The sequence below is a fragment of the Calypte anna genome, chromosome Z, assembly GCF_003957555.1.
Source record: "Calypte anna isolate BGI_N300 chromosome Z, bCalAnn1_v1.p, whole genome shotgun sequence".
Lineage (NCBI taxonomy): Eukaryota > Metazoa > Chordata > Aves > Apodiformes > Trochilidae > Calypte > Calypte anna.
Window position 1 is genome coordinate 56,558,517 of NC_044274.1, and position 110,117 is coordinate 56,668,633.

At 38.9% G+C, this 110,117-nt stretch overlaps 1 protein-coding gene across 1 annotated transcript; it reads right to left on the reverse strand.

The window, feature by feature from the left end:
• Positions 1-35,881: 35,881 nt before the first annotated feature.
• PRDM6 (PR/SET domain 6) lies at positions 35,882-108,593 on the reverse strand. Its single transcript, XM_030467706.1, has 8 exons — positions 108,584-108,593; positions 107,426-107,959; positions 97,938-98,245; positions 59,472-59,599; positions 55,582-55,706; positions 52,432-52,774; positions 42,860-43,036; positions 35,882-35,996 (listed from the first exon to the last, which is right to left on the reverse strand). Exons 2-8 carry the CDS (start codon positions 107,949-107,951, stop codon positions 35,882-35,884), a joined length of 1,722 nt encoding a protein of 573 aa, XP_030323566.1. The 5' UTR covers positions 107,952-107,959; positions 108,584-108,593.
• Between the last annotated feature and the right edge of the window lie 1,524 nt (positions 108,594-110,117).

Sequence of the window (110,117 nt, forward strand, 5' to 3'; positions counted from 1 at the left end):
CTCTGTATACTTTATGCTGAAAATAATCTTGAACAGATAATTCTTTTTTAAAAGCAGCATCTACTAATGCTATCTTGTTGGTTTTGGTGGTTTTGCTTTTCAGATATTTTTATGCATACTCAAGGAGACTTTCACAAAGACTTGAGGAGTTTTTTGAGTTTTCTTTTTTGACCATCCTTTCATGCTCATTGGTAAATCATTCACAACATCTGCACCGTTACTTGAGGAAATATCCCACCACTATAGAAACAAAGTATCTTAGCTTGTATTATAATATAATGATAATTTAAAAAATTACTATACATGTCTTTATTTTGCTTGCTGCTTATTTTACCACTCAAGTTTCAGATAAAAATACATATAATGCTTCATGGTATGCAGTGTGTTAAAGAGCATGGACAACATACCAACTTGCGTACCACAAAATAACAAGCTTGTACGAGTACAGGCAGGGCTGCTATTTACACTGCCAAATTCAAACTTTCAGTTAGATAATTTTTGGCAGTGAAAGACCCCAGTCTGTTACTTGTACACCAGTTAATCCTGACTTATAAAAAATGAAAGTCCATTTAGGGCCCCTAATATCTTTTATACTATGCTAAGAAATGATTTAGAGTATATCACATTGAAGACTATAATTCTTAAGATCTTCTGTGTCAAGCATTATGTCTTTAAATGCTAACACTGTTTTTTCACACTAAAATTTAAGAATGAATACTGAATCAAGCTGCAAATAAACTTTTAGTATGCTCAGCTCAAACTTTATTCTATTAAAGCTCACAAACGTAGAGGAAACAGGCATTTATTGTTGCCTGTTTTTTTAATAGAAGAACAAGAGCTATGATGCAGAGTAGCAGCATGAAGTAAACGGACTACTTCTGTGTGGTTTGAACATGTTTATATATGTGTATATTTAAATATACTGATGAAAGCAGGAACATGGTAACCAGAATGCTCTCGGGTTTTCTTAAGGCAGAGAGACTCACTTTATCTTACAGCACTTTCTTAATTTTCTCGTGTAGCACAGAGCAGTATTTCAGTGGCTTGGCATGCAGATTACATAATGTCATGTTAGTACAAAGAAACAAAATTGTCTTTGGGGCCATGAGAGGCAGCATGTAACCTGGTTCACAATATCTTCTGTTTCTGATTCTCTTATCCTCATGAAATACAAACCAACCAAACAAAATCCCACCATCATTTGGGGGGTTCTTTATGAAGATTTCTGAAATCTTGCTTTTATTCATCTAAGTCTCATAAATACATGTTTTTAAAATATCACAACCTCAACTCCCTTTTCTAGCTCCATTTTTGTTATCACAGTATCTATTTTAATGGCTCTTAAGCTACAATGCCCATACCTTATCTTTGTCAGTTAATGTATCTAATTCCACCATCCCAGAGGGAATAAACCTGAAGCTAAAGCCTGCAATATATTAAAGAATCAAGAACGCTTATGCAGAACAAACAGAGGGTTTAGCTTGGATAAACAGCAGAGAACTCAGTGTCTTTTATGTCCAGAGCTCAGGACTGGAAGAAGAAAATGACTATAAATCATCCCTGTGAAACAACATAACATAAATGTTGTATGTTTATTTAAAACTTTATACATTCATTTATCTGGGCTATAGCTCAGTTTCAAAAAGTGCTCTGCTGTAATGAGGTACTGAGGCTAGCAGTGATCAAGAGTAAAATGATATATAGTCTTCAACCAGAATTTGCTTATGGGAAGAATGGAAAGCACTTAAGCAGACACCAAGTATCTATAGCTAGCAGATCAACCAGGAGGATAATGCAATAATAACAAAAACTATGATAAATTTTTTCCTGTTTCTCTTCAAAAGATCACATTTCTTGTAATGTGACATTGTTTTGAGAGCTAAGCAGCCAGCAATTTATGCTTTAATTTTCACACTTGAATAAAGGCTGATTTGTTGTCAGTGTCTGAGGCATGACATGTTGCTCCACCAGACTTAAATTAAAAATACAGCCTATATCTTTGTCTGGGCTTGCATTCCAGGGAGAAGCACTCTTTAAAATATGCTGCTTTTTTTTCTCCTTTATAGCAAACATTCCTGTAAATTCATAGCTAGTAATTGCTAATTTATTTACTTGCAGGAAATTGAAGAGCCACTGATGATGTGTTTACAGCCTAAGGAGACACAAAAAATTATAATGCAACTTGTACTGCAGAATGATTTTTTTTTAGCCAGTACTTTGCTCTCTTAGTGTCCAGAGGTGTCAGTGTATGGCCCCAGGGTGCCCAAAGACCCATTAGGTGACAGAACAGGGTTCAGCCACGATGTCCCAATCACAAACTTTCACAGCAAGGACTGATACAGCTTTCACTATGTGTAGGCAAGCTCCTGCACACAGCAATTCCCAATGCAGTATTTTTCACCTAGCATTTCAATTCCATTTGGGCTGATCTTTCCCTGTGGAAGAACTTCATTACACAGGAGATCCCACCCAGTCCTTGGAAAAGTGACTTTGGCAGTAGCAGCTTCTGCTGTGGCTATAAAGCACGGTTTCTGTTCCCAGCTGCTGCACACGAAGATGTTCAGTGCTGCCTGGCCACACTCCCGTTATTCTGACGGTGCATTAAGGTTCCAAGCTCTACAGTTTTTTATTGAAAACTGATCTGGTGGCAACTTAAAGATGAAGCTGCTTTGTGTTACCAAAAGCAGTATCATTTTAGTCATTCAGTTTGCAGGACCACAGATACGTTAGCGGCGCAATCATTAACTATAAAAAAAGTCAGTAAATCCAGCCACACCGTTTGCACCTTGATTAATTTTATTGTCTATGAAGACAAGGATCTGCAGAGATGGGGGTGACTGAAACACTGTAGCTGCTGACAACATCAAAGGTGAAAACTTCTGTCTCTTTCTGTTTCCCTTCCACAGTTGGCAGCACCCTGTAAAACAGTCCTGTGGGGAGCACAGGTCATAAATACTTCTATGCCTATGCAGCTCTGGATGTTTTCAAGCAAATATATTTATTATGTCAATAACAATAAAAAAAGATGACTAATTCTATAATTCATAATGGTTTCAGAGTTGCTGAAGGTTAGTATGACTCACTTTATTTGAGATAACTTATAATCGTAGTTTATTTCCATGACAGGCTGAAAATACTTTCTGGTGAATATATATTTGAGCTTTAATTTTCCTATTAATTCAGTATATTCTATTTAGAAAAGAACATGACAGTACTACTGGCTTCCTCATGCTGCTCTCCCTGATGCAAGTAGCAAAATCTCTGGGAAATACTTTGTGGAAGCAAGATCTTGAACATTTCTCCATGCCATCAACATCAGAGGGAACTCCTGGCATTTTTCTTGGTAGCTGAAACCATTTTGCCAGTCCAGTACCTGAATGTAATCAAGCATCTCTACAGGGATTAAAGAGGGCAGGCTTTCTGCCCTCCTCATGGCAGCTGCTGCCCAAACCCTGCACTGACCTTGCAAAAGGTATCCCAGGATGGGAGTGGCACAGCCAGAGTATAGTTAGCAGCTGAGAACCTTAGGGAGTTGTGGGATGGGAAGGGGCTCTGCTCTGGCTTGGAGTCAAGATGATGTGTCAGGTACTTGGAGCTTCAGGGGAGCTCCATCCCTGCTCCCCAGTCACTGCCACCATCAGATCCCTCCAACCACCTTCCCACTGTGGCTCAGCCTGCTCTGTCCTTTGCCTGCACGAGGCATATACTTGAAACAGAATTGACGTCAATATTCTTGAGGAGAGTTCAAATTGCCTCTGGAATTTTCCACTTGGAGTAAAGCTGAAATACCTTTTGGAAAACAGAAGCCAGGCAGCAAGAGCCTTTAGGAAGGGGCAGGAGGTGGCAGAAGGAGGGAGGATCCCCACATCCAAAACCTGGGTGCATGTCCCTAATGCAGGCTGTTTTCTTTCTCTTTTTCCTTCGGTGAAATATCGAATTCAAGACACTCTGTTTAGCACGTACCTCCATCCAAACAGCCCCAATATTTTAAGTGGGTGCAGTTGTGATGGTGCTTGAAGACTGAAGAAAGAATTTATTGTGTGAGCAGAAAAACATAAAAGAAGCAAGTTCTGGATAGCTTTCTAGTTCGTTATTGTTTAAAGTTAATTTTACAGGATAATAGTTTTTGAGTTTCTTAACACTGTGTTTATATTGATCTGGAAGCATATATTCTAGAATTCTTAAATATAAAATTGCTTTATTAGTTTGATTTTTCACATTCAAAAAATATCCAATATCCAGCCCAGTTCAAAATAAACCTTGCTCTAACACCAATAAAATTTAGCAACAAATATTTGAAAACTTGAACTCTGTACAAATATTACAGAAAGCCACGTGGACGCTGATCAGAACCAGTTTCTAGGCAAAGGAGGGTAACAGCAGAGCATGCCCGAAGCTGCTCACCCCTTCCCACAGCCTGGTTGTCCCGGAGCCGCACGCATCCTCCCTCCCTGCATCCCCACCGCGCACTCCGGGATCTCCTCCCCACCCTGGCACACGGCTCACCCCCAACTACCCCAGCTCCCTGCGCCAGTGCGGACAGAGGGCACCCTCTCTTTACTCACTTAAGAAGTTTCTTATGATACGCAACTAAATATTTAGTAGTGCAGAGGACAGCTTGTCACAGACAGCTTTGTTGCTAATGTATACAAATGCCGGTATGGCGCTGGCTTCCTCCCGGCGTACACAGAGCTACACACACACTGACCACAGCCTAAATAAGCTGATTTATTTGTTTCACTTATTTGATAAGTGCATCATACCTCAAACCTTAGGAAACGACTTTAGAAGGATTAGAAGTTTTATGATGTGAAAAGATTACCCTGAGTGTGCGAAACAAAGTTTATATTCGGAGACTGTGCAAGAGGCGAGGCATTTACAGAGACTGGGGAAAGATGGCTTGGTAGATAGAAAAGGGATTTTCTTTGTTGCTGCACCTCTTGTTGGATTTTTTTTCTCTTCTCTTACAAGAGTGGCCCCAGCAGGACCTTGCATTGTTAACCTTGTGAGCTCCTCTGCCTTCAATGCAGCAACAGGAATTTCACATTCTGCACTTTTTAAAAATAGGGAGCAACAAGTTCACTAGTAAATGAAGGGAAGGGAGAGCTACCTGCAAGGGAGATTTGTGAGGTTTCTCCCAAAGTGAGGTCCACAGAGGGCAGCTCAGCCCAGCTTCATCCAGGACTTGTGAGCACATCACTGCAGAGGTGCTGGTTCATACAGAGTATTTGCAGAGGTGCTGGGTGCTTGACCAGTCTTTGGGAAGTGCTGCTCCATCACCTTACCCCTGGGCAGGGACGAGCATCCACCAGCACCAGGAAAGCTGATGGTCCAGAGGGGTCAGCAGAGAATTGTAGATCTGAGGCCACAGCATTGTTCATGGCCTTGGACTGATCCTGCTATCCTCATAATATGTGGCTTTGCTGGGCTTGACATTTGTGTCGTGACATGGCAGAGGTGAAAATAATTCAGCCTCTTTACCCTTACTGTTTAATATCTGACACACACTCAAAGAATATTTGCAAATAGGAGGAAGGTTAATAGAGCAAAATACCTGATGTATGTTTCCATCCACCATTTTTAGAGGGATGGACTTAGAAAATTGTTCAATATATAAATATCAATATAATAACAGGACATCGTGGAGCTACTAAAGAAAAGTAAACAGCAACAGAGATGGAGGCAACACAAAGACAGTCACAGAGGTCTCAGAATGCTTTGCTCAGGTGCAGGGTCACCACCCAGGTAGGGTTCCTGTAGGTTTTATTTTCCCACAAAGTGCTCTAGGGTCTGCCAGTCCCTGTCCCATCCACCACAGCTGCAGGACAGCAATGTCCCCAGCCCTGAGGCCCCTGCTGCTCCCACCCTGTTGCCCTCACCCTGTTCTCTGGCACTGCTACCCCACAGAGCTCTATTAAATAATGCACTTGCTCCCAGTGCCATGGGGACCGCCGTACTCTGCTGTTACTAGAAAGGCATTTATATTATATTCTGTCTCCTGCCTCCTTCATAAGGGAGTTTTTATGTGTCACCAGAAAATACTGGGTAACACACTTTATTAGTCTCATGACACTGTGGCCCATCAATACTTGTCGAGGCATGATGAGATCATGCTATGATTGTTAATTGTTAATCAGAGCCAAGGAAGGAGGTGGAGAAGTGGGAAAAACTTTTTTAGGAAAGAATCAATTAGAGAAAAACGTACTGCAGGTAAGCAGGCAATGTGTTTTTCAGCATGAAATAGTGGGCAGCCAGTCAGCCCATCATTGAAGTTTAAACCTAAATTTCATGGTTTTTTCCAAGGAAGGAAGGAAAGAAAGTTTCACTAGCAGAATAAGCCTGTGGTCAGTGAGTGGACTTTTCAACCATTGTCAGCCTCCTTAAGACCTGTTTCTTAGGAAACCACTTATGTGCACAACTGGCTGCCCTGTGCAGATCCTTCACATGGAAGGATGCTCTTGCCTTGAGTTTTATCTCTTCAGTGAGAAACTATTTTCTAGGGAGGGAAGATATTATCTTTGACTCTTTTGCATGTTGCCCTTAAAAACATGGAGCTGGAGGTGCTGGGCTTGCTGCAGAAGGGATGCTGAGTACCAGACAGGTAAGGTGAGGGATGTGAACAGACTAGTACCACCACATGGTGCTCATCAGAATGTATCTAGCTGTGTGGCTTCAGTTGAAACTTGGTTTTTGAAGCCTACTATTGCTGCTTTGTGTGGACATTTCCTCTCTGCCATATTTTTACATCTTTCCCAGGGTCTCTGAGGTTAAGCATTTTACGAAAGAGAGGTGGAGGCTGAGTGGTTAATCGACGTTTTCTTGGACTGCAGCAGAAGTCTGTAGTTCAAATGATGATGCCCCATCCCCAAGATGCATGTCTCCATTCCTAGGAGTCTCCTCTGACTCCTCTGACTGACAACCTGCATGAAGACTGTATTGTTTATAGAACCCATTTTGCACACCAAGCTGATACTGAAACAAAATGTTCTGTGGTTTACAACCCTCAAAGTAATGCACATAAGGCTGATGACAGATGGCAAATTGTTTGCTCCATGCTATGAGCCTAGGTAGTACTTTCACTGCTTTGAGGAGTAGAAGTATCTGCATCGTAGACTCTCCTTGCTAGTTTGGTGCCACGCAAAGAATTTCAGGGAAAAAAGAAAAGAGAAAAGAATCATATAAAACCCTAGTAACTCATACTGCTGGGGGGCTTAGGTCTCCATGTCCAAAGATACAAATAAGTCTTCATTTTGCACGGCTGGAATCAGAAGCTTTCATCAGTGTGATCTAGAAAAAAATCTAGAAGTCTTACTGTGTTGCTGCCAGTACAGCAAGGTCCCACTCTATTTCTTTGGGTCATCAATTAATTACGGACAACACACTGGGAAACAAAACTGGGTTCTAAATAGGCCTACTAGAAAAAAATGCTGAGGACAGAAATCATCCATGAAGAACAATACCTGCTGATACAAAAACTCTCATAGCCAAAGGGATCCAGCTGAAGTATTTCACGGAGTCCCCAAAGTTATTTTGAGATTGTCAAAGAAAATCCTTGATGTGGGCTATGTCAGCATTTCTGATACTCCCTAAGGTCTTGTGGCAGAAGGTACCTTGTCCACAGATAATGAGGTCTCTTTCTTCATGGCCTAGTGAATGTGCTCTTACAAGGGATAGATCCAGCACCAAACATGGGGTGTTCATTAGAGGGAAGGAGTAAGTTTTGAAAAGCAACTTTTTCCTTGTTTAAAATAAATGTATGATCTCAGTGAGTATAAAAAGAAGCAGGAAATGTCAGAAAGATTCCAAGCGAAATGAACAAAACTCAAAAATGAAAAAAACCCCAACAAACCAGAAAGCAGCAATTACAATTCAGCAGATGCTGTTTACAAGCCAAACAATTTATCTAAAATGCACTTGCCTGTATTTCTGAGCAAGGGAACAGAAATAAGTGCATCTCAATGAGATGCAAATATTTTTCCCTGTGACCTCTAGGACCTGCATGTCCTGCTGAGCATCTGTATTTCTGTATTGCTCTCAAATGAACTAGGAATGTATATTTAACACCAGAGGCTTGCTTCCAGGCCTTTCCTGAAACAGAGGTAGTGCCAAAACCACTCTGGTGCAATCCTTGATGTAAGTGATGACTGCATGGGGTACAGGGAGAGCAAAGCTGTGTAAAAGCAAAGATTTACTGTCTATTGATCAGCACAATTCCTGTGCCCCTATGAAATTCTTTTAAATGGATATCACATACAAGAACAAATCTACTTTGCTCAGGACAAAATTCTGTGTACGCAGTTTACTCCTCTTCCTTGAAGAGCTATTCCACTTCACAGTGGATCTGATAAACCAGAAAAAAAAGAAAAAAGAGAAAGAAAAAGAAAAAAGAAAAAGCAAAAGGAAGAAAAAAATAAAAGCAAACAAAACAAAACACCTATTTTAGTGGAATATTTGAGTCTGGAAGGGACCATTAGCATTAGATCATGCAATATCGATTTTTTCTATCAGAGGGCTTTACATTTCATCCAGCTGTCATTGACTAGAGAGCACCTGCCCTGGCTAAAGCATATCTTCCAGAAAGACTCTCAAGCTTGATTTGAGGACATCAGTGTGGGCACTAAGCTCTCTGGCTGCCAACATGCAGATACTCCATATCTCCATCAGGATGATGGGAGTAGAGTTCTTCAGCTGTTCTGACAGGGCCAGATCCTGAAGGAGCCAGCAAGATGCAGAAAATTTTTCTGAAGCCATTTGCAAACAATTTTCACTAAGCACTTCCTCAAACCTTCTGGGCTCTGTAATTCAACACTGCCGTTGAGCTCTAGCCTTTTGCTGATGATGTATCTTGGCTTGATCTCATGCTTCCAATACTGGAAGCCAAGTTTCGAAAATTAAACTGTTGGGTTGACTATGGGTTAGATACACTCTTGATCCAAGTACAGCAGTTCTTGAATCTGCTTGAACTGATTTACAGTAAAAACAGTCTTCAATGCCTCTTTGCAGTTTTTTCTCTTTTTCTATCAGAAAAAGAAATAAAATAACTTCCTTGAAACAGCTTTGCTTTCTGTGGAAATCCAGAGTCCTTACGGGCATATGCTTCTCTATTTAAAGACTGACAGTTCCAGAGCTTTTAGGTAATTGTCCACTCCCCTCTATTCTGATCACTCTCACAGCAAATGAGTATTTCATATGAATAAAAGAAAAGGTGATGAAAAAAAACTGAGAGTGTGCAATGGTCATAAAGAAATATGATCATAGGCAACAAAAATGATAGATAGTTTAAGATTCTCCTGAGTAATAAGGAGCAAAGACTTCCTCCTAATCAGCATAATCAAGAGGAACAACACATTGCTTTTTAAAAAAATATTTGTGATTTATTTATCATGGGCAAGAGAACCTGGTGAAATGGGGTTTTAGTTTAATCTTGGTTTTAATACATAGGAATTTTCACACATCAATTTTTTATCCTCCCTGAACTTCATATGACACCTTCCTAAATTGCCTCCATGTATCTGTAACTGCCCTACAGTGACACTAACTTTTCACTTTGTCCTTCTCTCAGCCAAGAGGCATCCACTTTCTTCCCAGCCCTCAAGGCTGCTGAATGTACTAGCACAAATTCAGTAAGTGGGACTTCCTGTGCCCTAAAATAAAATGCAGACAGGAGGCAAATGATGAAAGATTTGTCGCTTGGGCTGTGGGCTGAGAATAATTTAAGTCAAATACAAGATATATGTATGTGCAAAATATGTATACGTTTTTTTTTTTTCTCATTTGTGTTACTCCATTTTTTGCCTATCTAATAATACAACAGCCTGTTAGTTTAAAGCTAACTTAGGAAACTCAGTAGCATCAGGGACTCATAACTTTTTATACTTCTGGGAACTTTCTGGGGCACTCAAAGTATTCCCACAATAAGGTAGAAAAAGTGCTGCTGAGACATCAACTTTGAGATGCTTATCACTCATCATGCCAGTTTTCTATTTCTTCCTAACAATTCTTTATATCTCTTGGGATAGTTACTGTACCTTAGAAAGCTGTTGTGGAGCTAGAATGAAGTGATTTGGTCTGGTAAGTGGAAACATAATGTTTTGACCACTTTCCCCACCCAAAATACCAAAGTAACTATGCACGTCTCTCCACAGTCAATCATCCCCATCAATGAGACAGGTGCTGCTCTGCTTTGCATTCATTTACACCAGGATGTGTTTGCATTTCTCATTAATTTGTCAGCTTCCATTTGGGAAGCACTCTTGTACAATTAGTGGAAGTCAGTAGTTAAGCCTAGATATTTGCAGAGACCATACCTAATGAGATTCTTTGGGCAGATCTTGACAGTAGTTGTCACAGGGACAGAAATCCATTCTTGGAAAAACACAAACATACTCACCCTCCTCACATTCTGCTTCGCCATTCTGCTCCACAGAAACCCTGTGTCTGCATGGGCACACATGGACACAACACATGTGCAATGAAAGAAGATGAAGATTAACTTCCACATATGCATATAACTAATGGTACTATTTAATACAATAAAAATACTCAGAGTTACATTGCCAAGTTGTGCAAGGTCACATTGCAATATGTTGGCTGTAAAGATTTCTAAGGAGCCTGTTTTCTTGAGTAATAGCTGTTGGAGAAATGCACTTATCTAAAGAATGAAACTGTTATAGGTTTCTGTAAATCAAACCATAGCTAAAGAGCAGTTCCTTAATATCCATTTTCCACTTTACCATGTGACTACAGACACACACTGGCCTAAATCCTGCTCAGTTCACATGAGTTGTGCACCCAAGTAAATTCTGGCACAACCAGTGCTGTGTAAATGCAGAAGAAAGGTTAGTGATTCCATGTGAGTTGGAGCAGGAGGATCTGATGTTTTCTACACCCAAACATTTGTTGCTGTATTCCTGGGCACATGAGTCCCATGTGAGGGAAAAAAAACAGTTTGGGGGATGGGTTTCACCAATCACAAATTTCTCTGCTGGATGGACTCAGGCTGTGAAGTGGTATTGTCCAACTGTGATGCAAAGCTGATGGAATGAAGTGTAGAAACCAGTGGGTCCACAGATACCACCTTTTGGGGATTTACCACCTCTCCTACCCTCAGGTGATGCACAACATTAATAGGTGCCATTAACAGGCATCTGAAGTGAATGCTGAAAGCCCTTCAGGGTGCTTTTGAGACAGCTGGAAGTTTTTTCTCTTAAACTTTTCACTTTAAGTGAAAGTGGTGGTCAAGACAGTGGAAACATGGCTCTTGACCAGCACAGCTTCTTGACACAAGTGCTCAGGAAACTGGCTCATTTTCCTCCATTTTGGGGAATACTAGGACACATTAAATACAGCCACATTGGGATACCCTCTCTTGCAGACAACTGCCACAAGAATAGGTGAGAAGCAGCTGGAGGTGGTGTGGCAGGGTTGGACCTGAACCCCGCCCAGTCAGGAGGTTGCTCATTGCACCAGACTGCACCCCAGCACAGCAGCCAACACCATGCTGCAGCACATGGGGCTGCCCTTAGAGACTGCCCATCTGGGCTGCTACAGGCTGGGGAACAGCACAGGCATCTGCAAAGTGGGTTTTTTTTTTACAGATTCTATTAAATGCGATTATTCACAGGAAGCCTTAGAAAAATCTAACGCTACATTCACTTCTAAGATATAATAGATGTAAAGTCTTTTTTTTAAATCATTTTAATGTGATCATTTGTTGGGCCTTAGGGTAAAATTACATTTCACAGCTCCCTTGTTCCCATGCTATGGTAAAAAAGAGATTGATGTCTGAAATTTCAACAGTATTTGTCTTACAAATTTGTCCGACTCCCTGGAGAATAATTGTCTCATATCATTCGAAGGCTGGTAATTCCTTTGGAATGACCTCTGTGTTATAATTACAGCAAGAGTACTAGCATGTAGCTAGGCAAAGTGAAAGTTAATGTTCTTGGTTTCTTACTTTGTTATTTTTATTAAACTGTTACCCTTTAAAAGAAATACCTGGAGATACGGACTCATACTCAAGAGGGCTTTTTGCAGATAATACAAAATATCTTTTTTCCTGCAAAACACTTATGTGCATTAACAATTATCCAAAGGTTACAGTGTATTCTTAAAGCCATTGTGTGTTTCTGGAATATATTAGCAGAATATGAGACTTTAACATGTCATTTGCCTCAGGATTATTTATTTTATCCCACTTCAAATGTTTTGAAATTTTCTGAATATATGGCTTATGTCATTTTTCTATCATGATATAGGATTGAACTGAGAATAACCTAAATATACCTTCTCCTCAGGAAAGAAAATCCTGCAGAGATGGAAAGAAATCTAGAGAAAATAGCGAGCAGATCAAAAGGCACAGAAAATTAGAGATGCACTTGCAGAAGTAACAAAAAAGGCAATTCAGTCTGGTGTACCAGCTTGTCCTACTTGTGCTGGTCCCCGTAGAGCACAGGAAAGTGATTGCCAGTCCTTAGTCTGGGCAGTGCCTGGGCTGCTTGTGGGGGTGCCAAAGGAAATCCCTCCGGGCGCAACGGGGTCGCAGTCAGCGCTGCACTGGCACGGAGATGTAGAATTACTGTTACCATTACAACGATTTACTTGCTACAGTCCTGTCTGCCTCAGCAAAGTGATAAATCCCTCAAAATATTACGTATTATGGGGTCTATTCTGTTCTTGATTTACAAGGTCAATTACCTATACTAACCTCTGTTAATGTTGGTGGGAATTCATTTTATAAATCTTTTGCACATCAAGAATGGACATGGGAGTTAATGTGGCATGATTCTTCTCTTGAGGAGCATGACCAGCATCTAGCTTCACTCAGATGTAGCTCTTATACACAATTTTGAGCGATATTTGAAAGTAAAAACATAGCTTGTTGAGCTGGATGGGGCTGCATGCTTCATTTAAAAAGAAAGCATGGACTCTGCTTAATACATTTAATGCATTATAGTTCTAGAATGCAAACATTTATCAATTTTTATAATAATGTCTAAGATATTGTTGGTATTTTTTTAGTTTCTGCCCACTGTGAAACTGTGGTATCTTATAGAGGACATTCATTATTTATTAGGTAGCTTTCTTAGGCATTATGGCCTTAGAGCAGCCCAGTTATGACACTCACAGTGCTCTGAACTGAAGATTTCTAATATTAGACTTGCCCATCATCATTATGAAATGATACATATCTGTTTAACAATGACTAAAAAAGTAATACTTTATTGATTTTTTTCCTCTGTACTTGCCTGATCAATGCCCTTGTTCAATATCCTTGAGCACTGTTTCCCTTTGCCCAATGAGGAAAAATTCAAAATTGAGATTTCTGAAGCTGGCTGTTGAATCTTCAGGGATAGCCCACAGAACCCTGTATTTGTAAGCACCAAGAAAGTCTTGATCCATGTTGCAGCATATGAATTGGTCTCAATTTATTTTTTTTTTCTGTATATTTTCTGATGATCCCAGAAGATTATGGCTAAGTTAAAAGCTAGTGATGGCAATATAGACTTTTACAATTTTTGGTCGATTTAAAACTTGCATGTTTTTTGTTAACTTTGGACAGGAGGGGCTCAAATTTGTGTCATAAATGACCTAGAGCATTCACAAACATATAGGCACCAAGTCATTAAAACAGAGCTTCCAAAGTCCTTTTAGTTAAATGACTTGATATATTTGTAAAGCGGTCTTGCATGGAGGCAGTCTGGTGACAGAATTAGAGGAAAATGAGAAACATTGTTGAAACATAATGAGAATTAATGTTTTGGCCATTGCACTTGATGGATATGTTGGAAAAATAGTTAAAGTGCTTGCTGTGTTAATGTCAGCTGACATAACAATTGTTTCCAGAGAACCAGACTTCTGAATCATTGTATAAAGCACTGGGGAACTTGAACAACACAAAAGAATGTAAAGTTTTGAGGAATGGGGACAGGGGAAGGAAAGAAAAACATTATATAAGTTTAGCTACATCCAGCTCATTTTTCCCCATTGAAATAATGAACAGAAGGGTGTCTCAGCAGCTATACCAGCTAGGTTTGGAAACAGCTTCAAGACTGCTGTCTTGAGTGTAGGAACCATCCAATACACTTATCAAGACACACCAAAAGAATCTTTAATCCATACCTATAGTCCTACATTGAAATGAAAGCTGTTTTACAGGGTGAAAGGTAATAAAGACCTTGGGAAAAAAATAATCCCTTGACTAGATGAAGACTGCTGCTTTCACTCATCTCAGAAGTGTGAAGGGGCTGTCTCTTTGCATGCACACCAGGAAGGCAGAAAAGCATCCCTAATGTTTTTCTGCAGCGCTAGTCTGCTGCAGTCCTGCTCTGGCAAGCAGTATCACCCAGCAGTTACATCCTTGAGGCCAAACACCCTTTTACTATGAAGTTTTCAGTCCTCATCCATGCTGGAATGCACTTCAGCACTCTGACAACAACCATGCCCCAGGGGCCCCCAAGGGCTCCCAGGAATCACAGCTCCTTTTTAAACTCCTTTCTGTTAGGAAATGTGTCTTTTTTTCTGAGTGCATCATATAGTAAATGATGTTACAGAACAGCTTTATTTGGTCTGGATCAACCAGTGTTTGAGCTGGCAACAGGCTGCAAAAGTCCTTTTCCATACTTATCATGTTGCATGCACTCATTAACCTCTCTATATAAAATAATGGGCAGGATACGCATAACATTACCAGCTTTTTCACAAGTACAAAGCCCAGAAGGGCTCAGAAATCACTAGAAAAATTTACAGTGCTAGGTTAAACTGGAAGACATGTCTAAATATTACTGTACCAACACCAAAGAGCAGTTACTTTTCATGGTGAGGAAAGATGCTTTCATTCTCACACTGGGCCTGCACAAAAGTATCCTAGCAGCTTCTCATAGACTCAAAATTATTAGTAGGAATTGCAGAAAAATATATAATCTCTATCTGTTTTTCCCCTTACATATTTTACTGAAGCCATGTAGGAGCCTCCATGTCATTTCATATATCATGGATGTGAGGTGATCCAAACACACATTTTGTGCATGGAGCTTTGTTACTCTTGCATCAACTCCAGTGTTCAGCTCTTACGATCCAGCACAGCTGAGAAGGGGGTACTGATGTGATGACCCTTGGTTCCCACCCACTACTTGGGCTGTGAAGTGTGAGATTGTTCTTTGAGTTTATTGTAGTGGCTCCAAGAGGCAGTGTTGAATCACTGTAAAGCAACAAATGTCCTTACTGCATGTTTTTGAAAGTCCTGATCCACAGGGACCAAGTCTTTCATTATAGGCTTCAAGTTTAGGTTTTAAAGCATTCCTGGTTCTTTCCTTTCTGACATGGGAACTCTGGAGGCTGCCACACTCCCAGTACTCGTTCTACTTGCAGATGATATCCTTCTGTCTGTTTTAAAGGAGCTAGTTTAATTTCTGAGATTGTTTAAATAGCCACAGCCTATATTTCACAAGGTAATGGTTCTGATCAGTCCCAACTGTATATATGTTGCTTTGATTGTGGACAGTGTTCTCTGTTTCTGAGCCCCATTGCAAATCTCATCTTAGAGGAGTTTACCTGTCCTGTCTCTAGAATGTCCATATTTCCTCACATGGGAAAAATGAAGAAAATACGATTCTGTTTCCTCCCATAGGAAACAGACTGCTGGAAGACCAAACACTACAGCAGCCTTGCAGTGATTCCACTTACAAAGAGTGGAAGCTCATTTCTGTTTGGCAAAGGCCCTCCTGAATATCATGCTGCCCCTGTCTTTTCCTAGGCTGTGTGTTACACAGGATGAGCAAGCAAGAAGCAGTTGTGCTTGTACTCCTGGTCCTGCTTTCAGAGGGATGGCAGTAGCTGTGACATTGTTAGACTCAGAGGCTCAAAGTTCCCCAGGCTGCCATCAGAGACTCTCCAGTGGGAGAAGTTCAGGAACAATTTAGGAATTATAGACCAGATCACTGAGGTATCATAAAGCTTTCATCAGTCAATAAAACAGGCTTTTCTTTTAATAAAATATTACTCAGAATTTTTTTGTTGTATAAGAAGAATATAGATATTGGAACTCTAAAACCTTTGTCTGAACTTTTATTCTCCCTGCTTCTTTTCATTTCCTGTTTGGTTTTTGCTTTGTGTGGGTTTTGTGTGTGTGTGTTTTGGTTTTTTGTTTTCTATGTAGTGAACACTCTCATGAAATCTTTAATGCCCTCTGATCCATTCATGGGTGAGGTGGCTCAAATAACACCTCTATATTTCCTATCTCCAATTACCATCAGCAGGTTGCCAGGCAGCCTGAATTCATCAGGTGTCTGTCTGCTACTAATTGTAGGCATTCCAACAGTAACACAGGAAATAATTACTGAAAAGAATTACAGATATTTTCCTCAAACTGCTATTGCATAGGCCAGACAGTGAACATCTCATATGAAATGGCTATTCTCACTTAACACCTATTGATACCATGGGTATTTCATGTACAAATGTCACCCAAATTTTGCTCATATAAATATTTTGGGACCACCTGTCAAAAAGGTATCTGAAGAAATCATTATGAGTCCATGAACAGAATGAATAAGTTAGCCCACTCCGTCTCTCTCTTCACAAGCAATACTGCACAGCAGCTGACAGCTCTGGGGTGATGACAGTGAGAAAATCAGCTCTCTACAGCACTGTCCTCTTCCCATGACTCAAACTTTTACAAATTAGTAGTAAGGAACTTTAAATTATTGCTAGGCAGTTGATTGAAAGTTGCTGTACCTGTTTTCAAAATGTTGTAAGTAAAAATTGATGTGATTTTGAAAATGGAAAGCTATTGTATGGAACTCTTTAGCACCAAGAGAGCTTCCTGGACTATGGCCATAAGCTGCATTTGTTCAAGTCAATTTTGCATTAATCAGTGTGCCTTGAAGATTATGTCCTATGTTTTTTTATTTACTGGGTCATATATTTTAAAAAATGCCTTTAAGTGTTTTGATGAAACACATTAAAAATCCACTGTAATGCCTAGGTTGCTGACAGTGTTAATATATAGCAGGTGCATTTGCCTTTGCAGTTTAAATAATCTGAAGGTGATGCTTTATTATTTATTTTTACAGTTTATCACCAAATATCCATAATATCTGAAAATCAAATTTATGGTACTTGTCTCCAATACTTTCAAAAATATTAATGAATGCTTTTCAGTCACTCAACCACAAAATCAGACTTTCAGACTAAGTTTTCTAACTAGAAATTATATAAATGATCTGCTGTCATTTTGCTCCACCAGGAGAGCATGAAATTAAGTGAGATACTCTTTTTGTCACCTATAGGACACAAAGACAAAGAGTAATCTAACATTTAGCAAAAATGCAGAAGTCAGGTTGTATTGGATTCCAGTTTTCTAAAAGCCCACAGATCTGATGCTTTTTCTATGTCTGAATATCTTGGTCACAAAATACAGGTGGACTTCTTACATCAACAAGCTTTTCTCTGAACATCTTAGGATTTTTTAACCAGAAATCTTGCAGTTGTGCATGGACCTGCTGTCAGCAGCTGCACATTGCAGTCTCCACCCCTGGGAGCAAAGGTGAGTAAGCATGTGAATAAAGGTTTCAGGGTTCAGCCCTCCACTTCAAAGTTAAGATAACCATGTGTGGGCAGATACATGTCCTCTTGAATACTCAAACGAGAAGCATGAAGAGCACATGTTGCTTTAGCCAGAAAAAGAAAAAAAGAAAAAAGATAAAAAAGCCTTTGCTTTAGCCAGAAAATGAAATAGAGAGCACATGTTGCTTTAGCCAGATAAAGCTTCTGGCACCTCACGTTGGCACAGGCTGGCGATGCCTCACTGTAGCCCTCCTGTACCCTAGATGCTGAGGGGAGAGCTTGCTTCCTCACCCCAACCCAGAAGAAAGTAGGTTTTCTGCTCTGAACCTGGCTGGGCCTCTGGAGAGGACCTTGGAGGTGGCATCGTTTGTAGTACAGCAGAGATGTGTGAGTAGATGAGAAAAGGAAAAGAAAAGCAAATGCAGCAAAAGGGAAGAGATGTGTCCTTCAGTCACACCTTACCAGAAATCTATATGTTTAATTATTGTGGTGCTCTTAAATTTATTCTTTTTTTAAAAAAACCCCAACATTTCCTCAGGATGGAGACCAGCCTTAGTTCCTACAGTAAGAGATTCCTTTTTCATGTCCCATAATTGCAAGTCTGCTGAACTGAGGGATGAAAGACTTCTCCTGCAACAGGGCCTTCGTGGCAGGAAGAAAGGATGGCTGCAGGAATTCACACATGCTGAAGGCCAGGACCAGGGGATGCACACTGTGAATGTGACTATTCACAAAAGGTATACTCACAGCTAAAAGCAAAGGACTAGCTTCAGCTCAGTCTGTGTCTTGAGCACATACTTCATTTCATTGCTACTCTAACCAAATAAATTTGACCATCTCTAGTAATTTTGCCCAGTGGGCCCCATCTCACAGCTTTCAGTCTTTATTCAGGCTATATGCCCATTGACCTCAGTCAGAGCTGTGCCAGGATAAAGATTGAATAAGGACCGCAGAATTCAGGCTGAATATCTTGAATACCATTTAGATATGATTTCCTTTATAAAGAACCTGGTTTTTCTTCAAATAAAATGATAGGGATGTAGGAGGATGATAACAGCTTTACTGACATGATTAAAAATATTCACTCCTCACAGGTACATGTGAAGTGGAAGATAGGAAATGAACCTTTTGAAAGAAATACAGTCTGTTTAGAGAGCTGGGAGTGGTCAATGGGTAAACAAGTTCTGGTGGCAGTGAAGTTATGTGAATACACAAGAATTATTTAGTACTTTCCCCTGACTATGAGCAGGACCACACAAACACCAGCCTGTCACAAATATATATGTAAGGAATCACGACTCCAATTCATTACATTTAGTGGGATTCTGTGTGTTTTGCTGGGCTGCTAACCTATTGCAACAGTATTTAAATACACAGGGGTGTATTTTTTAAATTACAGAAAAAATATAAGAGGAGCCTTTAAAAGCCTTTGCATGTATGGCCAAGTTCACCCTTGGTGTAACTCTTCAAGTCCATACTTCCACTCAGCTTAATGTCAAACCCTGGGACTGGAGCAGGCATGTTCACTGGCTGCTGTCCTATGGAACAGATAGAGCAGGTTTTAAAAGCTATGCTTTGGACATGTTTCAGTTACTCTAATTTCATGTTATCATGCAGTTTCCTATTACTTCCTGTGCCTAGTAACTGTTAGAGGCTCTGCTGACCTCAGTCACGATTTTTTAAAAATAGCCACTGTAGTGGTACACACAGGATGGGATAGGAGAAAAGATGAGAGCGCTGCAGGCAGGAGCTTTGAAGAAAATAAATATGAGAGTTGGAGCTCTAATACGATTGAGTTCTCTTATCTTGGCCAGCTCTGAAGCTGAAACTTGTGGAGTTTTCTTGGCCTTCCATCTAGGTCTGACCTATCCTTTGAGAGTATGTGGATATTTTTGGCTTTTCAGAATATACTGCACAGATCAAAAACATTACAGCTGGCAAAAACCTTACTTCATTTAGCCTGTCTGCCTGCCTGTGAAGGATTGTTCCCTGGGGTCTGTTTTTGTAGTATTCATAACACAATCTAGAACTAGCAAAAAGGGGAAAGTTTGTCCAGAGAAGTCTGCCATTTAGGGCAAGGGCTTGATTTGTAGGTTGCTTTGGGGTTGTTTTTTGCTTGTTGTTGATGTTTTATTCTGCCTGGATGAAATACACTAGAATTTAGAGAGCTCTTCAGCACCTCAGTGTATACCTAGACACAAGAGATTTCTGTAGATATTTATTTTTATGCTAGTTTTAGTGAGATCTGAAGCAGCCTCTAAGCACCATATCAGCTGATTTTTATCTGAGGTGAGAATTAAAGACTACTGCATAATGTGAATAATGCAAAACAGAGACTGCAATTCAGTATTTGCATTGCCACAGCCCTTCCAAGTTAATGGCAACAACATGTAAAGAGATAGGATAATGTAAAAAAACCCAACCAAACCATGTCCCTAAAGCACAGTCTCTACACGTCTTTTAAATACCTCCAGGAATAATAACCCAACTACTTCCATTCCAGTGCCTGAAAACCCTTGCAATAAATATCCAGTCTACCTACTCTTGTTCTATCACTTAGTGTTTAGGAGAAGAGACCAAAACCCACCTTGCCACAGTCTCTTGTTCAGGCACTCATAGAGACCAATAAGGTCTCCTTTTCCCCAGGCAGTTCCCTCTGCTGCTCCTCATGAAACATGTTCTCTAGACCCTTCACCAGCTTCATTGCCTTTCTTTGGACATGCTCCAACACCTCAATGTCCTTCTTGCAGTGAGAGGCTGAGAACTGAACACAGTACTTGAGGTGAGGCTTCACCACTGCCGAGTACAGAGGCACTATTGCTCCCCTTCTCTAACTAAGGCTACACTATTCCTGGTACAAGCCAGAATGCTGCTGGCTGCCTTGGATACCTGGGCACACTGATGGCTCATATTCAGCCCACTGTCAGCCAACACACCCTGTCTATTTTTGTCCAGAAGTTTTCCAGCCACTCTTCCCCAAGCCTGTAGTGTTGCATGGGGTTGTTGGACGCAACACTGGCCCAGCTGAACCTCATACAATTGGCCTTGGCCCATCAATCAAGCCAGAACTTGAGGTGGGTTCCTACAGTGTCTGCTCAGAAGGGGTGGTTGTAGATGGAAGAAATCCCTTAGGAAACCAAGTTGTGGTGTGTGCTTTCTCCCCTTTACCATGTGAAGCTGGGAGGCTCAGCCCTCTGGATCCTGCCTGGCGAATGGAGGGTTACAAAATGTCACAACCTCTCCATCTGATGGGATGAAGAGGGGAGTGGTTTACACAACCACTGTCACACCCCCAGAGAATTGCATTAAATTTCCTTTTTGCTAAGTCAAATCTTAGAAAAAATAGGGAGGAGAAAAGTCTGTATTTCTACTGTTCAGAATCACCATTGCAAAAGGTAACATAACATTTTACCTATTACATGATCTCTGTGTTGAAGTTGGTTTCTAACAAGCCTGATTGCTTCATTATCTGACTTCTTCTGGCATTAGGCTTTCAGCTATCAAATTTACCTGTTCCTAGCTGTCTTGAAAGAAACTCCAGACTGTGAATAGTAGTTAATACTTCTCTCTCTACCACATCACATCTGGTATTGTTTAAGGTTACGCATAGTCTTTTAGAAGAGTCATTTTCCTTTCTGCAGTACAAAATTAAACATATTGATTAATATTTGTTTCTACTCTCTTTTATCTTTTTTTTTTTTTTCTTTTTTTTACTCCAGAATTGGAATAAATATTCAAATAGTCTATTTCTCCAGGTTTTTTCTTAGTTTCAGTAACAAACAAATTTATATGGAAAGTAACCTTGAAAGCCAAAGGATAAGTTTTGCTGTGGTTTTGCCAAAAGCATGTTTTCCCTTATGAAAATCCTCCAGTAATCCGAAAATATTGGATAGAGATCTTACAGTTAGGGCACAGAATATAAACCCAAGCATCCCTCAGAGTCCTGAAACATTATGAACCAATCTAATATTGCTGTTGGAGTTATCAGATAATTTTGTGAAGCATGGATATAGTTTTCAATAAGGTGGAGTAAAAGCTCCGAGTCAGGAAATGTTGTGTTACTGACGAGCAAGCACAGCTGCTTAACTTGGAAAACTTGATGAAATGAATGGGAATTACTTTGTTCCTAAAAGAGGACCTGTAAGGGAAAAAAAGAGGATTACAAAGTAACTTCTTTTCTATGACCTCCATAACTGTTCAACTCTGGACTTGCTTTTCAGTTTTTTCCTGTTTTCTCTTTTTTAATTTGAACTACATCAGATTTAAGAATATAGTTGTCTCCTGTAACAGAGTTGGCATCAAGATAATTAAAAAGAAAAGGAGTTTGCTAATTAAAATACTGGGTTTAGGTTACATTTTAGGTTACTTTTAATTTGTAATTAGTTGTTCTTTATATCTTTTGTCTTCAGGCATCGAAGGAGAAACTACAATAAGACTCTTCCAACAATAAGCCTCAGCCTAAGACAAGGGGCCTGGTAACACCACCCAGCTCCCAGGTAAGATGTCTGCTTCAGCATCTGGCCCTGAAGTGCAATGTGGTCTGGGTGCTCACGGCCACTTTTTCCCTTCTTTATCCTTTCTTAAGGCTTTCCATCTCTGTACGCTCCAGATGCATCCCTGGTCCAGATGAAGAAGGGGTCTAAAGTGTGGTGTCTGCCATGCAGGGCACGTGTTCAGGACATATCCTGAAGAATTGTTCTAAATTCCAGTGAATTATTGAAGGATTTGAACTGAGCTTTTAATTATTTTCTTCTGTCACATTATCCTAAGAAGAATTTTCTTAATTATACACCTTTCTCAGTGTTTTCACATATGGAAGAGCTTTCTTCCAGCCCAATACCTACACTTCTCAGTTGTGTTCTCTGAACTTTTCCCATTGCTATTTCTTAAATCATTTTGCATTGCTTACTTGTTCCTTTCTGAAACAAGAGCTTGTCTTGTATCAGACATATGCCATCACCAATTCTTTCTCCACTCCATGCTGTCATGTGTGGTTTTGTGAGCAGATCCCCAGCTGGACCTTTGGATTGAGAGAGAGTGACTGACACAGCCTTTCACCCTTTGGATGGTGTTTAAATGTTCTCTGTGCAGTACAGGAAATGAAAGTAAGGAAAAAGAAAAAGTAAAATTCTATTAAAATGGAAAATGCATCTTCTCAATTAATTCCTGTGTTTCTGCCTCCCCTAGTGAATATAATCCTTAATAACCTTACTAGGGACTGGGGTTATTTTCTGGCAAGGACTCTGTTGGATTAAAGCTGTATTATTCTTTGACCTCATGGCTGGTGATTTTCCATTTCTAAGAACACATCTAAGGCTTATCTATTTTGATCACTAGTTTGCTCTAGCAGAGAGATCTAGCAGAGAGATTTGCTTAATGTTGTTAAGTTTCTCTGAGAAAAAGAAACACAAACAGAGACCAAGGCCCAAGTGACTTGTTCAGACTTTCTAGACTACTCTCATGGAATGACAAGTAGAAGTCTCCAGGACAGAGGGTGTATGCTCTCCTTTCCACAGTGACATTGCATTTCCTAAACATGCCTTTCATGGTTATAAGACATCTAAGTGCCACAAGCATTACCCTGTGCTTCGTTGTATTTGTGGTACTGCAGGATGATGTATTTGGAAATATCTGCAAGGAACCAAGAATTATCAAGAGGATTTCATGGAGGAAAACGAATCATTTAAAGGAGCAGCTGAAATGCCTTTCTGTTCTGAATGTCCCTTAGAGCCTGGCTAGTAGGGACATTCAGCCCATAAATATGGACTAAACTATATTTTCATAATTGATTTGCAGTTCATCTTTAAGTCCTTAAGAGGCCATGTGGTTCAGCAGAGACTGCAGCTTGATTCCTGTACAATGAAGAGTCTCTGCATGATGCACCCAGGCAAGTTATGCTATGGACAGTTGAGGCCAATAGGAATCTTTGTAATAATTCTCACTCCATCATTTTCAAACATTAGTGACTTACAGACCTTGATCTTAGTTCTGAATTTGCCTTCATTTTCATTGATTTTGTGGTATATCTCATGCCTATTGCAGTAAATAATTGAGGTCATAAATGATGACTCATGAAGCCATAAGTGAAGTCAGTGCCATTGGGGTGAAAGAAATTAATGGATGCTGCTGTATACTCTTTGTTCTTTTCTGTATCTGTTTGAAACTTTCCGTTGCACATGGACCTCAGGAAGTCCAGAGATGTGGCTGAAAAATACATCTCTATGGCTCAGAGTTCTCTTGGATGTCAGTAAATGTTCACAGGACTGAGGAAAGGAGGGATACCATGGAATTTAGTAATTTCTTATAACTTCTGTGTTTCTTAGGTAACAACATGATGCTGCCACAGCAGTTGTGAAAATGCACTCCTAAGAGGAGCAGGCCAGCAGAAGTTGAGACAGCAACTTCAGATGTCAGTTACAGACATCTAATTCTAAGAATAACGTTGACCTGTATTTGGGACATGTTTCCCCTTTGTCTTCCTGGGGACAAAAAAAAGAATCATTAATATAATTATATTTATTGACAGTACTGCTGAAGCACACTTCACACAGTCTGAATGCCTGGCATTATTGCTCCATATGGGGCTAAGTCACTCAAAGCAAACAATAGTGGATCCTTTGAGAATTACTTTCTATATTGCATAATACACAGCTTCGGAAAAGCGCTCCACTAACTTCAGCCATGGTATGATTTTAAGGAGGAAAACGTAATTCAACTGGGGGTAAAGAAACTTGCGTTGATTTACTGCAATAAAGGGCTCTTTGATAGAATTAAGCCAGTTTTGGTTTTTGTCCATTCAAAGGCTGCCTGTTGCTACAGACACCACAGAACAACATCATTGGTTATATGATGTGCAGCAACACAGATTGCACTGATTTGCACTTTGGTGACTGAGAAGGAACTATTAGTGTTTGGGTGGCTGAGGGCTGAGGGTTGCTGGAAGCAGGGCACACCAGCACAAATGTGCCATGAATCTTTCAAAATCTTCATCACATCAAGAGACCCTAAAAGAAATTCTGCCCAGTTGCCTCTTACCAATGGAAGTGTTCATGTTCTAATAGCACATTGGCTTTTAAAGTATTGAGAGGTTAGCCTCATTTAGTCTCAAAGACACTAGATGTCTTTGACATCTGTGTACTTGACAGCAGCAACTAATGAAAGTAACTTAAAAGCTAAAAAGATCTGATATTTAAGCAGAGAGCTAATTTCAGTTAAGCAGCAATAATATCTGAAAGAAGCAGCTCCTAAGGAACCGAGATGACACCTTTTCTTGCTGCTTTGATGTTGCCACCATTTCAGCAGTCAACAGTGAAGCACAACCTGAATGGGAAAGTGCTTGGTCACACACTGACCCCCTGACCAATTAAAAAGCAAACTGCAGCTTCTGGGATTTCCAACATTTATGGGCCGTATAGAAGACGCATTGTTATAGAAAACTTGCAAAATGTATAGGGCCTTTTAAATTCTCAAATAAGCATCCTAAGAAATCTATAACAGTTACTAGATATGGTGGCCAAGTAAATTCCCAACATTGATCTTAGTTGTGTTCAAATTTCTCCTGCCTTCTGGCATTTTAGCCATAGTGGAAAGAAATCGTTTACTCCTAGAAGCATTAAGCATTTGGAAACATAGGCATACCATAGAAGAGATTATGAACATAAATTATGTCACACAAGTGGTCCCACAACCGATAGTGGGGACATTTCCTCACAGAGACTGCAAATCTGCAGTGTCATAAATGGGCAGAGAAAACAAACACACCCCAGGCAAAACATGGAGTCAGCTTCTGGCTTACCAGCTTTCTGCATCAGGCTGCATTCATTTAAAATGCTGCTGCAAGCAAAAGATAAACAGAAAGCTTGAGTTTCCAAACTTTGTAGTCCTTGCTGCAAACATGTTTGTCTTTGTTAGATAGTTAGTATTTAAAGGCATTCTTAGTTTTTCTGTATGTACAAGTCCATTAAAAATGTGGTTAAGTCTGGGATGCAGTGCAGTATGTGGTCTTTCCCTTTCTGTGCTTTTAATGCTCTGCAAGTTTCAGGTTTAGGAAAGAATGTAGCCAGCTTGGCACCCCATTAGGGACCAGAACTTACCAGGTGCTTACAGAACCACTGGAGAAGTGTGTAATTGCCCTCTCGGAGGCTGCATGTGCTGGACAGGACCTCTCCGAGTTGAATGGAAGTAATCTGTCTCCCTTGGAAAGGTTTTGGTCAGAAGAAGCTTATTTTTCATTTTAATTTTATATTAAATTTAATTTAATTTTAAACTTAGGGTAAAGACTGACAAAAACTCCCAAGTACTACTGTGTGTAAGAACAGAAGCCAGATGATATATCATGTGGAAGATTACCTTGATTTAATGCAAGGAAAAATGCAGTATGTTGAACCCAGAGACAAATTAAAGACTTATCTGAAAAGCAATTTTAATGAAAAAATTATGAGTGATATAACATGTACTTCCGTTGAAGGTTGTTAAAATTGGACAGTGAGATTTCCTGGTAGGGAGCTTTCTTCTTGTTTTTATGAACACTGAACTTAGTTGCTTTTTTCCCTTCCCTTTCATTTCCATTTTCTTTTCAGTCACAAAAAGTTTGGGTATTTTGAAGAAGAAAGACTCAGATTAGGAAATGAGAGAAAGAAAAAAAAATGCCTTCATGTGTTCCTGTACATACACAGGGAAGAGAGCTTGTATTTGTCACCCATGAGTTCCTTCCACCAGCAAAACTGTATACTACAGGAGACTCTTAAGAAAAATATGACACTTAAGAGAAAATGCTATGAAAGTCACCACAGGTTTTGATTGCTTAACTCTGTCCTATATATTTAGAAAAATGTGATTAATTTACTTGTGCTTCAGTCGTCTCCTAAAATAATTATACTGTATTTCCAAGAATTAAAGCAGTGAATACATTTATTTCCATGCAATTTGGATTTTTTTCCTTTGCTGTTTTCTGTCATTTATTTCCTTTTTTACAACCCCACAATAAAAGATATTTTAGCTTTTAAAGGCATGCTTATATTTTCTTGTTGTAAATTCTTATTCTTGTACTATGTAGAAGATCTCAGTTAAAAAAAAAACTTATGCAAGAAAAATTCTCTTTACTCTCTGACTAAAATTTAATGTGATTCTCTCCAGAACAGATTCAGTGTTGCAGTTTCATTTTTTAGTGATACAAGATCTAGCCTTATGCTTTGTAAAAGCAGTGTATGCTAAAAATCTTCAGTAGCATTGATTTTTATCACTACTTTATCCCATTTCTGAGAATTTGTTTATTAAAATACATTTTTATGGTTGGGCAAAATCACAGATGCATTCTATTTGATATAAAGACTGAATAATCTTTCTGAAAGTTCTCTGAATATATCCTCTGAGCAAGAATATGATGCCCGCAAAAATAGGCCTGTGAGGAAAGAAAAGGGTTTGGTGAGGCTGTGTTTATTGTTCAATAAATCACAGTCACTATAAGTGACCTCCTGACTTCAAGTTCCTTAGGTCAAGGAACCCTTTGCTATTCTGCAACTTCACCTCTTTGCTGAGGCTCTTAATCAAAAGTGTAAAGCCAGAAAGAACATCAAACAATCAAGAGCTGGATGATTGGATTGGTTATTTTAAATTACTACAGCTATGGTTGTGACAGATTTGGGGATAGATTGCATCATCTCAGCCTCACTAAGTAGGTTGAATAGGTTACATATTTTGTGAAAAAACCAGCCCTCCTCATAGAAAAAAATTAATTAAATGAAACAATCACACAAAGGTACTTTGACAGAAAATTATTTCACTATATATGTAAAGTTGCAGGGATTTAAAAAAAAACAACCCAAAACCAAAAAAACCAAAATCAGTGTAGTGACATCTTTGCTTTGCCCTAACATAAATGAACAAAAAATCTTAATGGCTACACTATATTACCATATATTTGGTGTGGTATTTTATAAAGAATTTTATCCTTATTCAACCTGGTAATTTGTGTTAGTTCTCATGACTTCATTTGTGCTGTTAAATACACATTGAAAAGTGAAAAGGATACAAGCCAAATTATATAAACCAAAAAGAAATAAGGATTAATCATATGTAAACAGTGATTCAGATTCCCTTTCACCTCTGCAGCTTCTGAACTGTGTGGTTTTGATGATGGCAAACATCACAACAGAAGGCACATAAAACCAAAACATTTGGGTCATTGCCAAGAGGTTGCCTAATTTGTTGTTAGTCCATGAGATAATAAGGGAAGGAGGGTATGCTGTGCTTTATTGGGATGGAAACATATTTGGGAAATTTTGTGTCTGAAAGAAGCCTTCTGAAGTAGCCATGTGTCTGTCTGCCAGGGAATTCTGTGGGCAGAGAGATCTTGTATTTAGGCTGCTGGCAGAAAGGGATGTAATGAGCAATGCTTCTCAACATAGGAACATCCTAGAACAGAAATGTACTGGCACCCAAAGACAGGCAAGAAATAAGCTATACATGGCTTCGCATTCTTCCATAATCTACAGTATGACTTGTTAATACATATGATAAACTGCACAATACAGTAGCTTCATCAGAACTTGATGAGGTGGATTAAGACCATATGAACATGCAAGACTGAGATAGAAGATCTTTGCAGACAATAATTTGACAATGGGCAATGTTACTAAGAAGTTTACATGAAAGAACCAGCCATTAGACTCTACGATTTGTCATATGCAAATAAGCATTATTTTTTGTCCTAGCAATCAGACCTAGACAGGTAGCATCTTTTAAAATGCTTTTCATATGACAAGTAACTCTTGAAGAAGGGAAATCATGAACAAAGTGGCTCCTTTTATGGAGCTGTTTTTAAAAATCCTAAAATTTATGGAAGAAAAATACTTTTAAAACTATTATTATTTTCTCTTCAACCGAAGCTTCTGCTTTCTTAAAGAACAAATTCCTCAAGGGAAAAAATCCTAACATTTTTTATTGAAAATGTGCACTTGGAAGGTTTTCCTCTAGGAGCCCTAGTATTAGTACAGATAGAAGAAAAAACAGTGAGATGGAGGGCAGATACAATATGCTTCTAAATTTCTTTCAGAGCTTAAACTTCCCAGATCTGTGTACCTTCCATTAAAGAACAGCACAGACTACTTTTTGTCATTAATTCGTTAAAACAATTTAAACAACCAGATGGTAATGGATCAGATAGGGTTTTCAGTTGCATCTGCCTCACTGTTTATGGAACATACATTTTCATCACATAAGCAATTTCAAAAAATGAGATGGGAGTTATATGATGTTCTTATCACTGACTCATCAGACACTACTGCAGCATTTCATTGTGCTGGACTATGGTGCAGTATTACAGCAATACATTATCCCCCTTCTTGAAGATATTACGTGTAAGCAGAATAATTTGGCTCTTTATATTTTGAAGGAAAATAAAAGAGAAAGTGAAGAAAGACTCAGGTGTTGCAAGTACAGCCCAGTGCATGCATTTAATTAAGTTCCTTTTTTAAACTCTATAGAAGGTGTTTTCTTTATGAAAATTTTATTTTACTGGCTATCAAATAACCTCTCATATCATGGGAAAAAACAGAAAACAATTTCCCTGGAAAAAGACTAATGAAAAAAAACAAAGGCTAAATAGCTTCCAGAAGTATATTTTATCATTAGTAATATGTGTGCTGTAGGCCAAAAAGTTCTTGGCTACCTAAAAAAAAATATTTCAGGTTTAGGGCTCTGCATGACTATTATAGTTTGACTCATTCTGTTGAGGCTGAGATTATTGAAAAAAATATGTATTTCTGTGACTTGTTGTGCCAGTATAAACAAGTTCTTTCCTCAGACATTGCAATCTTGTTTGGAGAAACTTTAGAGATGAGAATGATTGAATGCCATAAAGTCAGAGGGGAGGAGAGAAATAAAAGTATAATAGATGGAAATTATGAAAGCTGAGATGGGAGGAGGAAAAGGCTTGGAAAATGTTTACATTCAGGGGGAAGTGCTGGTAAGACTCAGCTGCTGTGGCTGGTAGAGAACATATTTGGCAGAAAGCAAGAGTGGTCTAGCTGTGGCTACAAAAGATGACCTAGGATTCACTAATACAGCCTTCCAACACAGTGAGTGACCCTCCAGTCATGTTATCTGTAATGAAAATAGAAATTAAAAAGGTGAAACCTATGGAATTGTGTGCAAAGACTTTGACCCTTTTTATGATAAACTATTTATTTGTCTTCCCTTCTATTGTCCTTTGACCAGTTCCAGTTGTGTTTGCACATCTAGGTCTTCTGCAGCATCAGCTCATAGATGCCCATACTTATTGTGAGGGAAACCAACCTGTGCTTCCTTCCAGCTATCTGTAGTCTTCTTAGTTGGTTTTATGCCTATACCAATGATTAAGATTTAGAGCTATCTATGGTTATCTCTTGTTTAGCTTGCCAGGGATCTACCTGAGGATGGCCAGCAAGTAGTATCTAGGAGAAAAGACAAAAACTCCATTCAGTACTTGTACAGATATTTTTCTTAGGCACGTAATTATCATCATCCCTAGGCTGGTGTCTATTTCACCAGACAACATTGTATGTCACGCATCTTGCATTATCAATACAGGCTAGCAGAAAGGATAACAGACCCATTGCAGCCACGAAAAATGAGATTGCCCAGGTCTGCTGTCAAAATGGTTTGGTGATTGTCCTTTGCAAGTACGAAAATAAGTGGGGCTGAGGCTGGGAGAATTGACTTTCAATACCTGGAGGTTTGAGTGCAGCTCCAACATCTGTGTGCCATGAGTTCAAGTATTGCTTGAGCTCATGGTTTTAAGAACTCATTGGACTTGTTTTAACTGGCAAGTGCTCAGTAGTGTCAAGCAAACTAGCTAAGTAGTGTGTGCATTGACTTGGATGCTGCCGATCTCTATACATTTGTATTGGAGCAAGTGTAAACTTTATTTAGATTAAAACCGAAACAAAACAAAAAACCAAAAATCCCGAACAGGTGAACAATAAAATCAATGCTGTCTTGCTTTGTTGATCTCTTGTACTTTAATGCTGAACTGGTTCTTCCCCAGATCAAAGTGAGCACCTACAGGGACAAAATTAAGAAGGCAGAGAACTCCTAGCCCTCAGCCCAGCTAAAAATGTTCAGTAAAAGAATTAAAAGAAAAATATTACCAGACCTGAGTCTCACCCCTTCTAAATCATGCATCCAAAGATTTTCAAGAAGGTGGACCGCAGGACTCTTACAGTGTAGACTGGGCCATCAGCCAAAGGGCTTCTCCACCCGCCACCCCCTCTAGACATTTGTGTCTCATTAGTTCATGACAGATTATGTGGGTTTGGCGATATAATTTCATAAAGCGTGACTCAATATAATTTCTTATCATAAAGAATTTTCCCTGGATATATAGAAGCTTGCCTCAAATGATTGACTATCCCTGCTACTTGCAAACCAGCAGGCAGTCTGCTGGCCAATTTACCTGAGTATTTTCTCAAGTACAGTAGTTTTGCACAATTATTCTACCATGGTGGTTCTGGTGCTTATGTAAAAGGTCACATAACATGAAAAATGACAGAAACTGACATATTTTTCTCATACTCAAGTGGTATTTTTTCAAGTGGAACAAGGTGTGACTTAGTGAACTAATCACTGCTCTGACACATACAATGGCAGTGAAAGAATACTAAAAAAGGCACTGAAGGTGCTTTGCAGTGGAGCATGGACAGTGCTTTTAGCTTTGGTTTTAGAATGAGATCACAACTGGAGTTTTGAAATTCTGTTATAATCCTCTAGATGGTGATCCTTGTAAATCAGGCTTCGGATAACTAAACAGGTCTCGCTCTGTCAACCATAAAAACCCCCATATTAGTGGTCAGAATAGAAAAACTTGTTTACAATATGACACAATTTGTACCATAAACATATACAAACAAATTCCAAAAACATGGTTGAAAAGTTGCTTGAGGATACCACTTCACTGGAGTATGGAGACCCATTCAGCAAGAAAACTGAACTTAATCTCACTCTCATCTCACTGCAAAACTCTTTGCAACAAATGAGCTGAGAAACCATTTTGGAAAGTCAAGAAAACTACAGCAAGGCACTGTGATTATTTCAATGCACACGCATTTAAGCATAGTTGGTTCTCTGCACAGATGCACAAAATTCCTTCCATAATCTTAACATAAAACAAAGGCTTACGATACGGCAATAGAAATGTTTTATTATTCAAATATATTTACATTTCTTCATCTTCTTTTTAAATGTGTGCCTGTTATTTTCGTTTAAACACAATGTAATCTTTACAGTTGATATCACAAGAACACAGCTACATGCATGTCTTAATTGGTCCTTTGAAGTAAAAAGATGCCATTCTATGAGGTTAAAAAAATGCAAGCAAGATTTTTACCTTTCTAATTTCAGTGTTATTATTACTTTTCTTACAACAGAGGACCCCTTCAGAACACTCTACATCTACTGGGTGGATTTACACACTTTTTCAGACTGGCTTGATGATTGTAAAAACTTCCAAAATCTAGACAAGATATAAAAAAAAGACTTCATGCTGTCTCAGAATATTTTATTTTCTGAACTTTTTTACAAAGATAGGACATGGATGGAACAGAAAAGTGCTTTAACTGTAATAAAAAAAAACCATAGTAAATGAAAACTCTTGAAAGGAACGAAGACTTAATTTTGGACTTTCACTTATTTATTCATCTGAAACCACATCATTTTGTCAGCCATAAGATAGCATCACATAACATAATGGCACCATAAAAATAATAAATAGTAAATAAAATCAGAGATGATGTTTCACGGTGTTAAGATATACACATAATTTCTTGTCAATTTTTAATATGTAACGTGCTGTAACCATTACATTTTTCTCAACTTTCTTTTATGGGAATACAAACTGTTTTTTAAAATATTATATTTGGATTTATGGCTGCAGGCTCATTAATGACCAAATATCTTTTTGAAATTAATAAATCTGTGAATGTATAAAATTTAATTCCACGGTGAAAAAAATCAGAACTAGGCACAGTTTTTAAGTATTACTTTCAATGTGTTCAGGGTTGGACAAAAAACAAAACAAAACAAAAACCTAAAAAAACCAAGTTTGTATTTATTTACTGGACTACAAAACAGAGATGCCAAGTGCTTCAGAAATTCTGAAATGACAGTCACAGAACCACTACATTTAAATACAATTGCACTACACTTACTGCTTCAGTTTACTGTGTGCCAACACATATTGTTTTCAAAATAGATCTAAATTTATGGTTGTTCTACCGATACATGAACAGAAACTCTCTCAGCATTCAGGAACTGCAGACAGGAATTAAATTCTGTTTAGTCCAAGCTTAAGATGTATTTTAGCTTGCCCATCTTGGTTTTACATTTGTAATATTGTAACAGAATACGAAATGTTGTACTCAAGGGAAACCCAGTATGAAATAATGGGTTTTCACTGAATTGTATTTTGTATGCTGCCACATCTGTTGTGAAAGTGCCAGGTATAAAATAAGAAAATGACTGCAATTGTGTGGAAGCATCTCCTACAAGATAGTGATTTACAGTATTTGGAAATAAAAAACTAAGTTCTGCAGAAATCCTACTCAGATGAATTTTTGTAAAAATCCAGCAAAATCTAGAAAAAAATTATCATGGCCACTCAGGAGAATATTTAGGTGCATTTTTAATTAAAAACATATGAGTTTTTAACATATGCTATCCATATTCAGCAGGGAACTTGCAGTATCTGTAAGCACACACTTACGTGCTATGTGCCTTACAGGATTAAAATATAAATCGCTTTCTGCGAGAGACGGAGTGCTTAGCACTACCACTAATCACATCTCTGAACAGGAGAGCACAGTTAGGTGTGCTGCAACAGCAGAAGTCAATGATCTAACAGATAGCACACACTGGTTTTTCAGAACATGACATATGTCTTTTCCCACTTACTCTATTTATAAAATTCTGCGCTTTTCTTTGCCCTTTTTTTTTGTTCGGTTTTCTTTTTTTGTTGTTTTTTCTTTTCTTTCTTTTTTTTTTTTTTTTTTTTTTTTTTTTTTTTGAACATCTATTTGCTTGCAGAAATTATCTACAGCTGTGGCTCTAATGTTAACTAAAAGCTGGTGCCCCACCAAGATGTTACTTGAAGTCTCTTAAATAAGGGAAGGTGTGAACCAGGAGGAGTGAGGATCTGAAAGGTTTAGATCAGATTTTGATTTTTCTGTTACAATTCTTCCTACCCAGCTTCCCACGCTTGTTTGAACCTAAAAAGCAAACACACACATTTATAAAGTATCTAAGAATCTATCATAGTTTGGAGGATAAAATTAGGTGAATGACGACAGAATTGTTCAATCCCCAGATCACTGCACTGAGAAACAGAGCTGAAAAACTCACAGGGCTAGATAATTTTGTACTTTTCATAACAATGAGAAAATACGTCTTTTTTTTCCCACCGTGTTTGACATTTTAGTGGCCAAACGCAAATGCAGTAATTTCTGAAGTAATTCCCTGCAAAGCTTTGGAAACTCCAGATCCTGTGGTGTACTTTCTGCAATGTAATAAATGACGAATTTATGACATCCTGAAGAATGTCTTAGATTTAAATTCCTTTTAAATGTATTTGAATTTTACTGTATGCTCTTCTTCTGTTGAGCTCTTTGCAGAATTTGTAGTTGGTCTGAACCTGCCACTAAATTTATAGCTTATTCTGTCTAGCCCTTTACAAAATTGGATACTTAATTTTCTACATATTTAAAATCATCCCCATTAATGTTTTTAAAATATTTAATATAATCAACTGAGCCCTTATGAGCCATTCAGCACTTCAGTTTTGGTGCAAAACTGAATTAATCTGTTTTAATCCCCATAATCTCCACAAAAGTATTCTGCAGTTTTACCTTATTATATAGCATGACCTCAGAATTGTTTAGGTTTTTCTTCTTTTTCTTTTTTGTCTTTTTTTTTTGTCCTTTTTTTTGTCTTTTTTTTTACATTTTTATCAAAGTACAGCTCTAGCATTGAGACAATCAATATATAAACAAGCACTGCTGGTCTCTAAAGGTAAAAACCATTCTTTGATTAGATAAAATCATGAAATCTGAAATACATCAAGGATAAAAGCTTGAAGAAAGCCAATATGGAAATTGTTAAACTGAACAAAAGTAATGACATCTGGGTTTTTTACATTGATGTTGGGAGTATTTTGGCTTCCTTCCATCTACAACTGTACCAGGCTATTTTATGCTAAGTTAATACTATGAAGCCTCCAAGCCATTCACAAAGTATCTGAGTTCAGATTTAGCTTTTGTTTTGAAGCTCCACCCAGGTATGTTGAGAGTTTCATCTAATACAGTAGAGTTTTCAAATTAATCCAACACAATGAAATTATCAATGGACTACAGCTTGGATTTCTTATCAGTTTTCCTAGAAATCATCAAGCCATTAAATCAATCACCCAAACAAAAAATATCATCTTGAATTTTTGCTCCTTGTTATACAATATACACACAGACTGCAATCTTAAAAGTTTAAAATACTTTGTACCATCTTTGCCTTTCATAGCTATTACACTGAATTTGAGAGCTCTATTAGTTTAACATGGTTTTCCTACTGGCTTCTTTATATAAAGTATATTTTCAGATATACAACATTCCTCTCTTTTTTTTTCTTTTTTTTTTTCTTTTTTTTTTTCTTTTTTTAGTTCCAGAATATCTATGCCAATGCAACGCTGTTGAATGGAACTCCTCACATGAAAAAGTGCACACAGTGTGAGGCATGAGACTATGGAAATTAAATGCCCTTTGGTCTGAGGAGGGTGACACTGACCCATACACAGCTCTTGATCACTCCCCGTCCTACACAGCAATTTCTCTTATAGCCATGTCAAGATCAACTTTTCCCAGCCCAGCCAAATGTACAGATTACATCTGGGTCCTTTGAGTCATGCTACAAAAAAGGTGCAACAATAAACAAGTCCATGTGCATTCTTAGTCGCAACTATGGGCAGAGGAACCCTTGAGATTCCTCACTTTGGTATTAAATAACAATTATATAGGCTTTTAGAATTAAAGCAATACATGGTGGGACTTGAAATGTTAACAGTCCCAAGTAACTTGTCAGTTGAAATAAGACTCATCCCTAGTCATAAATAAATAATCTCTTTCCTGGTCTCACTTCCATGCCAGGATCAATATCTTTTAACATCTTACTTATTTTATTACTGCTTTTGGTTTTCTGGTACTGATTGAAAGTTGCTCAGAGGAAATCTTTGGTTTTGCTTAAGTGTCCATGACATTTAATCATGACTTTCCTTGCAGTTTAATTCCAACCAGTCAATCAGTTAATCCACTTCAATTGATTCTGTGCTCTCTGTTATTGGCTTGCACTCATTGGGCATCCTCTGGTGTCGACTCAGCTGGGTGGCTTGTGTGAAGCTCCTCTCACACCTCTCGCACCTGGTGAAGGCAAGAGAGAAAATTGAGACCAGGGAGCTTCTCTGAGGGGGGTGATGGGTTTTGTCTCATCCTGCCTAATCAGAACAGACACACAAAAGTGGCTTCAGATTTTACTGGCTCAAGAGGTTTAATTGGTGGCTACTTCCAAGGCCTTGATGCCTATGATGGGACAAGGCCTGTCTGATTCAGAACAGAGGAATCTGTCAATAGACAGGGGGAAGGTGATTTCTCCAGAGAGGCCTGTCCTGCTGTAGCTCTGATCACTGTCAGTTCAAATAGATAAAGAACAAAAAGAGATTTTTAGGAGTGAGCCATCAAAGAAGCAGCTTGTCTGCAGTTTTCTGCTCTGTAACCCCTAGGAGAAATTGATGACAAATAGAATTTCACCTTCTGCTAATTTAAAACCCACTATTGCCTATTGGAGGAAGAGAAATCACAAAGCAATAATCATTCAGTGCTAGAGCAAGAGAAAACTCTTTGTTTATCTGAACTGACTATGCAGTGTGGTTCATTTTAAATAGGCACATGGAGTTAGTGGTTACTTAATTATCTGCAAACATCCACACTATTTGAGAAATCTGTGGTTTGAGCAAGGACTCATAATGGTTACCAGTGTTTGCTTCACTGCCATTTTTGTCACCTCTCTTTCTACCCTGCCTTCTTTTTAGAGAACCATAATATGCAACAAAAATATTGTGTGAACAAATGAACAAAGCCACTGAATTTCAGAGGGGACAGGATGGGGGTTATTGCTAACTTCGAATAAATCCCTTATCCATTCTCTGAAAGTGAATCTATTGTGCTTAGTCTCCCAAATACTCTCCTCTTAATTTGCATTCTGAACACTATATAGCGGTGTTTGATGAGCCACAGATATGGATGCAGCAGATTCTTCTTGTATGGCACTCACTCCAAAAGCCACCTTTGATTTAATGGTGCTGTGTGATGTTTTATCTTCAAAGAAGATTATCATAAAAGCATCACTACTATGAATTCTTCACCTTCAAAGGAGAAGTAAGGAAAACAAAGGGCTCAGCTAATTCATATTCATCTTTCTATCTTCAGTGATGTGAATGATAAAAAGTGAACTGTCACTGACCCAGCTGCTTAAAAAAAAAAAAAAAAAAAAAAAAAAAAGGAGAGAGAAAAGAAAGATATTTACACATATGCATAATTGTGGAATGTTGTTCACATAAGTAATCTGTAGTAACAGATTTGTGCTTCAGGAACATTTAACAGAGACTTTTAACAGACAGTCATTCATTCAAGCTACTGCACCAATCAAAAATGTCAACACTTTTAAGTTGTGTTTCCTTGATTGTCTTTCATGGAATATTTTTAGCAGCTTGTTCCGCTGTTAAAAACTGCACTGTGATCTTGACAAATGTAAAATGTCAACTTTAATGTATCAGACCTATCAGCTCAATGAAAATAACTCAGAAGTATTGATTACTTAATGATTTTTGGGATATTCATTAAAGTCTATGTGCAGATCATCCACTCTCCAGAGCTCCTGAAGTGCTGATGACACATTAGTGTACTGCTGATTGTTTATTAGAAAACTGATTAGTTACTGGATTAGTGTGTCAAAATATACTACCTTTCATTGCCTGACAAACTTGCAGATTGTTATATTATTTTTATATACATATATATATATCTATCACAGAGGCATTAGAATCAATTCTAAGGCTGAGGGGTTGACTTAGTCTGTATAAGATATTGCCACTTGCTTGAACTTGATAGTTTTGTTATTTTGATGTCTACAAAGATGACTGCTTTGCTTTCTGAGTAAAAGGAGGCTTGCATCCTTGCCTAACCAAGCTATAAGTGGTACAGTCACAAAATAACCTACAAAATAAGCTTTGGCAACACGTGACTTCCAGGTTCCTGAAAGAAGAGATGAAATATATCAGGATGCCAAGCAGTCATATTTAAGAGAAGTATTCATTAAAATCACTGGCCATGAAAGCTGTGGAAGACCTCCTTGCTCTTTCTGGAGCTTACCTGGGTAATTAGACCTGGGCCACTGCCTTCACTCAGCACTCCTGAAAGCACAGAGCAAGCCTCAATGTGTTTCTCCACAATGTGAGTTCCTGTCCTTTGACCAAAAGCTTCTTATGCTGTGAGAGTGTTCTAACTTTCCAGCTACAGTCTGTTCTGGGACTCTTTCATACAGACACAAGTAAGAAGGATGCTAAAGAGAGACCAGAAAAGAATCAGTCTCCCGACACAAGCATCAGATCTTTGGACAGGAGGGTTGTGGGTGCCAGGCGTTGCTGCTGGTCAGGCAGTGCTCTCTGCACTACACAGCCCTTGGGCAAAAGTGGGGAAAAACTGGGCAATAAAACTACTGCAAAACAAGGCACTTAATTCCTCTGGATTTCTAATGTACACAGGTAAACTTCAGATAGTACCTAAGGTACCTTGTGTTTTGTAGCCCCCTGCAAAGGATGTGGGTGGTGTTTTCAGGAATTCAGTTTTGGATATATAAGTACCTGGCTTACAGGCAGGAACCTGTATTAGCAGTTAGAGTAAGTATGCCATGGTATGTAGGAACGGGAAGAAAAGAAGGAGGACTTTTTCTTCTGAATTATGATGTACTCCTTCCATCCATCAACCATCCTTCCCCAGCCTGTTGTATTAGCTTAAGCACTGCAGTGACCTTTGTCTATGAGACTGGCAAGAACGTGTGTACATGTTGTTGTGTGCATGTTTCTATACTACAAATCACACGAGTTTAATGTTGTGCTGGGGAGCTGAATAGTAGCTAAAGCACTCAGAATGAGAAAAAGAGTCCACCTCTCTTGAGACCACTCAGAAAGTAAACATGACATATAAAGCTACTAGACATATACTGAATTTTTGTTTAAGTCTCTAGTGTAGATATAAGTATTGGTAATAGTGATACCTATTAACTGGGAGACCACTAAATTTCCAATTACACCATCTGATGGCATTTGGGAGTAATTCAAACAGCCGCCGACATGATGTTGGCCTGATGAAGCCATTTAAAACTCTTTCCACAATCAGGTGTCATCAGCAAAAACTGAATCCATATTATCTTTTTTTACAATGTGTGTGTGCCTTCATTTTAATGGAAAGTGTTGTACTACAGCATGCAACCTCATCAAACAAAAGGCATCATTTGACTGAGAAGTTTCCCTCTGTGGTTTCCTGGGTGGGTATGATAAACCAAATGATACTTAATCTCACAATCAACATGAACATCAATGGTTTTTGGATATTTCTAAAGTACTAGGTTTTCTGAGTTTGGTTAGATAGCCCCCACTGTCAGGTCTGCTTGTTTGCTTCACAGTGCTTTCAAAACATTGACACAGAGCATAACAGTCAGTATTAGATTAGTTCCTATGTTTATATCAACTTCTGTGAAAGCTTTTGGGTGAACAAAATACTGAGGACCTATTTTTGTAAAAAAAATCTCTATTTAATATTTTGAAAAGAAGAATTTTTATTTCAATCAAGAACTACATTTAACACAAAACTTTAAACTAATTTAAAGTGTGAAAATAAACTAAGTAAATAAATCAAAAGACAAAACAGAACAAAACAAAAACCAAACCAGGACAAAGCTGATATATCACTGCAAGTGCAGCATGTTCAACATGAAATTAATTTTCCCTAGTTTTGCATTTGAGTAAGAACAAAAGAAAACCACTTGAGTAATCCCAATCCGAAAGAATCTTTCCTCTAATTATTTTTTGTTTAGATTTTTGCATAATCCTAGTTCTACAGGCAAGTCCCTTAACTACTTTTTAATTCTGCTGGAATGGAAGAGATTAAGGGCGGAGGAATTTAAGATAATGGGGATGAACAATAATTTTCCTTTTTCTCCTACCTTTTAATTTACTTAAGAGCTTTGTTCTCAGAATAGCAGCCATAGTGGAGACTTTAGTAAGATAAGAATATGCAAAAACTTTACAGTGGTGAGGCTGACTTGATAGCTTGTGATGACATGAAAAGAAATCCTTTCTAGCTGGACCTGCAGTCCAGGCAACGCAGCTGAAGCTTTGACTACAGATAACCTCACTTAGCATTGTTATCTGTAATGAAAAGCAAATAGAAAAGTCTTCCACCATACTTCCGAAGTTACCTAGGACCTACAGAGAAAGCACCTTCTCACAGAAAAAGCTCTTTAACCAGTCACAGTTTTCATCTTAAATAACAAATTGAAATATTTTAAAATATTGTCACCCTGGCTATGTTCACCTTTTTTAAAACCACCTTCTGAAAACAGTGTGCTTGCAAACATTCACTTCATGTACGACATTGCCTGCTTAATCCATGTGCACTGCAATTTGTCCCAACACCACTTACAAACATAGCTGCCTTCCTGCATTAAGAATAGTGACTGCATTCACAGTAGATGCACATTAACTTCTGGTGGGCTGCCTATTTTCGGATGTGAACTCAGTAATACCTTTAAAATTATCCTGTTACTTATAAAACAACTTAGCTAGAATCCAAGTAATTTAATACTATCCATGTACAGTTAGTCTTGTTAATGGCAAAAACTTTACTCAACCCAAATATGTATATTACCACAAAAGTAGAGTTTCTTGCGGTACAGAAACCCTTTATCACTAGACTTTTCAATTCCGCCTTTTTTTTGTAAGCCAACATTCAAAATCCTTTAGCAAACAAACATTTAAAACCTAAACTCTGATTAAGAACAGAAATCTTGTTTGTCATATTTACGGTTCTTGTTCTCTAGAATTTGTTAAGGTTTTTTCCTAAGCTTACATAATACCAGGTGTTGGACCACTCCTTTTCAGAGGATCTAAATGGTGATGAGACATCAAGATGAGCTGCAGCTATCTTTTTTCTCCAGCAGAGAGGGTGGATCAATTCTGTGATAAGTTTCTGCTCCTCCCCTCTCAAATGCAAGCAGTTCTGCATGGAAGGCTTGCAGGATCAGGGCAATATGTGCCCCCTTATCTGACTATCAGGATAGGAAGACCTCCCGTTTCAGTTTCATGTACGATTACTATTCAGCTTACTGCAAGTCTTCCAGAGAAAAGTGGTACTTCTCTTTCTTGAATTTAAGGAATAAACTAAATAAAAGCCTTAAAATTATGAAATTGTATCATGCATCACAAAGCAGCAGGAAAAAGTGTACACATTCTTTGTTGCTCTGCGGCTTTAAAAATGAGCAAATACATCCCAAAATACTAAAATATCCTGCATAAGCATGGTAAACCAAACAAGCAAATTCCAGGCCACTGATTAATTGTACTACATACCTTAAGCCTTTTCTCAAATGGTATTGTGCTGTAGCCAAGACCATTTTGGAAAAGGGTGAAAAAAATTACCAAACCAAGGGGGAAAAATAATGACTCTAAATGGGACAAAATAGCAGATCTATTGGAAACATGACAAAAACAGGATGTTAAGGAAAAAAATTAAGTGGAGTCAACAAGGTTACACATAAGTAACACCTTAACATTAAAAGAAATCTATTTTCCATTTTGACCTGGAAACCTCTTCCATTAATTACTAAAATCTATTTACACAGCAACTAGATAAAATCAATCTGATTGCTCACACTATTTTTGGCTCACTTTCTATGGGCTCTGGGTGTTCAGCAGATTGGCTCTAGAGGAGCCACTCTTTAGATATTCTGAGATTCTGTGTTTTGCAACACAGAACACTATCCTAGCCATAATTTCTGGTATGTAAGCTCTTCTGTACTGGATATTCAGCATTTGGTTCCTGGCTCTGTCCCCTTGCCCTCAGCAGAGACCTGTTTGGAGGCCATGCTTCCTTTCAACCATATATGGAGGCAAAAGATCTCTACTGGTATCTCTACTGAGCTTGTTATGAGGGGTTCTGACAGCCCCCATGGCTGATCTCTCTTACATTAACCAGACCAAGAGCACAGTATAGCAAAAGTAGAAAAGAAAGGCAAAGGGAAAAGCAGATGGAGGATAGACAGTCCTTGGAGAACTGGGAGACACACACATTCCTCTACACTTCCTCCCAGTCCTTCTAGAAGCATCAGTTATTTTCCAAAAGAAGTGGTATCAATACATCATACATTGATATCAGCACAACCCTTTTCTTCCAAAGTGGGATTGTTCCGGGTACAATATACATAAAATCTGCATCTGTCAGTTCAAGACACAGACACAAATACATGTCCACCTCGATCAACTGTGCTATGTCTGGTGTGAGCACAGGAGAAAAACTTCTGAGACTCAGGTGTCTGCTTGGCTTTAATTTCAGGAAACAGAAACTGCAGACACAAGAGCTGTCTGTTTAATAAAACAAAACAAAACAAAACAAAAACCAAAAAAAAGACAAACCCAAAAACAGGTGACTTCTTTTTCTTACATCTTGGACAACTGAATACTGTAAATTTGTTATTATGATCTTACCAAACTCATGCCACAAGCCAGAATTACATTTTGTGTGCAACGATTCTGAGACTAAAACCAGATGCATATTCCTCCTGTGTGCTTAACCAAACCCAAATCAGCCTTTATGTGATGCCTGATCTACCTAATCATACAGATGTGAAATAATAAAGATCTTACAGAATAGTCTGTCCCAGTCTTGAGAGTATTTTCAGCTATGGTTCTCTTGCATTGTTATTTAATTAAAACAATCAAGTTCTCAACAGAGGACAGAAAATTGCTCAGGGTTTACAGGGCATCCAAAACCAAGCCTCGTTTAATTCTGTTTTTAGCCAAACCATTCAGAGTTTTGCCTCATGGTCTGACCTTGGCTTTGAAAGGAAACTCTGCTGGGTGCCGGTACGGAGCAGTGTTGCTAGTGAGCCGCAGTAATGCCTTTCCCTCTCTAATGTCAGATGGCAAAAGCTGATGGCTTCAAGCACTTACTTGAAGGGTTTTTCCCCAGTGTGTGTCCGGATGTGATTGTTGAGTGTTGTGGCACCAGCAAAGGCACGACCACAGTAGCCACACTTGAAAGGTCTGTCACTGGAGTGAGTAACCACGTGGTTCCGCAGCTCTGAGGGCTGGGAGAAAGACTGGGAGCAGTGACCACACTGGTAGGGCCTGCAATGGGAAAAAGAGAGATGGTGCCATCAGTGCTTTCTATTGACACAAGCAGGAAACCAAATGGGCAGGAACATCTGGTGTTTCCCGTAATTTCCAGCTGTGGGTGCACTGCTCTGGGGCTTTCTTGGGAGACACACGAAACACGATGTCTCTGGCAAATGTTAAACGTTTTTGCAGGAATTGACTGAGAGGCTATGGACATCATGCCTCACAAAGCATAGCCTAAAAAGCTAGCTGAGACAATGCTACACATGACATACATGCCTTATTTCTCACAAATTAGATGTGGTGCTCCTTAGTCACAAAAACTCCTCACAAACTGGAGCAAAGAAATTTAGTTTCATAACACACTTATGAAACCCTCTGTCCATTGATGCCAGCTCCAGTCCTACCTGCAAATGATTGTCATATGTAAATCTTAGGTGGATTCTGTGACTGCAATAAAATTCTTCATAATGCCTTGGAGAAATCTGGGGTTTGGGGGTAATTTTTTAAATGCAAGATGTTAGAAAAAATAACTACCATGCTATGATTACCTTTATATTTTCTTACTTCTATTGAAAATATTTGTATTTAATTAAAATATTTTTCCCACCCAGAGTGAAAAAACCGGCATTTTTATGATCTTGAACTGAAACCTGGAACTTAAGTTTTCAACACCACATTTTGTTAAAAACACATAACAAGCAAAACTGAGTAATACCTTACAATTTCAGAATCATAAAAAACAGACTGCAGACACAGAAAGAAAAAGATACAAGTCAGCAAAGTGAGACAAGGCTGCTGAAATTCAAATACCATTACTAACTACAATAAAGAGTGAAGAAACAATGTCTGTGTGTTTCTGTTTGGTAAAAGTCACTTAATATGAAAATCCTAAAGGATTTTTTTCCTTTTCACATTTGATTTAAGTTAATGACCAAGTCCTACCACTCATCAGACTTTTTGTTAAGAAAATTAAGAATTCCTCTAGAGGGATATTAATGATTTTTATCATGCAATAAAAATTTAAAGCGTAGACCTTGGTATCTGCATTTCTAGAGTCAGTGGTCAACACCAACTTAATTGCTCTTTCTTTCATAAATGTGTATGTTTAAATGGCTAGAAACCAAAACTAAAGGGAAGGAGACAATGGTGATCAAGCATGTACAATTCAATTAAGTGCAAAATAAAGTGAACTATCTCATTTGTCAAGTGAACTGCTTAATTGTGGCTACTTGCATCACTGAGCACAAATACCATTATTTTACAGTGCTTCAGAGCACTGAACCTTGATTGTAGAATTTTTTAGCTTGATTAATAGCTCAGTATTTGTCAATAACTCAATAGCTTACAATTTTAATTACTTACATTTGGAAATCTAACTGCTTCCCAACAAGTTTAAAAGAAATATATAAAAGTTGTGGAATGTTTACTTGACCTAGATAATGTGGCCCTTAAAAATTACATGAATATATGTTAAATGATATTTTAAGAAAACAAAGTACTGGCATCTGTTTCTCTTATTGGAAGAGAAGTAGAAGCATTCCCAGTCTTCTCCTTTCTTGCAGTGCATGGTTAATTTTCACAGAAAATGTTTATCAACTTGATTCAAGTGCTGGTAAACAAAGGATGATTTGTGAATGCAGATGTCTTTGTTTGGGTACTTTTGAATGAAATGCTTTTAAGAAAAAGCAATACATTAAGATATTCTGTATCCAAGAAACATTGATTTTTTTAATAGTGAAAGGGACCATTAACATCTATTAGCCTCTGGTTATCTGTTTTTAGCAGCTACCACAATAAATGATAGAAGATTTCATAAAACAAATTAATCTTCCATTTTTTTAAGTCAATGCAATTAATATCATACAGTGAAAAGTCACACTGTAACCTGCCTGTAAACAGTCAAAATTCCAAAGCAGGTATAACTTAACATTATGATACCAAGTAATTTTTTTTACCCCTTACTTGAGCTCAAAACTAGTACTGTGTTTACAAAGAATATTATTATATGTACTTAAAATACCTTTCACTGGCTGATGCTCAAGAAAAAGAGCCCTCTAAATAAATCACCTATTGTTACATCACTTTGATTACTTTTCCCATTCATCCCTATATTGGGAGAACAGTTATTAAAATTACTCTCCTCTTTGCAGGGAATGCATTTCTCCAGCTGATACACAGGTGATTCTGATTAACACTAAAAGGGACAGATCAAGTACTTTTTTTCAAGCTAGCTACATGGCAGACATTAAACAAAGCTCATTTTAAAAGCAGTGCCTGTAGAAGCGTTTAAACAGTATAACAATTTTAAAAATGTTTATATAATTTGCACAATTGCAGATTCAACTGTGTCAAATTTTGACAACTTTTGGATTCTACTATTTTTATCAAAAGCAAAAGAAGCCATTCCGTAGTATGAAAGTTATATTTTAGTTCTCTGGTAACAGTTTCACTGTGCTCAGAAATTTTTCTTGGCACAAAATAAAGTCAGCATGTTGTTTCTTAAATGTAACAGAAGTGATGCAGAAGGACTGAACATGAGCAATGCTTGGTTCACTCAGTACACTGACATGGGCAGAGCAGGCTGGTCTTTGATGTAGTAGTTGTGTCCTCTGCCATTGCTTTGGTCTGTACTGGATCAATGAATTAGATGGGGGCCTTTTATAGCAGAGGTCTGCGGATAGAAGGAGCAGGGACACAGTGATGAAAACAGTGGTCTTCATAGATTATATTTTCAAAGATGTGCTGCTAGACTGAGTGCAGTGTCAGACCTGGAAAGCTCATTTCCACTAGAAGACCCCAGAACATACTGGACCATCTTGAGCTGCAAGGTATCAATGTGATTATAAGCACAGATGTATCACAGATGTGTGTTGATGCTCAAAAAAATTAATGCTCAAAAAAATGAATGCCAGTCATTTCGTATGCGAAAGCCTGCATAACTAAAGCATTCCTTTGCAGATGTAGAGGCAGATTTGCAAACATGAAAATAATCAGTTTGATGGAACAGGTGTGCCACAGACTCTAAGTACATGCTGACTATTTGAAGAACTCTTTTTTTCCATAAAAATCTATTCTCCAGCTATCATGCACCAGAAAAAAACAAAGTTTTGAACACTTAATCACTGTGTTTTCTACAAAATTTCTTGTAGACTCTTTCAGATGTAAATCAAGACAAAATGTTCTCGTACAGTATTTTCATGTTACATTTCAGAAAAGCAAAACTAATATACAGCAATGTGCATATGAGAATGATGTGCTGACAGCCATAAAAAGCAGTTCTAATATTTTTTCACTTAACACTCAGTTACACAGTTTTCTAACTCTCTGTCTTCCTAAGCATAAAGAAAAGAAATCTACTTACCTAAATGCAAATTCTCCTTTTAAAAAAAATTACACTTCTGTCATTAATCCCATGCACTGTCAATCAGTTCTCTAGGTTCCCTACATGTGGAGTCCACTGTGTCTTCCTATAGACCCTAATGTTACTCTCCCTGAATAAATGATGGCCCATTACAGGAACATAGGCCATTTAAAGTGGAATTCAGAAAGGACTAACCTTAATGTAATAGTACTCAGATTTTGTAGGTATTTAGATTTTGAGCTTTTTCAAGGTATATTTTCAAAATGAAAGAATTCAAGAGTATTTTTTCTACTAAATTTAAACAAACTCATGAATGATTTTGCTCTTTGGTAATGCCATTTCCTGTCTTAGAGTTGTCTCCCTTTCTTAGCTGGTTTTTGTACATGAAACTAGAACACATATAGGACCTGTAGAAAACTCATTTTTCCCTACACAGCTTAGTGAACCTCACCACAATTCATATTTTGTGCATGTTACAGGATAATAATAGAAAAATCTGTATTTTTGCACCTGTAATAGCTGATGACAGATGACAGTATATTTAGATTTATTTGTTTTAGGTTTTCCTTCAGCAGAAGTTATTTAGCTTGTAGTATTCCTCTCCTAGAACAACGCACTTTCCAAATCCTGACTTATATTTTTCACTAAATTTTCAAATTCTTTCTTTTATGATGAACAGATTTCTAGTGAGATCTCTTCAAAAGTAAGTTTGCTGTTTTCAAGGGGTATAGTCCTGAGTTTTTGAATGACTCTAACACTATCATTGAAACGCTGTCAGATCAGGGGCATGAAATAGCACATTGTTGTAAATTTTTATCCTTAGGAAAAGCTAGAAAAGCACCACTAATAGAAGAAAGATTGACATTGGTGAAAAGGCTTTTTTACCCTTTTTGAGGACTAAGAATAAGTAAAAAAAAACCCAACTTGATTGATGTCGGGGTCTCAACCCATGGGACTCAGGGTTCTCTATTGAATCCAGGGCAGGGTTTCGTGGTGTCACTCCACAAAAAATGAATGCAGGGAATGATGAAATGCAGCCAACATCAGCTTACAGAGCTAGGCCTTTGTGCAAGACACAGCATTAAAAGCTCAGCTGTAACCACAAAAGTTAGGTCACAGTTGTCCTAATGGACAGGTATTTTGGAGGGATGCCTGTTTATTAGCAAGATGAACTAAGAGGCTGGAGAACAAAGTGACACCTAAGGATACTGCCAGATTGCATGCAGAAGCATCCCTGGCATCAGCGTGGCCACAACTGGGCTACCTTCAGTACCTCAGGGCTTCAGGGTCCCTGCTGCCCCAAGCACTTCAGGCACCACAGTAGCAACAGGGATGGCAGACCTGGGACCACTGGCAGTTTTGGGATTATCTCTTTGTGCAGGAACTAGAAGAAGCAAAAAGTTAGTGCATGTGAGGCATTGCAGACTTCTGAAGCTGACAGGGAGAGGTGCTGCTCTGTACGCCCTTCGTTGTTACCAACAGTGACTAAAGGGAGGTTGCAAAGCCTTGTAAAAAGATTATGCAAGAACAAGCATTAAGTTCAGCATGAGGCTTGCTTTAATTAAGCAATGTTCCATAGCTCTGCAATCAGAAACAGACAGCTCTTGATTACATTGACACATTTAGTTCTTCTTCAGGAGATGTATAAATTAATTAATAGATTTGAGGAGAACATAAAGGTCTAAGACACAAAATCCATAAAGAAAAAGATAAACACAAAAGGTGCCAAGCCATGGTCTTAAAGACAAGGATATATTAACTTGGCAACTTCAAACCTCAAACTCCTTTTTTTTAAAAAAACCTCACAATTTAATATTGAAGTACTACAGTTAAGCATGAATGCAACAATATCTTTGAGTGAACAAGAACTGGAAGTGTCAGATAACATCCACAACCTCTCAGCCATGGACACACTTATAAAGTGGGTTTTCTCTCAAATTATCAGTTTAAATACATGGCAATCAGTGAGAATATATATCATATAGATGTACATTTTCAATGTGAAAATGTGCCAGAGACAGCTCTGGGGATCTGCAGCCATCTGCCTTCCCTCAGCACCAATTCATCCTGAATCTAGCTATCATAGTGAGAAAGAAGAAACATGCCATTAAAAGAAATTCTGGCATTGTTAGAAAAATAGCTGCTGTTTTTAAAAAATCTTATTTTAAAAAATTTCTTTAAAAACTAGTTATTCTAGTTATTGTAATGTAAGGCTTTTAGTTTCCTCTTTCTGAAGCCTCCCAGATAAGATTGTTGGGAATTTCTATAGCACAAAGAAGGAAAAAACCAACCAAACAAAAAATATCAATAAACAGGTTTCTGACACCTGCTTAAAGAAATAGTTGCTTTAATTATTCCTGTCCGAGCAAGGTTTAAAAAAGCACCAAAGGCTCAGAAAGTTCCAGAATAACAATCTTAATGGATTAAAATATTCACCTGCCACATCCACTCCAAATTTGAAGGGCTAAAAAACATAACAAGCAGAAAAAATCTCAGCAGAAAGGGAGAAGTACTACGAGTAAACCAATAGATAATGAAAAGCAATTTTTATTTAACTTTATTTTATTTTAATTTTTACTTTGTTTTTTAATCCTAATTTTAATATAAAATACCAAACACAATAGATTATTTTAATAACTTTGCGTATCTTGGATTAATCCTTTTATAATCTATTTTTATTTATTAAATCATCTGCCTCCTAAATAGGACCATTTCTTTCTTACTGCCTGCGTAAGAAAGAAGTCTAATTCAGCCTCCTTTAATTTGTCTTCTTATTAAGATGTTTGCTGAATCAAAGTGGTTTTGAAGCTATTTTTTTTTTTAATTTTTCAAGCCCCAAGTAGTCTACTTCTTTCACATTTCAGCCCATGAATTGGACTCCTCTATAGATTCACAGGCGTTTTCTTTGCACCTCATGCTGTAGATAATCAGCATTATTGAAAAACAAAGACCAGGCCAGAACAGAGTCTACAGTCATTTCCCATTGAAGACAGGTCCTGCTGCTTCAGTTACATCAAAGATACAGTGGTTGGTGTGCTCACAAATTGCTGACAATAAATGGGGAGCTGTTTATCAGCTGGAGTAGTGCTGCAGATGTCACTGAGAATATACAAACCAGAGGGCTGCACCCAGGACTTCAGGCTGGCAAGCAGATATTTTTTTCACAAATCGTACCCTATTTCCTTGTCTCCAGGCAATTTTGTAGAATACCTTAGGAATTTTTCATCTGGAGAAATGCGAATTTCTAAAATGAAATGCAGATTTCTAAACAGGGATGTGAGAATCCAGGTCCCAGGGCAGTAATGATCTGCAGTAACTGTTATCGTGGTAGTTTAAAACACTGACTGATGAATTGCATTGAGCTTAAACAGATTCATGTGAGTGTGTTCATCCCACACAACACTCTGCAGAAGACCTATTGGGAAATGCTCTTACAGCAGTTATCTTTATGGCACACCTAGCAGGAACAAAGAAGGCATTACAGAACAGGCTTCCACAAAGAGCCTGTACAATTTATTTAATGAAACCATAAAGATGTAAGCCATTTTACAGTACAGAAGAAATGCACGTGTCATGGACCAGAGCACTGAGGTACCTAGTATTTATGCAAGAGATTGATCTTAAGTGTATATTGAAACCTTATTTAGTTTTTATCCTCTAAATATCACACAAGAGGAAGAGTTTCTTAAGAACAGGATACACAAAATCCAACAAACAAAAGGCAAAATCAGCTCAATTAGCCAGTGTCAATATTGAAAAAAAGGTGCTAGTTATTATGTTTTGAATCTTCCTGAAAGCTGGGATTCAACACCTACAACCAAGAATCTTTACTTACCTCCTCTCCACCCCAGTCCTCCCCAAATCTGTCGTCTTTTCTTGAAACAACTTTTGCTCTCTTTGCTCCTGTGAAAGACAACTTTTATTCTGATCTAGATTATTTTCCTACTACGCTACAGGGTATTCTGAGGTAAAAATGCCCTACATTTTCTTGTTGAAGCTGTTCTATACGGATAAATTAGGTAGGCCCAGGAGAAATGAAACAGTAAGAGTTCATGAATCAGTAACCTAATAATGCAAGCATTCACTTCTAAGGGTAAAAACTTAAAATCCTGCCTGTGTTTAAAGCAATAATTGACACAAGATACTTAGAAACAAATAAATAAAAATAAAAAATCAGAGATTACAGATGGGTAATATTGATTTATCCAAATTTTTTGCCCCTGGAGAAATTAATATTTTACTATCCCCTAGAGTGAAGAACAGTCCCATTAGGTGATACTCTTCTTGCATTAGCTACTAGCTGCACCTTGGTTCTTTATAAAGGAAGATACAGGTTCAAGGAATGTATGAAATGTAAGCATCACACCTGGTTGGCTAAATCACAAGAAAAGTATGTGAGGAATCCTCACATCGTATCTCTTACAGACTCCCTGAAGCAGCATTTTATGCTTTTCAGTGTGCTTCAGATGCTTTAATACTGAAAATACAAAAGTCCATGAAATTTAGGGGATGATACAGGTATAGACAGATATTCCTGGATCTCTATTCCATACTGTGGCACTTGAATTGGTATTTGTGGCTTACAGCTTCACAGAATCACAATTCATAGAATGTCTTATGTTGGAAGAGATCTTCAAGAGCACCTAGTGCAACCTTTGACCACCACTGTAAATTCACCACTAAACCATGTCCCTAAGGACCAGGTCCACACACTGTTTAAAATACCTCCAGAGCTGGTGACTCCACCGATGCCCTGGGCATACTGTTCCAATGGAGTAGTCTCCCAATGGAATAACTTCCTTAATGTGGCATTTATTTTTGCTAAGACCCGCATAAGATTCAGAAAATGTTTAAAGGGCTTGTTTACATTCACAATGTTATTAGCTCTTCCATTCTTTTAAAGCTGCCACAGTATCTAGTTTGCCCCTTGCATGCTTAACACTTCTTCCTGGAGAACTGGGTTTGTGATCCAGCATCTCCACACCTATAGAGTCACATAAGCATTCACATACATGTAGATAACCACACACAGAAACATAGGCATGCAGACAAACCCACAGATTCACTGATGACTGCTTTTTGGTAGTGTGTTGGTTAAATGCAATTCACAAGTACATGCTGCTTATAGAACAGCCTTCCAGGGATTCAGCTGTTCTGCTCAAACCTTCTCCACAGGTGAAGAACAGACAAAAACATGGGCAGGCTTTTTTATTGAATTAATTTGATTTTTGTCTTTTGTCCTGCCAGCTATCAAAATTGTCAAATAAACCAGCTTTGATACATAAATAATGGTTCCATTATATTTACTGTGCCACTGGTCAGAGTACCTGAAATTTTAATTCACTTGTTCAGCTAAATTTCATCCTCAGTTCATGGCCATAAAATTCTGTATTGACAAACTTTCAAACCAACTTTGACTCTGAGGTATCTAGTCAACATTTTTCTTCTGTGTGGATATTAGTTTATTGAATAAGTGGCATCTGTTTTCCTCCATATCACTAGTGGAGTAGGTATTTCCTTTTGACAGCTTTGCACGATTTATGGGTTTGCACGCTCTGAAGAAAAATAGTACTAAGCAAAAAATTCCAATTCATTACCTCTTAGTACTTAATTAAGTTCATACACATTGCACACTATAGGTGAACCCTGAAATGACTGTGACAGCCAGTGAGCAGCAAGTTAGATTATCTTTGGAAGACAGAGAGACTTTTAATTATCTTGACCTCATTTTTCCATCTATGATATTAATAAATATTTCTTCTATTTTGTTGCCTCCATCAGATGTACCAAACCACTCTGAAAACAAGATTATATCCTTAGCTATTTCCCTTTATCTGCACATTTAGGCACCAAATGTTTTTACAAATAGTGAAGTCAAGCAACAGTTTTTATCAGCTTACTTCACACAGCTGCAGATGAATTATGTTGTACAGGCCCCTCCTAATAATTGTTTGGTTTGGGAAATGATAACATTTTGATAAAAGAAGAAAGCAGTGGATCTGGCTGTCAGTAGATACAGAAATAAAGAGAGCCTGGGCTTTACCTGTCAGGGTTCTGTGTGCACACATGCATCTGTAAGAGGATCCGCTGGGTGAAAGTCTTAAAGCATTGCCCACATTTCCAAAGATGCCAGTCACTGAACTCAGAATTTAGTTGGCTTGTTGAAGTTGGGCTTGCAAGAACTCGTTGGTTTTTGACACTGATCTGGTTAAATCCTGACTCGATGGACCCAGACTTATCCAGGAGAGAAAAATTTCTGCTACACGGAGTCTGTGGAAATACTATGGATCGCTGTGGAGTGGCAGGGGATAGTTTGCTACTTTTATTAAATGGCTGCAAGGTGTCTTGTCTGGACATGGCCTCCATTACAGTCGAAGGAACATTCACTGGGAGAAAACAAGAAAAGTAAATAAGATCCTTTTTATGCCTTTCTTGACATGAAAATTAAACAACAATACACCCAAAAAATGGTCTTGAATGAGACAGTGATCTGAATGGAAGATGCTGATTCTGTGACACTGAAATGAAAGGGGTGTCTGAGACTGAGAAGCCTGACTGTGGCATACATTGGGATTGTCATCTGAAAGAAAATGCTGCTGCACTTGCGATAACCTGACTCTGCATGTTGCAGTCAGCATGTCCAGTTGCTTCATCTCAGACAAGCGTGAAATTTTGAGACCACAAGGGAAAAAAAACCTTGCTTGGACACTGATTGAGATAAAACATGGCTTAAATATCCACTGAAGCAATCATTCCCTCATCCTCTCAAATGGCAACCACTAAGGATATTGTACTGTTATTACATCTCACTAATAGTCACACAGGCACTACAGTAGAAAGCCAGTGACTTCACTATGACTTGTATGATTGAGGGTAATAGCAGTTAGGTCACAATTAGACAATGCAAAATACAGGCAGAGATATCTTTGTGCATCAGTTTACCACCTTCAAAATAGGAAAAAAAATATTTCTAATCCCATGTACTTCTTATGATTGTCAATTAACTTTGGTTTACAAGACTTTTAGATACTTCAGCAACAAACACAACATACTGTTTTCACAGAGAAGTGATTTAGTGCTGAATTTGCTTGTTGTGTGATAAGAAAGGCAGGAGGTCAAATATATAGAAGAAAGTTGAATGACTGCCTCATTCCTTGAGTACCATCTAGATCATGTTGTTAATAAAAGAAAGAGTCCTCTGGAAAAACAGTGTCTGCTAATGCATCAATGTCACAAAGTGTTTATATGTATATATCCACATGTAAGTACACAGCACCTACTAAACAGGTGACTAGAAACTGAAACTCTGTTTAGGTAAGTCATGGTGATAGATTTCTAAGTGCAAATATAAGCATTAGATTTCAGTTTTGCACTGGAATCGGCGTTGTGTTTTAATATTTTCCATCAATAATGACTATATATGATAATATTAAAATGTTATAATTTAATTTAATTATTTGATTTAATTAATTTGAAGTCCTTTCTAGTCTATTCTTTTCTGGGGTATCTGACGACCAGATTTCTAAGTAGAGCTTTGTCCATGGGGCTGTTTACCACAAGTTTCCAGATATAAGATATACTTTCTATGCTTCTTCACCACAAAGGGTAGTTTGTAATCTTTCATTTTGTCCGAAGATTCTCATGCAAGAAGCAGAACCATTTTTTAATTTTTCTTTTTCTTTTCTTTTTTTTAATTGTATTCACAAAAGTCCATAAAAGCAGTAAATTAAAGACCTAAGGAATATGGTCAGAATTTGCAGTGGCTGAAAATATTCCTGTACAATATGTAAGCAACAGGTTTACTCTGAGGCTGTTAGGGGCCCTTAAGTCATATACTGGGATGCAGCTGTTTCCACACTCAAGAGATGAATTTCATCTACTAAAGTTAGTAATCTCTTTCTGGATGAAACTCACACAAATTCTCTCACAGCGAAATAGCATGTGACAGTATATAGAGATTCTAGCCATAATGCTTTTCTTTTCAAATAATAGTTTAGTAAGGTTCAGCTCATGAAAGAAAAAATAATATTTCTATATTCTACACTGCAAAGCATGAGTTTTATCAGCAAACATTACTGCCAGTAATTAAATTTCTTTTAAACTTTTCTCAAGCCCAACAGATTTGAAAACTCAAGATTAAAAAGAATGTTTATTTTCAACAGTTTAATCTCTGCTATCCTGCTGTTTTATTGCTGCATAGTTCAGTATTTAAGTTGCTATGAGATATGAGTTCATTCTAACAATGCTGTTTAAGTATCCAAGTACTTCATCAAAAAAATACATCCTATATGTAATTGATTAAACATGGGCAGCCACAGGATTACTTTAGACCAAAGTCAATCAGGCATCCATTATTATTTTCTTCCACCATGTAGCTACACCAAGCTGTCAAGATGGAGAGAGGTCTTTGATGCAAGTTCTAATCAAGTTTCACACACAAACAGTGAAACCAAAGGTCATGTTTGTATCATCCATTCCCATTACACACGAAGGTACCAAACACTAGATTGGACTGGGTCTGTGTAGTAAGTTAAATTCTTAATTTTGTGACAATTCCTAGCAAACTGAAAGTAAAAAATTAAGAAGGGGTAGGAGAATAAATGGAAATGGGGATGGCCAGGGTGGAGGTTCATTGTCATTTCAGGTTACATATGCTGTTTGTATTTAAAGAAGCTGGCTTTTTCATTTTAACCACAAGGATCTCACGTCTACAATCAGTCAGACAAAGCTTTTCTCAACACACTCAGTGGTAATAGGATGACAAATCACTACTAACACAAGCCTCATGAATCTGCAAAGCGTTACTGTTTTGGCAAGACAATGTCTTCTCATAGGTCTGATAACAATGGAGACACCCAAGCAAATCTGTTAAGTATAGACCAGGAGTGAATCACATAAAAGGAGGAGTCATTCTATACCCTACCAAGATGTGTGGGCCTGCCATATTGGGAATTCTGCTATTTAATTGCACAGATCCGCCCTCTTTGAAACACCTCCATTTATTCAGGTAACCATGACATGATTTTGTGGAGCTTAAGTGTATAATCTTCAGGGTTTTGTCCTGTACATATAACCTTACCTTAAATATAACCAATTTCAATTAATATGTCTTAAAACACTTTAGGCATACAGCTGATTAGCTTTGAAACAGGAAATCTGGCTTACCCAGACAGAAATGCAAGAAAGAACTTACAGTTTTCATCTTGCGCAATGCATTGGAGAGGGATTCCAAAGAAAGATGTGTAGCTGTCATTGTACCACACCAATAGCTCAGTACCCCTGGGGATATCTATACAAGCCCGGTAGAATATATTTGACCTAATCAAGAGAAAAACAAAAAAAAAGTGTTGAATTTAGGAACAGAGCATTCTCTTCTTAACATACACCGTATTGCATTAGAAATCCACTGCTTTGGAAGCATTTCTGTAAATAACTAAATGAACTGCTCACTGATTACTTTAGAATTATATTTATCATTAGCAAAGGGCTTTGTTCCTGTAGCACAGGGTAACCAAGAGCTGACAGGCACTTTGTACTTAGCATATTTTAAAACTCTAAAATTTTACAAGCAGTTAGATTTTATGAAAAGACACCTTCTTACAATGTCCCTTTTAAAGTGATTTTAGAAATGCTACAGTACAAACATCAGAGTGGTGCACAGAGTTAAGTAAACTCAGCCATATAAACACCTTGCATTTGTAATATAAACTATAGTTAAAATATTTTAGAGGTAAATAGACAACAGTTTTTTCACTTGAATAGGTTCTTTTAGCAAGAGTTTGAAGTAGTTCCGTGATGCCTTTCAATGTATCAAGAAAGAGAGATCTCAGATAGTTGGATTAAAAAGAATTTTGGCCAAAAAATACCAAAACCAGGGTTAATCTGAACATACAAACATAAATCCTTCCCCTCTGTGCAACATGAAGGTAATGTCAATGATATTGTTCTTCAGTAAGTATAGATTAATGTCACCGTAAATGTGACATCTTATCACATTGCTCTGTGGTAAAAGACTGGATATTCCTAGACCACTGAACTGGAAGTTGAGTGGGGGAAAAAAAAGAAAAAAGACCTAGAGTCCCAAGCATAACAAGAAGAGCCTTATCCTGATCTGGCGCCGACGTAAATTTCTTCAGAGTGATAGTTCTACAGCTAACAGATTTACATGGGGCAAAAACTGTGTAAGATTAGGATCAGGCACAAGATAAAATAAAATGTTTATCAGTTTATGGTGGCTTTTCATTTGGGCTTCACATGGAACAATAAAACACACTCCAGTAAGATGGATAGAAATTCAATATATACAAGAAGAACACTCTACTCTTGCTGAAGGATTACGTACCAAAATGATACAGTCAAAGTACCAAGAAATGACCATTTTTTTATAACAGCCTATCAGCCTATGTAAGGCAGAAAAACAGCTATAGACCAAAAAAAAAAAAAAAAAAAGTTAGGCCTCAACTGGTTTTCTGAGTGAAGAATTGCTACAAATGTTAGCCTGAAGTTCAAGATAAAAGTGTTTAGGGTTGGCAGAGCTTAAATTTAGACTTTCTATAAAGAATTGGCTGTAGCGATGCAATTTGTTCCTTGTATAACACTGCAGACATAAGGAGAATCTTTTGCCACATTTTTCATGGCAGTGAGATATGCGCTTGTCAACATATTTTGTCACCGCAAAGTGGCTCTTGGCAACAGGATCATAAAGATCAATAAAAAAGTGCAGATTCTCAATATTTTACTAGCAGCTGCAAAAATTTCATTTATCTTGTTATTTTCCTCGCTTACTGCCACCCTGTCTCAGGAGGGCACTGCTAGCTAAGCAGAACGGTTTTCCTACCCTTCTATGAATATCTGACAAAAACTCCCCCTTTTGTGTCTCTCCCTGTCCTGTCCTGTCCTGTCCTGTCCTGTCCTGTCCTGTCCTGTCCTCACCTTGCCTTGTCTTTCCTTGCCTTGTCTCCTCTGTCCTCTCCTCCCTCACTTTCTTCCCTGAGCTGTACATTTTGTTAATTCTTTCCACTGCTACATAAAACGAAAATTGGAGCCACACTATAAATTACCAGTATCTCCTAACTTGAGAAAAATTGAGTCTACTTTGTACTTCACCCTTGTAACATTTCATCTCTCAGTTTGGCTTCCCTTAATATAAACACAGCAGCCCGGCAAATGAATGTGCTAAAACCAAATGACACACTTTGCCGCTGAAAGAGCAGAACTGTTTTTGAGCAATGGGTGGTCTGTGAGGCTTGCAGTAGGCAGGGAAAGAAAAGTGTAAGCGTACACCATCCCTTACAAGCGTGCAAAGCTTCCAAAACTCGCAGAAATCTCTGCATGCTGAAGTACATCAAAGGGATTTTTCCCTTTTTGGATAATATTTCCTTTGCTGACATGTATTTAGTATTGTGGTTGGATGACTCATAAAGATAGCTTCATGGCGTCCCAACGCAGTTGAAGCAGAACACATGCCAACAAACATTATTGTCAGCCTCAAAATAAAAACAAAACGTTCAGCTAAGGGTCAATCAATCAAGAGCACTTTGAAGAAAATTCCATTTAGATATTACAAATCATAACAGAATGAATTTAAACCAGCTGACTTTCTGTGAGGAGGACGTCCATGTACAATAAAAATTAGACCGGTTTTTCAGTCTCCAACTTTTCTATTTTCTTACACTTGGATGCAGTCACTGGTGATGGATGCCAGTTTTTTAAAATTGTGTTTTTGTAGTTCATTTTATAAAGATCTGAAGTAATCAAAAACAGATCAACAGAGGGAACTCTAAGTAAAAACTCCATCATGAAAGGAGAGTTGTAAAATACACTTAATATTGACAGATGTATAATGACTTTCTCATGCTTACTTTTCATTTAGGTTTGTCATTTATATATATGTACACATATTTTTTTTTCTTATTTGTATATACAGACATGTGCACACACCACCACACTGTGAAACAGTTCACAATATACCTACAAAAACACTCTTTCATCACAGCAATTTTTATTCATTATTCAGTGTGTTTATTTAAAATACAGTGGGATTTTAGCTATAGATATCAGATATTTAAGGGTATAATAAAAAATTTGCAATTTATAAATAGGATTGTTATTTTTTTAACTGAGGCACTACTTAGTTAACTGGCCAGAGAATAAAAAAGCCAAAAATGCAATTGAACAATTTTACCATTGTTAAACTGAAACCCTATGGGATAATCAAACTTTATATATATTTCATTTTAGCTTGCTTTTTTATGTTTTAATTTTAAAGGTACTTTAAATACATTTAAGATTATTCCTAATGAAAAGAAACTCCAGTCTCTAAAGAAACTAGCAAAAATGGGGATTGCTTACTGTGACTGGCAAGCCCAGGGCATTCTTTGATGTGCTTCCTACCACTTTTAATAGGGCCAAGAAGTTGCTTCTGATTCTGAGGCAAAAGGTTTGTTTATAGTTGAGATCATGTATTTATGTAATGCATTGTCTGGGCTTTTCTGGATCTGTTTGGAAGTACAAAGTAAAATGCACCATAATTCCTTTACACAAGAATTCCTTCTTCACATTTTGACCTTCTCCAGCCAGCAACATAAAAGGCAGAGCACTGGCCCTCTTGGCGAGCAGGTGCACTCAAATGTAAGCTTTAACTGGATGCATGTCCTGACTGATCCTCAGAAAACCTCTGGGTTCAAAATTCTGCTCCTGCCATTTTTCTCCTTCTTCTAGCAGATCAATGTCTGTTAAGAGCAGATGTCCTGCATTGGCTTGATTGGGATCAGACCATTTGAAAATGTGCAGAGGGCTCTGTGTAGTGTATGGGTCACACGAGTGGCACAGACAGGGCCTTATTTGTTCCCAGGAGCCCCAACTCTATCATGCTTACTACAGCAGCCTCTGCTCAGGGCAGAAAAAGTTAAACTTAACCCCACTGCATTCTTCATATTTTGTATTGCCCAGAATGAGCATATTCACAAAAGACCTGCTACTCTATTTGCTATCAAAGGTAACAGGCTTTGCAAAAGTCACAGTCTGACTTTTCACTAAAAAGTTTTCATTTTGTTGCATTGAGTAAATCAAAATGTACTTTACCTGTACTGAACCACTGTTAAGTTCTGTTCCCCACAGTGCCTTGCACATCGGATATACCTCATCCAGCTTGACTTACTGGGTTCTCCACCATCAATAAAGTGCTGCAGTGTCCCATCTTGGTCATATATCTGGGAGAGATGTCACAAGGTCAAGTAGTTAGAACAAATCATCAGCAATCATTTTCACTGCTTTGCTGGTGACTCTCTGTGCCTTTTCCAGGAATTTATTGCCATGAGATTTGTCATTGCATTTTGATGCGCTTAGAAATCTACATGGAACAACAGAAAATTATTTTGGGGAATGCAAGTTTATCATGTTTCTTTTATCAAGCCAATCTTTTTGTATTAAACATATTTGGTGTCTCAAAGACATGACCGTGTTTCCCAAAGAATATTTAACCTATTTTGACAGGGTGGCCTTAAATAATGAACTGCCAGATAAACAAGCAATCTGGATGTAAAGCCTGCATTGAAATGGCTGGAACATCTGAGCAAGGGGCAGTAGTAAACCCTAAACAAGTATCCCTTCCTTCACATCTCAGTTGCAGCAAGAGCATGTACTTCAGCAACCTTGTAATACTTTAGGGAGTTGTAGGATTCATAATACCAAAGCAAATAAGGCTAGGAGGAAAAGTGAGCTGAAGATGTCTTTAGAAGCTCCCTAGAGACACATAATTTTTTTGAGAAGTAAATGAGAAATCAGTCCTGCGGGAACCATGGTTTCCCTAAACATGACATCCTTGCTAAGGACATGAGAGCTAGGTACAGTAATTTTTCAAAAAGACAATATTATGTCTCTATTCAGCACCGAATGTTCCCTCTGAAGTAGAAGAAAAAAACTGCTCTGGAGGATCCAAAGTGAGAAGATACATATTTCTGGCACACACCCCCTTCTGACTGCTTAAAAAATGTAATATAGGAAGTGCTAAAACTAGTAAAAGCACATCCGATTTTTACTGTTATGAAATTGCTTTGTTAAACTTCAGAGATGCATCTGAACAATTAGGTGTTTATCTGAAGCAAACATAATCTTCAGATCTTTTGCCCCTCCATAAAGCAGATGCCATCTGCTTTAATAATCCTACCCCACAAATATTATCCCTTTTGAAACTGTGTGAGCCTAAATTGATGTCTTCTTAAAAGTACTAATACTGTTTCATGAAGAGGATGCACATCTATTACATGGAATTGAGCATCTCTAGAGCAAGCAAATTAAAAATCTTTAATTTATGTTTCAATATCAAGAGAATAATCTCAGAAATTATATTACTATATTAAATATTTCTGATTTATTAAACAAGTGTTTCCTATAACACACACAAAAACATACACAGAAATCAGAACCTGGTTCTTTACTCCACCACTTAAAAGCCTCAAATTCAGGAGCCAGCCTTGCTCTTGCTTTTTACCAAGTGGGACTGGGAGTAATCAGGAACAATACATCTATTGCTAGAGCAGGAGAGATAGGGAAATTGAGTGTCTACAGGGATTCTTATAATTTCTGCCCGGGCGCCTGTGACAAGGACCTGGCCAGATGCTCCTGGGTTGGAAAAGCAAGCTGCTATCCTAAAAATTGGTGGAATAAACTCAGAGAAGTCAGAAGTAGTCCTCAAAGGCAAGCTAATACTGAATACCAGGAATTTATTTTTTTATATACAGTAGTTTGTTGATTATCAGCAAGGACCTATTCCTATATATATGTATGTTAATGTATATTGGATATATGAGCAATATATGCTAAACAAGAAAAATCTGTAATGGCAATAGAAAAGTTTTACAGGAAATCAGTCTAAAAAAAGAAAGAAGAAAAGGAAAACTTAATGACTAACAGTGCTTGGCTGGGACCACTTTGGCAATATGTATTCAAACAGTCTCAGTACAATGTTTATCATCTACTCATTTACATGGTGCTTACTAGCACAAAAATACATGGCTTAACATTAGACAAAAACATGTTCAATAAGTAAAGGACTGATAACTTCCTAATCCCCAGAAACAGGAAAGCCAAAGATGACTGACATAATTGGTATTGACAACTATCTCTGGACACACAGGGACCTACTCAAGATTTTGCGCGTATGAATAACCATGAAAAATGCAGGACTGAGGCTCTCAGGCCTTGGCCTGAAGTGGGAAGGACTACTCTACAAGAAAGACTAAGTATTTTCAATGCTTTATTCTTGCAAGTACTGATTCAAGAGTGACACTATGCTCTTCTTTCCTAAGGGGATATTACTGAAGCTGCAAACAAAGCTTCATAGTTATAGTCCATCCCACAGCATTCTTAGCCCTGTTCTTACAGAAATGAAAAAAACCAACTGTGAGGGAGAAACCCGAGCTTTAGAAGGGAAACAGCAACACTGCATTGTATTTGTATATTTGTTGCCTTGCACAACGTAAGTTAAACATCTAAAAAAACTTAATTATTGTGGCTATTATTATTTATATTAAAGCAGTGCACCAATTCTTACTCATTGTAAATTGCTTGAACCTGGCAACCATGATGTAATTGCCTGAAAAAAACATCATGATCTGTCATAACAGAGGAGAAGCAAACTTATAGCACAGGGTGTGAACCCAGACATTATAGATTAAATGCATGTATTTTGTCTGCATCTGTACTACACATGCATATGACACTAATCGTATCTATTAAAAAATTCACTGCAGAATTCTGTGATGAACTGATGTTACCGGAAAATCTTTGATTACCTCACTAGATCACAACATCCATCTACACTGGAATAACTTTTAACACATGGTAAAGGCCTCATGGCAAATAAAACAGAATTTCTCCAACTCCCGAAGGTTTTTTTCCTGTATCTCAAAACAATATAAGCAGTGGAAAATTAATTAGTTATTTAATTTTTCTGTTTTGATTACACTTGGATTTGTCACCTAAACTGCTTACTGGATCTTCTGACTTCAGAATGCAACAGAAACAACTTCATTTCTCAAGAAAGTTCAAAGAGTAATCAGCACAATTCGACTCTTCTCTTCTCCATTTTTCATATTCCTTTCCTTAACTAGGACCAGTTTACTCAGTAGTCACAACATAGATACAGAAAGGTACGAAGTATATGAGGAAGTTTCTCACAGGGTGCTACTGATACTCCTTGTGACCTACATATGTATTCCAACTGGGAAATCTGGGAAAAAGCAGGTAGGGTGCCAATAAGCAGAAACTGGTCAAGTTCATCTTAGGATGACCTGTAAATACAAATTAAATATGAAGGATTTGATTTATTACTTGTTGGCCTGGATATTGATAATCATTTTCAGGTTGTAGATATTGAAACACGCAATGCAAATGATAAAAGAAACACATAATGATAATACTAACACCATTTTCTAAGCACAAATCCTCTTATACTGGTGATCTAAAATATATGAATGACTGTTAGTAAGTAAAATAGAAGGCAGTTGCTGGAATTTTTGTCAGTCTGGCAAAATATCAAGTCTAGGTGAGATCATGTCAAACTAGTATTAACAGGGCAGAGTGCTGAAGAGCCTTCAGAGAACTCTCAATTTCAATACTGATGTAGTCAGTATTGCTCACTTGGATAGATGAGGATAAAAGTGATTCCTACACTAAAGACTCTTGTTCCAGTTTATGGTATAGGTGTCACAGAACTTTTGAATAAAGTAGCCTAAATTTGAGAGTACAACTGCAGAAAAAAACAGGTTATGAAGCAAGTGAAAGCAGCTTCACGGAGCACACAGGGAGAGCAAAAGTGGTTAGTTTGCTGGAGTTCTTACCTCTCCATCTATTGCTTTCCTTTTTCCTTTTTCAATGGCCTGCTGAAGGACTGTTTCTTTAGAAATTCTCCCTGCATTTATTTTTCAATTTAGTCAAGTAAAAAACATACTAGCACAAAAATTAATTGACCTCTGGTTTTCTTTCCAGAGAAAGGGAGAAATGACTGGTCATGAAAGTGGAATATTTCTCTACATGTACATTTGTATTGTAATGGTAGCTATTAGAATAATTTTTCATTTTGCAAGACATGAAAAGAGATGTGAAGACAGGCAAGAATATATTTTTACCACTAGTAGAGAATTTTGCTTCAATTTTTTTTTTTACTATTAGTAGAGAATCTTGATTTTTCCAGTTCACCTCTATTCTCACTGACATCACTATGCATAAAGTCATAGGATTTTCAAATCACTCCACATTATGCTTCTCCTCCTATGAGAAGTTCTACCCTTGACTTCAGTGGAAAGAATCAAAATAGCAGGGAGTACATTTGATTACTACCTTCATTTCATAAATCCCACGTGCATTAAAAAACTATGGTTCAACTCTAAATTACTGGAAATGCAGAGAAAAACATTGTAACAATCCAGATATGGTAGCATCCACACAAGTTATATTTTTTCTGTAGCAATGTATGAACCTACATGCCACAGCAACAATGAAAGCTCATTACTTTACTGGCTTGGACATCAGAACTGAATAATCTCTACATTAGGCAAATCTGTAAGACCTTGCTTTTGACATTATACTACAACATCCTCTACAGGTGGCTGTATTCTAAACAGAAGTTGAAAACTGACAGAAAGCAATGTTTATAAGCCTGCTACTTTGCTGACATTCAGTTAAAGGTGTGCATTAATGGAAGATTATACTTTGAGACTGGACCTAAAAAGCCTATTCTTGACACTAGTGAAAGCAACCCTGCTTACATACCTTCATAAGAACCAGTGAGAATCACTGCCTTACATCCAGTTTGCCAATGCCTCCTAGACCCTGGAGTCCAATTTCACCCCTAGGGCCCATAACTCTTGGGCTACTCAGGCCAAGTTTGGAGAAGAAAGCTACAGGTAGAAAGGCACAGGATTTTTGTGTCTGCTATGATCCTTTTTGGGCTGGGTGCACTATTTGGTTATCTCCTTTGAAGAATACTGCCATTTATTTATCTATTTATTTATCCATTTATTTATAATTTGCTTTGCAGCAGTGAATCTGGAAAAACTAGTATTGTAAGCAGAGTTGAATATGTGTATGCTTTGATAAGCTGCGGGAGAGTGTCAGTGGCTACTCATAGAACCGAGCTTTACAGCCATCTTAACAAATCACAAGGAAGATTAGTTCTTCTGTAAAGCAGAAGAAACAGCAGTCACTTTTCTGAAAATCCCTGAGACTATCGCAGGTAACTGCACAGTAAAATTTAGTGATTTCACTTGCCTATGGCAGTGATTGCTAAACAAAATGCCAATAGGCTCAAGTGTTTATGACGTATACATAATTTATTTGTTACTGATTTCTAATCATGTAAAAATGGAGGCAAACTATATTGTATGCATGACTTATTAACTTACTCATATAGATTTTATTCTGTGTAGTACATTGGTGCCTGGCTCCCTTTGAAACCAACACCTGGCAATGAACCTTTTTGCTTAGAAAGCTTGAAATGTTCAGAAGATGCTTCAGGAACTGGGAGAAAGAAGACAACTGAAACAATTCCCTGAATAGATTACATTTTAGAAGCATAGTCTGGGCTGAAAATCAAACTACAGTTTAAAGAATGAATGCTTTCACACTTCAAATGTCTTTAATACTATGAGGTGGGCATCTGATTTAGAGAAGAAGGGCCCTTCTGAATATGCATCTTCTTCCTGTTACACATTGAATGAGAAAGCTGTTAAGAAACAATCCTGCTTTTAGTCATCACATCCTTCTGCTTTCATTCACAAACTCTGTGACCAAGCCAGGCCATTCAGCATTTTAAGAACTCCTGGTCTCTGTACGTAGAAGAAAATTTGAAATATAATGAAACTCAGAAGCAAACTGCAATGCATGGAAAAGTCTTCAAATGTTGCTTAACTAAGAAGAAACATGGATGATGATGATGATAGATAGCAATATATATAGTCACATCTTTTATAAAGACCACATCTCACAACACTGGAATACTTTATATATGACTTACTAACCTTATGCATTTACTACTCAGTAAACAGGCAAATTATTCTTAGCCAGTATAAAGAAATATCTATTCATCACATTGTGATAACTTTAACTTTGATGCCTAGTAAATATTATTGAAACTGTAATAACAAGCTATACACATAAAACTGGTATGAAGAAGCAGTAGTATGCATGTCATCAACCTCATTTTACTATAAGCTGAAACATATTGACAGATTGCCTACTTATCTGTATGGACTTTGTTTCAGAAAGATGTTACTTATAAATGCTTTTCGTATATTCCAGTGTTGCTTGATAAGATTAACTGATTTGTTTAGCCCCTTAAATATTTCTTCAGCTTCTTCATGGACAGATTTCAGAATTAAAAATACAAATATGCTACAGATAACATTTAAGGTTTTTTGTTAATTATTTAATAAGAATGTATATTTAAATTCTTATGTAAATAGTGAAAGATAGTTATTATAGTCTTCACACACGTGAAATAACTGTATGTCAATAACTAGATACTTACTTAGAAGTTCTTCTATTTTTTAAATAAGTGGATAGTATTTTCCTTCCATGTAGAATGTGCAGCAATACATTTAAAGAATGATCTTTGGATTTGCAGTTTTTAACTTATATGCAAAATAAGGTCAATGTCTTTATGCTTTGAATTAGCATGAAGATTTCCAAATGCTTTTAGCTGCATTGAAGCATTCTGAACTGCTACGAACTATTAACAAAATAGAAATCTGAAATAAGTGAGGAAGGAGGAAATATCAGGATGCCTCACTGGTTAAAATCAGACTAAAATGTTCTCCAATACTTGCTGGAAATAATGTCTCTGGGATGCAATACCTCTGTGAAAACACACAGAAATATGTCCTGACAGCCAATGGTCTTTAACTGCCCACACAATTCAAAGCAACTTTCTACAACTCGCTATATCTGATACCAAGTGTACATTTTGTAGTATCTCTTCTCTTTAATCTCACCAGCATCATCTAGCAAATTTTATAAAAGAGAATACTTGCCAACTAATATTAAAAGCTATTTAATGTTTCTCAAAGGGTTACAGCATATGAAACTATAAACACTGTTTTGAACTGTCTGGGCTACGTGAAAGACTTCATCTCTCACTTAGACCCCAGTCCAGCAAACACTTACACACATGTTGTAATGCCATTGATCTCAATGGGACTACTCGTGTGTGAAATCAAGCATCTGTGTGAGCAGTTGGAGGACTGGAGCCTTATTCCAGAGTGTCTCAACAGCAATGTCCAGCTGATTATGTGGACTTCATTAATTTTTTTTTTTAAAGCCAAGTCTCAAAGGCTTGTTTTGACACCAGCCCATGGAGGTCCTGGAATAGGGAGGAATGACACATAATACAAACCAATGTTACTGAACAACAGGACAAAAAGAGGAAGACACAGAGTAGCAAAAATACACATGAAGTTGGAAACCTGCACATATGCAAATAAGTCTGTAAAACACCAGTACTCCTGGAGCAACCACTGACACATCATGGCCTTCTCAGTGTGTATTTTTTTAATCACTGAGAGGTCCAGTGACAGGACAGAAAAAGTAGTGGCACTCTAGCCACAGCTCCTTCTGCAACTTAAGAGATTTTTTGCTTGACATTGGGATTTCCATCTTGCTCACTGCACTTCATTCCCCTGAATCCCAGGTAGCGGAAGAACATGGGGAGGCAACAGACCAAAGTTGTTCTCTTTTACGCAGTTCATGGAAGGTGAAGAGAAAAACCATTGCCAAAATAGACTCAGTATCAAAAGAGACTAGGGAAAAAAACAGAATAAAAAGAATAAGATGGTTTAAAAACAGGGGAGCAGATGATCAAAGTTGATGTAACCCTAATGGAAGACCCTCACACTTGTTGTCTAGTAGATGCATATCTCGGTACACTTATTAGGAAGTATATAAGTACAGTTATTAGGAAGACTGTAAGGACCTGATGCTGAAAACCCTCTTCCATCTGCAAAGCCTCTCTGAACGTAGTAATAAAACTTTCAAGATGGTATTCTGAGCCAGGGAATCAAAACTGTTGTGGTGATCTTTGTGGTGCCTCTGATAACATGACTGATTCTTTTGCAAAGTAATGACAGAGCTTTTACGGCGTTCTTGCAGCTTCTCAAAACCTTCAGACTTTGCACAGTAAAACTAAATATTGTTTGTTTCATACTTTTCATTCTTTTACAAGCAACCAAATATTCCAGAAAGGTCCTCTGTCATTCAACTGAGATGTTCTTTCAGACTATTTCCATATAGTCAATACACCCATCCAGCTGGACAAAGAACTAAAAGGGCAAAAGAGCTAAACACAAAGCAGTGTGTACAAAAACAAGTTTTGGCAGATTTCATCACTCAGCATCAAGCTAGGTAATGCAGCTGAAGCAAGGGAGTAGGTATATAGCTCCTACAGTGACTTGCTGATAACTTGATGACCTCAGAGAAACCATTCATGACCAAAAGACAGTCACAAAAGGAAATAATTCTCAACTGCTCTAGTTCTACTATGTGAGAAGGAAATTTCAGGAAGAACAATCTGTAGTTCAAATGTACTCCAGGCTTACCTCACTACTGATCAAAAGAAAGCTGATGGCACAAGAAGAGAACAGTTTTTGGTGTCTCACCCCTAAAATTTTTGTTGAGTACATTTTGAAAACATAGGTCCAAAATGTGCTTTCATATCTTGGTGTATGAAATTATGTCTGTGTGTGAATTAGCACTGTTCTGAAAAAGGTTTGTCACATGACATACAACAAATAAGTACTCAAACTCTGTGCCTTGATCCTGTGGGTGTGGAAAATGGTGTGTTTTGATACTTTTTTTGTGCATCATTTGTTTATCCTTACTCTGAGTCTGTAAGTAAATATGGAGAGGGACGTTTTTACAGCCTATGTGCAGAACAGAACATCTATCTCAACAGATACTCATTAGCTACTACAGTACTACAGTACAGACTGCACAGATAATTCTTTCAATCCCTTGTTAAGTGTCTCATTAAGGCTTACTATAAAGGAGGAATTTCAGTAAAACTGACATATTTTCAAAAATATACTTAATTCCTTTGTGAGATTTAAATAATGAGACACAGTGATATTTTTAGTTTGGAATTTTTTGGAATGTCTGGAATGCCAAGTTCCCCAGATGATGATTAAAAGGTCAAGTAATAAAGTGTATGATAAACTATGCCTGAGATTCCTCATAAAACAAATGAGTTATGGCTCTACAAACTGTGTCGCCATGTTTTTACACTGGAAAATGCCTGTGCTGTATTTTTCCATCAAATTTGTTAGATCATGGGATTGTCAGAAAACCAGCATGGTGATGGTTAGTTTGCAACTGCTTCAGGGCTGAAGTCAGAGTCAAGAAGCAGATGAAAAGGATGCATTTAAGAGTATTGCTGGTGCTGCTAGTGGACGCATAGTGGAGAATGTGAAACTGTTTCTTCTCTTACCAGAGCACAGGTCTGGTATTGGTAAGTATCATGTTAAGTTTCTTTGGAAGAGAGTTTGTTTCTGTGAGGATTAGAATGGTAGATTACAACATTGCTTGAGTCACAATCACAGGAGACCTCAAGAGCTGTTAAGCATTTGGCATATCTCACTTATCTCTAAGGGTGGCTGGGGCCATCAGTACAAAGTGGACCATCAATCAATCTGGGGTCTTCTTCAGACGTTGCCTGTCAGCTGATCAGAGGAAGACTTTAGGGAATCAGCTTTCCATTATCAGGATTTGGTCTGTGATCAGAACAAGCCACTGAAGCTTTTACTTTTCACTTGGCAAAAACATACACACTGGAAAAAAGTCCTGACAGTTCATTCATTTTGCTCCATCACTGGAGCCAGATGATGTTTGACTGGGGAGACCCACCCTCTTTGATGTTGTGCTCTTTTTAGAGTGCCCTGCTGTGAAAAAAATTTTCTCCTTCCAAATTAAAGAGAAATATTTCTGCATCCAGCTGTTAAATGTGACGTTTGTCATTTTTCAGTGCGTTGGCTTTGTGCCATCTCACAGACTGTGTTTCAAGCCTATCTTTTTCCCTTCCCCTTCTCAGCGGCAATAGCCACAATGCGTTAGTGTCTCCAACTTCGACATAACATCAACACTAAAAAGGGAAAATATAAGTAATACTGCATTGCTCTGAACTACAGCAGCAATATTTACACAGATTTTTTCTGATTTTTTTAATTAAAACCAGCAATCATTTCACTACATGAAATGAAGGATAAAAACCCTTAGATGCAATCTACCTATGAAAATTCAAATTCAGTTTCATTCTGATTGCAGTAGGAAAACCATGCTCAAGCAAAGCCTCTGTAGAATAGATTTACCGGTTAAATGAGTGTGGATATTATTAAAGCTTGTTTCATGTGTACTGTGGCCACATCAAATAAATGGCATCCGTTCAGCAGCCTTAGCTCTGTTTAAATTGAGACAAACTTCTCAAGAAAGCTTGAATAAACATTTAGGTTTAAGTAATCAAGAAAACCTGTATCTTCTCATATTTATTAAGTGCAATTTTTAGAGTTATAAAAACTGCTGTCACACATAATGTATACTGCAAATAAAGGGAGGGCTCATCATTACAATGTTTTGCCTATCTATTGAGGTGAATGAAACACAACAGGTTCCAACTGCTCTTCAGCTCAAGCTTTCCTTCATCCTTTTCATTTCCATATTTGCTGACATGAAAAAGGATAAATGCTTGATAAATTTTGGCAAGCTCATTGTTGCAGACCTATGTTTTGCAATTAATCTTAGACTACAAACAGGAAATTAGAGCAACTGCTCATATACTCATCACATCTTTCCACTGTGAAAATTAAAACCTGACTCAGAGCCTCAATAGATGAGAATGGAAGCATTTATATTAGAAAATTACGTAGATAATAACAAAAAACTAAGCATTTTCCCCTTCGGTATCTACATTCTAGATTCATGCCAAGCAAACATGTAGTCCAGAAAGATTTGCTTCAGAAAGAAGCAGTAAAGCTGTTGCCAGTTCTTCATTTACACTAAATGTAACTCATGAACTCAGTTTTTTAAATTGCAGAATGGTACAGATTTACAAATAAATACAATTAGCCTCTCTCCAAAAGGCTAGCATGAAGCCGAGCAATATTCTGCAGGGCTTCAGTCAGTTCTCAGAACCTATCTGGTATCTAACAAAGACACTGCTGGGACTAGAAATGTCCAAGCAACACAGAGATGCTGACAGTAACAGCACTGGCAGTTCAGTAGGAGGCATATTTCCTTGTTCCTGGAATGAATCAAACACTGCCACTCCTAAAACTGAATACAATGTATATATATGCTCTATAACTCTTTACATTGTAAACTCATACATGGATGTACATTCTACGCTATTCCATTAATGTATAGCACCTTGTTACAAGAACATAATTTATCTTATGTCTCTTCCCTGTCCTTATTTCTAAATAGACTAAGAAAAACATTTTATCCTAACAATTCCAACGTTTTCCTCTGTATCTAATCAATGTTATTACAGATCCTCTTTACTTGCCTCCTTCTTCCATCAGCCACTGTCTCATCACACTGCTATTTTCTGTCCTTCATTTTGGCATGGCAGAAAAACACCCAAGAATGCTTCATTAGAATGGAAACCAAGGACTGACTTAAAAGGTCTGTGTTCATCTTTTTCTCTACTCCATTCTGCATTTTATTGTTTCATCTTTAACAATGTGCAGCTTACCTTTATCCTTCCAGCCATTCTCAATTCATGCCAGAATAATTTTAGGCAAAAGGGCATTTATTTTGCCCTTTAAAAATAAAATAAAAATAAATATATTTAAAAAAAAAATATATAGGTGGCTTATGTAGGTTAAAACAGATTCAACAGTTATATTTCAGAAATGGCAGAGCAGTTTGAGCAGCAAGAATACTGGCCTTAAATATTCACTTTTTTAATGAAGTAACTTGAAGCAGATTAATTAATTAGAAAACAATAGAAGCAGTTATTATAGTCCATTGAAAATTTTAACAGTTAAATGATTCATCCAAAATTAATTTGATTTTTTCTCCAAGTCCTAATTCTAAAACCAAATCAAAGTAAAACAGTTCTTATTTTGATTATTTTTTCCACTGTCCTCAAAGTTTAACACAAAGAGGAAATTAATCATTATTTAGCAGAGCTTCATGAAAAATTATTTTAATGGACATAGACAAAACTTCATGATATTTCTGAAGTAATAACAGCCATAGATATTTTGGAGCATTTTTTCCTTTTTTTTAAAGGAAAGTAATTTGGATTGTTTCAAGATTTTATAAACTATAATAAAATGTGTCATTATAAGCTTACTGAGCCTTAACACTGAAAGGATTCCTGATGTAAGAAATTAATTTTCTGTTTGGAAAATGTAAGAACGTGTTAAGATTATTTGAAGCCATTTTTCCAAAAGTTTTATTCATCAGAAGTTCCCCTGAAACTAATGTAGTTTTTGCAAACACTTTGACTTTCTCAGCATTCTCTGGAAAAAAATTGGTTTCCTTGGAAAACTCCAACAATTTGTAACCAGTAATCTGTTGTATACCAGTGGCAGGCTATTAAAGGCATACACAAAAAAAAAGTCACAGCACCTAAGAGCTTTCAATCTAAAAGACACAGATAAGGCTAAATGAATTGGAAGACCTAGAAATGTGATGAAAGCATAAACTTTCCCCCCTCCTTTCCTGTCTCTTTCTCCCTCATGAATAATCACAAAAATTCTCTGCTTAAATACAAAGAGGTTAATAGGGAGTATAACTCCACAGTTTTCCTGAGCTAAACAGGAATTGCCACACTTTCCCTCTGCCAGAAGAGAAAAGCCTTGGGATTCCCAGTGGGGTACAGAGCTCTACAAGTTCACTCCCATTCTTGGAGAAAATAAACCCCGATCTATGTTCAGACAAAATAAAAACTTTCTTGGCCAGCTAACATTCTCTGCCTGCCAGTCCACTGGTAAAGTGGGAAACTTCAAGTCATATATAGAAGCGCATACCTTTGAGGGCAAAGGGAAGGCAAAGGCATACTAAAAAAAGGGAGGGAGAACCTAAGCAAGGTAGGAAATAAGAGTACCTTTGTATATTTTATTTAAGGGCTTCCTCAAGAGAAACACATGTTCCTGCCCACAGCAAGCAAATCAGCCCTCATTCAGCTTCTTTTAGGTGCCTCATAGACTGCATACTTAATGCAGGGTGCTGACTTGCTAACTGGCTTGACCACTACACTTGTAAGACAGGACAATATTAAAAATATCTGTGTGCTGACTCTTAGCCATACACACAGATTAACTATTTTCAAAGAATTTGATGAAGCTGTAATAAAGATTGATTTAGCCATAGAAAGAATCACTTCTTGTTCTCAAATGGCAGATTTATGATTTCACGCAAACATGAATGTCCTAGAGCTCACTCTTTTTAATAAGGAGTCTTTTAAAGACATAAAATATTTGTCCTAATGAAGTAATGGTTTCCTAAGGTTTTGCTTCTTTTCTGTACTGCCTACAGTTTTATGTCTTTGTTGAAATGTGTCACTTCTTAAATTATGATGTTTTCCTAAGTCTACTATATTCTTTTTCTAACCCACACTAAGAAAGCACAATTGTCAGACATTATGTTTTGAGGGCGAACTGACCTCCAACATATTGTGGATAACATAAATTTCATATTTTACAGTTATTTTGAAAACACTCCTAAACTCAAACCCCTTGGTTGCTTAGTATCTTGAACTCACTCCACCTAACAACACAGTAAACTAAAGAGGCAAATGTTTTCAGCCAAAAATCAAAGGAAAAGGTGAGAGGAAAAGTGAAAAAGTACTTTAGCATTAGGGAGTCACTGATATTACGGAGTCACTGCCAACTTTAGATAAGACATTGTACTGAGACAGCCATAGCAGCTGCTGCAATTCCAGGACTGTCATCCTAGCCTGTGCAGATTTGTCTAAAAACTCTACAAGAAACTGGGAATATGGGAAGAGTGACATGGGAGAGGTTAATGCGCTGTGATTCTAGGACTCTGCTGACTCATTCTGTCAAAAAATACAGAGGATCATCCAGCAGAATGTGATAGTATGTCACTGTGGAAGATTTTACTTCTTTTTCTCAAAGACCTTTCATTCTCTGGTAGAGAGAAGAGGAAGATATGATTTACTCCAGGCTTCAAAGGAAAGACATTTATTTTATCCAGATAAGTAAATTGTCTAGTAATCCCATGTGGCATCTGGATAGGAAATATATTATACTTACTAGAAAATTGAGCAAATCCTTGGAATCAAGGATGAATAAACAAACTGACTCTGAGGAAAAGATACTTACCAGAGGCTTAATAATGAGGTACATTCAGGAGCACTCCATAAATTAAAGAATACTTGCTCAGTGAGTAAGAGAAATGAAGCCTGGTTTTAGTATGGATGTGTCTCCTTTGTCCCCGGAACTTACACTGCTTTAACCATCTCCACCTCTACACCAATTCCAGTTTATGACACCGGTACCTCAGTATTTATTCAGATGTTTTGTACTTATCTCTGCCGCTGGTATCACTGGAAGATTAGCACATGGAAGAACAAAATGTATGGTGGAGTTTCTCATGGCTGATGCAGGAGGAATGTTGTCCAGGTATACCGGGCCTTGTGATGTGTGATTAGAGAAGAGACATGGTGGTGACAAAATGTACTGACAAAAAAAATACTAACTTTTGTTCAACACTGAGATATAGATTGGCCGTTGCTAATCCCTATTAATTCCCATCTGCATTTTCAGTAATCTTCTTGACAGCATCCCAAAAGCATATAACTACTTTAAGAAGTCACAACATGAAATGTGAAGTATCAAGAAGATGAAATTCACAGTGCTGGACAGAAGAGTCACAATGAGCAGTTGGCATGCACTCAACAAAGCACATTTTGAATCAAGTGCACAGGCAAGAGGTTGAGATGCAGTTGCTGCTTTCCTGAATTGTCTGGGAATTTAAGCTGTTGCATATTTGGAAAAGCACAGCTGCCATGACTGTACAGAAAAGAGCCTGCCCTGTATGCTTTTCATATTTAACTTCACTATGTATACAGGATATCCTGTACTACAGAGTCTCTGGCAGTCCTGAAAGAATAAAATGACACTTCCTGTTGTCTTTCACTTTTTTGCTACTTTTTCCACATTTCAGGAGATTAAATTTATATACCTGCTGCACCAAATTTAGTGAAAATGAAGCAGGCATTACTTTCTTCCTAGCATTGTAGTTACAACTATGAATTAAATCAATTCAATCGCTACAGATGAGTAATTAGCAATAATATAGTTCAATTGTTGACATATTTCATGTTCATCAAACTTAAATGTCATTTTTGTGACATATTTTCTCAGTCTAAAAAGATTTCTCTTAAAGTGTTCAATATCAACACACAGTAAAAAAGTACTTCTCAGCTTCTAATGAAGTTTTCAACACTGTAAATAAGATCTGAATTACACTCAACATCACACTGATATGAGCAACTCTTAGACACAGAATTCAAGGGAAGGACTATAACCAGTGTCAAAAAGCATCATGCCCCACAATGCAGAGTGCCTCTGAATCAATCTCTTAATTATAATTTAAATCCTAAAGTCAGTACAATGATGAGCAGCATCAAGCAGATAGCTGACAGATTTTAAAATTATTCTAGTGATGGGAGAGAAAGAGCAGGAAGGCTTCACCTCATTTATAACAAATGTTCCTTTGTTATAAACAGATTTGTAACTTTTCACCTGTAATATTACAAAAGATGCGTATTGCAGTTCCTATTTTTCAGCTGAGGTAAATCATTCCATTAACATTGCAACTCTTATTGAACACTCTGTCAGCTTTAGTGGCACATCTACATATACTGCACACATATGAGAAAAAAAATCACAGCCTCATCATATGTATATTGCACACAGTCAGTCCTGAGGTTTGTATTGATTTAATATCTTTGAAAGCAGAAATGAACATGATTCAAAAGATCCATCATGATGCAATTATCCAAAGTTTTTCTTTTAAAATGCATCCCTGTTGGTCCCTGACAAAATAATTTTAACTGTAAATTTGCAAATGTCTCAATTATAAAACTGCACAGATTTGAACTATTGTAGTAAAACTTAACTGGTTTATAAATACATTTAAAATATGGTATTAATATAAAAATCCTATATCATACAATCAAAACCATTTAATGTAACTTGCTATGGCAATAACTAGATCATTTTTCCAAACAAATACATAAACTCCATCATGTCATTTTGAACTTTTTCTGACCTTCTGATGGCTACAATTGGGAACAAATGTTATCCAAGAAAAATATTGGTGACTCTGCATTTGCAGAACAGAGAATGCTTAAATTAATCACCCTTTACTTTAATAGACATATCAGATTCATTGCATAGGAAAAAATACCAGACTGGTTCTGCTTGTATATATATCAAGTATAATCACAGATTTAAAATCCTACTGATTTAGAGCATGTCTATATGGCAATCAGACTGACTAGGACTGATGCAGACAAATCTGTTCTCTAGTGTAACATACCTACCTGGGTTATGACAGCAGCATGGGACATTCCTGGGGGCTATTTACGACACTTAATTCTGAGTTTTACATCACAAGGTCAGCTCAGTATTTCTGAAGTTACACTGTATATAAGGCTAAAATAGTTACCAGATTAAATCTGGATGACTTGTATCTGCCCAGACTGCAGACACATCTTCGGCTGCCATGTAACATGCCCTTAGTGTTACAATAGGTGAAACTAGTAACAAATATTGGGGCAGTTGTTGATTATTTCCTATGTTCACATGCAGTGTAAAATAAAGGTTTTTTTTACTTGAAGGTAGAATTTATTTGATACAGCATTAAACAGCTGAGGTTAAGTATATAACCTAACCCTACTGCCCAATGTTCTTATAGAAACAATGGGGAGAAATATGCACCACCAGAAGCCAATACATCATAAGCAAGGTTAACTGACTTAGACCAGATATTTAACTGACTGATAGTGAATGTCAGTGACTGGAAATACAACCTGCTGTAAACTGATACACTATGGATGACATTCACTGAGATTAGTGCCCAAAAGAGTCATCCATTTCTAAATTTCTTTTATATTGGTTGCTCTCTCATGCTCCTTAAGAAAAAAATAATTGTACAAATAATTTTTATCATGGTAATATCTGAGTGTGACAATTGTAATGCATTTTCTATTAGCAAACCAATAGTTTCTTTATATGAATACACTGATGAATACATTGATAAGTAAATGCAAAGCATCATCTCAGTCTTAAATTCTTAGGCTCCATTATGGCTGGACTCTAAAAGCATATAGCTGTCAACTAATCAGGAGATATGATTCAAGGTATATCATTCCTCCATGTGCACATCTGTTTCTTCTTTTGATTTCAGCTTTCTTCTTGCTTCTTTTTTTAAAAAAAACTGTGTTGTTTTTGTTTGTTTGTTGTTTGCTTGTTTTTACAGTGACCAGCAGCAACAGCAGCTTTTAGGAGAAAGCTTCTTCCCTAAAATGACCTTTCCTACCCAGTAAATGTTTCCTCAAAAACAAATGAAAAAAAAAAAAAAATCACCTCATGTCATATTGTCATATTGCTCACAGAGCTAATGAGTTGGAAAAGCTTTACAGAAACATGGTTTAAAAAACAAAAACAAAAAAACCCTGCAACAATGACAAACAAACAAACAACTCAAAGTGTGCTACTGCCACTCAATGCTAATTTCAATATTTAACTGGTTGGGATTCCTCAAGTCATTCTTTGGAAGCCTTGAGATAAAATGCAAGTGGCAAGAATAAGAGTATTTCTGGAGCCTGACAATACTGCATATCCCTGCTTGCACTGCAGCAAAGTCTTGACATTGCAAATGATATCATAAAACAATAGATCCTGGTGAGCCTAAAAATTTCATTATAATCAAATGGAGAAGAGAAAGGGCTTTACTTAAGTTCACAGGCTCTTACCCCTGCACCAAGAGGAGGACCAAGAGAAAGCATAGTTTCCACAGGAAAGGTGACAGTGGCTCCAAATAGTCCAAAACACCACAGCAGAAGGAAGCTGAGCTGGGAGAACAAGTGCTTCCAGTAAAGGAGCTGGGCATCCCCTTGCTGACCTCCTGTCTCCACCAAAGGCACCACAACACATCACCCAGCAGTCTCTGTGCCACTACAGCCTTGTACTATGTGAGTATCTTCTGAGTTCTCTAAAAGCAGAGGTCTTTGCAGATCTCCTTCTTAACAGAGGAGAAATCACTGCTGTCAAAACTGGGCCTTTGGTATGCAAATTGTATTCAGTCTTGTCGAAAATGAAGGACCAACTCTGTCCTCCAGCATAGTCTAGTCAGAAAGACTGAATCAGAACATCTCCCTGGTGCTTGCAGCAGTGTAAACTAAGGGAAGCTGAAACACAGAAGACAGTACAAAGACTGAACATAGGCACTGACAAAAAATATTGTATGAAACTATGTAACAGTGTCATCTAGTGACTCTTGCCATAATCTTATCATCCAGACAGGGCAGCTAGCTACAAGGAAGGTCAGTTTTCACCCTGTTGAAGTGAGCTGTATTCATGCTCTCTATCGACACTCAGTGCTCATCTGTGACAAGATTTCACAGGCAGACTGAGGGACCATATACACAAATATGACATTTGCAAACAAGTGCCTGATGACCACAGGGACATCATTAACTGTGTATGTGAAAATCCTACTGGAATGCCAACACCAGGCACGGTGCAGGTCCTGCCTAGTGTCAGGGAAAGCATCTGTCATGCTGGTGCTGAAATACAGCTCACAATTTTACCGCCTAGGGAGCCTTCTTTGAACTCAGTCCTTCATGTAATCTGCAGACCATTTTGCAATGTCCTGGAGACCACCAGGGAGATATGGGCAACAGCTTGGCCTCTGCTGGAAGCAGCCACAGTTACAGGTAGACAATTTGGCTGTTCTCTTTTTATTTTACTTTATTTTTTAGCATCTGATCCTAATACTGAGGTTTATGTATCTGCAGCCAGTGATTAAATCCTGCACCGTACCTCCTTTCTTCTAAGCACAGTCACTGAATGGGAGCTAATCTGCTCATAAGGCTCATGAGAGCCCATTAGCATGACACTGGAAGAGACATTTCCTTGGTTCTTTCTTATTTTCATTCTTCTTTCTTGAAAGTGTCATTCTCACATAACAAAGACCATTAATAAAAATGAAAAAGCTTAACTAATATAGATTGGATTCTTTCCTTTTTAGAGTCATGAAGTTCTTCATAAAGTGTAGTACTTGCCAAAGAACACAGTTAATGGTATGAACATTTTGTTATATTTCCATTATAATTAATTAAACTGTCAGAAACATTGTCCAAAGAGCATTCAGTCTGACAAACTTGGAAAATCTGGAAAATATAATGCAAGTGTGACATTTGTCTGTAATTCATGTACCAGTTCCTACACTGCAGCCTTTATTAACTGTTTATAAACAAAAATAAAATAGAATATAATGAAAATTAAGAAAGTTGAACAAAATCAGATTTTTGTTGGTATAATTTCCATTTCAAATCACATTCATACAAAATGCAAAGTTGGAAGGGATCCATGAGGAGCATCAAGTCCTATTCCTGCCCCTGTGGAGGGCAACCCAAGAGTCACACCATGTGCCTGAGAGCGTTTCTTGAACTCAGGCAGGCTCAGTGCTGGAACAGCTTCTCTGGGCAGCCTGTTCCACTGCTCAGCTGCCCTCTGGGTAAAGACTTCTTCCTTATATCTAACCTAAACTTTCCCCAGCATATCTTCCTACCATTCCTGTGGGTCCTGCTTCCTTTGCTTTACATTGTACTGCTCAAATGCCTTAAATGTTACACATTAAAAATTAGTATACAATTTGAGAAAATTAAGCATACATTTTGCCATTGGTTTGTCATTTTTCTGCTTCTTCTGTAAGCCTAATACTCAAAATTAAGTTAAAAAAATTAAAAAAAAATCATCCAGACCTGTGGTGTCTGATTAGAAAACATCATAATACACAGCTCAGCACAACAGCGAGATTGGATTATTTCTGCTTTTCCTAGGACACTAAGATCTTGTATTCTTCTTAAACACTGAGCTGTGCTCAAAGCTGTGATCACTTATTTGGTGGTTCTGGAGCAGAATCTCAAACCTTGGCAATATTATACCATGCAGCCTAATGCATCCCACATGGACACACTACAGTGATGCATACAACCTAAAAATACTGAAAACTCAGCTATGTTGTGTCACGAAGGTGCAATTGTTCATTCAGAAATAACTCAGCCCAGCACCCAAACAACCTTGTAGTAGAGGATAGGGATATCCTGAGCGACCAAAGGGCATTTGCATCTGATGACCATACTTTTGCTTTTAAGTGGTGTCAGCTCAGCTCCATCTAGGCAAGTGTCTGTAGATGGCAATCTCACAACTGGTTCTAACTGGTTCATTTTTGGTAGTCCCAACAGAAAAAAAAAAGTTAAAATATTGGGGGAGTTTGAGCATTTTTAAGACCAGCTGAAGGAAAAAAAGAGGAAGAGAGAAGTTCCCAGATAGGTGAAGGCTGTTGGCTTTCATAAATCAAGCTCTTGACTTTCATTTTGAAACAAAGTTATAAGCACTTTTCTTTACCATAACACTCTTAGAAATATATACCAAAAAAAGAAGAAGGAATGCTAGCAATATTCAGATCAGGAAAGCCCTGTACCTCTTTTCTGTAAGAGGAATAAAAGAACAGACATCACCACTTCCTTTCCTGGGCCTGATCCAAGGAGTAGCCAAGAATAAGCTTTCACCAGAGCTGAAACAAAGCAGTCTGTTGTCTTTAGGAAGAGGAAATCTGAAGGTTCTCAGGTTTTCTTCTCAAGGGGGACAAAAGGGCCAATACTACTACTTCTTCAGCACAACTCCTCAGGACAGCTCATGTCCAGCAGCTGCTCATATTCCTCATCTACAACATTCCTGATCCTTTCTTTCTCACAGGACTTCCTTCCTTTGCCCTTTATCCACTGATTCTTTCTTTTTCACCTTCACACACCCTTCTTCTCTCTCAGGATTTTCATTCCATCTCCACTCTGCATTCCAAGTTCACCCATTCCTTTCTTAAACAATGAAGCATTTGTGTACCTCAAAAATTTGACAACATGTACACAGGTAGCACAGGAAAATTGTACATTTTTTTGTTCCCTTGAAAGTCATCTTCTTTACCTTCTCTCTGCCAAGACATCTTTTATGGCATCAAAAATGACCATGTACTAGTTTTATGTTGGGACAGGTATTATTTTTTTCTGAGGCACATGACCTCAAGGTGCTGAAAAAAAAAGTAACAAAAATGTATGATGGAAAGAGGTATTTCTGCAATAATTAGTCTTAGCTCTTAGCCCACTTCATGCAAATATAATCCAACAACACTACAATGAAGTTGGGAGAATGTTCTAGAATTCTCCAGCATACGAGTCTGGGGTTCAGTTTTACACAGCTAAAGCTCTTGATACAGTTCATTTAAATTTACAAGCCACATATGTGAAGATTACTAGATTGACGTGGTTTAATTTCAGACAGAATTTTTTCTTCATAACAAAGAAAAATCAAATACACATGAATGATGTTCAAAGAAATACATCTGATACCCTTGTAAAGTTAATTCTTATATTATTTATAGCATAAGAGTGCAATATTTCATATGTGCTGTACAGCTTCATTTGTTAAAAGATATATTTAATAAGTGACAAGCACAAGTGAAAAATTTTATATGGTACTGGATAAACCACCCAAGTAGTTAAATCAATTCCTTTCTGTTTAATTTTTCTATTTGTTTTTCTATCTGAGCTGCCAATTTTCTAACATATTAGAAAAGAAGAAGGAAAGTCTTTTTGATTGATAACAAGCTCAGATTTTTGTGTCAGATCAGTAGAGATTTTTTCAGAGTTAGAATTCTGTATGTTGCTCTTGCATTCTTAGACAATTATTCTTCAAAAATTATTTAAATGCTCTTTTTTTTTTAGCTGCTTTGACAAGAACACCAAAACAGTTCACATCACCCTTGACCTGCAGGGTGTACATCATCTTGTCAACATATAAACAAACACATGATGGGCTGTATTTTAATAGATTCTGTAAATATCAAGATCCAATTCATCAAAAGGTTTGCCAAAGTGACAGCTGTGGGGGGTTGTGGTGCAGGATTGCATGTCCATTCAGTGTTGCAGTGGGATCATCACAAGAAAACTCAGAGCTACTGTTGCTCTTTCTTCCATAGTATAGTTTCTCTGGAAATCTGGGTTAACCTGCAGTCTGTATAGGCCACGTAATGCATAAGGGAAATACACAGACTTCCAGGCAGAAGCCACATGGCTGGCTTTTATGATAATCCCACTCCTCTCTCCCCATCTTTATCAGACAAGTCCTCTGATGTGCTGCATTCTGTCAGAAAAGGAGGCTGAGAGGAATTTATAAGCACAGAAACTCTTCCTTGGGAGAATGAGCAGAGCACTGTTTTGATAAGGTTTACACAGACACAGTAACTTTTCTTCATTGGTTTCACAGCCTCGTGAGTTTTAAGAGTCAGAAGGGACTGTTCAGTCATCTGCTCCAGACTTCAGAGGCCATTAGCTTCTATCCAGAAAAAGGCACAGCAAAAAATGCAGGGCACCAGTGTGCCATGAATATGCCCACATAAAAGCAAGGAATTACTAAAGGAAGAAATGGCCAGATGAACCAGCAAGCCAGGACAGCCATGCCTGAAGCTGCCAGAGATCATGACAAACCTGCAAGGTCAGTGAGAGTCAGGGCAGAAATACGGTAATTGTGAAATGAAAAACTGACACTTCAACCCACTGTCCCTGGCCCAATCCCTGTGGCAATTCTCTGGCCCCACAAAAAAGCAAAGAGAAAGCAGAATCTGCATGGTCAGTTGAGGTAAAAAAATCCCAGTAAGTGCCCCATTGAAGATGAAACAGTTATGTAAAGTGTTACAAGGAAGATGCAGGCAATCTTGCTGTCCTCATGTATGGCCTAGGAGGGTAAAGCAAGGGGTCTGAAAGTTCACAGACCATGAAGGCTAATGCACAGATCACCCAGTCCCAAAACACATTCAAAATAATTTACTAAAAGGTGCAGCCCTTTTAGTAGGATATTCTTATGTTTAACTAGTGTAAAACATAAGTAACAACTTGGAAGATACATTTTAGAATAATTTCAGCTCCTAACTGTGGTATTTTTTCTATCCCATCTCATCCAGTGATCAGATTAGCTCATCTGCCAGGTTTGGGTTTTTTTCCCATAGTGTGTGTCCATACAAAGAATTAAAAATAACTTTAACCTCTTCTATACCAAAGACAAAATATTAAGCTCCATTAAAAACTCCAATTTTTTCCAGACATTGATCACCTGGTACAGCCACCTGGTACTCTCTTCTCTTTTCCCACAGTTTTCTGGTTGTGGTCCCCAGACACAGGGTAAATTTTCAAAGATTTCTCAGTCACATATCACTATTCATTTTATGTAGTTTATCATAGCTACTATTACCCTTCTACTAGAGAGTTAAATGCCACAGTGCTCATGGGCAATTCAGGCACACATTCCTATACTCACACAAAAAGCCAAGGTCTCTTCCCTGGTTCCTTTCCAACAGACTTCTCCAGGACAGAAAGTTTAAGAGACTGACGTATGAATTTCAGTATTTGTTGTCTTTGGAATGCTTATGATTTTTGTTTTGCTGGAATAAGGAGTAATGTAGGAGCCTTTTTATTCACTAGAAAGTGTAAGTGCCATGAAACATAATATGAAAAGACCTAAAAACCCCTGCAATATGGCATTGGAAAGAAGTGCAGGAGTCTTAATCTTGGAAGCCACTCTATGCTTCTGTATGCTCCTCAACACTACCAACTGGAAAAAAGAAGAAAAAAAAAAAAAGAAAAATAAAAAATAAAAATACTAAAAAAAAGCTGAATGGAGCAAATAAAAGCTCAGAATTATGCAGTGACAATATCATATGAGCTTAGAGAGCCCAGGCCTACACCACTTGTATCTTCGCAGTTGACGCACACACAAGAATTTTTTTAAGTTAGGCTCAGAAATTGATCTTTTGTTTGTTTGCTTAAATAGTGAAACTTACTAGGAGTTTTCAGATCATTAGTATCACATTATTCAGCTTTCAATCCCATGACTTTTGAGCTGTTTTAGCAACACTAATACTGACTTGTGTGTATGTGCAAAGCTGCCCTATTATAAATCACACAATATAAAAACTTGTATGGCATTTGCAATTGCACCATTTGCTTACAATGCACTTCAAGCCACTAAGAAGTTCTGTCGGTATTACTGCTAAGATAAATCACCTGCAATTAAATTGGAAGCCTATCTTATTTTTAAGTTTTCAGGAATTCTAGTGAAGTGTTCATCAAATAGTTGTAAAAACTTTCATCAGCAGGCACAGGATAAAGTCATGTCAGAAGGTATAGAGATCCAGCTCACTCTAATCCTAACAAACACTGCCTGGGCACAGTCCAGATTCAGCACATAAGATAACTAACCTTGCTGAGACTTGTTTCCTTGGGCATGGTGCTGTGATGGAAGACACACTCCCACATAGCTGCCAATCCAGAGCAGGCTTCTGTCTGGTGATCTTAGACCACAGACATAGCAAACCAGTTGTGCCTCTCCATGGTCCCTCCTTGAACTGATATTGTATTTCCTAGTGCAGTGCTAACGATACGCTAGAAGAAAAGCTTTCTTTTCTCTAAGAAAAGCTTTGTGTGCTCAAGAGTATTTACAAAGCTAACTTTTGTAGTAATTTCAAGTTTTGGAAACCTTCAACTAGATGCAATATTTCAAGTAATCAACAAGAGAATGGGAAAAGTCCAGAGCAGAAATCCATGAGAACATGAGGGACAAAATGATTAATTCTGAATCCTTAACATTTTGCCTTTGACTGTCTTTGGGTTGTCCTCAACTCATCATCAGAGTGCTAGCTTGGAAACTGAACAATAGATAAATCAGCACTGTAATGCTTATGAGACAAGTCTAGCCTAGTTTGAGAGAAAGGACTAAAATTACCCATAACCTTTGAGAACAAAGAAAAAGAATCGTAGTAATCTTCTACAGGAGTCACAGCCAGAGAGAGCTCTGCCTTTTTTCTCCAGCCTCATTGGTACTGCATTTCCTTGCTGTCCTATTCTCTCAGTCTTCCTCAAACACATTGTTTTAGCTGCCTATGTCTGTCTGTTGCCCCAGTTTTCCCTGTGATCTAAAGGCCCACCTTTTCAGCCTCCAAAGATACAGGAATTTGCGGAGGAAAAGTGAAAGATATCTAGCAGACTTATTTTATGGTGAGACCTTCAAAGAGTATGAAGGAGGAAGAAATTCAGACAGATTTTCAGCCTGTGGCAATCTGATCCTTGGATTCTCCACTACGAAGTCTTTCGTACACAGAAATTTCTCAGTATTACTTCTTTGACAGATTTCCCAGATAAGTCAATATCAAGTTGAAATGACTGACTGTAGAATTATTTAAATGAAGCAATGGAATTAGCTATCAAAATATTAATGTGCATTGTCTAGTTTTGCCTGTAAAAGAGAAAACTCTTTTTCAACAGTTAATGTGGAAAGACAGAACTAGAGAAGTATGCTCTCAACAGCAAGCTTAATGCTAAGTCTCCAAATAAATTTAAATCACTTTTTCACAGCAGAAATGCCAGAATGTTTGCCTTTTCTATAGAAAGCACTGCGACAAATGGACGTCTTTTCAGAAAACACAAAAAAATATTTTAATGTATTTTAAATAAGTAAATAAAATAATTATCAAATTTTTTAAGTAAAAAAAATTAAAAAGTAAAAAAAAAAAAAAAAAAAAAAAAAAAAAAAAAAAAAGAAGAAGAAGAAAAGTAAACAAAAGTAAAACAAATACTATGGAGGTCCATATCTTCACTAGGTTGGCTTTAGTCCTAAGTTATTTCCAAGGCACAGAATTGCCTTGTTTAACTACCACCACATCCAGCTATTTTCTCTGTGAATGCAGCAGCAAACTTAAACTCTTCATTTCTTTCATCTCTTAAAACAGATGACCTGAAAGTCAAGTGTGACAGACAAAGGAGTGTTTTTCCTGAACTACTCATCAACCAGTGGCTGGGTGTGGTATGGGAGCAGTGTGCTGCTCAGCTTCAGATGAGGGAGAAGACCTTGTGAAAACTTCTTTAGTGGCTGCTGCTGTTATTTCAAAATGTGATTTATAGAACCCTGAGAGGCATTGTTAGCTATATCTGACCATAAATACAGGAGCTATGTCATAGGCCACAGAGTGGCAATGAATAGCGTTAAGTATAATATGTGGACCTGTGAGATTTCTAAAGTGATAAGTAATAATGTGGAAGAAATGTACACTCATAATAAAGGATTAAGTAGATTAAGACCCTACAAAGTCCTTAAAGTGATCCAGCATGACAGTTGCTGTATTTTCAAAAAGGAAGCCATCTGATTTGGCTTGACAACAAACAATTAAATTGTGCATGTACTAGATATTCAAAAGTAAAGGAAAAATCTATTTTAAACAATGAAGTAAAGCTTCTGCAAAACTATTGCCTCTGGGACATGTCACTTTTGGGTAATTAGGGCATAAAAATTAACATTTTATTAAATAAACAAAACCCACAAAGGTTAAGAAAAGAGACAGACAAATGTAATCTTTGGAGGGAAGGGAGGCTGCAGACCGCAGCCTGACCCTCAGACATCTATTGTTGGGAATGGTAGACCTCAAGGTCAAATAGCTACTCAGCCACAGTTACTGTCTAAGCCCACCCAGGCTCAGATACATAGTCTGCTCTACTGTATGTTCCACCATATGGTGGGCTGGAGACACCCCTGAGCCCAGGACACAGAGTGTCTGCTGAGGAGCCCTCACTGCTGGCAATTCACTGAATACCAAGTCTGGAGATGCAGTGGGGTTATGCAGTTATGGACAAACAAGCAAGCAAGCAAGCAAGCAAGCATTTCTAAGAAAGTAACTCTTATTCTAAGTAACTAGAGCATGATCTTAGTTTGATCAGAAAATTAAAAAGAATTAAATTCAAATGAGACCACAGTGATGCAAAGTGATGCCCGTCAGCCTGACCTCAGTACCTGGCAGGGTTATGGAGCAGATCATCCTCAGTGCAATCACACAGCACCTGCAGGATGGGCAAGGGATCAGACCCAGCCAGCATGGGTTTAGGAAGGGCAGGTCATGCCTGACCAACCTGATCTCCTTTTATGATCAGGTGACCCGTCTGGTGGATGAGGGGAAGGCGGTGGATGTGGTCTACCTGGACTTCAGCAAAGCCTTTGACACCGTCCCCCATAGCATTCTCCTGAAAAAGCTGTCAGCCCAGAGCTTGTACAGGAGCACCCTGTGCTGGGTTAGGAACTGGCTGGAGGGCCGGGCCCAGAGAGTGGTGGTGAACGGGGCTGCATCCAGTTGGCGGCCGGTCACTAGTGGTGTCTCCCAGGGATCAGTGTTGGGCCCAGTTCTGTTTAATATCTTTATCGACGACTTAGACAAAGGGATTGAGTCCATCATCAGCAAATTCGCAGATGACACCAAGCTGGGAGGAAGTGTGGACCAACTCGAAGGCAGGAGGGCTCTGCAGAGGGACCTGGACAGACTAGAGAGCTGGGCCGATTCCAACGGGATGAGGTTCAACACGGCCAAGTGCCGGGTCCTGCACTTTGGCCACAACAACCCCATGCAGCGCTACAGGCTGGGGACAGAGTGGCTTGAGAGCAGCCAGGCAGAAAGGGACCTGGGAGTCTGCATCGACAAGAAACTGAACATGAGCCAGCAGTGTGCCCAGGTGGCCAAGAAGGCCAATGGCATCCTGGCCTGTATCAAAACCAGCGTCACCAGCAGGTCCAGGGAGGTGATTCTTCCCCTGTACTCAGCGCTGGTTAGGCCACACCTCGAGTACTGTGTCCAGTTCTGGGCCCCTCAGTTTAAGAAGGATGTAGAGGTCCTGGAGCAGGTCCAAAGGAGGGCAACCAGGCTGGTGAAGGGACTCGAGCACAGGCCCTATGAGGAGAGGCTGAAAGAGCTGGGGCTGTTCAGCCTGAAGAAGAGGAGGCTCAGGGGAGACCTCATTGCTGTCTACAGCTACCTGAAAGGAGGCTGTAGTGAGGTGGGAACTGGACTCTTTTCACAGACGACCATCAACAAGACAAGAGGACACAGTCTTAAGTTGTGCCAGGGGAGGTTTAGGTTAGATATTAGAAAGAATTTCTTCACGGAGAGGGTGATTAGGCTATGGAATGGACTGCCCGGTGAGGTGGTAGATTCTCCGTCCCTGGAGACATTTAAAAAAAGACTGGATGTGGCACTCAGTGCCATGGTCTAGCAACTGCTCCGGTGGGTCAAGGGTTGGACTAGATGATCTCTGAGGTCCCTTCCAACCCGGCTAATTCTATGATTCTATGATTCTATGATTCTATGAAAGATTTGAACATCAGTATGGTACCCATTCTTTTCTTAAACATCTTCATGATTAGTGTGTGATCTAAGAAAAAGTTAAGGTTTATCTTCACTTGGTCTGTTTTTATGATAAAATTGTATCAAAAATTTAGCTTTCTAAACTCCTTACCTGTCTTTTAAAAGTAGTGTTCATCCACCAATAACAAAAGATGTTCAGCTGGATAAAAAGTTTTAGTCCCAACACCAAGGATCCCAAGAAGCAAGCCCCCAAATTTCTCAGGAAATGCCTCTCATCACCAAAATGCCAGACTCACAGTATGACACTTAGTGATTTGCAGGTTTGGGACTGTGGAAAAGAGAACAATGCTGAAAACACAGCTGAGGTTTTAGCTGAATACATTTTGCCAACTGCCCTGGAAAGTTACTGGAGCTTTATGTTAAATTTTTAAGTCTGTGTTGCTTTTTGTGCATTTCTGTTAGAGTTAACTAATAAAAAACTAATCTACAGCCTCCACTTTTCTGCATGAAAAAGCATGTGTTAAAAATCAAACAGTTTTTCACCAACTTCTCAATTTATAGAGTTTATCATATTCTGATGATATTTTTGCATTAGCTAAAAAGAAGCATATTTATTTTAATGAAATGTTATTATTTCTTACTGACCTTTCCATATTCAAGCCATCAAAAAGGCATCTAGCTAAACTGTACACCAGTTTTCCTGCTCTGAAACAAAGAATGGAACTATGTCATGGATGAGCATCTTTTCTTAAATAAAAAAAAAGTTGGATTTTTTCTCCATCAAATGTAAAATCCTTCTCAGAATGTTTGCTCTAAAAGACAACTCATTTTTTAGAGGTGGACAGATGGCACTTCGCTACCACAGCTCAAATTTTGCTGGCTGCAATAAAATGAATAAACAAAAACCCAGGGAAATATCCATAGCTCAGCAAAACTTCACATTTCCAATTGGAAATGAAAATTTGCTTCAATAACAATTGATTCTACAAATAAAAAGGTATAACAGAGGGTTCTTGGGTTTTTTTAAGTAATTTTGAATCTCATCTTCTACTGGAGCAGTGGAAAAGGGGAGAGAATTCACAGCAACTTAAAGAAATAGCATAGAACATATAAAATAGAACAGCTTAAAAAAATTATTTTTATTTCAATGGCAAGGTCTTATTGAAAAATGGTCCTTTAAAAATAGCATCAGTTACCAACGAGTATTGCAGTAAAAGTTCTTATGACAGATTGATAAAACCTAATACTCTGCTTTCCACAGTTAATGCTGACACGCAAAAAGTGCACATAAACCACTTTGAAAAAATACTGACTTTAACACATTTGGAAGATGAACCCAGGAAAATATCATGAACCCTAGGTTTGCTTACTTCATTTCCTTTATATGTAGCACTTCACAGAACATAGGATATTTGGGGTTTTTCCAGATTAGGACAGTAACAAACACTGACAGATTGAGGGCTCTGTACAGGTGAACAACTCGAAGAAAGGAGCCTTCATACGGCCTCTACTTCTGTATGAGGTTCTCATACTCACAATAAAACCATTTTTTTTCTACTTTGTAGTTCCACAGATTAAATCAAAACACCTTTAGAAATGCCCTGGGGTCACAAAATTTGCATGCTAATACACCAGTAGGTCTCTACACATAAAGTACCAGTTTGAATTACTGTTTAAATATGCAATTGTTCATCTATATCTTGCAAAATCCATTCAACAAATACGCAATGTACTACAAACAATAAATTTATGAGTTGCAGATTTTTTACAAGACACCAAAAAAATGTTTTCCTTGGATGCTAATATTTATCTAACTATACACGATGCGCTACTACACAGCCACTGGCAACACAGATTTTCCCTCTCTTCACGCTAAAATATTGTCTTTAGGTCAAATGAATGTGTTTATACTAGGGCACCTTTATGTTAACTGTGTCTTACTTTTGTTGTATAGACAGTGGCAGACAATATGCAGGTTGATCAGTGGTTCTTAAAGAATGGTTGGTCTATTAAAAAAAAATAAATTAAGAATTGTGATTAAAGTGATACTGTGTTATTCAGCCATGCCTGAAGACCTCACTAAATCAAAGGTCCTAGTGACATCAATGGCTATTTTGTCTGAGCAAGGACTGATTAACAACTGCAGGAAAGTAGTCCTAGAAGTCCATGATCTGCATAAGGTCTGACACAAATTAGCTTGTTGCCAGCTATGTCTGGACCTTATCTACAGTTTGCCAAAAGAATCTTCTGTAATCACCTGCATTTTAAACTTTAACATGTACAGGTTTTTATGATGCATATTGTTTTCTTTTCGCAGAAGTAGAAAGCACTGGTGTTTTGTGGTTGGAGAACATAATTTTGTGGTTTTATTGTGTTTTTCTTAATATAGGAAAACTTCTAGAGCATATTTGCTTTGTGACATAATGTCTTTATTATGTCTTGCAGAAATAATTGACCCAAATCATGTTACTATACACTATAACTATTCGTTAATTAGAACATTAAGATGCAACAAATAAAACACAGTATTGACTTTTAAATCTTCAATCAAATAAATATTTACAGCTGCAATTTGCCAAAATTATTTACCTTTCAATAATGGATCACAAAGAGAATTCATACTACAGGCTCAAGTGAATGCCCTGGCCATCAGGAAACAAATTACAAACAGAAGAAAAAAATACGTATTCCAGGTATTATTGCAGTCTATAAATAGCTGATGTGGTTTTCCTTTAAAGATACGTGATCTTCCACATTAGTAGACTTTTTCAATGCATAATTGACCTTGAGATGGAGAATAACTTCATAGTAGAATGGCTTTTCTTCAAGAGAACAATGAGTATAGATATTAGAGGATGCGCCCGTTGTCAATGATCATTGCTGAAATCTGCCTATACCACACTGGGACAATCAATTTTGTAAATGATTGCAATAATCAAGGAAATTGCCTAATTTATAAATCCTGGCATACAGCATCTTAATGGATTCCTACATTTTAATGCTGATGCTTTCAAAGCCAAATGAATTGTTGTCGAAGCTGTCACTACACGAAATGATAAAAGCATTCAGTCTTGTGGGTAACTACATCCCATGGATATTCAAACCATCAGGTACATAATCATTCATTAGTGAATTCTGTGATAGTTTCAATTACAAGCCAGCAGCAAAAAAAACACAGTTTCATTGTGGAAAAGCCTTCTCTGGAACTAGAAATATTTGAGTATTTCTAAATTAATACATTAAAAAATTTCCTAGCCTTCTTTGTCCAGGTAAGATAGCACACTGTTTTACTTTCTTCTTTTTCTTCCATACATAAAATGTAATAATCTTACTTCTACAACTAAGAGGCAAGTACAACAACTTTTCTGACCATGAATCACATCAGTGCAGGTACCATTCCTATTGAAGGAGAGCAAATGCATGGCTTGGTGCCCTGGCTGTTGCTGATGGGTAATTCCACCTAGTCCACTTCCCAAGTTGCTCTCCACACTTAAAATGGTTCCACAGAGTTAGTTATACATGGATTGCTATTCCCAGTTAAACCTTCAGCGATTGATTTCAGCCAATAGTGGGCTGCCAGTACTTTACTTACTGCTCAATCTCACTAACCTGACATTTATGGTGTACTGATTGGCCTCTGTCAGTGGTGGTGGTTGTAAATTCACTTTGAAAAGCTTTGTGTTAACAGCCTTCAACCAGGCTCTGAGACGAGTGCAAGCAGGCAAGCTGACAATTGCTCGACCTTCTGCCCTTATTACAGTGAGTAAATCAGGCTTTGAGCCATTAGGCTAGAGCCCGAGGCCTACACAAAAAGGACTGACATGACTAAAGGTCAACCTCTGTCACACATGTGTAACAATTTGGATAATGGAATTCTGTAACTTATCTGAAAAAGGTGCCAAATGTGTGGAAGGAAAGTATATGCTGGGCTCAATTTTCCAGCTTTTATGTTAAGTGGCTACTTAAAAGTCTGCATTTTAAAGTCCAGACATAGCTGATACCATGAAACCTTGGGACCAAAATGCACAAAGTAGTGATTGAGATGCTTCTGCAAAAATACTGATCACCACTGCCCCAAAAAGTGTATGCTGCAGTTTCCACTTATCAAATCTATAAACAATTTATTGTTGGCATCAGGATGCCAATATATTGTTTGGATATCCATGTATCTCATTAAAATACTGCCTATATTCACCCACTTTGAATAAAAAGTCACTAGAAATAATTCACTGTTAATGGTATCATAAATTAAGAGTGATTTCAGGCCTTACAAACTAGATTTCACCCAACAATAGAAAACAGAAATTGCTTTTGCTAACTAATAAAAGAATAGAAGGTCAAGTGTTTCTGTAACATTGGTGATTGGACTGCTTTTGAGCAATAGGGAAAGGTAGTGGTCAAATAAGGACAAAAATGAGCTTTTATATTTATTTGTGTTCCATTTCAGTATTTTTGCATATTACATAATTAAATCCCCAAGGTGAGGTTATGTCTCATGGAAAAACAGACAGTCCCTGCATGATCTGGCAATTCAGAATTATATTTTTTTTCCTGGGAATGGCATGTGTCTGAATGTGTGCATGTTCCATGCAGTCCACAGAATTACTGTTTTCAGTAACACTGGTGAGATTCTGGGGCTGCATCCAACTCACTACCAAAGTTTATTCCAAACTTTGCTTGGTTAAATGGGAACAGAATCGCTCCCCATGCCAAAGTAGATTTATTTTGTTGCACACGTGTTTGGGCTTATCTGTCTGCTTGGACATAAAATAGATACCTTGTGTATAAGGAATAAATATACCAAAGACACGGAGCTACATAAAGATAAGTTGTGTAAAGGTCTTTAAAAATCACACTTCTAAAAGAAACATCAAGGTTTAGTTTAGCTTTTCGAAGAATAAGAATTATCAAACACAAAGCAGCTTTTATATTTAGGAACAAGCTATCATTTTATTTATGCCAAGGAAGGAAATTGTAACTTACAAACGTTTTCTGGAAATATGTGATACTAACTGATCCAGAGTAACTAATGTTAGTAACATGCTTTACAGAGTTTTAGTGCAAGTTTCTTCTGAGGTATATGATTTCAAGAAGCTGTTGTTCTGAACGAGTTTACTGAACTTTGGCTTAGGAAGCAGCTGATCTTAACATTAGGGATATTTCCAGCAGGCAACATGTGAAGTTAAAATCCATGCAAAAGTAAGAATTACTGTGGTTTTTAATAGAAAACAAAAGGATGGTAGACCACAAAAAATCTCGAGAAAAAACAAATCAGAACAACAGAATGTCATCAGCTGTTCCTTTGCATAGTTTAAGATATAGCAGTAGTATTACTAGGATGTTTTTTTCAAGACAAACTAATTTTAATTCATGAACATGACATATTTGAAACAGGGATGACAAGCAGTCTGGAATAATAGATTATGGATTGCCAAGAAACATAATTTTCACTTTAATAGAACTGTATGTACATAATTCTATCCCCCAGTGCTTTACTGTAAGTTTAGAGTAAGTTTGGAGTTTAGGCCAAAACTACAGCCCTAAGGATCTGAATAAAAATCTATCACCATAACTGGAATGAGTGCTTCATCTGAAAGGTAAGGATGCATACGTACACAAATGTACAGTACTGCTTCATGGATTCTCACCAGCATAGGTACCAGAAAAATGCTGGTTCCTTGTCCAGATGGAGTCAAAGGCAATGTTTTTTCTCACTTCAGCTGAGGCACAGAAAGACCAGTAAGTACCCAAATGGTACTTTATGGAAATTACATGCACGTTTTCTAGTACTGCCAATAAATCCCGTCCATTTAAAGGGAAAATCAGCAGTGTAGATTCAGCATTTTGCAATTACTTATGAGCACCTGGCTGTATGTATATTTTGCTCATCCCTGGAAAAAAAAACGTTAATATTAAAAAAAAATATTTCTTCCAGAAAAACAAAACTTAAATTAAGTCAACTTCATGTAAAATAAAATCATGTAATTGACATTCTTGAGCTATTCCAAGAAAAAAACAAACAAACAAAAAAACACAACTGGTCTCTGACCAAAGAAAAGTATCGAGAGACAGCCAACTCTGTCAGGCAAATGAAGAAAAGCAAACTGAGAGATTATATCCTTTGATACATCTATCAGTAAAAGTTTTTCTCATTTAAACTATATGTACAGAGGAAAAGAAAATTTGCAATTTAACTTTTTTGAGAATTCACAGTTTAAAGTTTGGAGCCTATAAAACCTTGACTACTAAAATGTGTAAGTCTTTTAAACTTGTGTATTTTCTTCTAATAGAATTTAAGTCTATATCATATACATTCCTTAAGTCTAGTCTTATTAAATTTTGATGTTAAACAGAAAGGGAAAACCATGTGCAACTAGATTAATTTATCTCCAGGGAGTAAGGACACATTAATAATTGAGATAATGCTTTCATATATGTTGGAATCAAGTGTGCCTTTTTAACTTTTTTATTAGAAAACACATTAGGGGAAAATTATCTCATCCTCATCAGTAAGACCTAACTGCTGAGAAAGTCTCTGTTTTCTTTGCAATAACAAAAGGATTGTTCCCATTGTTTCAAAATGAAAAAAAGAATTTAAAAAAATCAGAAATATTATCAAATGGTGGTGGACTAAGTGTCTGCATTACCAAAGAGAGTGTTTACTCAATACACCCAGTCCTGTTTTTGTTTTAAATGAATCAGAGTTTATTGTATTTTTATAAAATACATGCAAACTCTGGAGTGGATAGAAGTGAGCCAAAGGGGGGGGGGAACAAAAAAAAAAAGAGAAAGAATTACAACTAAAAATGCCTGATATTTTTGGCTTTCTGCAGCACTGATCTTTCTGTAAGTTATAAAAAATTATCTTGGCTAATAGCAAAAGAACTCTATAATTTCCCATGAACACCCATAGGTGTCAAGGCCTGTTGTGAGGTAATGGAGTGGTATGTAATTTACTTAAGAGTCACTGTACATTATGCTGTATGGATTACATACAAAGAAAACATTGAATGCATAGTGGGAACACTTGAGCAGACGGTCTGAAACATATTTCCGTAGTGTTGAACTATACATCAAATGCAGTGCTTCTGATGTTTCCCACAACAAAGAGAATAAAAAAAGCCACTCAACTATGCTTATAAGTCTTTGCAATAGCCCTCCTATGTAACTGGTGTATGCTGAAAACAAAGGACAGTAAATAAAAATAAATATCTATCATCTTTACTTCACAGTGCTGAGAGAAAAAAGTATTAGAATGCTATTTACAGTACTAGGAAAGAGAAGTTCTTTCTGTAAGGTCCATCAACACCTAATGTTAAATATCTGATCCATGGACATGCTTGTATTTTCAGGTATCTTGAAAAGATTGGCAGAAGAGAACTGACTAGGGCCACAGCTTCATAAAGGGATAGTGATAAGACATTCTTTTGACATTCGCAGTGATTTAAGCTACACTACTATATACCATACAGACTAAAAGAATACAGATTATTCAGAAACATACTTTCAATTGCATTTGTTTATTTTCATAGATCAACTTTGTAAAATCACACACACTTTCTGATTAGTTTCTTTTGGTGTACTTCTTTATTAAACATTAGCTCTCTAATAGATAAAACATGCTAAATTGAAAGTCAAAACAAATGGGAAATAGCCAAAACTTTTAGCTAGAGCTTAGAATATGTGATTCTTTGTTAACACTTTTGCCATTAACAGAATAATCCATGAACTGCCCACAGTACCTCCAAACAACCCTAGATTTTATTATTATTTTTAAGATAATTCAGTTAAAATACACAAGTTTTGCTAGCCAGCAGGAAATCTGTGTTTTGTGTTAAGAACAAAAGAACAAACCCACACAAAAACTCAGCTGACACCCCTCGGTGGTCTGAATCTGGCACAGACATCAGTACTATTTCTTATTTTTACTTAACATCTTTTTCTTCTTTGTTTTTGGCTTTCCCCCCAGCAACCTTCTTTTTTTTCATTGCTTTAGATCAATTTTTAAGTTCCTCTGAAATTAGACTAAAAAAATCTGGCCTATTAAAAAAGGTAGTATCAATAGTTGGAATTTAACTTTCATTAAACATTTTTGTAATTAAAAAAAAAATAAACAGATAATATAGATAGTTAAGAATAATATAAAAATTTCTTACTCCATTTATTTTAGCTACATTTCAGTGGTTTATGTAATTTGATGAGCTGGCAAGCTAATTTTGTAATTATTATTCTGTTAATTAGCACAGTATAAACCACAAAATCCCCCTTAATCATGACAATAAAGCCTCCAACATCGTTACAGAGCATTCTATTAAAAAAATAATTATTAATATTATATTCTAAAATGCTTTCATGGTAATCACTAGTCTTAAGTCCATAGGAACAAACTGAAGTCTGACAGTAATACCTGCTGTACAAGAGAAATTCCACCCCTTCTGAAGGCGGCAACAAAACTCCCAATAATTGCAAATCATCCGATTTTAGAGAGTGAAAATCCTTCCCTTGCCCCAGTGACTCTTTTGGGTGAGTATTTTGAGGAAAAGGCCTTGACATGTTATTTAAGAATTGTTTGCATAGGAACTCCTTTTCATACAAGGAAGCCATACATATTACATATGCAAAAGCAGAACTTCATGGTGAAAAGTGGTAATCATCAGTCCCAAAGAGCTAACAACCTAACTGTGAGCAAGGTTTCCTGTGAGCAAGAGCTATATAATGTATGTTGTCTCTATAACACAAAATTTTAAAATTTTAAAAATCAATCCACTTTTACTTTATACACACCGAAGGCACTTTTTGCTTCTTGTCAAATAGGCTCCTTGTCATATTTCTAACCATCAAGCACAACCCTTAGATTCTGAAGGTCTGAATTTGATGTAGATGAGTAAACACCACTTGCAAATGTGTGACCACGTTCCTACTGACTCTCTGTAGCAGCTACTCCTGAGGTGAGCAGAAGCTGCAGCTACAGACTACTTAGCAGTACTAGGAGGTGAAACCCTCCAGCACAAAGCAAGGAAGAAATTGATGGCAAGAGATTAGGCAGACAGTAGACTGTTTCTGTAAATAAAAAGTGCTGAGACACACAAGCAATACATGGTTCCCTATTAATTGTTAGATCTGTGTGTAAATGAGCACACACTGCCTTTTCTTTCTAAATTAACCTACTACAAGATGTTACTGTTGCCATCTGCATACAAAGTATACCTAAGTGTAGGCAAGTATACCTCCAGCTTCACTGGAGGAAACGTACATAGTAATGAATAGCAACCAGCCATGGATGTCTCTGTATGGCCAAGGGAATACTACAGTGGGGTTATGTCCAAACGATGCTCAATGTTCATTGCAAAATAAACCAAACTATCACAACCTGGATGTTTTCATAACAGTTACTACCGATATGAACTCTCTAACTTCTGATACGAACCTCTCTAAGGTGGTCACAAACAAGAAAAAAGGACATCTTCAGAGAGCTGAAAGTGGCTGTCACACAAAAGCACTGAAAGCATCACTGAGGGAATACATAGCTGGTTCAGGACCAGAAAATTGTGAACACACGCCAGTACCTTCACTGTGAAAATAGCAGGGCTGTAGAATAGGCTTCTACACTTGTTTCAGCATCTTTCTTGGACTGTCTGTAGGCCACAGTGATGGTACAATAGGACACCTCAGCCCACATGCACTACTCAGACTGAAGATGATGCCTCTGGTACTGTGACCCATGAGGTCCATCAGTTTCGTTATACATGTCAAAAGGTAAAGAATGTACTGTACCTTCACAACACGTCTTGTAACCTCTGGCCATACCTCTCTATTCTGCATCATAGCACCTGCAATATGCTCTTCCTGCACAGACCAATTGGAGCTCTGCGGTGTCCACTCTGGCTAGCTCTGGTTCAGCAAGACTTCTGCTTGCACTGGGTACCTATTCTAATCTTCTGAATCACCTTAATGAAATTGTGTTGGGTTTTTTTATGGCTAGTAAATGGTGCTAGTGCTCCAAAAATTACACTCAATGTCTACTTGAAAACAACCAAGTTTGACAAGAAAGGAATGGTGAGGACTTACTTCCCAGAGATGCTGAGTGTTCCTGATGGCTCCTGCTTGAACCTTCTCTGGCAGGAGCAGGACTCCCTGGAAGGGCCCGATCCAGGTGCCTTGCTGGATCCTCTGTGCTGCACAAATGCCATAGGCCAGGCCAGGCACTGTGCTGGTGCACAGGCACACTTCCCGGGGCAGGTCCCGGAGCCACTCTGGAATCTCAGGTGGAGGGGCTGCTGCAGCAGCACTACTGGTGCCCACCAGACGGCGCAGGGAATGGAGGGGTCCATGCATGGGGCACTCACCATTGCGATTATCAGCACACATGTCACATCCTGTGGGGCAGAGAGGGAAACAGGCTATCAATATGGTGCAGGTGGCAACAACCACAATCAATCAGTGCCACAGGCAAGCTCATGCTGTTCCCTCTACTTTTCCTATCATTTCATGGCAGCACAGCACTCATACACACTGTGCCCTTTTGCTTGCTGCTTAGGATGGTTTTCCTAGTGTCAGCAAAGCCCCTGATAGAAATTGCAAAGACTGAGCAGAAAACCTGCAGACACTTTGCAAGCCTGGTGTGTTCACAGACACGCCAAGACTCATTTATTTTAACAGTTTTTCTAAGATTCACGTTTTACAAATATAAATAGCCCATTTAAACCTTGCCAATGTGTTTTGGTGAGACATTGTAAACCACAGTCATAACATTTCACAAGTCCCCCTCATTTGCCTTACCACTGCTCACACCAAGGGTTTAATTGGAATAAGGTTTAATTTCCTTTTTGTTTTCAGTGAACATTCACTCTACGTTTTACATTAACACATATGTGCACGCATGACTATTTAGAAAATAAAATAAATAAACCAAAACCTCGCGAATGACAAATAGGAAATAGATGGCCATGAATCTAGTCTTTAAATTGAAAATATGTAGCAAATATTACTGATTCTTAGCACACATTTGAAATTTTTTATTGAATAGGAATACATGTTCTCTATTTGTTACAGGTACCCGAGGCTAAGTACAAAACCAACATACCTGGTTTTGTGAGCAACTCCACTGAAAAAAAAAACAGTTTGTAAAAAACTTTATTTCCATAATTGTTCCTAGTAATGAATTATTGGGAAGACTCTACTGTGATCTTTCTTATTTGAGCGAAGAAAATTTGATTAATTTTTTCCACTGCCTACTCTTGCATATGCTATGAATGTAAAACTTCCAGGAAAATGTTTAATGGTCAGGAACTCAGTTTCTCTGGAGGTACACTGAGTTAGCATAATAATAAATTTATTGAAATTGTCTTCTTCATATTTTACTTTTATTGCACAGTAAAGGTTTTTTATATAAATTTATTCCAGAAATACAAAGGGGAAAAAATAACCACACCATAATACTTATGTAACTAGCCCTAGACCCTTCCTCTAATAATTTTAAGCAACCTACACCCATTCTTATAAAAATAAAGCCCAGAATTCTCTACTGAAGCTGGAGCTTCTTGGTCTAAGCCACATATTTAGACTTGCTAGATTGCCTGTAACCACAGTTTCAGTTCTCCGGGGGTTCTGACTCAGCAGTTCTTCTTTCCAAAGTGGATGTATTATGCATTATGTAGGCTTCTTTCCTACAGATTCTTCAAAGGAAAACCTTCCTGTCTATTCAGTAAAAGCTCCTAAGGATTATATAAGCTGTGTTTGCATAAAAGACTCTATTTGCATTTGACAGCTTTAGATAGACTTTCTAAGCCCTATTTCCTGTCATCATCTTTTAAATTGTACCATCAATATGAAAATATTGGAAACTTACATGAGGCAGCTAACTTCCCTCAAAATCATTACAAGTCTTGTAGGAAATGCATCTGTCCCTACTTGGTGCTCCTCTGTCCAAGTTCACACATAACATTGATTACAGATCTTTGCAGGGAGCAAACAAGCCAGAGAGCCCTAAGCTGTGCAGTACTCTGATGGGTACCTCAGCAGAAGAAAGTCCTGCTTATGAAAGTCGCCTCATGCCATCCCTGATACGTCGTGCAGGCTAAGGGCAGGAGAGCAGGATAGAAAGCAGAATCCTTGCCGGCACTGCAGCACACCAAAGCAGTTCTAGGACAAAGCCACCTAGTGGGGACCCTGATTATATAGGCCAAAAAAATGCCTTTCAGCTGGAGGTTTAAAGTGTTTCCTTAGCAATTTGATCCCTGTCACAAAGCGACCCTTTTGTTGGGTTAAATTGCAACTGCAGAGGGGTTTTGCTCGTTCATTCACATCAATTAGAGGTGGATGGAATATAAGATTTGTAGGAACCCAGGAAAAGGTTTCTGGCTAGTCCTGAGAGTAGATTATTATGCAACAGATATTCCTACAGCCATTCCCAAGCATGAGGAGTAAAAGGCATTAAGTACATGCTGGCCTTTCTGTGTTGTTGTTTTTATTGCCACAGCTAGTTTGGAAAATGAGGTATCACCACAACATGTTTTTTTTTCCTCTTTGAAACCAGTCATCAAGAAACCCTGTGTATTCGGCATATTCCAAGATTTCAGGGGCTGTGTTGGAGTTAGGCACTAGAGATCACACAGGAGAGGACCTCAAATACTCAAATAGGAAAAGAGAAAAAACAACACAAAATAAACAAACAGAACAAACAAACAAAACCACAAAAACAAACAAAAAGAAAACCCCAACCAACCACCCAAAAAGCAGCCATCCCTAAACGGGTTGCCATGTGGGTACACTTTAAACAAAACAAATATGACATCTTACCATGTAAGTTACAAAGAAAACATCTCACAGGAAAACTGAAGGCTTAAAGAGAGGATGTCTAACCATGACATCAATAAGCACCTAGTGGAGGTCTTTGAATCCCATCTGTATGTACTGTTCAGCCAACTTCTAGAAACATAACTCTTCCTCCAAATACCTGCTTATTGATGGCTTTCTTGCAGACACCATGTCTCTGTAGCAACTTACATTAAGCATGCTAAAGCATCTCCATGACTCCGTTCAGGCAATTTTAGTATCAATTTCCTGCATCTTGCCACCAGATATGCTTAACTTTTCATGCACACATGAAAACCTGCCTAGAAGAATGATTTCTTCTCTTCATCCTGAAACATGTGTGCATAAAACATTTTATTTCTATCTTTTCAGGGAAAAAATAATAAGAAATTGACAAGGAGTATAAATTAATCCTGTGTCCCTGTCATTTACCCTTCCAGGAAGTCACACATGGTGATATTTATTTTCCACTATCCAAAAACACTGGTAATGTTTTCATGCTTGGCAGCAGCAGTATCTGATCTCCTGCTGTGTTTCTTTCCCTTTGTCCTGCCAAAGCTGAAAATTTGGAAAATGGGACATCTTCTGAAACTGTTTTGGCTTATGGCTTGTTGCTGTGAGGGAAGGAGCCAGTCTTTAATGCTAAGCAGTACTGAAAATCTTCTTAGTTTCATGATTTATAAATCTATCTTTAGTTTTTGTGCAATGGTATGAGTATTATAAACTTTTTAATTCCTCATAAATGTGATAAAGACTGAAAGTCCTCCTACATATATTTTACCACACCTTGAATAAAAAACTGCTATGTATCTTTTCCTCTTCTGTGACTAACTTTTTTGTAATGAAGGCTACATGCAAGCACACTTCCAGTAATGTTATGCTATCCATTTAAAGACAGCCACTGTAAGCACTGGATTCCTCTTCTTCAGAGGGTAAGGGAAGGAAGTCTACCTGGTGTTCCACGTAGAGGAAAAAGGGATACCTTCAAGTTTTGCATATTCCTCTGCCTCACAGAAAGGATCAATAGTATCATCTTCATGGATACTGCAAAGCAGGATCCAATACATTAAGAATATATGAAAAAGAAAGTTTGGGTTTTTTTCAGAGGAAGAGTGATGTGGTCCACTGACATCACTAGCACTCCAAACTGGATGGCAACTGTTAAGATCCACAAGTGTGTGGAAATTCATGTAAAAGGGAAATGGTGGGACAAGCATGAGCTTTCCAGAGGACTGCCACACAGGGCATGAGGGAGAGATATACTGTGCCCTTCCTCCTACTTTGGTCTCAGAAAGCAGCTGTGTGAGTGCAGGCCTCCTCCAAGGACTGCTGAAATTATTGTTACCACGAGCCGAAATAGTGCTAGTGGTAGCACTAGCTACCAAATGAAGACAAGACGAAGCAATGAATATGAGAAAATTGAGAGATTTGCTGCAAATGGAAAAAGCAACATGAACTGCAGGCACAGTAGAGTGTCTCCTGATAAAATCAGGAGATATAGAAGGTAAGGCCAGTGGAAATGCTCCACTGTAGGGCCAGATGCAGGCAGGATCTTTGGAAGGAGACTGATCATTTCTTTTTTCTTTTTTCTTTTTTTTTTTAATATTATACTTAATCATTTTATACCTTCATGGGCTATGGACAGGAGAATTAAGGCAAGGAAGAAGCAAGGAAAAAAATCAAATTATTTCCTAGTGGAGCTGTTTAGTATGGCCCTTTTGGGAGGGGTGCAGTATGTTTCCATTTATTTGCCTCCATGAAAATAAACACAGTGTAATGACAGAACTGCAGCTCCATGTGATCACACGTAAAAGTGCTAAACCTAAGCAACAGGGAAAAGACACATCATTGCCCCCAAAATTCAATTTTAAATGCTTTTCAACCTAAATAACACGAGTATCACATACTTTAAAGGAAATTTGAGAGAAGAAAGCTTTGTCAGTGAAAGGTGGGATCCAACATAGTGTTTTAACCAGGAAACCAGCTGTAACAATAAATGTAAGAAATATATTTTTGTCTTCGCAATAATATGCTTCAAAGGTGCAGTTATACTGGATACCTGCAGTTTGCCTGTATTAAAGAAAGGTGGCCTCTGACCCTCAGCTTCGTAATTCACCACCAGCACACAGGTATCCAGTGTAAGTGGCCATCATTTCACACGGTATCACTCACTTGCAAGTATAAATCACTGCGGCTGCCCCGGAGTCCCCTGGATAGTCCCGGGTACCCAGCGGGTGGGCTGGGTGTGACAGTACCCTTTCGTTTCCCGAGGGCTGGTGCTTTCCTAGGGATCCCGGGTTTCTCATGTCTAAGTCTCCTCATCGACGAACTGGCATCAATCTCTTTTTGCGAAATTAATCGCAGTTTCTCGCAGACTGCCAGACTTCAAGAAGGCCTTCAGGGCGACAAAATGTGCTTTCCCCCTTGGTTTCCTTTTATTTATTTATCTGCTTTAAATGCTTGCGGCGGAGAGTGGGGCAGAGCCCAGGCTGCTGCCCCAGGGGCCAGATCGCTGTGCCGCGGCGAGGACCGGCAAGCCGGAGGGCGGCGAGTCACGGTGGGCACTGGCCCCGTCTGCCCCCGCCCGCCGCTGCCGGACCCTTCCCGGGGTCTGACCCCCAGGGCCCCAGGCTGCTACCCGGCTCGCCTTCGGTCTCCGCTTTCCCCCCGTCGGGGCTGAGCCGCTGCCGCGGCGCAGAGAAGGGGATGGAGGGAGATGAAGTTGATCCCCCGCCGGGCGCCCGGGACGTTCTTCCCCACGAGCGCAAGCGCTGCCGGGGGACCCGGTATCGTCGGTCAGGAGCCGGGAGCACCCCGCTCGAGCTCCTCCAAGGCAGACAGTGCGCCAGGGCCCGCTTAACCCCCGCCCTGGGATAGGATGAGGGGGTGGGGGAACCGTATCTCTTTGGGGAGCGTCGTTCGGGTTATTTTTGAGAAGCGGGTAAGGGGAGGTTGGCTTGGTTTTCCCTGCCTTCGATTGAAAGTATGAATGAATTAGATTTCCGTGTCAGGTATGAGAAGGGTAGGAGAATATTGTGGGTAGATAAACCTTGCCACCCCCTGGCCCTGAGAGACCCCCATATACAATGTAGAGATGATGAATAGGCTCTGGGAGAAGAGATCGAAGTTCAGTCCGCACCAGCTCCACTCTCTCCTACAAAACTATAGGGCAATTAATTGTGGCTTGTCCCCTCATCCTTCATCTCCTGGTGGCACATATCGATGGAGATTACTGCTGATGGACCATTTTATCACCCTAAATAAACAGTCACCACCTTCTCTAACCTCAATCTAATATATGGCTATCTGCTATGTTTAAGGGTGCTGGGTAACTAATGATGTAAAATAGCTAAATCATACAGGTTACCAGCAGTCTAGAGAAAAAAAAATCCAAATATTCCCCACACCGATACGCTTCACAGCATGTTATATATACACTGTCTCCCCGTAAATTGAGTGGGAAGAGGCGTGCAAACTGCTTGCTTGCGTGACACTTTAGTTTTACACAGCATATTTATTACAGTGGCAGGTTGGAGCTTTCTGGAGAAGGCAGCGTCGCAGACTTCTTGCGACAGTCTCTCTCGAACTGCGAGGGCAAGCCTACGCGGGAGCAAGACGGCCCCGCAGCCCTCAAATTCACTCTAGCAGATCTGCTCCTCGCCGCACAGGCGCCCCTCCCCCAGCGCCCAGAAATACCCTCATCCTTCCGGATTCAGATCTGGGAAGAAAACGGCCCCCAGCCGCCGGCCACATTATCAGGGTTTTAACATAATCCCCTTTACTTCCCTGGGAGTAAAGACTGCAGGGCCCTAATTAGGGTTTTGTTTCTTGGTTGGTTGCCTTCCCCCCACACACTTCCTTAGCTAAACCCCTTCCAATCTAAAACAATTACACACAGGCACTTAACCCACAGATCCTTGGCGGCTCTCGCCCCCCTCCCTCACCCAAGAGCGTGCCATATTCATTGATACTTGACGACCGAAGCGTGCGCCTATGGGGCAACCGCCGCCCATCCATCTTCCCACGGCGGCCGCCCGGCGCCGGGCCGGGACTGGCGCTGGGGGAGCCGGGTCGTGCGGGCGGCGGGCGGCCGGAACCGCCACCGCCTCTCGGGCACTCCAGGCTCGGAGGCGGCGACGCCGCCGCCCCCCGCGGAGTCGCCCGCCAGCCCGCGTCCGCGCTGGGGCCGCCGCCCGGAGAGCGGCAGGAGGCACCGGCGAAGCTTACAGAAGCCTCTCCCGAGCCGGTGAGCCCGGCGGGACGGTCTTGCCTTAAGACTGGTCTGCCCTGGAGAAGAAAGGGATGCTCGGGGAGGGAGGGGGCGCGAAGGAGGTACAAACCCGAACAGCAGCCAGCAGCAGGGGCCTGCCGCCACTGCCGAAACGACAGACAGAAGCTGAGTAAGGTCGAGTCGGCGGCCCTGCTCCCGCGTTTAGGGTGGGGATGCTGTCCTGCTGGTGGGGGTCTCTGTGCCAAGCTGGGGCGAGCTCCCTGCCCGCACGGCCCCCGCTGGTCAGCCTCGGAGTTTCGGCGGGGCCGTCCGGAACTAGAAGTGCGGCAAGCAAATACAATTCAAACTAAAGTCTGTAGCTCCCCACCTCACCCACAACCCGAAACTCCATTCCCTCAAACGGGCAGCTAAGGTGCAGCAAGGGGTGTGAGGGACGGAGCCAAAGCGGCTGGCAATCCCACCTGGGCTACTTGTGTGACGGCCGCGGCGGTGGGGCAGCTGCTCAGGGCTGCCGGGTCGGTGCCCTGCAGCGCGCTTAGCAGCGCCTCGGCCGGGAAGGGACAGAGGGAACGTGGCACGACACGGCCTGCAGCTCCCGTACTCCTTTCTCGCTTTCAGTTTGATTTTTTCTTTAAGAACGTGGCTCCCAAAGCAAACGCACCTGGTCCTACAAGGCTGAAACGCTCGCATCAGAAGTTTTGGTCGAGTCAACTAATAATCGCTGGGGAGAAAAGTCGCCCTGCAAGCAAGTTCAATGATAAGACTTTAGATATCGCTGCAGGGAAAAAAAAAATTAAAAATGAGAGGCCGTGCTGGCAGCATCCTGCCCCGTCCTTCGGACGTCGAGAACTGCCTCGTCCCAGCCGAACGCGATTCACACGCGTCCTCTTGGCAATCGTCCCTCGAGTACACCTTTAATACCACGTCTGAGAAGAAACCTCGAAGACTTCGCCTGCGACTCTGCGGCGTGCTATGACGCAAATCGCTTCTTTAAACGTTTCTCCCACCCCCAATCACTTTTTAATCTTCCTTTCTCTTTTTAAAACCTTTATCTTGCAGGTTTACAGAGCTGCTCCGAGAAGTAAAACATGTATTGTCTGAAGGGTTCAGTTGGCGATTAAAAGTGCTTTTCGGATTCCATTAAATGGAGATAATTTATGAGAGCACGTTTTCTGCACCCGAGAACAGAAAATACACTAACACTTTTCACTACAGGATAAAACTAAAAGTGAGGAAGTCGCTCAAAACAAAGTTAGCATCCGATATAGAATGATACTCCATATTAAGAAGAGAGGAAAAATCCCCACCGAACTCTAAGTCAACTTTCCTTTTACTCAATGATTAAAACTATGCTATTATCCACGCAGTTTAATTAATACACACTCCGCATCTGAAACGAAATTAAATAAATCCGCGTTATACTATGGCATGTGCTTACAGGTAGTTGATTTGGGGTGTCACTTAGTCTGTTAGCCTTTTAGACTTTGGGGGAGAAAGGACAACAAAATTAAGTATTTTAAGAAACCTTAGGATAACAGACAGTGTCTAAAGCAATAGGAAAATTGCACACGCTGAAGTCATGTTATATGTTTAACAGGGAAAGACCGATATGCTGTGAATGTTAGCGATAGATCTGATTAATTAATATAGTCCATCTAGTTATTTTTGACCTGTGAATTTTCTCGGTTGTTTAGTACCTAGGATTAAATGACAAGCAGAACCAATATCTAGAATCACAACCTCTAGCCGACGCAGATGTTTAATACTAGGGCTCCTCTCCCCCCCTGCCACCAGGAATATAGAAACAGAATAATACTTTTAAAATTCAGGATTTGGCAACAGCAGTGCTAAGCGTTTTCTAACCATTAAGTCCTAAATGAATTCTGACACTCAGGGAGACTTCCTTTTTCGTTTTGAAAACCAATTTTTCTTATTAAAAGACCATGTCATGCTCTTCCATAAGGGTGAAAGCTAAAACCAATGAGGCGTTAACCAGGTCTGAAAAGAAAACGATATTCTGAGATAAGAGGGAGGAAAACTTTTCCCTAGCCCATCTGATGAAAACTGCAACTTTTCTCCTGCCCATCTCGGAGGAGTAACTGATTTCACGGTGTTCAGCGAAGGCCGGGCAGTCGGGGCAGGAACGGAGAGAGACAAGCAAGGAGAGAAAGGATCGGTTTTACAGCAAGTTTCTTTGACCCATTTCCGAATCCATTTTCCTAAGCAGCCCTCCGAGAGAAACCTATTCCAAGGGCCTTCTCGGTGAAGTGTGCCTTCCAGGGGAGGACCTGGGTCTCATGCAAAAAGAGCTGCTACCGAGGGGTTACCGCCCGCCTCCCGAAACAACCGGAACAACGCAAAAGCAGGTAGAGCAGGGCAGGAGATACTCCCTATAGAGAGAGTGCGGGCACCGACCGCGGTCCCCCAACTTGGAGCGTCCCTGGGCTGGCCCGGTGAGGGGAGAGGCGGAGAACGGGGACTCGGGGACTGCGAGAAGGGGCAAGATACGTACGGTTGTTGGGATCACTGGTGTGCTGATTCAAGGGGATGATTTCCATGCGCTGCTGCCCGTACAGGTAGTAGTCCAGCTCCTCGGCCGTGCACCGGAACCGAGCGGCAGCGCGGTCACCGCATTTGCTGCCGCCGCTGCCGACACCGCACAAGTCTTTGCCCTGCAGGGGAGTGGGCGCTCCCCCGGCCGGGGGCTCGGAGCTTTGCAGCGGTCCAAAGACCGGGAGCTGGGTCACAGGCAGGGAGGTCAGGCCGGCCAAAGAAGCGGCCGCCGCGGCGACGCAGGAGGAGGTGGAGGAAGAAGACGGAGTAGACGAGGAAGAGGAGGAGGAGGCGGAGGAGAGAGAGGCCGGGCGCTGGCGGAGGCTGTCAGCCGGAGGCTCGGCTCTCTCGGGCGGCTGGAGCTGGGCGAGGGTCCCGCTGCTTTTGAGCTGACTGCTCTGCGGGAAGAGCTGCTGCCAGTGCTGCAGATAGGCTGGATCCACCTTCAGGAACGCGGATCCGCCAGGGTCGCCGGGCTTCAGCATCGCGCTGCCTGTGTAGCGGAAAGGACGGGGACAGCAGCCGTGAGACCCCCGCCCCGCCCCGGCCGGGACTCCCCGACCTCGCCGCGCTCCTCACATTGGGACCCGCGGAACTACGCGTGGGCTGCCTTCCTCGCCTTCCTCCCTCGCCCCGCTATCCGACACGGGACGGTCTGGGAATAAAAAAACTCTGCCCGAAGTACCCTATGGCGACATGCGAGAAACGCGCCCGTTTGGGAGAAAACTCTTCCCCCCTCCCTCCCCCTCCGCCGCCTTCCCCGGAGCCCGGGCAGGACGGGAGCAGCGGCGAGCAGTCCCTCACTCCCGCGGCGGGAGAGCCAGCGGCCGCGAAAGGCTCACCCTGTCCCTGGCGCACGCAAAGCCCTTTCCCTTTCATCGCCCTCTCTCTCTCCGCGGGAACTAGCGACTCTCAAAGTTGACAACAGGGAGGAGGGAACTTCAGACCCACACTCGCACACACGCGCGAGTCTTTTTTCTCCAGACGCTTCTGCTTCCTACACCAGCAGGAGGAGGACACGGCCCGGGTGAAGTTACACAGTCGCAGCCCCGGCTGGGCTGGCTATGCCGAGCGCGGAGGAGGGTGCTCTCCAGCGCCTGGCCTTGAGCTGCCTTACCTGAGCGGGGTGCGCCGGAGCGGCTGCTGAGCTTTCGGCTTCCGGAGGTGCAGGCAGCCTCGGCTGACTTCGAGCCGCAGAAGGGTTGAGAGGACAGACTTTTATGGTCTTTGTCCACGAAGAATCTAGGTGACTTCCCTCCAGGTGCCGGGGACCGGCAGGCCGCCTAGCCGCGAGCCGCCGGGCTCCCTCTGCCGTGGCTGCGCATCGCGGTCGCGCCCCGGCTCTTTGCTCGGCTCTGGCAGAGTCGGGGCTAGACACGTGGGTTTTACGACAGCGCAAAACACAAGTGTGTATGGTTTGTTAGAAGAGGGAGGGGAGGGAGTAGCAAGTTACCAGCGAGCCTGAACACAGAGCCCTTTTTTTGGCAACCTCCCCCACTTTGTTCCTTGCTCAACTTTAAAAGGTGTCCCTTTCTTTCTTTCTTTCTTTCCTTCTTTCCCTCCCTCCCTCTCTCCTCCCTTCTCTCCCTCCCTCCCTCCCTCCCTCCCTCCCTCCCTCCCTCCCTCCCTCGTTCCCTTCCTCCCCACCCCCACTCTCCTGTTCCCTCTCCTTCTCTTCCTCCTTCTCTCTCTCCATCCCTAGCTTCGGGAGCTCAGCTAGGGGAGCAATGGCCCGGGGCAGTCCCCAGCAGAATCCTCTACGCTGCGCGGTCCCCGGTCCCGGGCTGCGGGTCTGCGACGGAAGCTCTGTACCCAAGCTAGGGAGAGCTTAGCTCCCTGTCCTGCACCCGGGAGTTGTGGCCTTGATTCATTTACCTTTTGCCCCTCGGGGGCTAAGGTGGATTTTAGACACCTTGCTACCTCTCTTCGCTGTCCTGATACTGTCCCACCTACTTCACTTAACATGTCTCTTGGGATAACCTGCCTCCTATTCCCGTCGGCTACCTGAGACCTGCCCCGCGAGGTCCCAGCATAGACGATGGAAGTCACCACACTGGAGTTTCTCCTTCCTCAGACCTTGCTCCCTCGAGAACCGCCAGCACGCCCCTCTCCTGCTCCCCGTACTCTTTCCGTACAGAGCAAGAAGTATCCAGATGGAGATGCAACTTGAGATACTTGTCACCTTTTTCTCTCCACTTTGCCTAAAAATTGGCTTTTTCTACCCTGCTACTCAGTTGTTGAGCTCACATATCAGTATTTAACAGCGGTGGGGTTTTTTTTTCGGTTTCTTTCCTATACCGTCTGAAAAAATAGACGAGAACTATAATCTCTTATGTACATTGCATGTACACAGTGTTACAGTATCCCGCGCATTTAAGTAAAAATACTTTTTGTCTCTGTACACAATACAAAGTGTTTACATCACCAAAACATCTATCTAGTGTCAGAAAAGCCTCCATTGCCAGGTGTCACACTGTCTCTAAACGCACACTTGCTTACAAACGTAACATGTTCCCGTGTAAATTGGTTTTGCCATTCGCCCTACCCGGTTTCTAGTTTACATCTTTCCCACCCTTCATTCTCTCAGAGCCTGGGAAAGCTGCTGCTGTTTAGACTTTGTCTGTTTCTAAAGCAGGACATTTTAACGCAAA

Bases quoted from the DNA above. Each gene is read 5' to 3' on its own strand.
- PRDM6 (XM_030467706.1), bottom strand. From the start codon at position 107,951: ATGCTGAAGCCCGGCGACCCTGGCGGATCCGCGTTCCTGAAGGTGGAT. The intron at 98,246-107,425 runs GTACGTATCTTG...TCTGCCCCACAG, and splicing joins CACCAGTGATCCCAACAACC to GATGTGACATGTGTGCTGAT. The intron at 55,707-59,471 runs GTAAAGTACATT...TCTCTTGATTAG, and splicing joins TTAACAGTGGTTCAGTACAG to GTCAAATATATTCTACCGGG.